The sequence below is a fragment of the Camellia sinensis genome, chromosome 6 (assembly GCF_055761805.1).
Source record: "Camellia sinensis isolate YWXY chromosome 6, ASM5576180v1, whole genome shotgun sequence".
Classification (NCBI taxonomy): domain Eukaryota; kingdom Viridiplantae; phylum Streptophyta; class Magnoliopsida; order Ericales; family Theaceae; genus Camellia; species Camellia sinensis.
Window position 1 is genome coordinate 46552413 of NC_138966.1, and position 144179 is coordinate 46696591.

Here is a 144179-nt window from a genome sequence, read left to right on the forward strand (position 1 = left end):
AATAGTGGACCACTTTTGATTCCAATTTCCAAGTTTTACTGAACCATTCTAAATGACAATAAAAGTCATCATGTTGCTTGATTGTTTTCAATATTGGTAGGTTCATATGTGTTCATTTCACATGATTCACTTGCCCCAGTTAGATCAGCTGTTTTTTGTGGTTTAGGACAAATGAAAGTCCAATATTAAAAAAATGCATTTTTGCTAAATTGGTTTATAAAATAAAATTATTTATATATTAGTTTAGTTGTAATTGATAATATATTAATGTTTTCCTTTTTTATTTTCTTTGCAGATTGATTTTTGATGACATTTGGAAGCATACTTGCAAATCAAGATCAAGTGTTGATATTTTTTGTGGACTAATACTTAGTTCTACTCGTAAATCAAGATCAAATGTTATTTTTTTTGTCGATTGATACTTAGTTCATTTCAAGATTAGCTGTGATAGTGTTTTCGTTATACTTAATGAATTATTATTAAATTTGTTTGATGGATATATTTCGATTTATAATATATATTGGTTATTGAATTGTCTTGTGGAGTGGTGTATAATAGCCAGTGGATTTGTTAGTATATTTGAAAACTATTGAGATATGAGCAGAGATATTTGTGAAATAATAATTTAAATTAAATTATAAAATATGGAACAAGTTTAGTGACGAATTTGTTTCGTCATTTGTACTTGTTATTATGACAAAGTGATTATTCGTCGCTAATAAACAATTTTTGTAACAAAATTTATTGCAGCCTATATATGAAAGTTTTCATTGATTTTGTTATTTGGTGACTAAAAATTTCGTCACGTATATATATATTTGTGACAAAATATTACATCTTACTGTGACGAAATTATTTCCTCATCAATGATCAACATGTGTGACAAAAAATTTCGTCACCTTTACATGTTACAGTGACGAAATTATTTCCTCATCAATAATCCACATGTGTGACAAATTTATTCGTCAACTAAAGTTATAAATATGGTACTGAATAACTATTTGGTGACAAAAATGAAAATTTTTAACGACAAAATGTTGTTTTATTGGTGACAAAAAATTTCGTCACTGAAGTAATTTCATTGGTGACGAAATTATTTTTCGTCACAGTGGTTTTTAGTGACAAACATTCAATGACGAAACCAGTGACGAAAATATTTCCTCACAAATATCTATAGTGACGAAATTAGCTTTTTGGAGACAAAAAAATTTCGTCATTCAAGACCCAACTTGTTGTAGTGATTTAGAAAAATATTTTGAAAAAGAGGGTTTTAAGGTTTAAAATAGTTTGGCCAAAATGGGGTGTAAGGTTGGGATTAGAGCTTAAACCCAAATTTCTTCGCTGAGAATTCAAAAGATTGCACAGTGTAACTTTCATCATCGGGTGTTTGGAATAAAGCGCCCAAGTCTTAAGGGTGGTCCAAAATGGGGTGTCTACAGCTGCCCCTCTTTGACAGAGATCGAAGTCATGAAATGGCATAAGTGAATGTCAAAGCCCGAAGATGACCCATTTTGACGAGGCCGTAAGACTTGGACAAATAAACAAAATACAGATACAGTTGGTTGAACCCAAGGGTTGCCTACGTATCCCTTTGTAATGAATCAAACCAACGTAGTTCTGGGGCAAGATACAAATGATACATAATGTAACAAAATAATGCAAATGATATATAATGTATGTATATGACGAAATCATCAAACCATAAGAAGTGCTTACCACACAAATATCATAAAGGAATAGGGATGCAAATCAAACTACGTTTTATATAGAAAACAAGTGTGGGCACAAGCCAAACAACGCCTAACACAGGCTAAGTGCCTGCATCCTCAATACTGGCATCAGCGCAGCATGGATGCTTACACATAACAAAACTATGTTTTTACGTGAAAGGGGTGCAAGCACCTGCAAAACTATATTTTTTGTAGAAAGAGAAAGAGTACAAGTAATTGGGTGGTATGATATAAGTGAGGAATGATCTGTTAGGGAATGATAATGATCCTAAATGCAACAAGACAAAGTACGATGCAATGAATGCAATTGATGAATTGAATAAAATGGATATGGGGTGCAGACCGAACTACGTCTTACCTAGAAAGGGCAGGAACACAAACAAACCATATCTAACACAGAAAAGGTGTTGATACCCTCAATACTGGCCTCAGCGTAGCATGGGAACTTACATATGACAGAACCATATTTCAACGAGGGAAAGGTATGAGCACATGCCAAACAAAGCTTAACATGGCAAGGATGTAGGTGATAAAATGGTAGAATGTAATGGATGTAATGGATAGTGTAATAAATGCATGCGATAGATGCTATATGCAATGTAATAGATGATACTAGATAATCAATATGATGTAGCAGCTAGGGAATGGAAGTACCTTACAAGGGTAATTGGAGAGGACTCACCTTACGCTGCTAGGGAGCTTCCTCTTCTTCTTGGTTTTAAGGCTTTTTCCTTCATCTTGCGCTTCGAAACCACAGGTACTACTTTTCTCCCTGGCTATGTTTGCAACTTTCCCAATTCTCCAATAGGGTGACAGGCTAGGTGGGTTCAATATCCAGAATTGAGGCGCATACCTTAAGCTAACGAAACAATTAGTGGCCAAAGCTAATTAGTTCCTAGAACAAAAGAGAGACGGATGGAGAAGGATGGAGAAAATTAGAGAAAAACTTTCTTCTGGAAAACTAAAAGAGAAAGTTAGAGAAAAAAAAAAGAAATATGAAGAAAACCAAAGGGAATTCAAATTCATCCTTTTAGATTTGAGAGTTGATAACTTTGGTGATTTAGAAAACCTTAAATGAGGTGCATAAGTTAAGCTAATATTGTTAAACTACAGTTACTTAGTAAATTATATTTCTTAAAGGCTAAGAAAGATTAGTTTATTGTTAAAATTGGCCACTTACGCAAACGAGACCGTTAGTGACCTAAGCTAATTAAATCATAGAGCAAAAGGGAGAAGGATGGAGAAGGACAGAGAAAGTCAAAAAGAAACTTTATTCTAGAGAGGTAAAAGAGAAAGTTAGAGAAAATAAAGAGAAATAGGAAGAAAATCAAAGGGAATTCAAATTCATCCTTTTGGACTTGAGAATTGAACACTTAGGTGATTTAGATGCCTTAAATGTGGTGCTTAAGTTAAACTAATGCCGTTATGCTACAATTACTCAGTAAATTCTTTTTCTTAGAGGCTACGCAAAATTAATTTGAGTTAAACTTCATGGAAGCACCCCATTTTGCCCAATCCGAAGATTGGCATCTACTCACTTTCTATTTTATGATTTTAGTAGCTAATTATTCACGAAATTCATTATTAGACCTAAAACTCTTAACTAAAATAAAACTACATGATTTGAAGAAAAATGAATATCATATATTTTAGATTGAATGAATAAAGCCATATTTTTCATAAAATGTAATTTTTCATTTAAAAATTGGCTTTTTCATAACCCATGGCCTAAAAAATAAATTAAAATACACAATATTCATAAAAACATACAAGATACACAATTTTACACATAAAGAGCATATAGACTTGCATTATTCAAAGAGCAATACAAATAGCACACACATGCCAAGAAGTTGAAGAAAACTTACATAGATGCCCACTTATGCGTCTTACATGAATGCATAAAATAAATATGACCTAACCATACAACTAACATACAAAAATATGAACTTAGGCCCAATTTGAGGCTACTAATGATACTTATGCATAGAATACAACTAACAAGTAAAAAATATAAATATAAACTAAATATTAAGTATGTTTGAATTTTGAATTTGAAATCCATAAGTGCCTATATAAAGGGCCTTCAGTTGTAAGTAAGGGACGTATATTTTCTCAGAGTATTCTTGAGCTAAGAAAGACGTCTAGATCTAAGGTTTTCTTAGAGCAAACAATATTCTAGCAATCTAAATAGTCTATAGACACCCTTACTAGCTATGTAAGTTTGTTTGAAATAATAAATTTCCTTGTGTGATGTACTAGTTCTTTGCATTATTATATTGAGAGTTATTTCTATAGGTCACCTAGATATCTCAAATATAATAGTGTCTAGAGTCACGATATGCGGTAGGAAACGAAATAGATCTACGCTGAACCTAATCTAAGAAAGAAAATGTTGAGATTACCACATCGAAAAACTGGAAGCTTGCTAATGTCAAAATCCTACGCCAACTACATTCAGATAATGATCAAAACTTTTAAATATTGTTCTTATTTCGAAAGCATAGTAGGCTTAAAATTAGGGACGGAGATAACAAGGGTCTAGGGGGGTCACGTGCCCCCCTTACGTTTTGGATTTTTTTTTTTCAAACATAAAGAAAATATTTTAAATAAAAAAATTTATAAAAATATTATTTTAAATGTCAATGACATTTTTAAAATTATGATAACAATAATGGTAGTTTTGATTGAAAATAAAGTGACTACGATATTATTATCTATGAAAATTCTAATATAATGGTAATGTTTATCATTATTGACATGCAAATATAATTAATCTCAAATGAAAATATAGAATTTATTGAATTGTTACTTACATTTGACATGTAGCGTTCATCCTCCATGTGTTACTTTACTATTGGTTAATGATATCACATGTTAATGATAACGTGGTACGACTATTATATTGAATTTTTACATATTTTGTATAAAAAATTACTTTATCGTAATATAATTTATTTTAACACTTTATATCCATAACTTATTTTAATATTATCCACGATACACTAATTACAAATAACATCATTTTTTTTTCACCTTTCTTGAAGTCAATGGTAAAAATTTATATGAAATATTTTTATAAAAATTTTTAATATTGTAATTAATAAGTGTCCTTTCTGATTTAATTTTTTAACTTTGCAACTGCCTAAAATGAAACAATTTAAAATTGTAATAATAGAGTAATATTAATATAATTAATCAATAACAAATAATAAAAAAATAATAAATTTAAAAAAAATTATTATTAATTAATTCATCATCCATTTAATTTAACATTTTGAGAGAGAGAGAGAGGGGGGGGGGGGGGGGAGGGGGGGAGGGGTGGCACATGTTGGCAAATAAGAAACAAAGCTTGGAAGTAACAGTGGAGTTTCGAGAGCGACTTACGCTATAAAAGTGAGACAATGTTGATTAGTAGTGTAGTAGTACTTCGTAAGTTAATTGCTGAAATGAGTATATGCAATATAGACTAGTACCTCCTGCTCTCTATGGACTGTGATGTTTGAGCCTGTTTGTCCTGAACATGATTCTCTCTCTCTCTCTCTCCCCCAACAAAATAATAGCAATAATTAAGGATTAATTTCATTTTTATTCATTAAATTGCCAACAGCGATTCGTAGCTCGAATTTACCAAGGCCCGAATGGCTCGAGGTTCCAAAACGACGTCGTGTTGGCATCTTTTTTTTCCTCCTCTCTTCCTTTCCCTCTCTTCCTTCCACTTCTTCCTCTGTTCTAAATCCAAACTCAAATCAAAATCAAAATCAATTTTTTTTTTCTTTTTCCTTCCCCCTCTCTTCTTCCTTTCCCCTCTCTTTTTCCTTCCTCTTCCAGCCAGCCAACAGATTTAAAAGAAAAGAAAGGAGGAAGAACGGAAGAACAGATTCATAAAAAAAATAAATAAAAAATAAATAAAAAAAAATAAAAAAAAAACAAAGAAAGAAAGAAAGAAAAAAACAGAGAGTAGAGTAAAGAACAACATCTCATCAACAACAACATAGCATCTCATCAACAACAACATCCATCATCAACAACAGAGCATCATCATCAACAACAAAATCAAAATAAAAAAAAAAATCAAAATCAAAATCAAAATCAAAATCAAAATCAAAACAAAATCAAACCCACAGAATCAAAATCAAAAATCAAAACCAAACCCAAAATCAACCCACTGAATCAAAAAAAATCATCCGCCCATGGCGGTGGGTTGGGTTCAAGTGATTCGCGATCTCCGTCCATGGCGGGTTGTGGTGATCTCCGTCCATGGCCCCCTCTCTTTGTTTTCTTCTCCCCTCTTCCTCCTCTTTTTCTCTGAAATCAGTTTCAGCTTTAGGTGGAAGGATGAAGGAAGAAAAGAAAGAAGAAAAAAAAAAAGAGAAATTCGGGCCATTTTTGAGCTACGGTATTCGAGCTACCACTCTTTTCTCTTAAATTGCAGTCACTTTTTTTTTAATTATTAAACTATTAATTTATTATTTAGTTTTAAAAATTTTAACTAGTATGGTTTAATTCAAGACAATAATCAAAATCAAAACCTAATTCATAAGTTAAGAAAAGTTTGGCATGAATTATTTTGACTAAATTAGTCTATAAAAACAAAACTGGTTAATTTAGTCAATAAGACTAAATGACACATCTAAATAATAATTTTTTTTTTTTTCTCACAATCATTAAATTAATTACAAAAAAAAAATTATGTTAAATACAATTTTTTAACTAAGCTAAAATAAATAAAATAGTCAAAAAAATCAAATTTGTTGGAGAAAAATAGTTGAATAAGAAATTGCCTCATAAATGTGTATATAATTCACACATTTAAGGCTCATCAGTTTTACAAAATTGATTGGTCAGTTTTGCTAGCATTAGTTGCCAGCCTTGATGGCTAGAGGCTCCTCCCCTCTCCCCCATGGTGTATAAAAGGAGGTCCTATTCCTTGAAAAGAGATATAGAATTTTTCCTTGACATCTATACACTAGCAGTCTACTTCTCCTATAATTTTCTTCCTAAGAGAGAGTGCTGCCGTTGTCCGTTCGCTAAGCTAATCAGAAGGTGCTTCTGTTGTAGCTGGTAAAAATCGTCGTATCTTGGGAAGTAGACGCCGGCGTACCTCCAGCACCCAACGGTGAGGCGGCAAATCTATTTTAAGGAGACTGTGGTATCACACAGGCTTTGGTTTGCTTCCTTTAACCATTTTATATTTTATCTGTATTTTATTCAGCATGTTATTTTTCCTGGGGTTGAAGGTTTGTTTTGTTCATCTCATAATTTTGCGATATATAATGTGAAATTATGTAATGTGAGTCGTTTTTCCCAATAAGCTTAAAATAGATTCGACGTTTATCATAGAATTAGATTAATAGATTCATAGGTGTGTGTAATAATTTTGCATATAATTGGCCACTGGTAGTATTAGCGAGTTAATTGGTTTATTAGATGCATGTACACAGGGTTAAGCTTTTGATTTTGCCATTTTGTGTATGCTACTGTTTGGTCTTCCCATGGCATGGAATAGGCCACTGTTATCAATAGGGAAGAAGAGTTCCATTGGTGCAACGTTAATTCACTGTATTTTCTAATTAATTTATTAATTTATAGTGTACCGGTTCATGCCTTGTATTTCTAGATTTACATGCTTCTAGTTCACATGCTTCTAGTTTACAATATAAATTACATGTTCATTCGAGTTTAATTTTTAGTGTAATTTACATTTCTAGCATGTTTATTAGGTAGTAAATTTACATGTAACTTGTACCTATTAATCTTTAATTTAGGTGTGGAGTTGTAAAGTTTATAACTTGCCTATATTTAAATTCATGTTAAATTCTCTAGAATTATTTGCATGTTAATCATGTCATTTGCAATTCTTGCCTAGTAATGTGATTTAAGTATTTAGGAGTTATAAAATGTTTGTAACTTGCCTTAATTAATTACATGTTTAGTGTACCATAAATTCATATGTAACCTTTACCAATTTAAAATATGGTTTAATTATATTTAATTTAGGTCTGTAACTTATATAGTTAATTACATGTTTATTATGTAATTAATCTTTTACAGTTTTTTTTTTTTTTTTTGGTTTAAATTCTAGATGTGTAACTTAAGGGTTGGTTTTAATCTTTACTTACAGTTATTTATTAGTTTGTTTGCTAGTACCCTCCCCTTCAATCACTACTTTGCCAAAAGCAAAGAAAAGCTGAGGGAGGTTTTGTTGTATTTTGCTGCTAACTCTTTATTGCAGGAATACCTATGGAAATGGGAAAAAGGATTAATTTGGATTAAATATTTGAAGCAATTGTTTGCTTGAGTGTTCATTTGTGGTTATTTTAACCTAGTTCATCCCTTGGAAAATTTAATTCTTAAAGTTGTTTCCCATGGAGTAGGAGTCAACATGCTCTTAAAAGTTTTGTCTAAGGTTAACTGGGTTTTAAGTGGGACCGGTGTGACCCCTCCAGTCTTTTTGGAAACTTTCCTGACCATGTTCGATTCTAGGTTGCGTGATGAGACTAGTTTTGAATTAAATTTCCAATTGTGGGATTTTCTAGTGTTAAGTTTGATTTCTGGAAATACAGAATAGTGAAAATTCTGCTGTAATTTTTTAAAAATGGCAACTGTCTCTGATGCTGCTACTGCTGCTGCTAATGTTGGTGGGGATCCGAACCCCGGGGCGACTGGCTTGCCAACCCCTGCTGTGACCTCTGTGGTCAATCCTCCTGTTGTTACTCCGGCTGTTCCGGGAGGACCGCTCAATCATCACGAGCGCCCGGAGAAGTTCATAGGAGTGAATTTCAAGAGATGACAGTAGAAGATGCTGTTTTATTTGACTACTCTAAGCCTTGCGAGGTTTCTGAGTGAAGATGTACCACCTGTAGAGGAGAATGAGCAAGATAAACAAAAGCTCATGGCTCTGGACGCTTGGAAACAAACAGACTTCTTATGCTGGAATTACATTCTGAACGGCTTGGCGGATCCGCTTTTTAACGTGTTCTATGCCAAGAAATCGGCTAAGGAGTTGTGGGATGCCTTGGACAAAAAGTACAAGACCGAGGATGCTGGGGTAAAGAAATTTATCGTCGGCCGGTTCCTGGACTTCAAGATGGTGGAGTCTAAAACTGTCCTGAGTCAAGTCCAAGAGTTCCAAGTGATTCTACACGAGATACATGCAGAAGGGATGGCCCTAAGTGAGTCATTCCAGGCAGCTGCTTTGATTGAGAAGCTGCCTAACGGCTGGAAAGACTTCAAGAACTACTTGAAGCACAAACGAAAGGAGATGACAGTCGAAGAGCTCGTTGTCAGGCTTCGGATTGAAGAGGACAACAGGAAGAAATGAGGGAGTACCTCCACTGTCAAAGCCAACATGGTTGAGCATGGCGAGTCCTCGGGGGCGAGGAAAAAACCACCGACAGGCAAAAGCTCAAAGGTGGGGGCTAGAGGAGGAATCTCCAAAAGGCCAGCCTACAAGCCAAAGGAGCCTACTTTTAGGTTCGATGGAAAATGCTTCAACCGTGGAAGTGACGGGCATCGAGCAGTTGATTGTCTGAAGAAGAAGCCCTACAGGAAAAACCCTCCCCAACACAAAAACTGGGCACATATGGCCGAAATGGAGGAATTGTCACACGATGTGGACGACATGCATCTGTCAGCCGTCGTGTCAAAAGTGAACATGGTGGGGTCAAACCTAAGGGAGTGGTGGGTGGACACTGGGGCCACTCGCCATATTTGTGCAGAGAAGAGAATGTTCACAACTTTCGAACCGGTTTCAAACGGGGAGAAGTTGTTTATGGGAAACTCTGCAACCTCAGCTGTTGAGGGTAAAGGCAAGGTGATCCTGAAGATGACTTCAGGAAAAGAACTGACTTTGAACGATGTCTTTTTTGTGCAGGACATTCGTAAGAACCTTGTCTCGGGGTCTCTCCTAAGCAAGCATGGCTTTCGCATGGTGTTTGAATCAGACAAGGTCGTGTTGACCAAAGGCGGGGTCTATGTGGGGAAGGGATATATGTCAGGTGGTATGTTGTCCTTAAGATTAATGAGAAAGCTTCTTCTTCTGCTATATATGCTTGAGTCCCCTAATTTATAGCATGGTAGATTGGGTCATGTAAATTTTGACTCTTTACGTAGATTAATCAAGTTAGATCACATACCATCTTTCAAGATTAATCCACAACACAAGTGTGAAACTTGTGTAGAAGCAAAATTGACAAGGTCTTCTTTTCATTCTATTGAAAGAAGTACCCAGCCTTTGGATTTAGTGCATAATGATGTGTGTGACTTGAAAGTTGTACAATCAAGTGGTGGCAACAAGTACTTCATTACTTTTATTGATGATTGCACTAAATACCGTTATGTGTATTTGTTTAAAAGCAAAGACGAGACTATTGATAAATTTATTCTTTTTAAGAATGAAGTTGAGAATCAATTAAGCCGGAAAATCAAGGCATTGAGAAGTGATCGTGGTGGTGAGTATGAATCCCCGTTTGCCGAGACTTGTACTCAATTTGGGATTATTCACCAAACCACAGCGCCTTATTCGCCTCAGTCAAATGGTGTTGCTAAGCGGAAGAACAGGACGTTGAAAGAGATGATGAATGAAATGTTGATAAGTTTTGGGTTGCCACAGAACTTATGGGAGGAAGCAATTCTCTCCGCGAATTATATTCTTAATAGAATACCACGGAAGAAAGTGGACCCGTATGAGTTATGGAAAGGTCACAAGCCTTCATATAAATACCTACGAATGTGGGGGTGTCTTGCAAAAGTGGCGATACCTACACCCAAGCGGGTTAGGATAGGTCCGAAAACCGTGGACTGTATTTTCATTGGTTATGCACAAAATAGTAGTGCATGTAGATTTCTTGTGCACAAGTCTGATATTTCAGATATACACAAGAATACTATCATGGAATCTAGAAGTGCATCGTTCTTTGAAGATGTATTTTCGTGTCATTCCCAAGACAGGGTTCCGAGTTCCATGAAAGAAATAGATGATCACGAAGACGATCACATAGATGATCACATGGATGATCAAACAGCTGATCAAATAACTGATCAAGTAGATGATCAAGCTGATGAAGTAGATGAGCCAAGAAGGAGTAAAAGGGCTAGAACCATAGAGTCTTTTGGTCCAGACTTCTTGACTTATATGTTAAAGGGAGAACCTCGAATGTTCTATGAAGCTGTGACTTCACCTGAAAGTCCTTTATGGAAAGAAGCAATTAAGAGTAAGATTGACTCCATCTTACAGAACCATACTTGAGAGTTGGTTGATCTACCCCCAGGCAGTAAGGCCTTGGGGAGTAAGTGGATCTTTCGAAGAAAGATGAAAGCGGATGGGTCAATTGACAAATATAAAGCTCGGCTAGTTATCAAAGGATACAGACAGCGAGAAGGCCTGGATTACTTTGATACGTATTCACCTGTGACAAGAATTACATCCATTCACATGGTGATTGCAATAGGAGCTTTATGTGGTTTAGAAATACATCAGATGGATGTAAAGACAGCTTTCTTAAATGGAGATTTAGATGAAAAAATCTACATGGAGCATCCCGAGGGGTTTTCAGCTTCAGGAAAAAGTAAGAAAGTCTGTAAGCTTGTCAAGTCATTGTATGGTTTGAAGCAAACTCTCAAACAATGGCATGAGAAGTTTGACAGTGCTATGTTGTCAAATGGGTTTCGAATCAATGAGTGTGATAAGTGCGCATATGTTAAAGACACTGACAAAAGTTATGTCATTTTGTGTCTATATGTTGATGACATACTCATTGTTGGTAGCAATGATGAAATGATTAAAGCTACCAAAATATTGTTAAACTCTAAGTTTGACATAAAGGATATGGGCCTTGCAGATGTCATTCTGGGTGTTAAGATCACCAGAACATCTGGTGGTATTGTACTTTCTCAAGCTCATTATGTTAATAAGATACTTGAGAAATTTGGAAAGTCAGATACAAGTATGTTTAGGACACCGGTAGACTTAAGTCTATATTTGACCAAGAATAATGGTGAGAGTGTCTCTCAACTAGAATATTCTCGGGTCATTGGGAGTTTGATGTATCTGATGAGTTGTACAAGGCCGGATATTGCCTACGCTGTTAGTAGGCTGAGTAAATACACGAGTAATCCTAATGCTACTCATTGGAAGGGCATTATGCAAGTGTTGGGGTATATCCGTTACACCCTGGATTATGGGCTGCATTATACCAGATACCCAACGGTACTAGAAGGGTATAGTGACGCAAATTGGATATCTGATATAAAAGATTTCAAATCCACTAGTGGTTATGTGTTTACCCTCGGAGGGGCAGCCGTGTCTTGGAAATCTGCCAAGCAAACTTGTATCTCGAGATCAACGATGGAATCTGAGTTTATTGCTTTAGATAAAGCAACTGAAGAAGCTGAATGGCTTCGCTAGTTTGTTGAGGATATTCCACATTGGCCAAAATCTGTGCCAGCTATCAGTATTCATTGCGATAGCCAATCAGCGATTGGCTGGGCATAGAGTAATATGTATAATGGAAAGCCTAGACATATCCGTCGTAGACATAATTCCATATGACAACTACTCTCAAATGGAGTTGTCTCTCTAGACTATGTCAAATCTAAGGACAACATTGCGGATCCGCTAACCAAAGGGTTAACTCGAGAGTTAGTAGAAAAGTCGTCAAGAGGAATGGGGTTAAGGCCTTTAGTAAAGGTTACCGGAACGGAAAACCCAACCTAGTTGACTGGAGATCCCAAGATCTAGGTTCAAAGGGACAACCTAACTTCGTGTAACGGGTGAGTCACTGAAGAGGTAAATCCTCTTACCCATTCCTTTGTACAGTGATGCCCTGTGGGGGTGGAAGGTTAAGCTAATGCTTTTAATGACCTTAGTGATGTGGTATAATGAAATACCGTATCTAGGTCACCTATGTGAGTGCGAAGTGGGGCCGCTTCTTTAAGAATTGCCAATGCCGAATTCTTTAAAAACACTCGCAGAACCAGGCTAGTGTTCCAGGGCCATACCGGACACACCAGTGAGAACAAGAACAATGGTTGGACTAACTCCTGTGTGAGGTCTATTGTCTCGGTTTACATAAACGGCAGAACAGTTCAAGACATCATGTTCATTGGTCAGCTAGTAAATCCGATACGCTTTCACTACGAAAGGTTCAAGGCCAACAGCTACCTTTTTCTGATGCAGGGTTAGTCTATGTGCTCTCTCTCTTTCCGAGTCTTTGTTGATAAACGTTGAGCGTTTGCTGTAATCGGTCAATTTTTATTCATGTGAGGGATTGTTGGAGAAAAATGGTTGAATAAGAAATTGCCTCATAAATGTGTATATAACTCACACATTTAAGGCTCATCAGTTTTACAAAATTGATTGAGCAGTTTTGCTAGCATTAGTTGCCGATAAACGTTGAGCGTTTGCTGTAATCGGTCAATTTTTATTCATGTGAGGGATTGTTGGAGAAAAATGGTTGAATAAGAAATTGCCTCATAAATGTGTATATAACTCACACATTTAAGGCTCATCAGTTTTACAAAATTGATTGAGCAGTTTTGCTAGCATTAGTTGCCAGCCTTGATGGCTAGAGGCTCCTCTCCTCTCCCCCATGGTGTATAAAAGAAGACCCTATTCCTTGAAAAGAGATATAAAATGTTTCCTTGACATCCATAAACTGTCAGTCTACTTCTCCTATAATTTTCTTCCTGAGAGAGAGTGTTGCCGTTGTCTGTTCGCTAAGCTAATCAGAATGTGCTTCTGTTGTAGCTGGTAAAAACCGTCGTATCCTGGGAAGTAGACGCCGGCGTACCTCCAGCACCCAAAGGTGAGGCGGCGAATCTATTTTAAGGAGACTGTGGTATCACACAGGCTTCGGTTTGCTTCCTTTAACCATTTTATATTTTATCTGTATTTTATTCAGCATGTTATTTTTCTTGGGATTGAAGGTTTGTTTTGTTCATCTCATAATTTTGTGATATGTAATGTAAAATTATGTAATGTGAGTAGTTTTTCCCAACAAAATTAAATTAGCTTATTCCAGACAAAGACTCAAAAGACATGATGAGGGGCAGAGAAAAGTTTAATTGTATGAGATGTCTTATTGGTATCAGTAAGAAGATGATTGTTTGGTATTATAATTTGAGTTGTTCAAATTATAAATTATATTTTTGTTAATTAAGTTAATTTTTAATAATTATTGATTTTGATCAACTGCTTTTAATTAGACCACATAAATTAAAATTAAAAATTTTAAGAACTAAACAGATAAAATTGATAGTGTAGAAATGAAATTAAAAAAAAATTAAAATACAAAAGTGAAATTAACCCAAATATTAAAGATTAACGGCCCAGATTGGTTTGAGAATAATGTGTGGAAGTGGAGTGCCTGCTCTACCAAAGTTGAGGCTCATTTTGAGTCTTATTTTAATGACACAATTTTTTTTTTTTTTGAGTACATCATGAAAAATATATTAAATTGATAGGATATTAATAGTTATTTTATCAAAAATATATTTATATAACAAATAAATAATAAATATTATTTTAAATATAAAACTGAATATAAATGTGTTTTGATGAAAAAATTACCGATATCAAATTAATTTTTTACTAATATATTTTTTATAATTTACTATAAAATATATAATTTAAATTATAAAAATAAGACACAAAATAATCCTCAATGTCCGTACTTGTTGCACATCAATACCACATGAATAATATTATGGATATCAAATTTTTTACTAAATAAATAATTAAATATCTTACATGAATATAGGTTATGTAGACCTCACACTCATATAAGATATTTAATTATTTATTTAATAAAAAATTTAAAGCATATGGCATTTTTCATATCACAATTCCATAATGTGCATGGTTTGATGTGCAGCTCACCCCATGTCTGCACCTTATTTGTTTATTGTAATATATGGGATTTTTTTTAATATTTAATTTTTTTATTTTTTTTTATGCATCAGAAAATAAATATTTGCTTTATTAAAAAAAATTTAAAATATTTTAAAAAAAATTAGTATTTGCTTTATGTCAGGGCGTTACGAGAAAAGAGCTGCACTTTCAACTTTGTGATCATTACACTTAACATGCTTTGTTTGCGTACTTGTCTGCTTTTCATACGACTGTTCCTCCTCCCTTCCTAACTACCTTTCCACTCCAATGGCTAGATTTGCGCCGTAGTCATCCAACGATTGAAATGTCCGTCATCCGATATCCATGGCCCATGTTGCTCATTTATTGCTGGAAAACATGGTTAGTCTCGTAATAAATACTAGGAAAAATTATAATAGTGGAATCTTCTCAAAACAATTGTAAATTAATAAAAAATAATATTATATACATTTATTAGTATATTAACTATTGTATTAATTAATTATGTGATATAATTTAAATATTTTTTAATATTTATAATTTGTATAATGAGTTAAGTCGATAATAATATTATGATTAGTGTTAATACACTAGTTAGTATATTAATTGATGCATATAGCACCATCAATTAATAAAACATTTTATTAATTTTAATAATTAAAATCATAAACTTTTGAAGAAATTATTCAAAAATTTCATAACAGAGTCAGTGACACCATTTAGTCCCACCTATTTACACTCGCACTAGTAGATCTCATATGTGGTAACAGCATAACTGATTAGTCTTGTTTTGATTTGAATTAGGTTATTTGTGGGTGTTTGTGCCCTTTCTTTTACTGGGTCACACAATCTACTTCGTTTTGTATATGCCAAGATCCATAGTTATGTTCACACAGTCTCACAACACTTATAACTAAAACAACATAACAATAGGCATCCATCAGGCCACAACCCAATACCTATACACACAAACCATATTTAATTTCACACACACACAGTGTAACAAACAAACATTCCCACATGACATTCACACACCACACACATGTACGCTTGGCACACAAACATACAATCGAGCCCCCAATCTGTTATCTACGATGTATGCACATTGAAACACCACCATTTTACCTTACCACCATTATGATTCAAGAAAGATCACTTACGATTTTGTCTCATTGTCACGGAATAACGGATTCATTACAGCAGCCCACCGTGGACACACTATCAGCCCACCAATACACGTCGCAAACCCTAACTGTCGTTTCCAACCAACAAAACCTGAGATTCAACTACCACCCAACAACAACACACACCTAGTCCTCAACTATGTCACCCACAGCTAGAACACCAAATCTCAAAGATTCACACCATCATACAAAACAAGATCAAACAAATGGCAACAACAAGATTACATGGATTCGACGACCGGTGGTGCTACATGCACCAATTAGTGTACATACTAGTGTACAAACTAGTGTTATGATATTATTATTGACCATATTTTTTATACAAGTTACAAATATCCAAAATCATACAAATGGTGTTATATCATCTGTTAGTACACTAGTGTATACATTAATTGATACATATAGTATTATTCTTTGACGACACATAAGTTCCAAAATTTGAGTGATTCAATTGGGGATTCCATAATTCACAAACGGGTGCATTAAGCGGGTCAAGTTACATCTGATATGTTGACCCACCATCACAGACGTGCAAACAAATAAAACCTACTACAAACCTTTTGCCATCATGGCACCCAAACATGTCCCATTCTGGACGGAATACTAACAGCAGAATCCCACAAACGTTCATAATGTGGGTACTTTTAGTAAACACACATGAAGTAGAACCAAACATACTAATCTTTTTACATTTTGAGCTTTATCCGTAACTTATCCTAAATTTTTTCATAAATTTATAAAAAAAAATTTAGTGTGTACATGTAAATATTATTCAAATAAAATATAATATTATGGACTAAAAAATTGTAGTATTTAAAATACGTCTCAATATAAAAATATCCAAGATATCATATTCATAAGTAATAAAAAATTGAAAAAATTATTGACTTATAAGCAAGGCATATACTTGTTTTTACACTATGGTAATGTTTGTTTTCGGAGTTATTTTTTTAGCATTATTTTTATTTTATTTTTAAAAATTATATATGATTTTTGTAGTTGTATGCCAAACTCATATGATGGAATTGACTAATGAAATTATTGATACACTTGTATGAAATTTGAGTTGGGTAATAAAAGATGGCACCGTCAATTAGGTAAGATCGCGGTTAAGGAGGGTAAAAAATTAATTAAGAATGTTTAATTAAGACAAGAGGCTAAAAGGAAGCTGTGATCCATCACGTTTTGTTTTTCGTCATAAGTGATAATAATGTATTCAACTATTCAAGTCTCAAGATTAGCCTCATCAATTCCAATAAATATATTACTAGTATCATATTCAAATCAATCATTGGCAAGACGACACGGGGCAACTAACACTGCATTTGAACCAACTAATTGTTGTTCATCTTTGTGAAATTAAAGAAATAGATTTATGAAGAAATCAAAATTATATACTAAGAATATATGCTGATAATTACAACTAAATTTCAACAGAAATACACAAAACAATAAAATGGTAAAGAAACCAAACCGAAGCCTGCACGGTAGCAGTTTCCTTAAAACAGATTTCGTCGCCTCACGGGTCGAGTGCTTGAGGAATCCCGGCGTCTGTCTCCCAGGATACGACGGTCAAAACCAGCTACGGCAGAAGCACTCTCTGTCTAGCTTAACGAACAAAAACAGTGGCAGCACTCTCTCACTATAGAAATTTCTAGCAAACTAACTAAAAAATAGAAGAAACAATTTCTGTGTTGGAGACTTGACAGGAGGGTCTCAATTTATACATGCATAGTGGAGAGAGGAGAAGCCTCCAGCCTTTATGGCTGGTCACTAATGCACCATTAACCTCTGCAATAAAGGCAGGAGTTACAAACTCCATTAATGCACTATTAAACTCTGCAATAAAGGCAGGAGTTACAAACCCCATTGATGCACTATTAAACTCTGCAATAAAGGCAGAAGTTACAAACCCCATTAACTCTTTCATGAAGCTAACTTCATGGGGCAATTTCTCATACGATTTTCAATGGTTTTGGCTATACCATTTGTGGTGTAAAGATCTCATTGCAAAGTATCTAGACCCACTTGGACCCAACTCCAAAGATGGTTAGGACCCACTTTAATATTTAATTAAAGTCACCAAAAAATCATTTTTTTCCAACAATCCCCCAAATGAATAAAAATTGACCGAATGACTCAACAAACGGAAACCGTTCAACAATAATGACTCGGAGAGAGAATACAACGAACTAACCCCGACATCAGAGAAGGTAACTTTTGGCTTTGAACCTCTCCAAGTGAAAACCTATCGAGTTTACTGGCTGATCAGTGAATATGACATCTTGAACTGCTCTGCCGTTTATGTAAACTGAGACAATAGATCTCACACGGTAATTACTCCTACCACCATTCTGTTCTCACTGGTGTGCCCTATGTGGCCTTGGGCACTGGCCTGGTTCAGCGAGTGGTTTCAAAGAATCTTGGCCTGCCTAATTCTTCTATAAGCGGCCCCACTTCAAACTCACATAGGTGACTCTACTTGAGTATCCTGCTATACTCAGCTCAACAGCTTAACACACTAGAGTCATTAAAAGCTCAGCTTAACCTCTATACTTGTAGGTATCACTGATAGAAGGAATGGTTAGAAGTTTAACCTCCTCAGTGACATACCACCGTTACACGCAATTAGGTTGTCCTATTGAACCTAGATCTTGGGATCTCCAGTCAACTAGGTTGGGTTTCCATACCGGTAACTTCCAAAGGCCTTAACCCCACTCCTTTTGACGACGTTTCGACTAACACTCGATTTAACCCTTTGTTTAGCGAATCCGCAATGTTGTCCTTAGACTTTACATAGTCTATAGAGACAACTCCATTCGAGAGTAGTTGTCGTATGGAATTATGTCTACGATGGATACGTCTAGACTTTCCATTATACATATTACTTTGTGCCCTACCAATTGCAGATTGACTATCACAATGAATACAAATAGCTGGCACAGGTTTAGACCAACATGGAATATCTTCAAAGAAATGGCGTAGCCATTCATCTTCTTCTGTTGCTTTATCGAAAGCAATAAACTCTAATTCCATAGTTGATCTAGATATACACGTTTGCTTGGAAGATTTCCAAGACATGGCTACCCCACCAAGAGTGAACATATATCCACTAGTGGACTTTGAGTCCTTTATATCTGATATTCAATTTGCATCACTATAGCCTTCAAGTATCGCTGGATATCGAGTATAATGCAGCCTATAATCCCGAGTGTAACGTAAATACCTTAACACCCGCACAATGTCCTTCCAATGAGAAGCATCAGGATTACTTGTGTATCTACTAAGCCTGCTAACTGAGTAAGCTATATCTGGCCTAATACAACTCATCAGATATATTAAACTCCCAATTACCCGAGAATATTCTAACTGAGAGACACTTTCTTTATTATTCTTGGTAAAATGTAGACTTAAGTCTACAGGTGTCGATGACACACTCGTATCTGATCCACTAAACTTCTCAAATATCTTATCAACATAATGTGACTGAGATAATACAATTCTGCCAGAGATTCTGGTAATCTTAATTCCCAGAATAACATCTGCAATGCCCATATCCTTCATGTCAAACTTAGAGTTTTAACAACTTCTTGGTAGTTTTGATCATATCATCATTACTACCTATAATGAGCATATCATCAACATATAGACACAAAATGGCATAACCTCTATCAGTGTCTTTGACATAAATACACTTGTCACATTCATTGATTCTAAACCCATTTGACAACATTACGTTGTCAAACTTCTCATGCCATTGTTTAGGCGTTTGCTTCAAACCATACAAAGATTTGACAAGTTTATAGACTTTCTTGCTTTTCCCTGGAGCTAAAAACCCTTCAGGTTGCTCCATGTAGATTTCTTCATTCAAATCCCCATTTAAGAAAGCTGTCTTTACATCCATCTGTTGTATTTCTAGATTACGCAATGCTGCTATCGCAATCACTATGCGAATGGATGTTATCCTAGTTACAGGTGAGTATGTATCAAAGTAATCCAAGCCTTCTCGTTGCCTGTACCCTTTGATAACGAGCCTCGCCTTATACTTATCAATTGACCCATCGGCCTTCATCTTTCTTTTAAAAATCCATTTGTAGCCTAAAGGCTTGCAACCTGGAGGTAAATCTACCAACTCCCAGGTGTGGTTCTGTAAGATGGAGTCAATCTCACTTTTGATTGCTTCTTTCCATAAAGGACTCTCAGAAGAAGTCACAACTTCGTGAAAAGTGTGAGGTTCGTTCTCAACCATATAAGTCAAGAAGTCTGGACCAAAAGATTTAGATATCCTAGCCCTTTTACTCCTTCTAGGCTCATCTAAAACCTCAATTTGATCATCACCTTGATCATCAACATGATCATCATCACTAGCAAGCTCATCAAATTGCTCCAAAGACCTTGGAACCCCTTCATGGATTTGGCAAGGAAAAATGCTTCAAACAAACATGCGTTCCTTGACTCCATGATGATATTCCTGTGTATGTCTGGAATTTCAGACTTATGTACAAGAAACCGATATGCACTACTATTATGTGCATAACCAATGAATATACAATCCATGGATTTCGAGCCTATCCTAACCCGTTTGGGTGTAGGAATTGCCACTTTTGCAAGACACCCCCACATTCATAAGAATTTATACGAAGGCTTAACACCTTTCCATAACTCATATGGGATCTTGTCCACTTCGCTTCAACACAAGTTTCACAGTTGTGTTTCGTCAGAACAACCTTGTCGGACTCAAAAACCATACGAAAACATGTTTATTGAGAAGAGACCTTGAGACAAGATTCTTACGAATGTCCGGAACATACAGGCCTTCGTTCAAGGTTAGCTCATTTCCTGACGTCAACTTCAGGACCACCTTTCCTTTCCCCTCAACGATCGAGGTAGCAGAGTTTCCCATAAACAACTTCTCACCGTTTGTAACTGACTCCAAAGTTGTAAACAGCTTCTTCTCGGAGCAGATGTGGCGTGTAGCCCCAGTATCAATCCACCATTCTCTTGGGTTTGAACCCACCAGATTCACCTCTGAGACAACGACAGACAAGGTGTATATAATCCTCCTCATGGGAGTGCTCTTGTAAATCTGCCATATGAGCACGAGGTTTAGTCTTGTATGGCTTCTTCTGCTTGCGGCAGTCACTAGCCCGATGCCCCTCGCTACAACAGTTATAACACTTTCCAAAGAACTGATAACTTGGTTCCAGTGGCTTGTAAGCCGGCTTCTTTGCAACACCACCTCTAGGCCCCAACTTAGAGCCCTTGTTCACAGGGGACTTCTTTTTTATCTCAGAAGATTTGCCATGCTCAATGACATTGGCTTTTACTGAGGAGGTACTCCCTCATTTCTTTCTATTATCCTCCTCAATCCGAAGTCGGACAACTAGCTCTTCAACTGACATTTCCTTGCGCTTGTGCTTCAAGTAGTTCTTGAAATCCTTCCAACCATTGGGAAGTTTCTCAATGATCACAGCAACTTGGAATGACTCGTTCAAAGGCATCCCCCCAACATGAATTTCATGCAAGATCACTTGAAACTCTTGGACTTGGCTCATCACAGTTTTTGAATCTATCATTTTAAAATCAAGGAACCGGCCAACCACAAATTTCTTTGCCCCGGCATCCTCAGTCTTGTAATTTTTGTCCAGAGATTCCCATAACTCTTTTGCTGAGCTCTTGGAACAAAACACACTATAGAGTGAGTCTGCCAAGCTGTTAAACACATAATTCCGGCAAAGATAGTCTGCCTGCTTCCATGTGTCAAGCGCCATGACTTTCTGCCTGTCAGGCTCATTCTTTGCCACGGCTGTAGGATCCTCGCTCAGAACCTTTGCAAGGTTTAGCGTGGTCAAGTAAAACAGCATCTTCTGCTGCCATCCCTTAAAGTTTTCCCCAGTAAACTTTTCTGGGCGCTCATGGTGACTAAGCGGTCCTCCCGGAACAGCCGGAGTAACGCCAGGGTTGACCATAGAGGTCACAACAGTAGGGGTTGGCAACCCAATTGCCCCGGGGTTTAGATCCCTACCAACATTAGCAGTAGCAGCAGCATCAGTGATAGTTGCCATTTCGAAAAATTACACCAGAATATCACTTCTGTGTTCCAGAAATTAAACTTAACCCTTAGAAAATCCCTTATATGAAAAGTTAATTCAAAATTAGTCTCACCACAAAAACCTAGAATCGAACATGGTCAAGAAAGTTCCCAGGAAGACTGGATGGGTCACATCGGTCCCACTTAAAACCCAATTAACCTTTTGACAAAACTTTTAAGAGCATGTTGACTCCTAGTCCGTGATAAACAATTTTAAGAATTAAATTTTCTTAGGGATGAACTAGGTTAAAACAAACTACGGTGCAAAACTTTTACAAGCAATGTAAAATAATTGCTACAACAATATAAGCAAATAAAACTTGCTACTACAAATTGGTAAACAAACCAACTACATCTCAAACAAACATGCTTCAAACATTTAAATAAAATAGCCAATCCATAAGGATTTTATTTAGTCCAAAAGCCTTTCCACGCTTAGGTATGCCTACAAAGAGAGTTAGTAGCAAATGACAACATAATATAAAGTAACTAATCTAAAGCAATTGTACATACAATCAAATATTATTTAACCTCTAGCAAATCATAAAATAGCAAAATAACTAAGGAATTAAGATACTATACAAGTTACAAAACCTTATAACTTCTATATTAAATTAAAAATTAATTGCCATAAATTATATAAGAATTTAATTCACAATAACCATGTAAATAAATATAGGCAAGTTACACAAATTTTATAACTCCAAAGAACTACATTTAATTCAAACTTTAATTCATCCAATTAAATCACACATTACAAATCTTAAAAATTATATAAGAATTATTAAATAATAAACATGGAAATAACTTATTCGTATAACTCTAGAAAACTAGAAGCAATTTCACATGCAAATTAGATAGTAAAGCTAGAAGCATGCAAAACCAAAATATACATATGCAACATTAGTCAAATAGGATGAAATCAAATAAGTAGCATGCAGTTTATGTAAATAATTTGAATTGTTTATATGTAATAAACTAATAACCAAGCACTTCAAGTATATAACCATTTAACAATTAACATGCAAAAAAATTCTAAAGACTAAATCATGTAATCTAGTCTAGAAAATAATAAGTATGTAACAAATTAAAACCTAAAATAGAATTAGCATGTCAAAATTGCAACATCCATAAATTATATTTTATAACATTGAAATTCATGCAAATCATAGAAGGGGAATGATGAACCATACGCATAAAATAAGATTAGATTAATACAATTAAGTATACAAATTATAATAGAGCATTCTAATTAAACTAAGCAATTAGAGAATCACATTGCATAATTTACAATCATTGAAATAGGGAGCAATTCCGCAACAGTTCCTAGTAACATTATACAAGTGTCTATATAAATCTATTCGATCAATTTCATAGAAAAAATATATATATCGAAATCTGTTTTAAGCTTGTTGTTCATCTTTGTGAAATTAAAGAAATAGATTTATGAAGAAATCAAAATTATATACTAAGAACATATGCTGATAATTACAACTAAATTTCAACAGAAATACACAAAACAATAAAATGGCAAAGAAACCAAATCGAAGCCTGCACGGTAGCAGTTTCCTTAAAACAGATTTCGCCGCCTCACGGGTCGAGTGCTTGAGGAATCCCGACGTCTGTCTCTATAGCGATCCCGGTTGTCCCTTTACTGTTCTGTTGTGTTCCGGACTCAGTTCCGTGAAGTTGGTAGTGGTATCCATCTTGTTGCCGTCCTTTAATTCCACTTGATTGAGTTTTAGGATGTTTTGAGCAGGGTTGTTACAGGATGGTTAGGCCTTGGTTTCAATTCCTTGTTGTCCAGTTTTTAGGCGATTCGCTCGAGCGGGTCTTCTTGCGCTCGAGCGGGGATTGCGCACCTCCAGTATTTCGTGTTCCTGCAAAACTTCTGCAGATGTGATTTTTACGCTCGAGCGGGTCTGTTGGCGCTCGAGCGGGTAGTACTTTCTGGGTATAAGTTCTGGGAGGGAGAAATCTACGCTCGAGCGGACTGGTTTTCGCGCTCGAGCGGATGTGCTTTATTCTTGTGTCTTGGCGCTCGAGCGGGGATTTTTGCGCTCGAGCGGACCTAGTTTTTGTTCTTGATGCTCGAGCGTTGTGTTTTTCGCTCGAGCGGGAATGTCGTATATTAGTTGGCTGTGGGACAGTTTTAAGTCACTTTTTTCACTTCTCTTCTCTCTCTTACTTTTCCAAAAACACCATTGTTGAGCTTCTCACTCTAGAGCTCTACCTTCTCTCTAGGTATTGATATAGTAAGAGTTATTTCCTCACCTTTGGCCTTTACAAAAAAGTTGTTGATCGTCGAGGGCTATCTTTTGATCCGAAAAGTTCGTGGTTTGGAGCATTTTCATTTCCATCATCTTCTTGGTTGGGTGTCATTCTTTGAGGTAGGGATAACCTACTCCTCACTATGGGCTTTGTCTTTAAATTTTAATATTTTGAGATGTTGGGGTTGGTTTGGTAATTTTGTGAAAGTTTGGGGCTTTTGTGTAAATTTACAAAAGTTGGGGTTTTAGCTATATAAAACCTAGATGCATGTGTTGGCATGAAAAGTGAAATTAATGTTAAAACATTAATGAAAATGGAACCTAAGGATTGTAATGTTAATTATGGAAAATGCCCTAATTACATTGGTTAATTAATTCGCATAATTAATTGTGAGGAATGAGAAATTGATTTGGAAATGTATGGAATTAAGGGGTGTAGTTAGATTAATTATCACTCACCTGGTTGAAATGTTGATTATATATCCATTGTTGCATTTATTTTCTGTATAGAAATAACTGTTTTGGGCTATCGGTGGAGGATAGTCTTGATTGTTGTAGACAATGCATGATGATTAGGCAAACTGAAACTAATCACTGGAATGTGCCATTGAGTATGACGGTTGAAAGAATACATTAAATTTATGTTTTGTGTGATGATGTGTATAATTATTGTTTATATGCATTGTGTCGTGTTGGAGGAGATAGGGGATGTACTCCACGGTTTACGGGAAGATAGGGGATGGACCTCTAAATCGGATGTTGTTGGAAGGAGATAGGGGATGAACTCCATAGATAGAGCTCATATGCTTATCTAGTAATGTGTTGACATAGCTCATATGCTTGTCTTTGGAAGTGTGATAGTGCTCTTATGCTTATCTATGGAAGTGATGATATAGCTTGTATGCGTATCTATTGGTGTGTGATATAGCTAGTATGCTTATCTATTATGAAATGAGAAAGGGCTTAATATGAGTTACTGTCTTATATAAGTTGTTTGGCCAGGTTCTGAGCCATGGTTATAAATTGAGAATTGAAAAGAATTGGAAAATGGATTGTAACATGGACTTGTATGTCATGAAACCGTAGAGTGTGATAATGGAAAGTATCAGTGTTGGCCATCTATCAATTGCTAATCTTTTAGTCATTGTTCATATTTGGTTTAGTGTATTTCTACTGGGCTGTGGCTCACCCTATATGGGAATATCATTTTCAGGTACAGGTAGCATGCCACCTCCAAGGACGTAGCTTGGGAGGCTAAAGGCAGGCAGACTTTTGTTGTTTAGTTTCTTTGATGCATTACATGTATATTCAAGCTAAGGGCTTAATGTGTAAATAAGTTAGCACTTTTTTGTTGTAACCAAATGTTAACTTGGAAAGCTGTAAGCCTTTAGGGCATTTGCTTTTGTCGTTAACATGTAATACTTTTGGTAATGGAACTCTGATGAATAGAAGAATGTGGAGCTTTTATATATCAATGCATGTTTATATTGATGGGTTTAATGTTATTATTTTGAGGGCATTACAACTTGGTATCAAAGCGTACCGGGTTCGAATACTTTGGGTACGTGGGAAGTGATTAGGATCACAATGGGTTTGTCTTGCTTGATAGAGACTTAGATGTAGTGTCATATGCTATGTGCTTAATTGATAACATGCTTATGTGGCTATGTGGGTATGGGATTTAGTTTCTAGGATGTTGATTGGATCCTTGGGTTTCTGTGAGTCTTGTTGGAAAGGCACTTGATCAATGCTGTTTCTAACCGGAACTCTAGTAACGCCTCGGGACTATCATTATCCGGAAATGAAATTCGTAAGTGCTTATGTGTTTATGTGCTTACGTGGAATGAATTACAGTTGTCCATGCATTAGGACGTGAGTGTTTAGTTTTGGCACATTTGTGAATGTGCTAACGTTCTGTATTACCTTTATTAGGATGTCAGGACGAGGAAGAAGTGCTAGGCGTGGTAGGCCTGCGAGGCAGGAAGTACCTTTACCGAATGATATTCCGGCAGTGCAGGAGGGAGTTGGCCAGGCCAATGTGGCCGAGCCAGCGGGTCAGCAGGCTATGAGTGCCTTGGCCTGAGAGATAGCAGGAGCTTTGGGTATTCTCAGAGCAGGGAATCAGGTGGCTGAGGCAGGGCCTTCTTTCTTGAAGAGGGAGTTCTTCTGGTCTAATCCGGACGAGTTTGTTGGAGATCCGAAGGAACCACTGAAGGCTGACGAGTGGTTAGAACAAATGAGTTAGACGTTCGAGATGCTTGGCATCGAGGACGGAGCATTGAAAGTGACCTTGGCATCCTTCCAGTTGAAGGAAGATGCGGGTCAATGGTGGAAGTATGAGAAGGGTCGTGTTGGTGGTACATGGAAGGCGTTTGTAAATGCTTTCCAGGAGAGGTTCTTATCTGCAGTGGCTAGGAAGAAGTTGAGGGATCAGTTTAGCCGGCTTAATCAGCAGGGTATGTCTGTGGTAGAGTTTGAGGCCACTTTTACTAGTTTGTCTAGGTTTGCACCTGAGTTGGTGGCGTCCGAAGAACGCCGTTGCTATGAGTTTGAACGGAAGTTGAGGCGGGGCCTCAAGTTGAGGGTTGGTGGGTCTTACATACGAGAGTATAGACATTTAGTGGATGCTGCAGCTCATATGGAGCTTATGATGCAAGAGGAGGACGAGGAGAAACATAGAGGCTCCCAGAGGGGCCAGAAGGGTCATGGTGATGGCAGGAGACAGAGGGGTTATAACCCCCAGCAGTCTCAGGGTGGAGTTACTAGATCGATCTTTCCGGTGCCGGGTGCAGGCTCTGGGAGAGGCAGTCAGGGAGGCTTGACTTGTTTTACGTGTTGCCAGTTGGGTCACAACTCTTCGGTTTGCCCGCAGAAGGGAGGGGGTCAGCGAGCTGCTTCCTCTTCAGCTAGACCTCAGGGCCAGAGTCAGGACAGGGGCCAGCCCTTGTCTTGCTATCGGTGTGGTCAACCTGGGCACCTGAAGAGGTATTGCCCGCAGTTGAGTGCTACTTCAGGAGCGTCTGGTTCTAGGCAGACGCAGAGTTATCAGCCAGCTCAGTCTGTGCAGGCCTTGAAGGCCAATCTGGGAGCTTCATCATTCCAGTCAGTGCAGCAGTCGTATGCTCCGACGGGTGAGTAGGTGGATCAGGGGCCTACGGGACGTGTGTATGCTGTTACCGCACAGGATCTAGTACCGGCTCCATCAGTAGTGAGAGGTACCTTTTTGTTTTGCAACTCGGTTGCTAATGTGTTGATTGATACGGGTGTATCTCATTCTTTTGTATCTGCTGCATTTGCATCTGTTTTGGAGTTGGAGTTAGCATAGTTAGCATCTCCTATTTGTGTGGTATCGCCTATTGGTGGTGAGTTGATCTTGAAACAAGGTGTTAGAGGTTGTGATATAGAGGTCGCCGACCATAGGCTTCCTTTTCCTTTTGCTGTCATGCCCATGAAGGGTTTTGATGTTATTTTGGGTATGGACTGGCTATCGTCATACCGGGCTGTTATCGATTGCTACCGCCAAAGGGTCACGTTATGTACCTTGAGCGAGGAGTGGTTCCATTTCTTGGGAGACCGGGTTGGTAGTGTTTTGCCACCGAGGTATGATTCGCGAGGGCAGAGTGAGCTTAGGGGTCTACTTGCTAGCTTTGAGAGTGGTGAGTGTGGTGAGACTCAGCTTGTGTTGCCGAGGGTGGTTTGTGAGTATTCGGATGTCTTTCCCGAGGACCTTGTTAGTTTGCCACCTCACCGAGAGATAGAGTTCTCTATTGATATAGTGCCCGGCACGGCGCCGATTTCTATGGCACCTTACCGTTTTGCTCCAGCAGAGTTGGTTGAGTTGCAAGTTCAGCTCCAGGAATTGCTAGATAAGGGTTTTGTTCGCCCTAGTGTTTCATCGTGGAGAGCACCGGCCCTCTTTGCTAAAAAGAAAGATGGTGCCTTGAGATTGTGTATCGACTACCGAAAGTTGAATCGGGCTACGGTAAAGAATAAGTACCCTATGCCTCGTATAGATGATCTGTTCGACCAGTTGAAGGGTTCCCATTGTTTCTCTAAGATAGACTTGAGATCGGGTTACCACCAGTTGAGGGTCAGGGAGGAGGATATTCCTAAGACGGCATTCCGTACGCGGTATGGCCATTATGAGTTTCTGGTGATGCCATTCGGGCTTACCAATGCACCGGCAGTCTTTATGGACTTGATGAACCAGATCTTCCGGGAATTCTTGGATCAATTTGTAGTCGTTTTCGTGGACGACATCCTGATTTACTCACCTTCAGAGGAGGAGCACGAGAAACACTTGAGAGTGGTGCTTGAGTTGCTTAGAGCCCATAAGCTGTATGCCAAGTTTGGGAAGTGTGAGTTCTGGCTAAAGGAAGTCAAATTCTTAGGCCACGTGGTATCCGGGAAAGGGGTGTCCGTTGATACATCCAAAACTGAGGCAGTGCAGGATTGGGCACAGCCTAAGAGTGTGTTTGAGATTTGCAGTTTTCTGGGATTAGCTGGGTATTACCGTCGGTTTGTGAAAGATTTCTCCAGGCTAGCTTCGCCGTTGACTAGACTGACTCGGAAGGGAGTCAAATTTATGTGGAGTGAGACTTGTGAAATGTCGTTCCAAGAGCTGAAGGTTAGATTGATCACCACTCCGGTTTTGATTATTCCGGAGAGAGGGTTGGGTTACGTGGTTTATTGTGATGCCTCACGAGAGGGTTTGGGTTGTGTGTTGATGCAAGAGGGGAAAGTGGTAGCTTATGGCTCACGTCAGTTGAAAATACACGAGAAGAATTACCCTACACACGACCTAGAGTTAGCAGCAGTGATCTTTGCCTTGAAGATTTGGAGACACTACCTTTATGGTGAAAGGTTCGAGGTGTTCTCGAACCACAAGAGTTTGGAGTATCTGTTTACACAGAAAGACTTGAATTTGAGAAAGAGGAGATGGATGGAGTTCATTGAGGACTATGATTTTGAGTTGCACTATCACCCAGGGAAGGCCAATGTTGTGGCCGATGCCCTTAGTAGGAAATCTATTAGTGATGTAGCTTGTATAGCCATCCGAGAATGGGAGATGTTGGGTGCACTTGGCGAGTTTGATTTGCATCTGGGCGAATCTGTTGAGGCTACGGCCTTATTTTCTGTTGTTGCGCAGCCCACACTTGTGACTCGAGTGTTAGAGGCACAAAGAGGTGACCTTGAGGTAGAATCCCTCCGAGAGAAGATCTCAAATGGAAACGCTGAGAAGGGTTTGACGGTGTATCCCGACCTGAGTGTGAGATACCGAGACCGTCTGTGTGTGCCGGAGTCTTGCCGAGAGGAAGTACTCCGAGAGTTTCATCATTCACGTCTTGCGGTGCATCCCGGAGGTACTAAGATGTATCGGGATTTGGGTCGCCAGTTTTGGTGGCGGGGTATGAAGAGAGATGTGGCTATTTTCATATCGAAGTGCCTTACTTGCCAGCAAGTGAAGGCCGAGCATCAGAGGCCAACGGGTTTGTTGCAACCCTTGCCTATTGCCGAGTGGAAGTGGGAGCATGTCACTATGGACTTCGTTGTAGGTCTTCCGAGGACTCAGCGGGGTAGTGATGTTATTTGGGTGGTTGTAGGCCGGTTGACTAAGTCGGCGCACTTCATTCCCATGCGCGTGAGAGATTCGGTAGATCATTTTGCCGACTTGTATATTCGGGACATAGTGAGATTGCACGGGGTCCCAGTGACGATCGTCTCAGATAGAGATCCTCGTTTTACTGCTAGGTTGTGGCAGAGTTTGCAGAGTTCCTTGGGCACTAAGTTGACCTTTAGTACGCCTTATCATCCTCAGACTGACGGGCAGTCCGAGCGTACTATTCAGATCCTTGAGGATATGCTTCGAGGTTGTGTCCTTGACTTTAGTGGGACGTGGGAGAGGCACTTACCATTGGTAGAGTTTGCCTACAACAACAGCTTTCAGTCTAGTATTGGTATGGCACCGTTTGAGGCCTTGTACGGCCGACCGTGTAGGTCTCCAGTGTATTGGGCCGAGGTGGGTGATGCACCTTTGTTGGGTCCGGAGTTGGTTAGAGAGACGACGGAGAAAGCTGAGCTTATCCGTAGGAGACTTGTTACAGCCCAGAGTCGCCAAAAGAGTTATGTTGACCGTAGGAGGAGAACTTTGGCATTTGAGATAGGTGATCATGTCTTTCTGAAGATATCACCTAGGCGGGGGTTGATGAGGTTTGGGAAGAGTGGGAAGTTATCCCCTCGATTTATTGGTCCCTTTGAGATCCTTGAGAGGATTGGCGAGGTTGCTTATCGTTTAGCCTTACCGCCACAGTTGTCCGGAGTTCATGACGTGTTTCATGTGAGTATGCTTCGGAAGTATGAGCCGGATCCATCGCATGTATTAGATTGGACCGACTTAGAGGTAGATGAGGATGCCTCGTATGAGGAGAGACCGGTTCGGGTCTTGGATATGCGGGATCAATTCCTACATGGCAAGACCATCCCTTTGGTAAAGGTTTTGTGGAAACATCACGGAGTGGAGGAAGCCACTTGGGAACGTGAGTTGGAGGTCCGCGAGAAATATCCGGACTTGTTTATTGATGAGTAATCTTGTATTTAGATTTTGTAATGTTATTGGACTTAAGAGCTTTATATATGTCTTAAGTTGTAAAACATTTGTAATGTTTTGGTTTAATGGAAGTATGTTGTAGAGCTTACCTTGATATGGGAGTTGATTATGATATTGCATATGTTGGCTATATTGTAGAATTGGAATTGTATCATGTATATTGATTATGATATGAACTGTGAACCATGTATGTTGGAAATGGTTGGAAATGGAAGGAAATTGCATGGTGATAATGCACTTGTAATATATGTTGTGAAATGCCTCTTGAAAAGAGATGAAATTGACCGGTAATGGGTCGAAGTGTTTAATATTATGTCGTAATATTGTTGAGAATGGAGAAAACCTGTTTTGAAAAACTTTTGTTTAATTTTGGGGACGAAATTCTTTAAGGGGGGCAGGTTATAGCGATCCCGGTTGTCCCTTTACTGTTCTGTTGTGTTCCGGACTCGGTTCCGTGAAGTTGGTAGTGGTATCCATCTTGTTGTCGTCCTTTAAATCCACTTGATTGAGTTTTAGGATGTTTTGAGCAGGGTTGTTACAGGATGGTTAGGCCTTGGTTTCAATTCCTTGTTGTCTAGTTTTTAGGCGATCCACTCGAGCGGGTCTTCTTGCGCTTGAGCGGGGATTGCGCACCTCCAGTATTTCGTGTTCCTGCAAAACTTCTGCAGATGTGATTTTTACGCTCGAACGGGTTTGTTTACGCTCGAGCGGTAGCGCTCGAGCGGGTCTGTTGGCGCTCGAGCGGGTAGTATTTTCTGGGTATAAGTTCTGCGAGGGGGAAATCTACGCTCGAGCGGACTGGTTTTCGCGCTCGAGCGAATGTGCTTTATTCTTGTGTCTTGGTGCTCGAGCGAGGATTTTTACGCCCGAGCGGACCTAGTTTTTGTTTGTGACGCTCGAGCGTTATGTTTTCCACTCGAGCGGGAATGTCGTATATCAGTTGGCTGTGGGACAGTTTTAAGTCACTTTTTCCACTTCTCTTCTCTCTCTTACTTTTCCAAAAACACCATTGTTGAGCTTCTCACTCTAGAGCTCTACCTTCTCTCTAGGTATTGATCTAGTAAGAGTGATTTCCTCACTTTTGGCCTTTACAAAAAAGTTGTTGATCGTCGAGGGCTATCTTTTGATCCGAAAAGTTCGTGGTTTGGAGCATTTTCGTTTCCATCATCTTCTTAGTTGGGTGTCATTCTTTGAGGTAGGGATAACCTACTCCTCACTATGGGCTTTGTCTTTAAATTTTAGTATTTTGAGATGTTGGGGTTGGTTTGGTAATTTTGTGAAAGTTTGGGGCTTTTGTGTAAATTTACAAAAGTTGGGGTTTTAGCTATATAAAACCTAGATGCATGTTTGGCATGAAAAGTGAAATTAATGTTAAAACATTAATGAAAATGGAACCTAAGGATTGTAATGTTAATTATGGAAAATGCCCTAATTACATTGGTTAATTAATTCGCATAATTAATTGTGAGGAATGAGAAATTGATTTGGAAATGTATGGAATTAAGGGGTGTAGTTGGATTATTTATCACTCACCTGGTTGAAATGTTGATTATATATCCATTGTTGCATTTATTTTTTGTATAGAAATAACTGTTTTGAGCTATCGGTGGAGGATAGTCTTGATTGTTGTAGACAATGCATGATGATTAGGCAAACTGAAACTAATTACTGGAATGTGTCATTGAGTATGACGGTTGAAAGAATACATTAAATTTATGTGTTGTGTGATGATGTGTATAATTATTGTTTATATGCATTGTGTCGTGTTGGAGGAGATAGGGGATGTACTCCACGGTTTAGGGGAAGATAGGGGATGGACCTCTAAATCGGATATTGTTGGAAGGAGATAGGGGATGGACTCCATAGATAGAGCTCATATGCTTATCTAGTAATGTGTTGACATAGCTCATATGCTTGTCTTTGGAAGTGTGATAGTGCTCTTATGCATATCTATGGAAGTGATGATATAGCTTGTATGCTTATCTGTTGGTGTGTGATATAGCTAGTATGCTTATCTATTATGAAATGAGAAAGGGCTTAATATGAGTTACTGTCTCATATAAGTTGTTTGGCCAGGTTCTGAGCCATGGTTATAAATTGAGAATTAAAAAGAATTGGAAAATGGATTGTAACATGGACTTGTATGTCATGAAACCGTAGAGTGTGATAATGGAAAGTATCAGTGTTGGCCATCTATCAATTGCTAATCTTTTAGTCATTGTTCATATTTGGTTTAGTGTATTTCTACTGGGCTGTGGCTCACCCTATATGGGAATATCATTTTCAAGTACAGGTAGCATGCCACCTCCAAGGACGTAGCTTGGGAGGCTAGAGGCGGGCAGACTTTTGTTGTTTAGTTTCTTTGATGTATTACATGTATATTCAAGCCAAGGGCTTAATGTGTAAATGAGTTAGCACTCTTTTGTTGTAACCAAGTGTTAACTTGGAAAGCTGTAAGCCTTTAGGGTATTTGCTTTTGTCGTTAACATGTAATACTTTTGGTAATGGAACTCTGATGAATAGAAGAATGTGGAGCTTTGATATATCAATGCATGTTTATATTGATGGATTTAATGTTATTATTTTGAGGGCGTTACAGTCTCCCAGGATACGACGGTGAAAACCAGCTACGGCAGAAGCGCTCTCTGTCTAGCTTAGCGAACAAAAACAGTGGCAGAACTCTCTCACTGTAGAAATTTCTAGCAACTGATTAAAAGTGGAAGAAACAATTTATGTGTTGGAGACTTGGCAAGAGGGTCTCAATTTATACATGTATAGGGAAGAGAGGAGAAGCCTCTAGCCTTTATGGTTGGTCACTAATGCATCATTAACCTCTATAATAAAGACAGGAGTTACAAACCCCATTAATGCACTATTAAACTCTGCAATAAAGGCAGAAGTTACAAACCCCATTAACTCTTTCATGAAGCTAACTTCATGGGGCAATTTCTCATTCAATTTTCAATGGTTTTGGCTATACTATTTGTGGTGTAAAGATCTCATTGCAAAATATCTAGGCCCACTTGGACCCAACTCCAAAGATGGTTGAGACCCACTTTAATATTTAATTAAAGTCACTAAAAATTCATTTTTTTCCAACACTAATCATGAGGAAGCATGTCTCAAGATCAAGGAGCAAACATTCAAAGACTGCCACGTGTCGGTATATGAATGATTTGAAGCAGTGGACAGTTGGCAATTCGAAGGTTATGAAAATTAATGACTTAGTTCTAGAATTTGAATTCATTACAACAAATAACATTTTTTGTGATTACATTTTAAGCTGTCAAAAGTCTTTTTTAATAGTGGATTATTTTTGTTAACTAAAAGTTTTGATCGTTAAATTAGTCATTGAATGATTGATGGAAAAAGTAATTGGTGACTAAAAAAAATTTAGTCACCGAAAGTTCTCAATTGTTTAGTCACCAAAAGTTTTTTAATAAAATTAATTAGCACATTTTTTTTGACTAAAGATTTTTGTTATCAAAAACCTAAATTATTTAGGACAATTAAATATTTGGTCGCTAAATTTTTTTTTTTCATCTTAATTTTTTTTTAGTTACTAAATGTTTTAGTTACTTAAAGTTTTTTTTTTCATCTTAATTTTTTTTAGCTACTAAATGTTTTAGTCGCCTAAAGTCTTTTTCTTTTTCTTTTTTTTTTTATTACCATATTTAGTCACCAATTTTTTTTCCCTTTTATTTTATTTTTTAGCTACTAAAGTTTTAGTCACTTGAAATTTGATTTTTTTTGGTGATATAGTTGCAAAAAAGTTGTTTTTGTTTTATTTTTTATTTTTAGATACTAAAGTTTTAGTTGCCTAAAGTCTTCTTCTTTTTTTTTTTTTTACTACTAAATGTTTAGTCGCCAATGAGTTATTTTTTATTTATTTTTTTAGCTACTAATTATCTAGTCGTTAAAATTACTTACTTCCTTTTTAGCTACCAATTGTTTAGTCGCCAAAAATGTCATTTTGTGCTTTGTTTTAATTAATTTGTTCACAACCTGTATGTATCCCATGTAACCTGTATCATGTATATAAACAAAACAATACATATATTATCAACCATTCCACAATTTGTATCAATTTTACTTCCAACCATCCACAAACAAATAACTTTTAATGTCAAATTCCATACAAATATATTCCAACCTAAATAAATAATTCCATACAAAACAGAGGATCATATGAAAATCATGTCCTCCGTGCACAAAATACATTTACAACGACAAAATGTAATCTATATACCATGCCAATAATTATCCATTCGATGCCAAAAGTAATCTGTACCATGCCAAAAGTTATCTATACGCTTAATACTAATCTACACAAAGGTAGAGGATGACAAAATAGTAGGATTATAAAAAAGTGTAATTTGTCCTCCATACACAAAAATGAAATATCCACAAGTTCACACCAAAAATCATATACAAAAAAATTTACACCCATTAGTACCAAAAATGCATGCAAAACTTGATAGTTTGAGGTAAAAACAGCAGAGGTTATCGTGAGTGAATTAAACTGTTCATCTTCTTCAATACTTTTTACATTATACTCTTACACATGGTTGAAGTGTTGACTGAAAAGATGACATTATGTGTGACTTTTTTTTTTAAATAGCATATTTATGGAAACAAGTAGCGGCACTTATTGCTATACAAAATATAAGTAAATTCAATCTAATAATCTCCAGCAACATAAAGTTCCAAATGCATGTCACTACAAGAATTAACACTTTTGGCAACCAAAAAATTGGTCGCTAAAAACCCATTTTTAGTCGGCAAAAGTTATCCGCGACCAATTTTTTTGGTCGCTACTTTGGTCGCCAATTAAGGGTCGGCAAAAGTAATTTGCGACCAAAATTTTGGTTGGTTGGGAAAAGTTGGATTTGCTGACTAAATTTTTGGTCGCTAAATATATCATTACTGCGACTAATCCATTTTGTCGCTAAAACATTTTGGTAGTGAAAAGTCAGCTTTTGCCGACCAAATATCTTAGTCGCCAATTGTGACATTCCACGACGAACAAATTTGGTCGCCAATTATCACATTCAACGACCAAAAAGTTTGATCGCCAATTGTGACATTTCACGACCAAAAAATTTGGTCGCCAATTGTGACATTTTGCGACCTCTTAGTTTGGTCGCCAATTGTCACATTCCACAACCAAAAATTTTGGTCGCCAATTGTGACATTCTGCGACCTCTTAGTTTGGTCACCAATTGTCACATTGTACGACCAAAATAATTAGTCGCCAATTGTCACATTCCACGACCAAACATGTTTGTCGCCAAAAGAAATGTTTGCGCAACTAAAACTTTAGTCGGCAATAGACCTATTCGCGACCAAATCCTTTGGTTGCCAAAATTAATAATTTTAACAACTAATTATTTAGTCGCCAAATGTGCTTTTTGATACACCGACTACTTTATTTAGTCGGCAAAAATATAACTTATTTTTCCCAACTAATCAATTGATCGCCAAAAACTATAAAAACAAAACCAAATTTTGGTCGCCAACGTCCAACAAAATAAACCTGTTATTTATAATAATCCATCTAATTTATTCAATATAATCTGTAATTTTCAAACCAACAAATAAATTGAATCATCAACATTTAACAAAATACATATATCAACCATTTCTGAACCTATTTAATTAAAGTCAGCAACTATTATAAGTTTACATCCACAAATATAAGCAAACTACATATTTCATCTAGCATAAAAATTTAAAACATAACAAGTACTTGTTATTTTGTTTTAAATTTTTATTCATGTATATCACCCCAAAAATATAACTAGTAGTCTACCAAATATTTTCTATACACACCCATCCAAAAATATAACTACTAGTCTATCCTAATATTTTCCATACACATCTATACAAAAATATATAATTCTTCCAAAAATGCAAAAAGTGCCATTTTGTTCTGTATAATTTTGCTTTGTGCATGAGTTCATCCATCTGTACCAAAGAAAAAGAGAAATAATGTCAGGTAAAATTGGACAAATAATGAAAAATGTCCATGAAAAGCAAAGGTCACATTAGCAAATTAAATGACTATCATTATCAAATTGTAAATAAAACAATAGCATTCTTATGTTTATAGAATAAATTGGATCAGCCACCATTCCAGATCCAATATAGTGCCACACAGCAGAATCCAACATGGCAACTGAAATTGATCCATATTGTCAATAACTCCTATCTTCCTCAATGAACCTTTCATGTGAATTAAATTTCAATCCAGAACCAACCACAATCAGTACCCCAGCTGTGTGTGCTGCTATGTGATAAAACAGCTTTTCAGAAGCCTTCTGATGAAACCAGTATTGCCAAGGCTTCTAAAGACTCCTGATCTGTCATGTTGTGATGAAACGAGTGTTACACTGTTGACACAGTGTTACACCGCAACATGCAGACCACCAAAGGAAAAGAAAGAAGAAAAAAGAAGTATCTATATTTTTTAATCTATATATCTAGATTGATAAATAATGAATGAATGGATGATGAACAGATTTCATTACATGGCAATATCGAAGCAGAGGCAAAGGGAGATGCCAATGCCGGAAGATCGGATAAGGGGTGTGGCACTTGACTACCCAGAGGTTGTTCGATTGACTAACCCAACCAATTCACTCCTCAAAGGGGAGGTAGGTTGTCTACTTTTAAAACAAAACTTTTTATACTTGGAAAAAAGTTAAGTTTGTGGCTATTGGGTAGTTTTATTTCTAATCGTTTTTATTTACAGATAAGTATTAGAAAAAGCAAATACTAATATATTATATTATATTTATCATACATGTATTGATCATTGATATAAAAAAAAATGTTTAAAACAAAAAATAACATATAGTAGCTCTCTAATAAATTTGATATATCGATGATTAATAGTTTGTATTTGTAGTTGACTATCAACTATAAATATAAACTATTAATTAGTGTTGATAGTCACCACCATATATAGTTGACTATTAATTTGTATTCTTTCTTCTGTAACAATGCCATTTGACATCACCACCTGAAGATCATATTCCATCAAAACAAATACAAATACTAAAATTTTCATACAACAGAATGTATGGTGTTCTCACTACTATATTATCTTGAATAAGTCCCACAAGCCATGATGATGATTTGTGCACTTACTGTTGGGACAGTTTCTAATGTGTTGGGATAGTTTTTGTTGGGACAGTTTCTGTTGGGACAGTTTCTAAGTTGGGACAGTTTGTTAGGACAGTTTCTAAGTTTCAAACAAAAATTGTGAAAATTTCTAATTTCACAATATAGGCCACCAGTTTACTCCAAAAACAAGCATCCAGACAAATCAGGATGACTATCCAGACAGATTAGGATGATTGACAGATCAGAAAAAAACCAAACAGATCTGGAGCACACATTGAAGCCAGACAGATCATGCAGACCATCCAAACAGATCAGGATGATCTTTCTGACGCCAGACAGATCATGAGACCACCAAAGGAAAAGAAAGAATAAAAAAGAAGAAATAGAGAGGGGCAGACCCACACTGCTGCCATAGTGTTACACAGCAACAGAGCACAATGCACCAATCTGCTGCTGATGAAGACATAGCATACATAGCTCCAAGGCAATGAGTTTCCATCAGCAGCCAACTTACAGACATAGTAGCAAGCACAACAGACCCTAAAAACAAGCATTGAACTTCACCTAACACGTATTGCCAATCAAACATAAAGTACACCTAACCAACATCATAAAGACCACCAGAATTGATCCAGATCAGTCCACCTTCATGACTGATGCAATACTTCACCATGCAGACCACCAAAGGAAGAGAAAAGAAGGAAAAAGAAGAAATAGAGAGGAGCTAATTCAGAGCAGTTTTGGACCCCATACGCCCCGGTTTTGCCTACTTTGTCACACTTTTATGTCCTACAAAACTAATCATGCGTCCTATCGAAGCGTTGCTTTTTTTCACAAGTTTGTTTGATCTAGGCTGAGGTGACCGGTACGATCTCGGGTTGTTTCCAAGCTGTTTCCAACTTTTTGCCCCAACTGGCTCGTTTTTGCCTTTTTTTTATCACATTTTGGTTTCCATGGAACAGACAAAAATTCTAGTTTAACTATTCATCCTTGGATCAGTGGAACATTACAATGTTTGAAGTTTCTTTTCTAGTCAACATAAACTAAACTGTAAATTCCATCTTTTAAATTTTGAACTAAAATTAGTTTAAAGACAACCATTTCTCTATGATATTCTCATCAAACGTTTATTTGCCTTTACTTTGAACGTAAGTATAATCAAATATGGTTTAACACACTTACCAATTACCATGACTATCTATTGTCGAGAATTTGGTGGATTGCGATTTTCCAAAACTTGCGCCAACATGCTCTGAAGTCCAAAAAGCTGCCGCTGCATCTCCTCACGTTGTCTTGTATTCTCTGCCTCTTTCATTTGTTGCTCCTCTTCTTTTTTTTGTTTCTCCTCACGGTTGCTCTGCTGCTCCGCACGCAGTATCTCCAACTCGGATGTAAGCCTTTTCAATTGCTCGTCACATGCTTGTGATGCAGCAGAGAACCCAGAATCACAAGAAGAAGGCTTTGGTCCAACCCCAAATCCTCTCAAGTATCCCTTCTTCTTACGAAGAACCACTCTTGATATATCCTCTTGTCTCATCAACATTCCAGACTCGATAGACTCATCCCACACCCTTGTCATTTGCTCCTATAATTGTAAAATATAAATATTGTTAGTATAAGACAAACACAAAAGTTGCATGTATAAGTGTCCAAATGATTTATATGCTTGCATGTAAATCACTGCATATAGGATCAATCCACTCTTTTGTCTTCTTGTTTTGATGAGTGTCCTTGTAGAAATTACAGAGATCTGGCAACAATCCACCATTTTCCTTCACCTGTGATATGTCAAACACCAAAGATAACACTCCTTGATTAATATGGTTAATTCGTTAAATAAGTGTGGATAAAGTTAATAAATCAACGAAATACATCTCACCACAATACTCATCGCTGCTGGAAAAGATCGCAGCCCACTAATGTGATTGTAGGATAGCTTGCTCCTATTCTTTTTGCCGGCGTCGTAGCGACGCTACAAAAATCCACATTGTACGGGTTTATTACATATATAGTTAAAGTACTAAGTCATTTTTTTGGGGTCATGGTTAGATACAAAAATCCACATTGTAAGGGTTTGTGACATATATAGTTAAACAATGATAACAGTACTAAGAAGCCTTGTGAAGGTGGTCAAATACTTTGCATTTATAGGTAGATAATTTGATCCTTCATTCTATATGATTTCACAGAGCTTGTTAATAATACATTATTATTATATAACTAAATCATAACATAATTGTTTGCAGGATCTAACCATACTTCGTCAATCAAATACTTCCAATCATCTAATCTGAGTCTTGTGTATGGATGAGCATAGGGATTAGTTCCCGCATCCACAAGCTTCTCCCATTTCTTCTTCATTCTGCACTTCCAATCTTTATGCAACACGTTACACTTCTTTTCCACAACTTGCTGGGATAGTGCATTGTCCTCATAATTATCCCCTATTTCAAATTTATCCTATAATCAATGCAAACCAAATAAGAAACTTGCAATTATGTAATGTGAACACTGAAAATATGTTGTTTCTTTGTGATATCTAAATACAGCGAGGTGCAAAAATTAATGAAAAAGAACATCACTTCATAAAAGAAAGAACACATTTAATAAATGAAAATCACTTCATAAACCTTAGGTGCAAAATTTAATGAAAAAGAAAGAACATCATGATGTGATCACTTCATAAACCTTAGGTGCAAAATTTATCAACTCCTAGGCAATAAAAAAACCAATCTCTAAACAAGTCCTCCCAAGGACTGCAAAAACCCATATCCACAACAAAACACATTTCTAAGGATCAAGCAATGGCAACAATCACCCCTTTCACTATTAAAATATCCACTATAGAAAAACAAGACCGAACCAACACAATTCAGCAAGAAACCCCTCTGCTGCAGTCCCCTAAAACAATACAATAGCAGGCATTTCAAAACTCCCCTGTGACACACAACAGCAGGCAACAGAACAGCAGTAGGCAACATTTCTAACTCTATACAGCAGTAGGCCACAACATCAGAACTGGGATCCTCATGAAGAACCAAAACAAAGTGAGCTTTGGGAGAGCAGCAACCCTGAGTTTGATGACCTCACACAGCTCCACCAGATCTAGTTGTGTGCCATTAAAGATGCTGCCATACCTCTGTTTCCAAATAAACCATAACACAGCCACAGGAATAGTTTTCCAGCTTACCCTTTTCTGTTTTTTCAATTATAACAAAAAACATCTATATACCAATCTTTTGTTTTTTTAACCCTCTTTTGTTTTCTTAAACCTCTGGATGGCCTGCTCTGCTTCTCTTCTCATTGTTTTAAATTACAGTTAAAAGGAAATCCTCAGCAGTTCTTGTTAATTAATGATATTTTTTTGACAATCTAGTTATGTGAACCATAGTTTTCTGACTTTTGGTTATGAGGATTTTGTGTGTTTTTATTATGAACTAATTTGATCTTTATTACGATTCAAAAGTAGTAGAACCTATGAATCAGTATCGCTAAAATTTTAGTAGTAGAACCTATGAACTAATTTATCCCATTATTAAAACTGACACACATCTGTTGCTGAATGCTCCTCGCAACAAACCTTATATATCCCTATCCAGTCTCCCTTGTATTTGCCAATTCCAATCTCTCTCTCTCTCTCTCTCTCTCTCTCTCTCTCTCTCTCACACACACACACACACACACGCACACAAGAGATCAATGGAGCAGTCAATGCACAAGCTTTCAATTATGGTCCTTCTAATGATGCAATTTGTTTTTAGTAATCTCATTTATATATTTGATCCTCCTCCTATCTCAATTTGAGATTTGGTTATAATCCTTCTTTTTTTTTTTTTTGAAGTAATATTTTTGTGGATTGATCATAGAAAAGTGTTATGAAATTTGGTTTATTTGTTCTTGATTTGGAACTATTCAGCTCATATATCCGTTGCTGTGTGTGTGTGGTGTTGGGAGTAGATCTTCTTGATCTTTTTCAGTCTTTAATCAACAGCTTGGTTACAATTTTAGTGGATGTCATATCACATTCTTGGTTCAATTCTTCATAAAAAATCAAATCTGTCTTCACAATGAAGGGGTAAAAATCTGCATCATTTCAATGACAACAAATTTAGACTCTTTTTGGATAGATGGATTAAAAATGAAGGAAATTTAAGGTCAAATTTCACAAAAGTATAGGAGAGTTTGTTACTATAGTTTTATTGGGAATCTGAAAGGGAACAAAGAAAAGTATTTTTTTTAGTATCTTTGTACAACTTCAGTATGAAGGATTTAAAATAACAACTACTACATTTTTATTTCAAGTCTATCACATTAAAGACATCAAGTTCAACAATAAAATCTATATCTAAATTATCAAATCTAAATTTGAGCTATTCCCTATTAATGATTAGTGTCAAATCCTCTTATTTCAAATTTAAAATCCAAATGCACACTTAAAAGGGAATCTATCAATCATTTTGAGTGGAAAAAAATAAAAAAACAAAAAATATAAAAAATAAGAAGCCCGGGAGATCTTCTAATTGAGACCCTTGAGGTGGTGTGTTTAGATCAAATAATCTTCATTACTATCATAACCCCATATTCTCCAAGATTCACCCTATAGTCTCAAAGATTCACCCTATTATTGAGAAATGTCATTTAACTCATTGTGACACCTAAAATTAATCACGGGAAGATGTCGGCTGCTTCATCGGATTAAATAAATGCTAAATTCACTATCAACAAGAAGATTACATGGAAAATGTGAACCTGGCAACATCAAAATATTATATAAAAACCAACCTAATGAGTTAGGTTACACTTCGAAACATCACTAAATAATAGTCACACCATGGTAAACAAAGAAATCAATTCTTCATAATTTATCTATGAAATCAATTCTTCATAATTTATCTATGAATGATAGTCACAACATGGTAAACAAATAACACAATACCTGTGTAAAAAATCTATAAAAAAAAACTAAATTAAATTTTTTTTTTAAAAAAAAGGATACTAAATATGCATACTGAATAGATAGCAGAGAGAAAGTGGTTGAGAAATGACTATCAATTTCACTTACTTGCCTACAAAATTAACATACTAAATATGCACTAGGTCATTTTGATGACATGAAAAGATTATAAAAAATAAATAAATAAAAAAAGAAAAAGAAAAAGAAGAAGAAGAGGAAGAAAGAAGAAAATGTATTAGTTAAGTAGCTTTGCATACACTATGCATTTAATCATAGATGTATATATGCACATAGGTACACATAATATATGCTTGGTATATTGTTTTCTGTTGATATGTTGTTCATGTTATAACAGGCTGGAAGACATTCTTGATCATAATTTTTCAAACATGAATGTCTAATTTTCTTCCTTTTGGGTTTTTTTATACGAAGCCCTAACAATCATGTCTCTTCCAAGCCACATGATCAATATTAAAATCTAGTTTTCTTTTCACTATATATTAATCATTTACTTTTGTATTGATTTTGTATTTTTATGTTCATTGAAATTGACATGTTTACCTCCTAATTAGGTATATGGGGTCAATCTGGAAGGGACTAGTAGTCTCTGGATGGTTAGACGACTTTATTTTAACTTTAATTTTTGTAAGTACTGTTAAACGATCATCAAAATAAAAAGTGTTAATATCTTATAATATTAAAACTACTGGTTTGTTTGGTTTTTGAGAAAATAGATGGATAAACTCTAGCCATTCGTATGGTGCAAAGATTATTGGTTGATTCACTAATGCTTTCTTGGCATAAATAGGAAATTTGCATGAGAAAAGTTAATAATATTTATTAAAATATTAAATACTAAAAGTATTGTTGTGATTCATTTTAAGGCTTCTGTTGGATAGAGTATAATTTATAATTTTAGAACTATTGTGCTAATTCGATACTCAATCATCAATTAAAGAGCACAGATAACATGAAGAAGATATGTGAGTTCATATTTTGAAAAACTAATGTACTAATAGTTCAATCAACATAGTAGTTCAGCTTTTTAGCCACTAATAGCAGACTACCAACAGATTAGTTCAGCAATCACACCCTCTTAATAGTCACCATAACCTACCAGACTAGCACCAAGACCAACACAAGGACTGATAGCAGATGAACAGATCAGCAAGCCAAATAGACTAAAAGATAGTTCAAACAAGACTAACTAGCCACAGAACACCAGATCACGAGATAGTTCAACAACAGATCATCAGACCTTTCACTAGCAAACAGAACAACACCTAAAAACTATAGCATAACAGAGCTGCTCTGCATCCAGCTAAGTGGGCTCATCACAACTCATTGCATCAATGCTCCTCTACAGCACAATCTGATCTGTCTTATAATACAGATGAAATCATGGATTGAGAAATTAAAATCCTTTAGGTGTGGATTCAACCACAGAGCAATCCTAGTCTAAATCTCATACATTCTATACTAAGGGTAGCGCAAATTCAAAAGGTGATGAGAACAGATTAATGCCTGAAATATGTCTAAAACCATGCTTCCAAGCAAATTATAAATCTGTATCTCTCGGAAGCATGTTTGCTAATATAACCATCGAAATACCCTATCAACCACTAATAACTTATTTACACGTTCATTATTTTGCTAATAACTAAAATACACATTCATTATTTTGCTAATATGTTAGGCCCAGCTACACTAATAGACATATTCATATGAACCTGTCAACTAGCAACAGGCCAACAGCTCAATAGCATAATAAAACAAGACAATGGGCTAGGCAGAACCAATCTACATCACTTCTTCATTTTCATTTTCTTCTTTTTTTCTAAAATACTGTTAGAAGTTAGATACTCTACGGTCCACCATTAGGCTATAGTTCCCTTTACATTAAAAGGATAAAGATTGCACATAAGATTAGATATAATGATGTGTAAAATCCATAAGGGTTGAATCAACATCCTAATATATGGTGACAAAAATGCCAGAGGGCTCTAAGAACAATCATTCTTAGTATTGTATGACAAATGGCATTAGTGCAAACTCAATACAGTGCTCATAATTCCTTAACACCCTATAATTCCGTTGTTTCTCTGCCCTACGATTCCTGAGGTGGTACCATGATTACCATTATGAATCAGAGGGTCAGAATGGCAAATATCTTAGGTAAAACTGTTATGAAACGAGATATGCTGAGTTTTACTGTGTATGACAAGCTTTCATAACCAACAAAGAAAACAAATTCCCATCCTACATGCACATGAAAACTGCACTTTTTCCATAATCCACACATACTATGAAAGAAATTAAATCATACCCGGACAGCTTGTACAACAGCCCCTTTTGTTGCAGGATCAGCAACAGTCTAACTTTTAACGCCTTGAATGGGGCACATCCTCCTAATCTGAATGTCAACCTCATTAGCTCCTGGGGTCGCTAGCGCACCCTCGAATGCATTGAATGTCTCAGTGATTGCAATGTGGAGCTTGTTTTCATTATTGTTGGCAACTCTTTTTGCTGTTGTTTTTCCAATTGTTGGTCCCCACACTCGCCTTGATGAAGATGCACCTACATATTTGATAATGTTATTAGTGTATTTACTAATGTAAAAATATAAACAATAGATAAAATGAAGGTAGATGAAACATATTTAATTACCTGCGCCACTTGTTTGACTTTGAGGAGATGGTGCATGCGTTTCAGATGGAGATGCTTCACAAATCTCAAATCCATGCGGTGCATTAGTTTGAGACGGAGATAGTGCAATAGTCTCAGATCCTGACAACACATTAATTTCAGGCAGAGATGGTCCAATAGGCTCAAATCCATCTGCTGCAAGACCTTCAGGATAAGGTGTACATGTATCGGTTAAGGGTGAGTAGGGTTCAAGTAATGCCTTCTTCGGTGGTGGTAAACAGCGCATCTTCTTTGCAGGAGCCATTCTGTTACATTTTAACATAATCAAACGCAAAGTGCACAATGAGCACATGGATAAGCACAAATTTTTAATGTGAACACATACATATACATCAACAGTAACAATTAACAAATATAATAACTAAGAAATGAACATCCATGAAAATCTTAATTTCATACATATATATTAATCCATCTACGTAAATTTGCAAGTGATATTGATGACATATATTTTTTTCTTTTTTTTATCGAAAAAAAGAAGACTTTATTGATGAAATATATGAATAAGTACATCAATAAAGAGGAACTTGGAGCTATAACAAGCTCCAAACTCCTAGTTGGTGAGAGACCAACACACAAAGCAAACAAAGCAAATAAAGCCAGAAAATCCAGAAAGATTAGGCACTACAACACTGCCATGAATAAAAACCAGATGAGGCACTACAGTAGCCCTTCCAAGCACCAAAACAGATCACCAAAATAGAACAGGCAGAGAAGACAACCAGCCCTTCAGGCAGAGAATCCAAAAGAAAACAGAACTGCCATGAAATACTACAGCCCAGCAATCATACCAAACACACTGCCTTCAACTACAGCAGCCCTACATCCACTCCAAGCACCAAGATTGTTTAAGCCAACACAGTAACAAAACAGATACACAGCCATGAGCAAAGCAAAACAAATCAGGCACCACAAATCAATACATCAGCAAAAACAGAACAGGCCCTACAGCAGACAGCTAGCCCTTCAGGTATGTACACTATAGCAGACAGACAGAACAGGCACTACAGCAGACACACAGCACAGAACACACTCTAAATCAAATGCACCATAACACAACAACAACCAGAGCAGCAGTTCACAGGTTAAAACTGTCAGCGCATGATGCAGAATTTCCCATTTTGCAAATTAAATACATATAGGTTCTATGTCATGATTTATATAGTTAAATACATCAAGGTTCTATGTCATGATTTATATAGTTAAACAATGTCAAATTCGTCTTCTTCTTGCTCATCATCGTCCTCAATGAAGTCATCTTCGTCGGTATCACAAATGAAAGCATCAGCAACACCCTCGACTTGTGTTTGACTATGAGATTGTGAAACCATTGTATTTGGAATAATTTCACCTTCAATATCATCTTTACACAAAACCCCTTGATCACCACCGCCTTCAACTTGCATACCATTTCCGTCCACAATTGGTACAACCTCGGTGGTTTCATTTTGTTGGAACACACTATTTAGAGCATCATCAGGGAAACCATCCATCTCTGTCACATTCCATATTCCTCGATGGTGGAATCGTTCTACAACTTTCCAATTCCCACCTAATTTGGTATCATTAACGCAAAATATTTGTACTACCTGAGCTGGGAATACAAAGCGGTCATGTTCATACCATCGACTTTTTACATCGACACTTGTGACATGTGTATCCGTGAGACAAGTCTTCTTGTTACCGGTGTTATACCATTCACATTGGTACAAAACAACTCAATGTCTAAACAAATATGTCATTTCCCACACTTTCCTCAAGTAACCGTAGAAATGCATTGAATGACCTTCATGCTCCCCTTCTACAACCAACCCACTATTTTGAGTTTTACGACGGTTATCATGGTCGATGGTATGAAATTGAACACCATTAGAAATGCATCCCAAATATGTGTTGACTATTGCACTAGGACCATTGGCCAACGACCACAATTCATATGTTGCTTCCGGCAACCCTTGATTCCACAACTGATTTATCTACATAAGCAATACGTGTTATGTTACTTTGTTCAAGTTGATTATAGCATAATGTGCTCAAATGTTGGATGGATAGGTATGTCTTACACGTTCTTTGAACCACTTAGGAAATTCATCCCGTTGCCTCTTTGTGGTGTCACATGTACTTCCATTTTGCAAAATGTTCTTGTGTTCCCTAATTAATAAGAATAGTAGATAAGTAAGACATGATTACGAATAATCAGGCAAAACATAAATGGTTTTTTTAACTTTTTTGAGGCCTGAAAACATACTCTAGATATTGTTCCATGTCAAAGCTATTGTATAAGACAAACCATTGAGCCATCTCTCGTTCGTGGAGAGGCACGTTTGGTGCCCTACTGATTAGACCAAATGGATGAACTTTTTGAGAGAAGATGGCTAACCCTAAGCCATGATCACCACCGTCATCATTCCTTTCTGCTCGATTAAACACTGTTTCAAATCCATCAAGATACATCAAGCAGAAAGTTGTACACTCTTTGGAAATGTACGCCTCTGCAATTGATCCTTCAGGATGAGCTTTATTGGCAACAAATCCTTTTAGCATTCCAAGTAGCCTACAAGAGAAATTTTTTTTACTATGTCCATACTACATTGACAATATATAGACTACCATTAAAGGTTGATGACAGTGATATGGTAAGAGCATAAATAATTACCGTTCAATTGGGTACATCTATCTATATTGCACTAGCCCTCTAAGTATTGCCTCGCGCGGCAAATGAACAACCAAGTGAACCATGACATCAAAGAAAGCTGGAGGAAAAATCTTCTCAAGCTTGCAAAGCACAAGTATGATTTGATCCTCTAGCTTCTGTAAATCTGTCACCTTCAACGTCTTTGAACACAGTTGTTGGAAGAAATTTCCTAACTCAAACAAAGTCGTACCAATTTCATTGTTAAGATACCCGTGCATCCCAACCGAAAGTAGTCGGTGTACAAGCACATGACAATCATGACTTTTGAGGCCTGAGATTTTGCCACTGTCAGTATTCACGCAATTGGAGATGTTTGCTGCATAACCATCGGGATACTTTATTGATTTCAAAAAAGCTCCAAAGCCTTGTCTTTCTTTCGTGGATAATGTGTACATAGCTGGAGGCTTTACAAATGACCCATCACCACGACTCTGTAGGTGTAACTCCTTCCGAATTTTTAAATTTGCTAAATCAATCTGTGCTTTTTCTGTGTCCTTGTTCTTCCCATCTACATTTAATAATGTCCCCATCAAATTGTCACAAATGTTCTTCTCTATGTGCATGACATCAAGGTTGCGTCAAAGCTTAAGCGTCTTCTAGTAAGGAAATTCAAACATAATGCTTCTCTTTGCACAATTCAACACTGGATTTTCGTCCCTTTGTCTTTTCCTATTATTTGGATGTTTTCCAAATGGCTTGTATGTCCCAGTCTCAATTTGGTCTAATATTTGCTCCCGTGATAACTCCAACGGTCTGCACCTAACCTCACTTTGTCCGTTAAACAACTTGCTCCTTCGCCATCTATGGTTCTCGAGCAAGAAACGACGAGCACCTATGTACCCTATCTTACTTGTTAACCTTTGTGATGATGCGTCCTTATTACAAGTGGGACAAGCCAAATAACCTTTAGTAGTCCACCGGACATGATACTGTAGACACCCCATTTTTGACCGACCTTAAGACTCAGACATTACCGATTGAGCGCTTGGTGACGTTGCATATCGTGCTCGTTCAGAAGTCTCAGAGTCGCGGCCGTAAGCCCTGCCTCCGGATTTCCGAACCCTCTTCTATGCCTTGTCTCGGTTTGCGAACCAGACTCGGTTTTCTCTGTTTCTTTCCCCGAGGGGAGGGAGAGGTCCCGTAGACCATCTCTCAGTGGCCGTAGGCTACATTTGGTGGCCGTAGGCCATTTTGCCCATTTCGGGGTCCGGTTCTCGATTTTCGGGATCGTTGGCCGTGTGCCTCGGTTCGGGACAGCTTAACCATCTCCATTTGCTCTGATTTTTGGCATACTTCCTATTTTCTCCCTTTTGAGGGACACTGGGGTCTGAGAAACCCACTTCGTGGCCGAATGCTACTTTCGGTGCTTAACAGCCCATTTTCGGGACCTCGAACTGCGCGTTTTGGCCCCCGAACATTCGTTTTGCAACGGTTTTCGTTCACTTTTGGCAGGTACCTCTGTTTTATCACTGGGAAGGTCACTGAAGGGTGGGAGGCCAGTAATTGTTGCAGCAACCAGTTATATATCCTCCGACGCCCTCCGACGCCCGTTTTTCACACTTCCGGGCTAATGTTGAACACCTTGGGGCCACATTCTTGAACTTTCAACCACATATTGGTGATGTACACACTTGGGAGGATCCTAAAAGTTGGTGACCGGCCAGTAATTCCACCTGACCCTTTTGAACCCCTCCTTCCGGGCTAATGTTGAACACCTTTGGGCCATTTTCTTGAACTTTGAACCACATATTTGTGATGTACACACATGGGAGGACCCTAGAAAATGGTGGCCGGCCAGTAATTCCACCTGACCCTTTTGAACCCCTCTTTCCGAGCTAATGTTGAACACCCTTGAGCCACTTTCTTGGACTTTTAACCACATGGTTGTGTTGAGGACACATGGGAGGACACCATCATGTGGTGGCCGGCCACTAAACCAGCTTGACCCTTTTGACCCCTAGCCGGCCGGCTAGGGGGTGTGGCCGGCCGGCCACCTGCAACCAAAATACTTGGCCGGCCGTAATCCTCACACTGTTCACTTTACAGCTGTATGGCTTTATCCCCCAGAAAATATCAATATCCGGGGGATATTTTGTGGGGAAAAGTTGGCCTCCTTTTCCCCCACCTTTACACCCCCTTTTTGGCCCTTATAACCAGCAGGCAATATCAGGTTTTGGGGTTGGAAAAAATTGTCTTCAAGCCTCAATACACATATCTCCCTCCATCTTCCTCATTTTCCTAAAAATCCTTAAGTCCTACACCTTGTTCTCTTCATCACCACCAAGCTCTACCACCACCACTCCATTTCAGCAGCAAGGGGAAGAATTTCAGCAACTTAGAGTCATCAAAATTGGTCCAAGAAGCAACAAAAGACTTGTCTCCAAGGGTGAGTTGCCATTCCCTTTTTTTTTAGCTTTTCTTTGCAATATTTCTTAGCCATCTATGCTTTTTGCTTTGAGCTCCAGCCATAACTAAAAGTGGCCTTCTTTTGAGCTCATTTTCATGTCTCATTAAGGGCTCAACCCTGTTTGAGCCCTCCATCTTGCACTTGCTTCATTATCCCTCTAAAATACCGTTTTCTTGCATGGTTTTTTTTAGCTTGTGTGTGATCTGTTTTGGAGTTTTTAAAGTTCTGAAAATAGGCTTATTTTGACCCCCTCTTCAACATTGAAGAAGGGATCAACACTGTTTGGGACCTCCATGCTATACTTGCCTTTATACTCCCTTTTTGGTCCCATTTTTGCATACTATGGCAGCCTATTGTGCTTTTGTTTTTGGCCATTTTACAGTTCTGAAAATAGTCTTATTTTGGTCCATTCTTCATGTTTCATTTAGGGTCTTTCACGGTTTGGGACCTCCATATGCCACTTCATGTTATATCTCTCTTTTGGTCCCCATTCTTGCATGTTTTGTTAGCCTATCATGCTTTTGTTTTTGGCCATTTTACAGTTCTGAAAATAGTCTTATTTTGGCCCACTCTTCATGTTTTATTGAGGGTCATTGGTTGTTTGTAGAATATTTTGCATACTTCATGTTATAGCCACTTTTGAGCCTCATTTTTCATTGCATTTCTAGCATGTTTGTATACTGTTTTGGCCATTTTACAGTTCTGAAAATAGTCATATTTTTGGTCCCTCTTCAATGTTGTAGAAGGGAATTTTTCAGTTTGGGCTTTGCATATACCACTTGCCTCTTTGGCCACCTTTTGGCCCTTTTTCTTGCATAGGAGTGCAGCCATACCTGTGTTTGTTTTTGGGGTTTTTACAGTTCTGGAAAACATCATATTTTGGGCCCCTCTTCAACTTTGTTGAAGGGCCCTAACCTGTTTGAGGACATCAGCTATGAGTTGCTTCTTAATTCCATGTTTAGGGCCATTTCTTGCATGCTAGTTTTGCCCTATCTTGGTTTGCTGTTTGGCCATGATTTGTACAAGTAAAATGCTAACTTTGGGGCTGCCTTGCTTCTGTCTTTACATTTCATGTACCAATTTTGCATGTTTGGTATAGCTATAGGCCATTTCGGGTGCCAAAATTCGTGTTTCGGGACTATTCCGTGCATCGGGTATGTTTTCGCCTCATTTCGGGATCGTTTTCCCCCACGTTTCATTGCTGAAAATCCATTAGCATGCTTGCATATCATTTTTCATGCCATTGCATTGCATATGTCATTGCCTCGGTTTGCGTGCCCGTGTGCACGCATTTCGAGGCACTTCATTTTCATCTATCGGCCTCTTATGTGAGTGTGGCTGAGGCTCTCTCATGTTAGTGTAAGCCCATATCATATTTCCATGTCATTTGCATTGCGTACGTCATTTTCTCGATTTGCGTGCCCGTGTGCACGCACTTCGAGGCATCTCATTTTCATAGCATTGTGCATACTAGGTTGTATCTTAGATCGCATTCATGCATTTCCTCGATTTGCGTGCCCGTGTGCACGTATTTCGAGGCATGTCATTCCATAGCATTGTGTATGTTAGGATTGTATCTTAGTTGCATTTCATGCATGTCATGCATATTGCATTGTGTTCGGAATAAGAGTTAGCCCGGGCACGGGAAACGAGGTGCATTTCGTACTCCGAGTGACGGAATGTGTCTTAATTCCCCAGTCACCGACACTCCGGATCATCCATGATGGAGTTAGGTCTTGTTGTGTTTTCATGTGCATTCATTCTATATTGAATTGTGCAATTCGACTCCTCGGCCATCATGCCTTGGTATGCGTGATTGGTGGCACGAGGATCGAGGCATGCATATATCTGTGAAAATACATTGCCATGCCCCTTTCCTGCTCTCTGTTGCAGCAAAATGAAGAATCAGCAACTTTTTGGAGTTTGGCGCGCATTTCGAGAAAAGGTGTAAACAGAGGCTAATTGGGGCATCCCAATGGATTTCCGCGCAAGGCAGCCCAGACATGCATCATTCATCAGGAGCAAGGTAGTCCTTGGCTTGCACGCCAGTTTTACAGTTTTTCTTAGTTAATTTAATTAATTAGGAATTTGTATATTATTCGGACTGTAATATTTGGACTGTAATATTCTTTTATTCGGGACTGTATATTTATTCGGACCCTCTGCGCGAGGGCACAACTGTAATAAGTGTGCGTGTGTGTGTTGTATGTCTTCCAGCCCCACGTCTTTCTCCCTTTTATTTATCCGCTTATGATGGTTAGATTAGGGCATGTTTAAATTAGCATACAGTATGATAGCATGTTTGCATTCATTCATCTGTTTTGCATGCACCGGGCTCGGCACATCATACTAACTGCATTGTATTTTCAATTCCAAGTTGAATACATGATAGTTGTAGCATTCCACATGCCGTGTTTAGAATAGCCGAGCCTGCTATAGTTTGCATTTTTGCATGTGTTGCATTAGGCATTTCTGTATACTTAGGATCATGCATGATTTCTAATGTAGTTTTTGTTTTGGCTTGGAGTACCCGGTGAGCTTTATGCTTTAGCATCCTTGCATGCGTGTGAGTGAATGCCATGATAGCATGCTTACCATGAGACTATTTGCTTATGTGATATATCTGCCTGAATGCCTGTGGGTGAAGGTTGGGTTACTTAAATTGGGATAAATCATCAAATGTTTTAAGCCTACCTGCGGGTAGCAAACCATTTTCAAAAAAGCGAACATGAAATGTTTTGTTCCAATTCAGGCGATCCAGTCTATACTTGTATGCTGTGCGCATCACATAGTAACCTAGGCTAATAACCGGAATAAGAACTCACAATGTTTTCAAAAATAGATATCATGGTTAGTAGAGGCCGGTCTATGACCGGGCGAGCGGGGGTGCTCACGAAGTGACCTTCCCCAATCGTACCCAAGTTCCCGAGCCGAGGCAACTTTGGTGATGACGGACACGTGGCCTTTGGCAACGAGTCAGGGTTTCCTAAATTTCCCAAAATAAAATATTTAGGTGGCGACTCTGTATCTGGCAAAGCAGTCCATGTTTGGCACTTCTTTCAAAATCTGTTTTCTCAAAACGATTTGCCAGATTTGGACTCTTTGGTTCAAGATTTAGAACCGTGACTACAAGTCGAGTCCGAGCTGTAGCGAGGTCCCCCGCGGGCTTGTTACAGTTTCTGGCGACTCTGCTGGGGATTTAGAGAACTTGACTCGAACTCATGATATCTGTTTTTGACTACACTTGTGTGTTTCTTTGCATTGCATTTGCATTGGTGCACCTAGGACACCGTGTTTGCCATCTGCTATTCCTGAACGGTTTGCCGGAGGCTTGTCTTGTCAAGGCATGACCATAAGGCTGACCGGTTGTGGGCTCTGCCAGTATGGGAACACAAACCCCGGTTTTACCGGGGCACCCTCTTTGACCTTTCGACCTAGTGCATATTCGGATCCATAGTGACCATTCCAAATTAGGACAGGTTGTTTACCCGTTTATAGGTTGTTTGAAACCGCTCTGTGCGTAGTGAAACCCTAGTTCCTGACAAAATAGGACAGGGAAACCCTACCCCAACATAGGGGTGTTTTGGCTCTCACTTATCTGTTATGTGCTTTAGAGTGCGTCTCTACAGGAATGCATGTATCAGTATATGAGTTTGGGTATCAGGCTTGCGGGCATCAGTTCAGTATTTTCAGTATCAGGCCTGCGGGCATCAGTTCAGTATATGAGTTTGGGTATCAAGCCTGCGGGCATCAGTTCAGTATTGTCAGTATCAGGCCTGCGGGCATCAGTTCAGTATTATGGGTATCAGGCCTGCAGGCATCAGCCAGTATTTGAGAATTAGTTATCTGTGGATGTCAGATTCTGTTTTAGGGGACAGTGATACAGGGATAATAATCAGTGTTTGAGGACAGTGTGTATTCAGCTTATTGACTGTGTGTTGATTATGCCCGGCTGTGTGTCATGCATTTTTTTTAAGCTGTTATGCTATCCGTTTATCTGTTTATTTATTTCCTTTTCGCTTTATTTATCTTTTACTAGGTCAGTTCTAGCACAATTGCTTCCAACACAGCAAGCATTCCCCAAGCACTTTGGACACGAGGTCGTCGACTCAATCGATCTGAGGATCTAATCGACGGACAGCCAGTGTTCCATTCTTTACCCCCTGTTACCAGAAGAAAGCAGAAAAAGCGCAGTGTATCTGAACAGAGATCACCAGAACAGTGGTTTCCCCCATCATAGAACAGTCGGATTGAGATCCCCATTGAGACAGATCTGCCAGTAGTTCAGATAGATCAAAATAATATGGCGGCACCAACAGGAGTTGAGGAGATGATGCGCCAAATGCAAGAAACCATGCGGGCTATGCAGCAGGATGCCGTTCGCCGGGATGAACTCGCTAAGCAACAAGCTGAGATTATGACCCAGCAGGCTGAGCTGATTACCAGACTGCAACAACAGAATACAGCGTCTGCTTCACAACAAGTCCCTCCTCCGGCAGGGGCTCCATTACCTGAGCAGGCACCTACTGTTCAGAACGCCCCACCAAATGCCCAGAATACCCTGCCGAATGTCCAAAACTTACAAGAGGACACGAATCTTCCAACGGGGCCAGCTCTGCCCCCGCTTCCACCACAACTGTCCAAGGTCCATGCACCCAATCGCCCCGACTCTCCCTTCGAGTTCGAGGTTGATCATACAGCTCTGAAATTGAGCAAACTTGAGAAACTCTTCAAGAAATCCCAAGGGGTCAAGGCTATGCCGGATATCGAAGACGGATATACCGAGGAGGCCGTGACACTCCCCGATAGGTTCAAAATGCCACAAATCGACCGCTTTGACGGGTCCGGCGACCCCATGGTCCATCTCCGACTGTTTGCAGACATTTTGCGGCCAATGGGCCTAACACGACCACAGAAGCTTTCACTATTCGGCCGAACCCTGTCGGGTGTGGCCGCCCACTGGTACGCAAAATTACAAGATGAAGTGAAAAGGAATTGGGATGAAATGGCTGAGGCCTTTGTCGCACAATATTCGTACAACACTCAGATCGAGATTACAACTCGTGATCTTGAAACGACAAGGCAAGAGCCCAAGGAAACTTTCTCGGACTTTGTGATCCGATGGAGGGCAAAGGCGTCAATGATGACTTTAAGGCCCACTGACAAAGATCAAATCCGGATGATTGTGCGCAATCTCCACCCAAAGTTGATGCAGAGAATGATTGTAGTCCCCTTTCCTACTTTCGTAGATTTACATGAGATGGGGGTGCAAATCGAAGATGCAATGAAACAAGGTCTGTTTGACCACGACAGGGAACAACCGAGGAGGACCTTCAACCGTAACAACAATGCGGGCCCGAGTGGCGCTGCAAATACGAGAGCCTCGGAAGTTAGTATGGTCACCACCACTCCCCCTCCCCCTCCAAGGCCCATGGCTGCCACGCCCTTCTCCGGCGCGTCCGGAAGCAACACACAAACCAACAGATTCCAACCGCGAGGCCAAAGAACCTTTACCCCACTATATATGCCCCTGTCCAAAGCTCTAGGGGTATTGATCAGGAAAAAACATTTGAAACCCCTGGAGCCGAAGCCACTACCGAACCCACTCCCTCCCTCTCACGACCCAGCAAAGTACTGCGCGTATCACCAACAACACGGTCACGACACCGACCGGTGTTACAGATTGCGTCATGAGATCCAGGATCTTATTGACAAACAGGTGATCGCGCCTCCTGATAAACCCAATGTCACAACCAACCCTCTCCCACCACATAACCAACCTCCCCCTCCCAACAGAATTAATTTTATCCAAACTGGGGTCGCATCTTACGATCCCAGTATCTATATCACACCCACCCACCTACCCAAGCCGGAGGTACTCCTCCCCGATTGCACTGACTTCTTGTGCATGGTGGACATCTCCAAAGCCCAACCAGAACCGACGGTGGTGACCATCGAAGATAGGGCAGGGCAGATTTTGGGAGAGAATGAGATTGTTGAATCTGGGACTGGACAGAGTTTTGCTGGGAAAGCCTATGATCCAAGCGAGTACATCCTATCAACGAGCCGAATTGGGCTAGGTATAGAATTGCCAGAGACAGGAGAGCTATGCATGATCCGGGGGGATGGATCTGGGCTATGGGCAGATGATCTAACAGCCGTAGAGGAGGACTTTGCCAACTTGCAATTTTTCGATGACCACGAACCGAGGGATGCGTCAATCAACTGGTTCGACCATGAGGAATCGGCAGAGGCCACTGGATGGCTCGAGGATCAACCAGATGAAGTGGGGGAAGCCCAACCAGAACAGAGCCCGTCAGGGGCAGAGGTATCAACTGTGGCCGGAATGGCCGAAAGTCAAGTTGTATCGCCGGAGAGCACCGGTGCTAAGAATTCCGCTAGAGACATGGGCATTATGGATACGGGAATTGTTGAACAAACAGCTGTACTGATGCAGCTGGAACGAGAAAAGTTTGAGGAGGCTGAGAGAATTAGGAAAGCTAAAGGCCCTGAGGGGACTGAAAGTGCTGTGTGCACGAAGATAGAGAATGCTGCGAGCATGTGGACAGGGAGTACTGCGAGTGCAACTAAACCGGAGCCAGACAGGTGTCTGTTGGCTGCCGACGGAATGTGGTGGGAAGACGATGACTTATGTCTTGCCCACACGGATGAAGACTGGGGAAATAATCAACCGGATGACACTTGGTACCTCGATGAGGTTGACCATATGACGAGAAGTGGGCGGTACTTCAAACCCCCACACCTGGACCAACCCGAGGCATCCGAGAAGGATAGAGAAGCGGAGAAATAGAAGGAGAAGCAGATTGAAGATGAAGCTGTGCTGAAACAGTTAAAAAAGATACAAGCAGACATCTCCATCTGGGGACTGCTAATGGCATCACGAGTACATAGGGAAGCTGTCCTGTCTGCTATGGACAAGTCCAAACTCTCCATAGACACCACGCCTGAACAGCTGGTTGGGCTGGTTTTTCCGGGAGGAGGTTCCCCGGCATTAACCTTTTCGGACAAGGAACTACCGCCCGAGGGCACAAATCATAACAAACCTCTCTATATTTCTGTGGAATGTAGAGATAAGTGGATACCGGTGGTACTTGTTGATACCGGATCTGCGATTAATGTCTGCCCGACCAGAACGGCATATGCAATCGGGTTGAAGCCCGTGGACTTCGTCCCAACTACTCAAGTGATCAGAGCATACGACAATACCAGCAGAGAAGTGATGGGGACTGTTAAAATTCAAACCAAGGTTGGTCCAGGACAACACAGCATTGAATTTCATATCTTGGACGTTCCTGCAACCTTTAACCTACTTTTGGGGCGACCGTGGTTGCACCAGGTCAAAGCAGTCTCTTCCACTCTACATCAGATGCTAAAGTACCCTCACAGGAAAGGGGTAGCGATCGTTTTTGGGAATTCATCAATCCATCCGTCGCCGGAAGTGTCCACACCTGTCTTGGAGATCGAGCACGGCACGGAGGATGTGTTTTTGTCGGGGTTCACTTTGGCCGAGGCTCAAGTAGTGCAGAATGTCATGGCTGTGAATGAGGGTATGTACGTTAGTGCTCAATCTATCTACCTCATGAACAAGCTAAAACATACCCCTGGGATGGGATTAGGGAGAAGCGGCCGGAAGGGCGTCTCAGTGTTGGCCGAAGTGCCACACAACCCTCACACCTTTGGACTAGGTTATCTGCCCACCAAAGAGGATTGGGTGAGGAAAGGAAAAGAAATGGCCGGAAGGGCCAGAGCAAAGAAGGCTGGGAAGCCATTGGAGTTAATGCATAGGCCCATCTGGGGTACCCTAAACGGACGCTTCGTCCGGGAGGGGGAAGATTTTCCATTCTGCGGCTTCCCAGAGCCATGGCTGAACGCGGAGAAGAAGCGCGTGCCTGGTTTTGAAATCTTCTTCGACATACAATTATCTGGGGATGACGTTGCCGAAGCGCAGACAGACCCACCAACTGAGGTTGAGCAGTGTAGACCAGTGGATCCTGAGAGCACAGAGCTTGAAATGGGGGTAGCACTGGCGTGTCTACTATCAGATCCTCCGATCGGCCAAGAGTGCTTGGGGGATAACTCTTCGGTTTCTGTGATTGGAGATGAAATAGCTGCGGGCTTTCCAGCGCCGATCTTGGATGCATCTATCGCACCTTCTCTCATCTGGCAATATGAAGAAGGCTTTTCATCTAGCAGCTCCGGGTCAGGTAGTGAGCCGGAATCTGATTCCACCGAATCTTGTGTGTCGGAATCAGATTCCAGCTCGACTGAGTCTGAGTCTGGTATTCCTGTGGGTGATAACCCGGATGCCACAGTCCTGTCTAGGTCGTCATTTTCATTTTCTTTTGAGTCTGTTGTAATAGAGGAATCTGACGGCTTGGAAATATTTAATGAGAATGATGTGGATGTGGTTTCTGAGTATTTTTCTCTGCCTTTGATTTATTGCTTAAATCAGGATTTTCAAAATTTTGATGAAAACAACGAGGAAGAAATTCCTCCGATTTTGCAACGGTTAATTGATCAAGAGCAGGAAAGATTTGTTAAACCTTTAATGGATGAAATCACTACTGTGAATGTTGGTACTGAGAAGGACCCGCGGCTGGTCCAGATCGGGTCCACGTTGTCTTCGGAGGAGCGCGAGCGCTTAGTCGCTTTATTAAAAGATTTCAAAGATGTTTTCGCGTGGTCCTACGAAGACATGCCTGGAATCGATCCTGAGATTGTACAGCACCGGATCCCTCTTGATCCCGAGGCCCGCCCTGTCAAACAGAAACTCAGAAGGATCCGCCCGGACTGGGCTCTCAAAATTAAGGAAGAGGTCACCGAGCAAATTGACGCAGGGTTCCTGCTGGTATCTGAATACCCAACTTGGTTGGCCAACATTGTTCCGGTACCAAAGAAGGATGGCAGAATTCGGGTCTGTGTAGACTTCAGAGATTTGAACAGGGCCAGTCCGAAAGACGACTTTCCCTTGCCACACATTGATGAATTGGTGGATTTCACGGCAGGACACGCCTTGCTTTCGTTTATGGATGGTTTCTCAGGCTATAATCAGATAGTAATGGCACCCGAAGACCAGGAGAAAACTGCGTTCACTACCCCGTGGGGTACATATTGTTATAGAGTGATGCCATTCGGGTTGAAAAATGCTGGAGCTACGTATCAACGGGCAGCAACTACAATATTGCATGATATGATCCATAAAGAGGTCGAGGTGTATGTGGACGACATGATTGTCAAGTCCAAAGAAAGAGAGGGCCACTACACCGCCTTACTAAAATTCTTTCAAAGGATCAAAGAGTTTCGGCTGCGATTGAATCCCCAGAAGTGCACGTTTGGTGTTACAGCAGGGAAGATGCTAGGGTTTCTGATTACACAAAGGGGCATCGAGGTCGACCCTTCCAAAATCAAGGCCATCTTAGAAATGCCACCACCAAGGACTGAAAAGGAGGTGCGAGGCTTTCTGGGTAAAGTGCAATTCATAAGACGGTTTATTTCTAAATTAACCTTGACTTGTGAACCACTTTTTGGTCTCCTGAAGAAAGAAAAGAAATTCCAATGGGACGGCCGATGTCAAGCAGCTTTTGAGCAGATCAAAGGATATCTATAGAACCCACCCGTGTTGTCACCACCAGAGCTGGGGAGACCATTGATATTGTACCTTTCGGTAACTGAGACTACCATGGGCTGCATGCTCTCGCAAGAGTCAGAAGACAAAGTGGAAAGGGCCATCTACTATCTGAGCAAAAAGATACTGGATTACGAGACCCGCTATACACCGCTGGAGAAGGCTTGTTTGGCCTTGGTATGGGCAACTAGGAAGCTGCGGCACTACCTGTTAGCTCACTCTGTAATGTTGGTTTCGCGTTTGGATCCCATCAAATATCCTTTCGAGAAACCAGCACTTACAGGTAGGCTAGCTCGTTGGCTGCTGTTGCTCTCCGAATTTGATTTGAAGTATGTAACGCGCAAGTCAGTAAAAGGGAGAGTGGTAGCGAAGTTCCTTGCCGACCACCCGGTTGAGGGGGATGAAGCGTTTGAGTACCTATTCCCAGATGAAGCCATCCTACACGTCGAAGATGAAACTTGGACGATGTACTTTGACGGAGCGTCAAACCAGTATGGGTATGGGATAGGGGTGTTGCTGATAGCGCCTGACGATTCTCGTATCCCTTTAGCATTCAAGCTCCGGTTCAAAGTCTCGAACAATGAGGCAGAGTATGAGGCATGTATTGCTGGCCTGGAAGCAGCCCTAGAACTAGGGGCAAGACGGTTGGACGTCATTGGGGACTCAAACCTAGTTGTATCTCAAGCAAAAGGAGATTGGAAAGTCAAGAGGAAAGGATGATAATTTACCACCAAACCTTGGATTTGTTAATTCCTCGGTTTGAGAAGCTAAATTTCACCCACCTCGTAAGAGAGAACAACAGGTTCGCAGATTCATTAGCAACTCTATCTTCTATGATAGACATCCCGTCCGGAGTCCGGATGCGTCCAGTCATTATTGATCAGAAGTTTGTGCCAGCATACGAGTCGATTTCCGCCATAGATGAGGCTCAAGACGGCAACCCCTGGTATTACGACATCTGGAACTTCTTGGAAAAGGAGACGTATCCACTAGGGGCAAATGCCAAGGATAAGAGGGCCATCAGAAGAATGGCTGCTCAGTTCATTATTTGCGGGGGAAAGCTGTACAAAAGGGGTCATCTGGGAATGCATAAGCTCTGTGTAGAAGCTGAAGAGTCGAAACGCCTGATGGAAGCCATCCATGGGGGGGAGTGCGGTGCACACATGAATGGAGTAATGCTGGCCAGAAAAATCCTCAGACAGGGCTACCACTGGTCAACCATGGAGGAGGATTGTATTAGTTTTGTTCGGCGATGCCACAAGTGTCAAATTCATGCAAACCGCATGAACATCCCGCCGTCCAAGCTATACAACATGACGTCCCCGTGGCCATTTTCCGTTTGGGGAATTGATGTGATCGGAGCTGTTACCCCGAAGGGGTCAAACGGGCATGAGTTTATCCTAGTAGCGATAGATTATTTCACAAAGTGGGTCGAGGCCCAATCATACGCAGTGTTGAAGGCGTCGCACGTCGCAAAGTTCATCAGAAACAACATCATCTGTCGCTACGGGGTGCCAAACGAGATAATTTCAGATAATGGTTCCCACTTCAAGAAAGAAGTGATAGACTTGTTGGAAAAATACAATGTGACTTTCCATAAGTCATCTACATACCGGCCGTAGACCAACGGAGCGGTTGAGGCCGCCAACAAGAATATCAAGCATATACTGCAGAAGATGGTGGGAACCTATCGGGATTGGCTGGACAAGCTGCCATTTGCTCTGTGGGGCTACAGGACTTCAATCAGAACTTCTACTGGAGCAACTCCATATTCATTGGTCTATGGAATGGAGGTTGTTCTACCCATCGAGATTGAGGTTCCGTCGTTACGAGTATTGGCTGAATGCCAGATAGCCGAAGCAGATTGGCAGCAAAGCAGATTCGAAGAACTCATGCTCTTTGATGAAAGAAGACTGAAAGCACTGTACCACATCCAAGGCTATCAACGCAGAATTGCCCGGGCTTTCAACAAGAAGGTTAAGTCCAGGAATCTGAAAGAAGGAGATTTGGTGCTCAAAGACAACCGAGCTCCCATCCACGACCCAAGGGGCAAGTTCAAACCCAATTGGATTAGTCCTTACATCATCAAAGCTATCTGGTCAGGTGGAGCTGTGGTTCTGATGGATCTAGATGGCTTGGAGTTCTCACAACCGATCAATATGGACAAGTTGAAGAAATATTACCCTTGAGAGGCTCGCTAGGCCGAAAACCCGAAAGGGCGACCTAGGCAAAAGTCAGAGCACAAAAAATTAGAAAATATAAAGACTGAGCTCGCAAGGTTGAAAACCCGCAAAGGGCGGCCTTGGCAAAAGTTAGAGCGCAAAAGGAGAGTGAAAATACTCGAGTGAACCTTGGCCTGAACTACGTAAGGCTTGATTCCCATCTTTGGGATACGTAGGCAACTTCACATTGAAGTTCAGCCATAAACTTTTCCCCGATCAACTCTGTCCATTTCGATCATCTCAGCCATCTTTATCCATCAGCATTTATCGTGATCTCCGGTACAGTGCTGTTCAAACTAGGGGCAACTTTCCGTTGCCGCGACGGTGCAAAGTTACTCAGACAAGGGGCAACTTTCCGTTGCCATGAAGTGCCGCATTGTTCTTCAGACTGGGGGCAACTTTCTAGTTGCAGGGATCTGGGGTTGTGCATCTCAGTGACAGATCTTCGGCGTGTCCAGTTCTGATCCACATCGAAAATAGTTTGGAAAAGTTTTGATAAAAGTCGACTTTGGTCAAATTAATCTTTTTACAACTAAGACCGTTTTTGGACCAAAGCGGAAAATTTTCAGTACCACAACTTTCAATTTCATTGATTTCAAAACCGAGTTCTCCTGCTCTTATATACAATCGAGGTTGCTTTTTTAGTACATTCATAAAGAAAACTTGAAAATGCTAAATAAGCAATAAATTTGGGGCATAGTTGAATCAAGTATCTCTGCGCCCCCTTCCAGAGCTGGACGAAGCATCTGATGCCAAGCTAGGCCCAACCTGTGCCTCCTCATTGAGCCAATCCAAGCACCCATCGGACAAAGTGCAACTGAAAGTGAAAGCAGGGGCCAGGAGCTCTCTAGTCCTCCATGCTGTGGCATATCGGGCAAGCTGTGCCCCCTGGATCGGGAAAGCGGCTGGGTACTCAATCCCCTCCGGTGGGCAGGTCTGATCATGACCAAACTGACGCAGGAACCGGAACGGAAAATAGAATACGCAGTGGGTTAGACCAATCAATTGGATCCCAATCAGCCGGGACATACTATAGCTCATTGCCGGGAGGTTGAGCCAAGGACAACGCCAAGCAATGCCGTCTGCGGACAAATTGCACATCCAATCGAACCACCACCTTTCGTCAAGAGCATTGACTAGGCGCTGTCGAAAGAAGTAGCCTCGAGCTGAATAGGCCGGGCAGGAGTCCACAACTTGCAACTTATCCATTAACCATACCTAGGGGAGGGATGGAAAATGAGAGAATAAAGAACAGAGAGATGTACGATGAGAGAAAAGTAAGACAAGGGTTTTATGAGAAAAACCGAGCCTGAGGGTCGAGTGATGTGAGCAAATATATATGTAAGGTTGGGTGGGAAACATTACCTGCAGCAGCAGTGGACTCCCAGCAAACCTAGTCGCCTCCCGGCGATAGACAGAATCTAAGCCCATCAGTGTCTCGGCCAAGGTCATGGCAATACAGCTCTTTCCTTCTCTCAAGCCTTGGGCGACTTCAATCAGGCGAATGCTAGCCCCGCCGAAGCCCGAGGAAAGCAGAAAGTGAGACAACAAACATAAGCAGAGGGCGTGTTACCGGAAACCCTGCCAATAATGGTTGCTGCGGTCACCGGCGTCAGAAAAACGATGGATCAAGCCGAGGATGTCCAGTTCCCCACTGCAGATCAGAGATCGAGCGTCATGCGCAGTGAGCCCACACATCCGCCCTAAAGCCTGAGCATGGCCAAAACGGAGCTGGGGCAAGATCACTTCAGAGCATTCAGACTCCATCAAAACCTGAAAATCTTCGAAAGTGGGACACATCTCTTGGCCGCCAAAGCTAAAAACGTGCGTCACTGGGTTCCAGAACCTTGCCGCGGCATGGAGAAAAGGGAGCTGTAGCGGGGTACGGCTCAGCGTGAATAGTGCATTCAAGCCGAAACCCCAGAAGTTCAGCTTTTCCGAGCCATCTAGAGAAGAGATCCAAGATGTGAGATTTTCCGCGAGAAACGCCTCCATCTTTGTGTAAAACTAAGATGAAATGAATGTTCCCGAAGTTGAGGCTTTTATAGAGAGAAAAACACTATTCACGGGGACACGTGTCAAAAACCAGGTGGCTGCAGGAATAAGTGGCCGGCCGGCCAGCTTTTCTGGCTGGCCGGCCGTTTACTTTTTACAAAACTGGCCGGCCGGCTCCCTCTCTCCACAAAATTGGCCGGCCGGCTCCCAAAGGTGGCCGGCAGTGCTGCAGTGTATCCCCTTGGCCCTGTTTTACCCTTCGAGGGAAAGTTTCAAGCATCTCCATGCAACGGGAGAGTCAAAGGCCTTCATTTCCCTCTGTTTCGGATGCGTTCCGGTGCCCAGATCGTCCGAAGTATACTCTATTGTTGTTGTTTTGATTATCGAGTTGTTGTTTTGCTTATCGAGTTGTTTGTCGAGCGGACGTGTTTCGTGTTTTTGAGTCATTACGCTCTGTTTAAGCAATCTTTGTTTAAATCTTGTTTATTTGCGTTGTCAACGTTATTGCATTTTGTTTATCGAGTTGTAAACTTGCTAAAGGTTCTGTTATATCTTAGTAAGTTGAGTTGCTTAGTTTGTTGCGTCGGTTCACTACCTGACTTGGTGATTACACAATGCACACTCCCATTCAATTTCATTTTTGTGCAAAATAAAATGATGCGATACGATGCTAAAAGTTTAAAATACAAACACCTTTTCAAAAGCTGTTTCATTCCATCATGCTTTACAACGAACAAAGGTACAAGTTTTACAAAAAATAAAACTGCCTAACAATGTGCAAAGTGCTACAAACTACTAGCAAAAGAAAAATAAAGCAGGAAACAGCAGCATCAATGTCCTCGGGAGCGGGAATGAGAAGCACTCCTCATCCTCTTTTGCGGGACGACCTCTGCACCATCATCATCATCTGAGTCGGAGCTGTCATCCTCAGGATCCCCCTCAGCCTCGCCTCTGTTCCCCGAACCAAGACCGGAGCCCCCCTCCTCAGCAGATGTCTCTGACTGACGGTCGGTAGCCTCCTCCTCTTCCTCCTCAACATCCTCCTCCTCCTCATCAGGCTCCGCCTCTACAACGTGAGCCCTGCGTCTGCGGACAGGCCCTCCTTGCGCTCCTCAAAAAGGCCTAGATGGCCCGGCTCCTCGGAAAGGCCGGGATGGCCCAGCCCCCTGGAAAGGCCCGGATGACCCAACTCTGTGAAATGGCCCAGATGGCCCAGCTCCCCAAGGAGGCCCAGGTGGCCTGGCCTGCGGCTAACCGGACCATGAAGGCATCTGAAAACAAAGAGTTCAATTCAAATACATCAGTCCAAATGTATACATCAGATGCAGATACAAGCAAAGGCTACGTGAAGTGAGTGCATGTAAATACAGTGTACAAGTGGGGTGTGTGTCAGATGTGCTCTACACAAGTAGTCTATCGATGCAGTAGAAGTCAGCATGTCATCAGAAGTATGATAAATGCCAGAAAACTGAAAGGTACCTGAATGCCCGCGACAGACAACTGTGCCTCCCTACGCAGGACCATGCCCTCGAGTGTGGCCACCAGTCCAACCACCTCCTCCATGTACCCTCGCGGTGGCTGCAAATATGAGCTCATAATCATCAGTGAACAAAAGAATGTCTAAACATCTGAATGATGAATGAAAAACAGTGGAGCATACCAGCGGTGAGTCAGGATCAATGGCGTATCGATCACTGGGCATCGGAAGCTCTAGCGGGATTGGAGTCGGAGAAATAGCCCCATACTACCACGCCATCAACTCAGTAGGCATATCTGGCCATCCAGGATGAGGATAAGTAGACGGAACCGGAGGAACCGGTCTACCCCCACCTCTAGATGTACCAGCCCTACTAGTGGAAGGGGCGTCTGCAGCCCGAGCCCGGGCCTGGCCCGAGGATGACATACCAGCAGGCCTCGTCATCGGGGTACGGGCTCCCGTCAATGGAGGCATCAAATATGTATGGCGGTAAGTGCCGTAATCCCCCTCCTCGAGAAATAATAAAGCATCGCTACCCAGCATAGCGCCGACTACCTCCGAGAAAGAGAGCCTGTCAGCAATCCGCATACTGACTGGGGGTACTGAGAGAGGATCCTGAGAAAGATACCCCCATACCTAACGCAGAAAGCGTTCCCCCAGAAACCATGCTCTACCAACAGGTCCTTCGAGCAGGAACTTGTACTGGGAGGTGCCCGATCCTCCGGGATACTGAAATCGGAGACCATCGCCCAAGGGTGCTGTAACATGCCCAGGGGGTACCCGCGCGCGTTAAACAGTTCGGACCCCCAAGATCCCTTTGATCTATTCTCACGAGTGCAATGTGAAACGTGGATGAGAGTCCAGATTTGGCAACTTTTATTGAAAATCCATTTTTATTGCAATTTTGTCAAAAATGGACTGCGTCATCAGATCTCAGAGTCGCCACCTAATATTTTGGGAAATTAGGAAACCCATGACTCGGTGCCAAGGCCACTGTTCGTCGTAACCAAGGATGCTTGGCTCGGAACCTTAGGTATGAGAGGGGAAGGTCAATAATGAGCACCCCCGCCCACCCGATCAAAGATCGGCCTTTACTAACCATGATATGAATTTTATTTTATTTATATGTTCATGTTCTGATTAGTTAATAAATCCTAAAATTTATTATGTGAGGCATACAAGTATAGACTATGTCACCCATTTTGGAACAACTTGATTTCATGTAGTTTTGAAAGAGTTTCGAAAATGTATCACCCAAATAAATTGAGTTTACAAACATGAAAATCAACATCATTCCAAATTAAGCGACACAACCTCCATCCACTGGCATTCATACAATTATATCACATAAGCAAATAGCCACATGGTAGAATGCTTAAACATAGTAAGAAAAACATACACAAACGGGATGCTAAAGCATAAAAACTTACATGTTTGACGACCCGCGAACAAGCTACAAAACAAAGTTAGTAAAACATGCATGATCTTATATACAAAATCCTAATGCAATTCACTCATGAGATGCAACTAAAGATTCAGCCTCTAAAATATGATATGTGAATCATCTCAAGAACATGAGGTAGCGCACATAATCACATAAGAATTGATTAAATCCACAAATGCAAACTTAGCCGAATCAAGATGCATGAAACATGGATGCAAAACATAACTATGATGAAAAATAAATATGATGTTTATGTACAAATAAAGAAAGCAAGTAAAAGAACGGGATAGAAAGAAGCGGGGCGGGGAATTATTACAACGCTCTGAATAAATTATTACAAACCAGATAAGAGAGAGAGAAAGGAATATTACAACAAAATAAAAACCTCACAAACTCTCAAAATAAAATAAAATAAAATAAAATAAAATAAAGAAACTTCATGTGCGCCGGAAAATGTTTTGCTTGACGTAGGAAGACTGCTCCGTTCTGTTTGGGGAAACTTATTTTTTGCGGAGCACTATTCATCCCGAGGTACTATTCATTGCCGGAAGTTACTATTCATCATGACAATTACTATTCACCTTTCTTGATCGTTATTCATCTTACCGGGCATTTTTTTCATCCGCTATTACTATTCATCGCCGGAGGTACTATTCATCGCCGGAGGTACTATTCATCGTCGGGGTTACTATTCACCGCCGGAAGTTACTATTTACCGTCGGAGGTTACTATTCACCACCGATCACTATTCATTTGGCGGGGTCACATCTTTTAACAAATTAGGTGGTTCGACCAACCATTTAAATTTTATGTAAATTACAACAGTTTATATACAACCGTAAATTACAGCAGATAAAGTAATAAAATTAGGTGGTTCAACCGACCATTTAAAGCGATAAAATTACAACAATTTATAAATAGTAAACTACAACATTTTATGTAAATTACAGCAGTTTATATACAACCGTAAATTACAGCAGATAAAGTAGTAAAATTAGGTGGTTCAACCGACCATTTAAAGCGAAAAAAAAAATATTATGAAAAACAATAAATAAAGTACTTAAACAAATTATATCACATTTTGAAATTAAATGAAAGTTTGCAAAAACTCACCTTTCGGGGACATGATGAATTTTCTGATTCACAAACTTTCTTTTGATTACCCTCAAGTCTGTGGAATGTGTTCTCAATTCTCAGTTAAAATTTGGAATTACAACTTTAACAGTTCCTTCTTTCTGATTCTTTTTCTCTCAATATTCCCTCGCACCAATCCCCATTTTTTTTTATTCTCTCTCCCAATTTTTTTGACTCTCCTGATTTCTCCCCTGCCAAAAAATTCTCCCTTCCTTCTCTGATCTTCCCCCTTTTATAGAAAATAATTGTAAGAAAAGGACAAAAGAAGAAACGGTGGTAGGAGTTGATTTCAAAAGATGCACAGTAAAATTACTATGCACTTTACAATATAATAATATATAAAAGAGATTATTAGCATAAATACATGTACAAATACCCAGAAAAATATATAACAACACACAAATACGTAAAATTAAAATACATGGACTAATAAAATATATTTTAGTAGGCCAAATATGCAACATAATTTGACCAAAGCGGGTCTAAAGGCACAGAAAACAAAAAAAAACGCACGATGGGAGTGTAGTGAATTTTTTTTTAAATGAGGAATAATACCTTATATAATATAATATTATATATATACAAAAGTATGGTGCGTGGGTGAAACCAGGCTACTGACTAAATTTAATAAAATATTATATAATAATATAACATAATATATATATATATATAATATATAATACATAATAAAAGGAAAGAAAATGGAGAAGGAGTCTAAAATAATTTGGCAAAAACAGGTGTAAGACTAGGATTAAAGTTTATATTCCATCTTTTTACTGAGAATTTTGTGAGATAGCATATTCCTGTTTTCATCATTGAGTAATCAAAAGAAAGCGCCCAAGTCTTAGGGCCGGTCAAAATGGGGTGTCTACAGTTGCCCCTCTTTGACAGAGCTCAAAGTCATTTCATGACGTGAGTGAATGTCAAAGCCCAAAGACGACCCTTTTGACAAGGCCGTAAGACTTGGGCAAGCAAACAAGATGCAATGCAAGTGGTTGAACCCGAAGGTTGCCTACGTATCCTTTTGCAAGGAATCAAACCAGCGTAGTTCAGGGGCAGAATGGAAATGATATGCTCAAAATGCAGTTTGAAGGTTGGACTTACACGCTTCGCGAAGCCAATTGTTTGAAAATTCATGATTATGCAATGCAATACAATGCCATGGAGTGATGATAAAGAGATGAAGATGACAACAATGAAAAGGCAAGTTTCGTGCAAATGATATGAAACATAACAGGGGGGTGCATTGCATTAAATGTGCCACAAGATCACATACAAATGTGTCACAACATAATTTTAACCGAGTGAAACAACTGCCTAACGCGTCTCACGCGAAAGGAGGAATGGCGGTACAACCAACAATCTCATACGGAGAGGAAGAAGGTTTTAGCCAAGTAGAAAATGACAATGGTGTAACCAACAGGCGTATCTCAACGTATTTTATACGGAGAGAGGGAAGGTTTTAACCAATGAGAATGACAATGGTGTAACCAACAGGCGTACCTAACCGTATTTTATACGGAGAGGGGGAAGGTTTTAACCAGAGAAAATGACAATGGTGTAACCAACAGGCGTACCTAACCGTATTTTATACGGAGAGGGGGAAGGTTTTAACCAAGTAGAACAACAATGGTGTAACCAACAAGCGTATCTCAACGTATTTTATACGGAGAGAGGGAAGGTTTTAACCAAAGAAAATGATAATGGTGTAACCAACAGGCGTACCTATCCGTATTTTATACGGAGAGGGGGAAGGTTTTAACCAAGTAGAAAATGACAATGGTGTAACCAACAGGCGTATCTCAACGTATTTTATACGAAGAGAGGGAAGGTTTTAACCAACGAGAATGATATTGGTGTAACCAACAGGCGTACCTATCCGTATTTTATACGGAGAGGGGGAAGGTTTTAACCAAGTAGAACAACAATGGTGTAACCAACAAGCGTATCTCAACGTATTTTATACGAAGAGAGGGAAGGTTTTAACCAATGACAATGACAATGGTGTAACCAACAGGCGTACCTAACCGTATTTTATACGGAGAGGGGGAAGGTTTTAACCAAGTAGAAAATGACAATGGTGCAACCAACAGGCGTATCTCAACGTATTTTATACGGAGAGAGGGAAGGTTTTAACCAGAGAATGACAATGGTGTAACCAACAGGCGTACCTAACCGTATTTTATACGGAGAGGGGGAAGGTTTTAACCAAGTAGAATGACAATGGTGTAACCAACAGGCGTACCTAGCCGTATTTTATACGGAGAGGGGGAAGGTTACGAGAATGATAATGGTGTAACCAACAGGCGTACCTAACCGTATTTTATACGGAGAGGGGGAAGGTTTTAACCAAGTGAAAAATGACAATGGTGTAACCAACAGGCGTATCTCAACGTATTTTATACGGAGAGAGGGAAGGTTTTAACCATGTAAACATCACGTTTCACGTGAAAGGAGTAAAGGTGGATTCGAAATCCAAACGCGTCTCACGCAAGTGGAAGAAGGTATGGTAGAATGACAAGGGGTAACCTCTACATGTAGAAGCCACCGATACTGCTTTTCTTCGTGATCATATTCACAACTTTCCCTATTCTCCAACGGGGTGACAGACTAGGTTGGTTCAGTATCCAGAATTGAGGCGCATACACGCTACCTCAACCTATGGGGCTGCCATACAGATTTCAAGTCGGGGATACACCCCTGGGTATTTAAACCAGACTTTAGTCTCGGAAATTCCAAACCTTTTGCATTCTAGGCATCGCCATTCGAACTCTAGTTTCCACCGTCGCAGTTGGTCTCCTAGGAACTCATTGCAATCATAGGCAGGTGGCTATACCAGACCATTTGAAGTCGTTCGGGCACGACAAACACCAAAGGAATTGCACCTTCAGAGGATTTAAGGTCTCCTAGACCTAGGGAGTGCACAAGATGGTGTGATGCGCAAGATAGCGCGATTAAATTGAAATTGCACAAGACAGTGTGATGGAATCGAAATTGTGCGGTAGGTGCTTTATTGTGCGTTAGATGCACAGAATGTAAGGAGGAAAGATGGTGTAAACACCAGGCACACCTGCTGTTTTTAACCGATTTGGAATCCTAATGCGTCTCACGCGAGAGGAGGAGGGGTGGTGTAAACAGACAGGCTCACCTGCTGTTTTTAACCGGGCTGGTGTAAACAGATAGGCACACCTGACTATTTTTAACCAATTTGAGTGAATGCACAGAATAGCGTAATGCAGCACAATGCAGGTGCACAAGACAGTGCGATATGGGTGAATGCGCAAGATAGCACAATACGGGTGCACAAGACAGTGCGAGTGGGGGGTGCACAAGACAGTGCGATGTAGGGATGCACAAGATAGTGCGATTGAATTGGATGCACAAGACAGTGCGATGCCCAAGACAGGGCGATTGAATTTGATGATGCACAAGACAGTGCGATTGAATTTGATACACAAGACAGTGCGATGCCCAAGATAGGGCGATTGAATTTGATGAATTTATGTGGTAGGTGCATGAAGTGAGATTATTGTGCGATAGATGCACAGAATGAAAGAAGGAATTGTATGCTCGAACCAAATACCGTATACATATATTATGTATAGACAAAATACATACAAATACGACAATATACACAGACATGCATATACGGTATACATATATTCATATACAGACAAAAATACACACAGATATGTACATACGGTATACATATATACACATACAGATATGTACAGACATATACAAAGACATACGGATATATACATAGATATATACGATATATGAAAGCGTGCGTACGCAAAACACACAAAAAGAAAGGATAAACACAAAATGCATGGATACGGGGGTTCGACCCTATGATCTTGAGCTTAGTTTCCTAGTCCTCAACCACTGAGCTGAACCACTGAACCAAACCACTCTTGTGACAAAATATGCAAACAAACATATATATATATAGGTATATGAGACATATATATACATAAGACCAAAACAAAACAAAAGAAACATTTGTTTGTGGGGTTCGAACCCCTGACCTCGGGCTCAACCTTCCAGCCTTCAACCACTGAGCCAAACCACTGAACCCAAGCCACTCTTGTAACTAAAACGTTCAAACAAATATATATAATACATAGATATACAATATATATACATATATGTATAAATATACAATTCTCCCGCCTCTCTCTCTGTTTTTGTCTCACTCTCTCTTCCGTCATCTTCTTCGAGCGTTGTGTCTGGCGCACGATTTCAACAATCGCGGCGCCTGACCGACAGGCTATCCAATCGTGCCCCGATTGTCAATGATCATCTCAGCCTTCTTTCCTCTTTGTCTTCTCCTTCGCTCTCTTCTTAAGTTGAGGCCTGCGAGAGAGAAGCAGAGCCAAAGCCTGCAAACTTTCTCTGCCACCACTCTGCAACCTCTTTCTTTTGCATTACTCTCCTCTGTCATGGCCTCTTCACATGGTTCTCTCACTCTTTTTCCAGACCTGAACGAGTCCACGATAGAGATGACCAATTCTGACTCCCCTGAACCTCAACCACGGGCTCCTCCTCCTTCCCCTGTTTTCAACTTTCCAGCGATGTCAGTTGAACAAATCATGGCGGCACAGTCTGACATCGAAGCAAACTCGTATACGCTGAGGTCATGTGTGGAGACTGTGACAGCGGTCTCCAACTTGTCCCGTCGACTGCAGAACAGGATGTGTGAGGTACATCGGTTAAATGTACAACTCTCCCTCCTCCAACGTATGTACAAAGACGCTCGGGTAGAAATTGGTGTGCTGAAAAAGCAGAACAAAGAATTGAAACGACTGACGACCTCCGTGACTCGATTCGGAGTTTCTTCGCACAACCAATTTGATGGCCGGCGAGGAATAATCTCCTTTGGAAGTTCTGCCAAGGCTGAGGCAGAGTCTTCAAAAGCTTCGAAGGAGTAAAGATGAAACGAGGCAGCTGGTGGTAAACTGTGTGCAAATGAAGCTGGTTGTAATCTTCTCCGCCGAGTTGCTGCCGAAAAACTGAGAAGATGCTACTCTCCCTCTTTTGGTTTTCTTATTTTGTTGTTTTTGTTTTTTTCTTTTTTTTTTTGTTTTGTTTTGTGTCTCTGTGATCGGGGATGTCCTTCCCTGACTACAATAAAATCAGTTTAGTTTTTGCACATCGATGGCGTAACTGGCATATCACTTTGAACTTGAAAACATTTTTGTTTGATTGAATTTGAGAGTAATCGAATTTTGAACTTTGAATTGAACATTGATTCTATACTGACCTGAATCAAAGAATGACTTAACGAAAGCAGAACGAAGCAAAAAAAAAAAATCCAAACACACTTATATACACGGACTGGTATGAATACACCGACTGGCATAAATATACTGACTGGTATGAAAAGAACACACTTATATACACTGACTGGTATGAATACACTGATTGGTATGAATACACTAACTGGTATGAATACACACTTATATACACTGATTGGTATGAATACACACTCACATACACCGAGGAGTTGACTCGAGTGGTGGAGAAGACAGAATTTCTAACTCGACTATGCCCCTAATTCATTACCTTGAATTTTTTTTTTTTTTTTTTTTCATAAAAATGTTTTGATCAACATGACAGTTAGATTAGCATACTTATTCCATTTTCTGTTTGAAATCATGTAAGCTAAACTGTGAGCACTGAAAATTTTCCCTTTTCAAATCCAAAGAATGGTCTAAGTTTTGCAAAAATGGAACAATTTTTGAGAAAAATTAGTCAGCTTCATTCAAATTAATCAAAATCTATTTTTGCAAATGGCCACTACTCAACTAACATGGAATCAACCATTAGGGTGCATAGTCCCAAACCAGATAATCAAAGGTGATATCTGAACCAAGCCAACCGAACCATGCCAATCCGAACCGAATGAAGTCGAGCAAAACTGGACCAGACTGAACCGAACCGCCAAATCGAATCGAACCAAACTGAACCAAGTTAAATCAAACCAATTGAACTGAGCAGAATGAAGATACACCAATCAAACACGGATAGGACAACCAAGTCGACTAAAGACACACCAAGCAAACATGGACGAGATGAATGAGTTGAAAAATTATTAGGGCCGAACTTCAAGATGAAGCTACCTACGTATCCTCAAGATAGGAATCAGGCCATCGTAGTTCCGGCTTGAGGGTCACTCGGGTATTGACACTCTCCTTTTGTGCTCTAACTTTTGCCAAAGCTGCCCTTTCGGGTTTTCAACCTTGCGAGCTTTTCATTTTTCTATTTTTTTTCATTTTGTTCATTTCTTTTTTTTGTTTTTCATTATTTTTGTTTTTTTTTGATTTTTTTTTCTGCTCTAAATTTTGCCTGGGTCGCCCTTCCAGATTTTCAACCCAACGAGCCTCTCAAGGATGGTACTTTTATTTTAGCTTGTCCATGTTGATTGGGTGTGAAATCTCTAGGCCAATGACTACTACACTTGACCAGTAGATATGATGATGTAGGGACTAGGCTAATTGGGTCTGAATTTGCCCCTAGTGTAATGGATAGGAACTCGACTGTCCTTCAACAATAAAATTCATTCTCTCAAATTCTGGGTTTTGCCTTTATGGGTGATCTTCATTGGGAAACGATTCAGTTTTAACTCTTTGATCACATCCAACCTTTTGTCCCTAGTTCAAGGACTGCTTCAAATCTTAAATCACATCCGACCTTCTTGCACCTGGTTCAAGGGCTGTTTCCAATCTGAATCACAGGCCCTACATAGTTTTGGCTAAGGTTCACTCGGGTATTTACGCTCTAACTTTTGCCAAAGCCGCCCTTTCGGGTTTTCAATCTTGTGAGCTTTTCATTTTTATTTTTATTTTTCCTTCTTTTTTATTTATTTATTTATTTTTTTTTTTTGTGCTCTAACTTTTGCCTAGGTCGCCCTTTCGGGTTTTCGGCCCAGCGAGCCTCTCAAGGGTAGTACCTTATTGCCCCTAGTTCAAGGGCTACCTCCATTTCAGCTATGCAAGCCTCATACTTTTGCCCCTAGTTCAAGGGCTGTTTCAAATCTGAATCACATTCGACCTTCTTGCCCCTAGTTGAAGGGCTGCCTCCATTTGAATCACATCATGGCCCCTAATTCAAGGGATATTTCCAATTCGGCTACGCAAGCCTTACACTTTGAATGATCATTGAATACTTCGAATTAAGGTTTGAAAGCTAAGGAGCTAAGGAGGTCGGACCTCGAGTCAAGAGGGATCCTATGCTGTATAATCAATTCCAGGCATGTCTTCGTAGGACCACGCAAAAACAGTTTTTGAAATCTTTTAACAAAGTGACTAATCACCCGTACTCTTACGAAGATAAGATAGAACCAATTTGGACCAAGCTAGGATCATTCTCAGTACCCACATTAACAAAAATGATTTTATTCATCAAAGGCTTAGCACACCTCTCTTCTTTTCAGTTGATCAAAATTTGCAAATCCCAAGGAAATTCTTCCTCTTTGTTTTCATCAGAGTTTTGGAAAAAGTTTGAAAAACTTTGGTCAATGCAATGAATTAAGGCACAGAGAAGTAGGCAGACTCTATGGCATTTTGTTTTTTTGTTTTTCTGTTTATTGAAAAGAGACTATGACTCAGCAATGGCAACAGACTTTTGTCAACATACTCAAAAGAAAATGACAAAGAGAACCTAGACAGGACAGAAATGTCTAGGTTAGCACTGTCGAAATCAACAGACTCTGACTCATTAGGCTGACTCGAGCCTGACTCTAACTCTACAAACTTGGTGGAGTCAAACTTACACTCAATACTCAATTCAGAACTCAGAATAAAACCATTCTCAATTTTGCTAGTCAAAGTGTGGGCCAGCCACAACATTCAAAATAAAGCTCATGCAATCAGCAGGTGGTCACTCCCCAAGCACAGAGATGGTCGACTTTGTGGGATATCGGCATTTTTTTTTTTTTTTTTTTTTTTTTAACAAATTTTATGTTTTTGTTATTTTTTTGTTTTTGAAGTAATGGTGCTAAACTGAACAGCCTGAGCCACTAGTTCGAATTTGAGAACCCCTGTATAGATCCAATACATTACACATAAAGCAGGAAAGAGAACAAACACCCCTAAAGAGGGTAGGGTTATCCTGTCCTAGCTTGGAATGATCTAGGGTTTCACTATTCACACAAGTGGTATCATACATCCTAGAAATGGGAAAGCATTCTGTCCTAATTTGAAAGGTACTATAGCTCACTATATGTACAAGGTTGGCTCTACTTTACGGGTTGAAGCCAAGGTGACGTTACCAAAGAGTCCTTTGGGTCATAACCAATAAAGATCCCAGGAAATCAGAAGAGTCAAATAGCCTCTCTTCGGAGTCTGAGAACCTTAGATAGCAAAGCTAGATAGCAGGGCTACATAGCAAAGCTACCCTTTTGACAAATCTCAAAAGGTTACAACACAAGGCCTCTAAAGTATCGTAAAATAGGTGTAGTGTCACAAAAAGCTTACCTGTGCTCCCACCAGTATCTGGGCAACACAAGGACTTGAAGTGCACCAATGAATGCAATGCAATGAACATATAATTGAAAATAAAGGTCATATCATGGAGTTCGAGTCAAGGTTTCATAAAATCCCCAGCAGAGTCGCCAGAAACTGTAACATGCCCAGGGGGTACCCGCGCGCGTTAAACAGTTCGGACCCCCAAGATCCCTTTGATCTATTCTCACGAGTGCAATGTGAAACGTGGATGAGAGTCCAGATTTGGCAACTTTTATTGAAAATCCATTTTTATTGCAATTTTGTCAAAAATGGACTGCGTCATCAGATCTCAGAGTCGCCACCTAATATTTTGGGAAATTAGGAAACCCATGACTCGGTGCCAAGGCCACTGTTCGTCGTAACCAAGGATGCTTGGCTCGGAACCTTAGGTATGAGAGGGGAAGGTCAATAATGAGCACCCCCGCCCACCCGATCAAAGATCGGCCTTTACTAACCATGATATGAATTTTATTTTATTTATATGTTCATGTTCTGATTAGTTAATAAATCCTAAAATTTATTATGTGAGGCATACAAGTATAGACTATGTCACCCATTTTGGAACAACTTGATTTCATGTAGTTTTGAAAGAGTTTCGAAAATGTATCACCCAAATAAATTGAGTTTACAAACATGAAAATCAACATCATTCCAAATTAAGCGACACAACCTCCATCCACTGGCATTCATACAATTATATCACATAAGCAAATAGCCACATGGTAGAATGCTTAAACATAGTAAGAAAAACATACACAAACGGGATGCTAAAGCATAAAAACTTACATGTTTGACGACCCGCGAACAAGCTACAAAACAAAGTTAGTAAAACATGCATGATCTTATATACAAAATCCTAATGCAATTCACTCATGAGATGCAACTAAAGATTCAGCCTCTAAAATATGATATGTGAATCATCTCAAGAACATGAGGTAGCGCACATAATCACATAAGAATTGATTAAATCCACAAATGCAAACTTAGCCGAATCAAGATGCATGAAACATGGATGCAAAACATAACTATGATGAAAAATAAATATGATGTTTATGTACAAATAAAGAAAGCAAGTAAAAGAACGGGATAGAAAGAAGCGGGGCGGGGAATTATTACAACGCTCTGAATAAATTATTACAAACCAGATAAGAGAGAGAGAAAGGAATATTACAACAAAATAAAAACCTCACAAACTCTCAAAATAAAATAAAATAAAATAAAATAAAATAAAGAAACTTCATGTGCGCCGGAAAATGTTTTGCTTGACGTAGGAAGACTGCTCCGTTCTGTTTGGGGAAACTTATTTTTTGCGGAGCACTATTCATCCCGAGGTACTATTCATTGCCGGAAGTTACTATTCATCATGACAATTACTATTCACCTTTCTTGATCGTTATTCATCTTACCGGGCATTTTTTTCATCCGCTATTACTATTCATCGCCGGAGGTACTATTCATCGCCGGAGGTACTATTCATCGTCGGGGTTACTATTCACCGCCGGAAGTTACTATTTACCGTCGGAGGTTACTATTCACCACCGATCACTATTCATTTGGCGGGGTCACATCTTTTAACAAATTAGGTGGTTCGACCAACCATTTAAATTTTATGTAAATTACAACAGTTTATATACAACCGTAAATTACAGCAGATAAAGTAATAAAATTAGGTGGTTCAACCGACCATTTAAAGCGATAAAATTACAACAATTTATAAATAGTAAACTACAACATTTTATGTAAATTACAGCAGTTTATATACAACCGTAAATTACAGCAGATAAAGTAGTAAAATTAGGTGGTTCAACCGACCATTTAAAGCGAAAAAAAAAATATTATGAAAAACAATAAATAAAGTACTTAAACAAATTATATCACATTTTGAAATTAAATGAAAGTTTGCAAAAACTCACCTTTCGGGGACATGATGAATTTTCTGATTCACAAACTTTCTTTTGATTACCCTCAAGTCTGTGGAATGTGTTCTCAATTCTCAGTTAAAATTTGGAATTACAACTTTAACAGTTCCTTCTTTCTGATTCTTTTTCTCTCAATATTCCCTCGCACCAATCCCCATTTTTTTTTATTCTCTCTCCCAATTTTTTTGACTCTCCTGATTTCTCCCCTGCCAAAAAATTCTCCCTTCCTTCTCTGATCTTCCCCCTTTTATAGAAAATAATTGTAAGAAAAGGACAAAAGAAGAAACGGTGGTAGGAGTTGATTTCAAAAGATGCACAGTAAAATTACTATGCACTTTACAATATAATAATATATAAAAGAGATTATTAGCATAAATACATGTACAAATACCCAGAAAAATATATAACAACACACAAATACGTAAAATTAAAATACATGGACTAATAAAATATATTTTAGTAGGCCAAATATGCAACATAATTTGACCAAAGCGGGTCTAAAGGCACAGAAAACAAAAAAAAACGCACGATGGGAGTGTAGTGAATTTTTTTTTAAATGAGGAATAATACCTTATATAATATAATATTATATATATACAAAAGTATGGTGCGTGGGTGAAACCAGGCTACTGACTAAATTTAATAAAATATTATATAATAATATAACATAATATATATATATATATAATATATAATACATAATAAAAGGAAAGAAAATGGAGAAGGAGTCTAAAATAATTTGGCAAAAACAGGTGTAAGACTAGGATTAAAGTTTATATTCCATCTTTTTACTGAGAATTTTGTGAGATAGCATATTCCTGTTTTCATCATTGAGTAATCAAAAGAAAGCGCCCAAGTCTTAGGGCCGGTCAAAATGGGGTGTCTACAGGTGCCCATGGCTGCCATGTGATCTGCGGATAACAAATACATAAGCCAATCAGAAATCGGGAATACACAGAGCAAATCAAAGATGAAAATGAAAAGAACTGAAAGTTCTGAAGTACCTCCGATGGGCGCACAGTGTCAAAGTACTGTCGCAGATAAATAAGAGTCTCTCGGGGTCTCGGCCGGTGCGGGCCCTCGAATACCAATGAATATGGGGTCACGGGAGGCCCTGCCACCTCCAACTCTGGGGCCAATGCTGGGAAGTATACATAAACCCATAGCTGAGAAAAGCAGTGCAGAATGTAAGTACAAAGTACTGAGGACAGAATACAGACTGTAGAGCGCGTTGTGTGTGTGCATGTACAAGTAATGAAGAGCAGAAATGCAAATCAAGGGGACAGAAAAGTACCTCCCAGGCTCTCCAGTAGCCGCCAAGTAAATCTCCCCGCCCGCGGGAGGTCGCGCTCATATAAAAGTAAAGGGTAGCTAGGCCGGCGCCACCCCAATCATATCGACTGACCTGTGATAGGTAAACCAGAGCGCTCAACAGGTATAGCCCGACCGTGTTCCCTCTAGCGGCGAACAGAGTAGTCCCGAAGAGGAACATAAGGAAACCACGGGCGTACTGCTCCGTCTCCTCAGGAGTCTCGGGCACCATCTCCGCCCGTCGGAAGTGGGAAGAGAACCAAGTGTATCGGACTCTCCCAGAAACCCTGTCAACAGGCGGGCGAGCCCCCAACAGATATGTCCAAGCGGCCTCCCACTTGCCCATGTCCTCGTCATAGGGGATGGGCCAACCTCCTATGTCTAGGCCAGTCAACACAGCAAAGTCTAGAGTGGTCATAGTCATGTCCCCGGTAGCAGAGAAATGAAAGGAGTTGGTGGTGTCCCACCATCTCTCTACCAATGCCGCCATCAGAGTCCTCCTGGCAGAGCAACGTGACAACCCAACGTAGAAGGCCCCGAACCCTGCCAAGTCTACTAAGTCTCGGACACCCTCCGGGAGCTCAGCGTACCAATCCCGCGCGGCGGTGGAACCATACCCCCGTACACTGCGCGAACCAACCTGCATTCAGAATAAATACATGTGTTAATAATGGAGAGTTTAGGCTGTGTGCCGATGAAATGAAATGGGTTGTGTACCGATGAAGTGAAATAAGCTACATGCAAATTCTAGTCTGGGCTGTGTGTTCAGAAAATTTAAAGTTTGGGCTGCGTGTTCAACTTTCTATCAGTGTGGGCTGCGTGTTCACTATTCTAATCTGGGCTGCGTGTTCAGAAAATTTAAGTTTGGGCTGCGTGTTCAACTTTCAACCAGTGTGGGCTGCGTGTTCACTATTCAACTGGGCTGCGTGTTCAAAAAATTTAAGTTTGGGCTGCGTGTTCAAATTTCAACTAGTGTGGGCTGCGTGTTCACTATTCTAATCTGGGCTACGTGTTCAGAAAATTGAAGTTTGGGCTGCGTGTTCAACTTCCAATCAGTGTGGGCTGCGTGTTCACTATTCTAGTCTGGGCTGCGTGTTCAGAAAATTTAAGTTTAGGCTACGTGTTCAACTTTCAACCAGTGTGGGCTGCGTGTTCACTATTCAACTGGGCTGCGTGTTCAGAAAATTTAAGTTTGGGCTGCGTGTTCAAATTTCAACTAGTGTGGGCTGCGTGTTCACTATTCTAATCTGGGCTGCGTGTTCAGAAAATTTAAGTTTGGGCTGCGTGTTCAACTTCCAATCAGTGTGGGCTGCGTGTTCACTATTCTAGTCTGGGCTGTGTGTTCAGAAAATTTAAGTTTGGGCTGCGTGTTCAAATTTCAATCAGTGTGGGCTGCATGTTCACTATTCTAGTCTGGGCTGTGTGTTCAGAAAATTTAAGTTTGGGCTGCGTGTTCAAATTTCAATCAGTGTGGGCTGCGTGTTCACTATTCTAGTCTGGGCTGTGTGTTCAGAAAATTTAAAGTTTGGGCTGCGTGTTCAACTTTCTATCAGTGTGGGCTGCGTGTTCACTATTCTAATCTGGGCTGCGTGTTCAGAAAATTTAAGTTTGGGCTGCGTGTTCAACTTTCAACCAGTGTGGGTTGCGTGTTCACTATTCAACTGGGCTGCGTGTTCAGAAAATTTAAGTTTGGGTTGCGTGTTCAACTTTCAACCAGTGTGGGCTGCGTGTTCACTATTCAACTGGGCTGCGTGTTCAGAAAATTGAAGTTTGGGCTGCGTGTTCACTATTCAACTGGGCTGCGTGTTCAGAAAATTTAAGTTTGGGCTGCGTGTTCAACTTTCAATAAGTGTGGGCTGCGTGTTCACTATTCAACTGGGCTGTGTGTTCAGAAAATTTAAAGTGTGGGCCGTGTGTTCACTTTCGAATTCGGGCTGTGTGTTCGACAAATCAGTGTTTGAACAGTGTGTTCACCTCTTAACTAATGTGTACTGTGTGTTCGCAATTAATTAATGAGCCAAGTGTTCAGAAATTCGAGTGTTTAAACTACGTGTTCATGATGCAAGCAAAGTACTACGTCATAAGCTAAACTGCGTGTTCAAGCATGGCAAAGGTGCTGAAATGTACGAAAAAAGCAGAAAATGAAGTAAATACCTCTCGGGCCTCATGAGAGAGGTGATGCTCTAGCTCTCGGAGAAGCAGATCCCCAGGTGCTCGCTCGTCAAAGCTAGTGAAGTGACGGAAGACGGCACGCGGAAGGACATGTGCTGGCGGATTGTACCTCTCGGGAATAAAATTGCGGACCCTCGGGGGTAGAGTCATGGGATCAAAATCGTCTCCGGCACCTGGAAAGCCTCCACCATGGGGAGAATTACCCGTCATTTTCAAAGAATCTGCAAAAGGAGCAAAAATAAGCGAAAATGAGCCAAAATTGGAAAAAGTCAACAAAAGTCAACTCTCGGGAAATAAAAAAGTCAACAAAAGTCAACTCCCGAGAAAATCTTCCAAATATTGAGACAAACTTACCTCAAGTGGCGAAAATGAGAAAAGAAGCTCCGAAACCGAAATTTAATCGCTTCAAAGTGTTTAAAACTGAATATTTTTGCGAAAACAACTTGCGTGGGGCGTTGGAAAACGCGTATGGAACTCAGATCTGGAGAAGAAAGTGTTGTAGGAGGCAAGAGAGGAGGAGATCTCGGCTGCATTATATAGGCTCCAAGTCTTGGGATGAAGGAGCATGAAAAAGGAGGTGAAAAGACCAAACTGCCCTCGGATTTGGGCATATGGCCGGCCGGCCATCTTTTCTAGCCGGCCAGCCATTTCCTTTTTGGAAAACCGGTCGGCCAGCCAATTCCTTTTTGCAAAAGTGGCCGGTGGCCTCCCCTTGGGAAAATAAACGGCCGGTGGTGTCCCCCACAGGCTCACCTAGCTCCCTGCAAATTTTGAGGAAGATCGGAGTTCCCGAGACCTGAAAAAGTTCAAGAAAAGTACACTTCCGGTCGCGAAATTGCTCCGCCGGAACATCAGCTTCAGGATCTGACATGTGTCTCATCATCATTCATCAAAATCAAAGTGTATCCTTTTGAATGAGTTGTAGCCTTTCCGGGAAGCGGATCGGAGGCCGTGATCGAGTTGCCTTCGCCGAAACACGCATTTTCGTGCTCGTTACTTCATGACAAACGGGCACCCTGATTTATGCTCGTTTTGTACTATCATGCACATAACTTGCATTCTCATGAACACACTTACATTGTTATGCACATTTTTGATATTGGCATACCTCTATGTTTGAGCATACATTGTCACGCATGTTCCACTCTTGCATGGCGATGCATTCACTCACCGGCACTGCGTGTGTCAAACTCCGAGTGAGACATGGCGGGGATTGAATAATCTTCCGCATTCTTAACTGCATGAAATGTAGTTGTTGCTTTGCATTCTTGCTTAAAACTGTTGCGTCTATTTGCGAATACTTGCTTCATTACAGCTTGCTGCATCTGCATGATCATTGAGTTATGTTGGGCTTCTTGCATATCGCTTTGCATTTTGCCCCCCCTGCCTGCGGGCCTGCCTGCGGGCACATCTCTGTTTACTTTGTACGTTTGTCTAAGTCTTCGGCCTTGTCAAAAATGGGTCGTCTCTGGGCTTTGGCATTCACTCCCGTCACTTGTGACTTCCGAGTTCTGTCAAAGAGGGGCAACTGTAGACACCCCATTTTTGACCGACCTTAAGACTCAGACATCACCGATTGAGCGCTCGGTGACGTTGCATATCGTGCTCGTTCAGAAGTCTCAGAGTCGTGGCCGTAAGCCCTGCCTCCGGATTTCCGAACCCTCTTCTATGCCTTGTCTCGGTTTGCGAACCAGACTCGATTTTCTCTGTTTCTTTCCCCGAGGGGAGGGAGAGGTCCCGTAGACCATCTCTCAGTGGCCGTAGGCTACATTTGGTGGCCGTAGGCCATTTTGCCCATTTCGGGGTCCGGTTCCCGATTTTCGGGATCGTTGGCCGTGTGCCTCGGTTCGGGACCGCTTAACCATCTCCATTTGCTCTGATTTTTGGCATACTTCCTATTTTCTCCCTTTTGAGGGACACTGGGGTCTGAGAAACCCACTTCGTGGCCGAATGCCACTTTCGGTGCTTAACAGCCCATTTTCGGGACCTCAAACTGCGCGTTTTGGCCCCCGAACATTCGTTTTGCAACGGTTTTCGTTCACTTTTGGCAGGTACCTCTGTTTTATCACTGGGAAGGTCACTGAAGGGTGGGAGGCCAGTAATTGTTGCAGCAACCAGTTATATATCCTCTGACGCCCTCCGACGCCCGTTTTTCACACTTCCGGGCTAATGTTGAACACCTTGGGGCCACATTCTTGAACTTTCAACCACATATTTGTGATGTACACACTTGGGAGGATCCTAAAAGTTGGTGGCCGGCCAGTAATTCCACCTGACCCTTTTGAACCCCTCCTTCCGGGCTAATGTTGAACACCTTTGGGCCATTTTCTTGAACTTTGAACCACATATTTGTGATGTACACACATGGGAGGACCCTAAAAAATGGTGGCCGGCCAGTAATTCCACCTGACCCTTTTGAACCCCTCTTTCCGAGCTAATGTTGAACACCCTTGAGCCACTTTCTTGGACTTTTAATCACAGGGTTGTGTTGAGGACACATGGGAGGACACCATCATGTGGTGGCCGGCCACTAAACCAGCTTGACCCTTTTGACCCCTAGCCGGCCGGCTAGGGGGTGTGGCCGGCCGGCCACCTGCAACCAAAATACTTGGCCGGCCGTAATCCTCACACTGTTCACTTTACAGCTGTATGGCTTTATCCCCCAGAAAATATCAATATCCGGGGGATATTTTGTGGGGAAAAGTTGGCCTCCTTTTCCCCCACCTTTACACCCCCTTTTTGGCCCTTATAACCAGCAGGCAATATCAGGTTTTGGGGTTGGAAAAAATTGTCTTCAAGCCTCAATACACATATCTCCCTCCATCTTCCTCATTTTCCTAAAAATCCTTAAGTCCTACACCTTGTTCTCTTCATCACCACCAAGCTCTACCACCACCACTCCATTTCAGCAGCAAGGGGAAGAATTCCAGCAGCTTAGAGTCATCAAAATTGGTCCAAGAAGCAACAAAAGACTTGTCTCCAAGGGTGAGTTGCCATTCCCTTTTTTTTTAGCTTTTCTTTGCAATATTTCTTAGCCATCTATGCTTTTTGCTTTGAGCTCCGGCCATAACTAAAAGTGGCCTTCTTTTGAGCTCATTTTCATGTCTCATTAAGGGCTCAATCCTGTTTGAGCCCTCCATCTTGCACTTGCCTCATTATCCCTCTAAAATATCGTTTTCTTGCATGGTTTTTTTTAGCTTGTGTGTGATCTGTTTTGGAGTTTTTACAGTTCTACAAATAGGCTTATTTTGACCCCCTCTTCAACATTGAAGAAGGGATCAACACTATTTGGGACCTCCATGCTATACTTGCCTTTATACTCCCTTTTTGGTCCCATTTTTGCATACTATGGCAGCCTATTGTGCTTTTGTTTTTGGCCATTTTATAGTTTTGAAAATAGTCTTATTTTGGTCCATTCTTCATGTTTTATTTAGGGCCTTTCATGGTTTGGGACCTCCATATGCCACTTCATGTTATATCTCTCTTTTGGTCCCCATTCTTGCATGTTTTGTTAGCCTATCATGCTTTTGTTTTTGGCCATTTTACAGTTCTGAAAATAGTCTTATTTTGGCCCACTCTTCATGTTTTATTAAGGGTCTTTGGTCGTTTGTGGAATATTTTGCATACTTCATGTTATAGCCACTTTTGAGCCTCATTTTGCATTGCATTTCTAGCATGTTTGTATACTGTTTTGGCCATTTTACAGTTCTGTAAATAGTCATATTTTTGGTCCCTCTTCAATGTTGTAGAAGGGAATTTTTCAGTTTGGGCTTTGCATATACCACTTGCCTCTTTGGCCACCTTTTGGCCCTTTTTCTTGCATAGGAGTGCAGCCATACCTGTGTTTGTTTTTGGGATTTTTACAGTTCTGGAAAACATCATATTTTGGGCCCCTCTTCAACTTTGTTGAAGGGCTCTAACCTGTTTGAGGACATCAACTATGAGTTGCTTCTTAATCCCATGTTTAGGGCCATTTCTTGCATGCTAGTTTTGCCCTATCTTGGTTTGCTGTTTGGCCATGATTTGTACTAGTAAAATGCTAACTTTGGGGCTGCCTTGCTTCTGTCTTTACATTTAATGTACCAATTTTGCATGTTTGGTATAGCTATAGGCCATTTCGGGTGCCAAAATTCGTGTTTCGGGACTATTCCGTGCATCGGGTGTGTTTTCGCCTCATTTCGGGATCGTTTTCCCCCACGTTTCATTGCTGAAAATCCATTAGCATGCTTGCATATCATTTTTCATGCCATTGCATTGCATATGTCATTGCCTCGGTTTGCGTGCCCGTGTGCACGCATTTCGAGGCACTTTGTTTTCATCCATCGGCCTCTTATGTGAGTGTGGCTGAGGCCCTCTCATGTTAGTATAAGTCCATGTTGCATTCTGTATGCCATTTGCATCGCATTTGCATTGCCTTGGTTTGCATGCCCGTGTGCACGCATTTCGAGGCACTTCATTTTCATCTATCGGCCTCTTATGTGAGTGTGGCTGAGGCTCTCTCATGTTAGTGTAAGCCCATATCATATTTCCATGTCATTTGCATTGCGTACGTCATTTTCTCGATTTGTGTGCCCGTGTGCACGCACTTCGGGGCATCTCATTTTCATAGCATTGTGCATACTAGGTTGTATCTTAGATCGCATTCATGCATTTCCTCGATTTGCGTGCCCGTGTGCACGTATTTCGAGGCATGTCATTCCATAGCATTGTGTATGTTAGGATTGTATCTTAGTTGCATTTCATGCATGTCATGCATATTGCATTGTGTTCGGAATAAGAGTTAGCCCGGGCACGGGAAACGAGGTGCATTTCATACTCCGAGTGACAGAATGTGTCTCAATTCCCCAGTCACCGACACTCCGGATCATCCATGATGGAGTTAGGTCTTGTTGTGTTTTCATGTGCATTCATTCTATATTGAATTGTGCCATTTGACTCCTCGGCCATCATGCCTCGGTATGAGTGATTGGTGGCACGAGGATCGAGGCATGCATATATCTGTGAAAATACATTGCCATGCCCCTTTCCTGCTCTCTGTTGCAGCAAAATGAAGAATCAGCAACTTTTTGGAGTTTGGCGCGCATTTCGAGAAAAGGTGTAAACAGAGGCTAATTGGGGCATCCCAATGGATTTCCGCGCAAGGCAGCCCAGACATGCATCATTCACCAGGAGCAAGGCAGTCCCTGGCTTGCACGCCAGTTTTACAGTTTTTCTTAGTTAATTTAATTAATTAGGAATTTGTATATTATTCGGACTGTAATATTTGGACTGTAATATTCTTTTATTCGGGACTGTATATTTATTCGGACCCTCTGCTCGAGGGCACAACTGTAATAAGTGTGCGTGTGTGTGTTGTATGTCTTCCAACCCCACGTCTTTCTCCCTTTTATTTATCCGCTTATGATGGTTAGATTAGGGCATGTTTAAATTAGCATACAGTATGATAGCATGTTTGCATTCATTCATCTGTTTTGCATGCACCGGGCTCGGCACATCATACTAACTGCATTGTATTTTCAATTCCAAGTTGAATACATGATAGTTGTAGCATTCCACATGCCGTGTTTAGAATAGCCGAGCCTGCTATAGTTTGCATTTTTGCATGTGTTGCATTAGGCATTTCTGTATACTTAGGATCATGCATGATTTCTAATGTAGTTTTTGTTTTGGCTTGGAGTACCCGGTGAGCTTTATGCTTTAGCATCCTTGCATGCGTGTGAGTGAATGCCATGATAGCATGCTTACCATGAGACTATTTGCTTATGTGATATATCTGCCTGAATGCCTGTGGGTGAAGGTTGGGTTACTTAAATTGAGATAAATCATCAAATGTTTTAAGCCTACCTGCGGGTAGCAAACCATTTTCAAAAAAGCGAACATGAAATGTTTTGTTCCAATTCAGGCGATCCAGTCTATACTTGTATGCTGTGCGCATCACATAGTAACCTAGGCTAATAATCGGAATAAGAACTCACAATGTTTTCAAAAATAGATATCATGGTTAGTAGAGGCCGGTCTATGACCGGGCGAGCGAGGGTGCTCACGAAGTGACCTTCCCCAATCGTACCCAAGTTCCCGAGCCGAGGCAACTTTGGTGATGACGGACACGTGACCTTTGGCAACGAGTCAGGGTTTCCTAAATTTCCCAAAATAAAATATTTAGGTGGCGACTCTGTATCTGGCAAAGCAGTCCATGTTTGGCACTTCTTTCAAAATCTGTTTTCTCAAAACGATTTGCCAGATTTGGACTCTTTGGTTCAAGATTTAGAACCGTGACTACAAGTCGAGTCCGAGTTGTAGCGAGGTCCCCCGTGGGCTTGTTACAGATACCATATGCAGGGAAGTCGTTGATGGTCCACATCAGTGCAACATGCATTCTAAATGACTCTTCGTTTTTCGCATCATAAGTTCGCACCCCATCCCCCCATAACTCCTTCAACTCCTCAATCAATGGCCATAAGTAAACATCGATATCTCTTCCAGGAGCCGATTGTCCAGGAATAAGCAATGACATCATGGAGAAAGGCTCTTTCATACACTTCCATGGTGGGAGGTTGTAAGGCATTAGGATAACGGGCCACGTACTGTATGATGTGCTCATGTTTCCGAATGGATTGAAACCATCGGTGGCGAGCTCGAGCCTTACATTTCGTGGATCCATGGCGAACATAGGATGTTTCCGATCAAAGTCTTTCCATGCCTCAGCATCAGCTGGATGCCTCAAGATTCCATCACCCACACGTTTCTCCTTGTGCCATCTCATATCTATAGCGGTTTTCTTGGACATATACAATCTCTTCAATCTTGGTGTCAATGGAAAGTACCTCGATATCTTGTGAGGGATCTTCTTACCCCTTTCCATTGTCCAACTTGTATCTAGGCTCTTCACACTTGGGGCAATTATGAAGATTTGCATGCTCCTTCCAAAATAGTGCACAATCATACCTACAAGCATGAATGGGAATGTAGCCCAAACCCACGTCACGTAAGAATCTTTTCGTAGCATATATGGTCCATGGAACAGTCTTATCACACTTAGGTAGAGTGTCCTTGAAAACTTTTATAACCATATCAAATGAATTATTGCTCCACTTGTTGTACACCTTAATGTGAAGCATCTTAATAATAAATGACAACACAGTGAACTTTGTGCATTCCGGGTATAGTTCATGCTGAGCATCTTCAAATAACTTATCAAAGTTTCGCCCATCCACACTCTCAAAAGTAGCAGGTAATTCATCCCCTTCATCATCCATTGCAAAACCCCTACAAACCTCTTCCAACATAGTAGGCAAATCATCCCCGTCATCCTGATCTTCCCCTACAATTTCACTATATATGTCATAGTGACCTTCATTCGGTATGAGAGGTTCAACCACGGGAACAAGTCCCCCATGGTGCACCCAGGTCTTGTAAGAAAGAGATATCCCTCTTCGAATCAAATGAATCCTAACAACATGGATCGTATGTTTTTTGTCATTCAAGTAATCAATACATGGACACCGAAGATTATCCTCTAAGCCTACATTTCTCATCGCAAATTCAATAAATGAATTCACCCCTTCTTGATACTCCCTACTACTTAATCTATTTTTTATTGTCATCCAACCCTTGTCTATTTGGGCCATCTGAATGGTTAAAGACAACCATTACAGTAATTAATCTACATAATATTACAGAAAGTGTTAGAAACTACAAAATGAAATTTCCTAATAGTAACGGGAAGGAGAGATTTAAAAAAATGAAAATAAAATAAACTAAATTAAGCAACCTACAAGCATGCAATGCTTGCTACATTAAGAATTGTTCAAATAGGGTTCTACAATTCCACACCAAATGAAACAATTTATGTTACACTTATGAAACAAAGCAATCAAAAGAACAATGCTAACATGGATACCGTAACAAATATTTTTTAGCTACGTGATCAGCAAAAGAAAACTTTATTGATGAATACATACAAAGTATGATAAGATCCTTCAATAAAGAGGAGCTTGGAGCTAGCACAATCTCCAAGCTTTAGTTGGTGAGAAACCAACAGACAAAGCAAAGCAACAAAACCAACAAACAAAACAGCCAATGGCCACTACTGAGCACAAACAGACCAACAAAAGCAGCCAAGAGTTGAAAATTAGCAGAGTAAAAGAGCTGATTCTACATACATGAACAACATTTGTTTTTTAAATAAATAAATTACTCTATTAATTTGGAAAACATACAACATATCTCATCAATTTCATATAATTAGACTATACTCCTTTAATGTTTGGAGCTCTTTAGTTCAAGTGTCCAACCTCACCCTCCTCATGCTTTTGCCCCTTTCATTGCTTTTGCTTTCTCTTTTTTTCTAAAATATTGACAGTGTGGACATGGTCTACCTCTCTCTCTCTCTCTATGTGTGTGTGTGTGTGTGTGTGTGTGTGTGTGGAGCCATGCAAGCTACCTTGACTACCCCCACCATTAGAGGGCATAAGAAGCTTTCACAATTTCAAACTGTATGTGTTAGGTTATAATGTCTTGGATCTAGATTCATATGGTATTTGAATATTAAATTTATGTATTTATAATTATTTAGTGCACGAGAGATGAGATTCTCCAAAAAATATGCACAACTGTATTTATATTTTTATAGAGATTGTTTATATGACTCAAACCCATGTGACAAACACTTTTGAATCTTGAATTTTGAATTTGTAAGGAAGAGAAACTTAAGAGAAAAAATATATATTTTTATTTCATTTACAAATAACTAAAATAAATTTAAAATCCAAACAAAAGTTGTTTGAGGGATAGCATTAAAATCATTATTGTAACTACAAATGGTTCATTTAGAAAATAAATTCTTTGGACTTAATTTGACCATTACAAATTCTAAAAGAAAATAAGGTGAAAACCTAAAAAACATTGCCAAACAACAAATGTTGTGAACATATTTTTAGAACTGAAGCTAAAAAACTAGTTTTCTTTGGCTGTTTTGCCAAAAAACAAATGTTGTCAACAATGCGAAGCAACAAAACCATCAAACAAAACAGCCAATAGCTCAAAAATAGACCAACAAAAGCAGCCCAACCAAAGCAGCCAGCTACACTCAATGGAAGACTAATTCCAAGACTATTAGCAGACTAGCAGACTATTAGCAGGACTAACAGGTTCAACCCTCAGACCCTCTTTCTAGTAGACTAGTAGTCGCAGCAATCGATACATTTTTTTTTCTTTTCTTTTTTGGATCAACGTAGCAGAGCAACACTACAACTGAGGAAACATATCATCAGAACAGAGTAGTGAAAGATTGGACTGCCACAAATGTGGAAGGGTTTGGCAAGAAAAATGGAGGTGAAGTAGAAGAAGAGGAAGAGGAGGAGGAATGAGCTGGAGACATTGTAGAACAAACTAGGAAGTGTTTCTTTGGAACATTGCATTTTCTTTGTTGTGCCTCTGGAAAATGTGTCTATGACGATACCAATCTCTTTTTACACAAGTGTTTGTGCTTTATTTGCTTGCACTCCTTTAATATTTTCCTGGTGTGCCCAAATGGACCATTGGCATTGCTTTTCTCGAAATAACTAATATGCCCTTGTGACTTTTAAAATGTTTAAGTCACTATGATAGTTAATCTAGTGGACTAGCTTAGTTGACTATTTTTACATACTTCTAATTACAAGATTAGGGAGTCAATTTATGCCAAAGACAAAGATTCATTGTTTTTTCTCTATTATTTATAAATTATGATTGTTCAATTTAATAATATTATCTTCATAAATATAAATAATCACTTGCCAATTGAAAAAAAAACCAAAAAAATCACCATCAAAGTTGCTACCCTAAATGGAAAAATGCACACAGTAGTGTAAAAGAAGAGGTTGTGAAAGGATCAACTTCTCATGATAGAAAATTTTGTAAAATAATCAACTGCTACATTACAGCTGAATGAATAAAAAGTGTTGAAAAGAATTCAAATCTTTTATTTCCATAAGACACTAAGTAAAAATTTGGAATTTTAGAACTTGCTAACATCCTTACAGATAAACACTATATATTTGAACTAAAAGCAAAATAAACAAACTAGATGATCCAAGAAATAGAGAGGAGCTACTCTACAATATTTGATTTATTGCTCAATAAATTTATTCCACAAGTCCATCCTTTCACACATGTATTCGACCGAACTTCACATTAAAAGTACATAAATATTTTCGTTAAAACAAAACTCCCAATAAAAACAATAATAAAAAGAAGAGACCAACACCTGGCCACAAGCATCCATAAACATGTGTGACACATATACTTTGTAAAAGAAAATATTAAAATATGGCCAACAAAAAGTTCTATTATTTTAAAAATAGTTCAATTAAAAAACTATTAACATAGGTTAATTGCTTGTGGCTTTAGACAAGTTCATTTGGGGAGGGCTTATGGTATTCCTTCCCTCTTAATGGAGAAAGGGCCTTTATAATAAGAGAGGGGTGTTTAGTCATTTTAGAGCTTTTCATTGGATTCTTCTCATGTTCTTCTTCTTCTTGTCTTTAACTTGGCCACTAAGGTTTCTTTCCTTTGAATCAAAAGGTCAAAAAACTAAGGTTTCTTTCCACATACAAATCCTATTGTGCACTTTACGGACAAGCAACCAAATTTCTGTTTGGTTTGGTGCCCTAAACTCTAAAGTAATTAATCAACTGTACAGAAGTCAACACCTTTGAGTCCTGAAAACTTATTGAACAAATTTATGTCGTGGTTCAATTAAATATTTATTTGTTTAAATAGTAAGATTTATTATTTTTTTGCAACTGTTGGTGTTTGATAAGATAACATAAAAGCATCAATTGATAAATGAATAAGATTTTCTTTGCTGATTAAAAAAAAATTAGGAAAGATGCTCCCCTAGCATATAAACTCGGATTAAAATTTCTACTACTTTAATTTTTTTTCTTAACCCCACATAAATCCCACTTAGGCAAGGTCTATAGCATAATTAGGGCTTTTAGTGTAGTGGTTGTATAGAACCACTTGGTAATGTGAAGTTTGCAGGTTCAATTCTTATAGAAAAAAATTTGATATATCTTTTGTTTACCTTACGTAAATAGCATAGAGATGAACAATAATTGCATACCTAAGAGGATATTGTCACGGTGTTAACTTTTTTTAAAAAAAAAAAAATTATTATATTTTAATTGGTTTAGGATATTGTAATTGGTTTAGGGATTGATAGACATCTGTCATATTTATTATGGTATTTGAGAGGCAACATAAATGGCTATTTGTGATTAATGGAAGATGTGCTACCCTGTATATAACCCATAATTTTTCTGTGTACATAGATTCACTCTGTTTTTTCATTTGTTTTTTTTTTATTTTTAAGTCTCTTCTTCAAAATTCAACTCCAACTTGTAAAGGATGGTATATAGGGTAAGTCCTTGTACAGCTTTTGGCTCATTTAAGGGTACTTCAAAAATGGAATAAATCCAATTAACCAACTAACTAGTTTGGAAATCAAATTACAAATAACTTACAAAAGCACCCAAAAAAGTTTTATTCTCATTAAGTATATTTCCCAATATAAAAAGGGATACTTAAAGAAAGATGAGAAATAAAACACTACAAATATAAAAAGGGATACTTAAAGAAAGAGGAGAAATAAAACAGTACAAGAACATCACAGATTGGGGGGGGGACTTCACAAACAACAGAACGGAATCTTATTATCGACATAGCCCGGCAGCAAACATCAACACAAACATTGACAGTGAGAGGGAGACATAGGCAGAGACTGATTGAGTGAGAGTGATATAGAGGATTTATACCTGAAATTGTTTTTCGGGAGAGTTGAAGATGCTCTGAAAAATGGCGATGGTGAGGGCCCTGGTGGGTGAGACATTGTAGAACAAGACGAGTATGAGAAATCAAAGAGAAAAAGTGAGGTGTGAAGAGATATAAACAGAGAGAAACTATTATAAGTTGAAAAAAAATGCCTAGATGAATCAGAAATTGCAAAGACTGCCGGCGGCGCAGACCGACGGCAAGGTCGATGGTAAGGTGAGGTGATTGGCTCGACTGAGCTTTGATCGAATTCGACTGAGGTGTGAATTCGACTGATCTTTCGAAAGAGGCACGTATTTATGATTTATATGTGTTTGAATTAGTAAAGTTATCCCCTACCAACCTGTTGGTCGGCTAATGTCTGTATGCGAATTTAGATACCAAAACGACGTCGTTTTGGTATCAGCGACCAAATTATATTAGTCGCTGAAAGGTCAGATAGCTCCCGCCCAGATTTTATTCTCCCGTCCATATTTTTGGTGACAAAATTTGTAATTTGGTCGCAAAAAATTACTTATTTGCAACAAAAAAAATTTGGTCGGTAATAGAAAAAAGTTTTAGCTATGAAATTTTAATTTGGTCGGCAAATGTCATTTTTTTGCGACTAAAATTTTTTTGGTCAACAAATGTGTAAATTCTTGTAGTGTGTGAATAACAGTAATCAATAATAACACTTAAGATTAAAAGCAGTGATAAAATATGTTTGAAGACTCAGAAAGTAGTTATCTATAATTAATAGTACTTGTGGCAAACGAGAAAGCAACCAATGTTTTATTTACACCTAAACAATCATAAATAGTAATCAATGTTTTCTCATTCACTCATGTCTCTTCTGTTGTAACTGCTAAGCATTCCCCCCGACTCTGGTTCGGGGGCTATTTTACAATTTTGGCCCCCGAATGGCTTTTTTCGGCTAAGTTTAAGGCATTTTCGACTCTAACTCCTAACCTACGTGTACTAACTACATGTCGCCTATCCCCACAGGTCCTATTTGTCATGAGGAAGATGCCCGTGACATCCATAGAGCGGTTCAGGGATTGTTTTGCATTTTCACCCCCTAAAGGCCCATTTTCAACCAAGTTTAAGGCGTTTTCGATTCTCACTCCCAACTTATGTGTACTGATTACATATCGTCTGTCCCCACAAGTCCTATTTTTCACGAGGAAGCTTCACATGACATCCATAGAGTGGCTAGAGGGGGCTGTTTTGCATTTTCACCCGTTGAACGGCTTTTTTCAACTAAGTTCAGGGCGTTTTCAACTCTAACTCCCAACTTACATATGCTAATTACATGTTGTTTGTCCCCATAGGTCCTATTTGTCATGAGAAAGCTGCCCGTAACATTCATAGAGTGGTTCGAAGGCTGTTTTGCATTTTTGCCCCCTGAACGACTTTGTTCAGCTAACTTTAAGGCATTTTCGACTGTTAACTCCCAACCTACGTGTGCTAATTACATGTCGTCTATCCTCACAAGTCCTATTTGTCACGATGAAGCTTCCCTGACATCCATAGAGTGATTCGGGGGCCTTTTTACATTTTCACCACCTGAACGTCCTTTTTCGACTAAATTTAAGGCGTTTTCAACTCTAATTCCCAACCTACATGTACTAATTACATGTCATTTGTCCCCACGTGCCCTATTTGTCATAAGGAAGCTCCTAACATCCATAGAGTGGTTCGGGGGCTGTTTTGCATTTTTGGCACCCCCAAACAACTTTTTTAACTAAGTTTAAGGCATTTTCGACTCTAAATCCCAACCTACGTATGCTAATTACATGCCATCTGTCCCCACAGGTCCAATTTGTCATGAGGAAGCTTCCTGTGACATCCAATGAGTGGTTTGGAAGCTGTTTTGCATTTCGATTAAGTTGAAGACGCTTTCGACTCTTACTCTTAACCTACGTGTGCTAATTACATGTCGTTTGTCCCCACAAGTCCTATTTGTCTTGAGGAAGCTGCCCGTGACATCCATAGAGTGGTTCAAGGGCTATTTTGCATTTTTGCCCCCCGAACGTGCTTTTTTGACTAGGTTTAATGCATTTTCGACTCTAACTTCCAACCTACATATGCTAATTACATGCCGTTTGTCCCCACACGTCTAATTTTTCACGAGGAAGCTGCCCGTGACATCCATAGAGTGAAAAAACTAACTATTTGGTTTACAACAAACTTACTTGGTTTTTCAGCTCTAAAAGTTTAAAATAAGCTGAAAAACTAACTACAATGGAGTTCAACTATGAAAATAAGTGTGAAGCCATCGCCTTATTTTTTTTGGGGGGGTCTTTGCAAATGAAAAAAACATCATTGGTCGTTAAAAAAGAAAGTAAAATAAAGACTATACAAGTGAAATTCTTTTAAACATAAGAGGTTCAACCCTGTGGGTTCAATGTGCATGATTTTATAAAAAACAATTGGCTAATAATTTCAAGAAGCAAAATGTAAACTAATTTTCTTTATATATATATACTCTCTGTTTTAAATCCAGATATCAATGTCTTGTAGACTAAGAACCAAATATTATTCTACAAGAACATGAAAAGGGCAAAGGGACATTTCCATCAAATGTAATGAAGCACAGAGACGGCATTAATAAGAGAGTCATATTAATTTTAATAAAGGAGTTATCATTAAAATTTAGGCAGAAAAGGATCATGGGTGATAGCTTAAAACCATTAGAAATAAACTTCATAATCCAATTGCAAATATTGCCCGGATAGGGTAGGTGGGAGAAAAGACCACAAGAAGCAAAACTGATCACAGTACAATGTCAATTAATACACTTTTTAATAGTATTACAAATTCATAAATAGGTGATTTTGCATAAACTAGTTCCATATATCCCACTAGACTATTTAAGTTACTCTTTGTTATTATGGGATGCTTTTTTTGCTTCTCTTTTTTTTCAAGACTCATAATTTTTTAAGTCGCCACAACTACCAATTATGCATTTAATCAATTATCTTCCATCAAAATCAATGAAACCAAACAAGACCAAGTTATAGGTGCACAATCAAAATGTGATTAGGTATCAAGCCAAACAAGCATCTTGTGCATCTCTGCTAAGTCTATAAATCAAACTTAAATTCATTTTTAAAACTCATTAAAATTTTAAATTAAATTAAATAACTTACCACTCAACTCAAACTCTATTCAACATGTTTATAATCCTAACTATGTCAAGCCTACACCTGATAGGGTCCAATAGATGTAAATGAGGCTAGAAGATGGACTCGAAAGTGTTAACCAATGGTATAATTTTATTTTTTTTTTTGAAAAAAAAAAGTGTACTATATACACTCTATAATCTAACAAAATCACAACATTTGGTAATACTAGTTGAAACCTCACACGCAACGCGCATAATGGTCGCATCGTAGATGCAATTCTTATTCTCGTGTCAATGTGTCTATATGCTTGCTTGTTTAAGTTTTACAACAATGAAGTACATGAAATGGAAAAATGACCAATAACATAATAATTTAGCCAAATGATTCATGCATTATGTTAAAGAAACTCTACTTTTTCTGTAACGCCCTCAAAATAATACATAAAACCCATTACTTTAGACATACATTGATATAAAAGAAACCAACCATTTCTATTCATCAGAGTAATTCTTACAACTGTATTACATGTTAACAACAAAAGCAAATGCCCTATGGGCTTACAGCTTTCCAAGTCAACAGCTGGTTACACAAAAGAAGAGTACTAACTCTATACAAAATAGCCCTTTGCTTGATATACATGTAATACAAACAAAATAAACAAAAGAGTCTTCAACTCTCATCATCATCCAAGTTGTGTCCTTAGAGGTGGCATACTACCTGTACCTGAAAATAATGTCCCATATAGGGTGAGCCAACGCCCAGTAGAAATATGCTAAACACAGTATGAGCATTAACTAAGACATTAGCAATTGATAAATGTTCAGTTTCCATAAATCAATTCATAACCCATTTCCATTTCATGACCACTATGTTCATGTTTCGTTTCAATTTCCATTTCTTATCAATTTCACAATTTACATCAACGGCTCAGAACCTGGCCAACCACTTATATGAGACAGTGACTCATATTAAACACTTCCTATTTTTACAATAGATAAACATACTAGTTGTATCAACATCTCAACAGATAAGCATACAAGTTGTATCCGCATTTCAATAGATATGCATATTAGCTATATCCACACTTCCAAAGATAAGCATATGAGCCGTATCAACACTTCCAAAGATAAGCATATGAGCTATATCAACACATTATCTGACAAGCATATGAGTTGTATCAGTGGAGTCCATCCCCTATCTTCTCCCAAACAACATCCGGTTTAGAGGTCCATCCCCTACCTTCCCCTAAACCGTGGAGTACATCCCCTATCTCCTCTCACACACACAACGTATATACACAAAGGTCATATACACAATCAATCAATACATAACGTTAATGTATTCTATCAACCGTCATACTCTATGACATATCCAATTGATTAGTTTTAGTTTACCTAATCATCATGCATTGTCTACAACAATCAAAACTACCCTCCACCGGTAGCCCAAGCAATTATTTCTAAACAGATAATAAAAGCTCCAACAGATAAAATATCAATGTTTTCAAAAGTGAGCGATTAATAAATCTAACTCCACTATTCAACCATATAATGAACCAATTTCATTATTTCCAACTTAATTCCATAAAGTCACAATTTTCCCAAAAGTAGGGTTTTCCACCCGATTTCCAAATATTGACCCAATGGTCTAAATATCAACAACCAACAATGATATCATTATTTTGAACCCACAATACATATTTTAGACTCAAAATAACAAATCCTCTTTTAACATTTTGAAACCCTAAGTCCCAAAATTAACCCAACTTCAACACTTTATCAAAACAACCAAAAATCTAGGTCAAAGACCATAAGAGTGAGTAGGAATCCCTACCTCAAATTCGGAGCTCAAGGAAAGAAGGTGAAGAAACTCAACGTGCTCCAAAACTCAATATTCTCGGATCAATATGTAGCCCTCGACGATCAACCCAACTTTTACAAAGGCCGAAGGAAAAGGAAACACTCTAACTAGATCAAACCCTAGAGAGAAGGGAGTTTCTAGAGAGAGGAACTCTCAAAATGTCTTTTTAGAAAGTAAGAGAGAGAGAGAATGTACAAAGTGATTTTAAAATGCCCAGCTGCCAACTGATATGCGACATTCCCGCTCGAGCGGAGAACACAATGCTCGAGCGTCAGGAACAAAAAACTAGGTACCCTCGAGCGCAATAAGGCCCGCTTGAGTGCCAAGACACAAGAATAAAGTACATCCGCTCAAGCGCGAAAACTAGTCCGCTCGAGCGTAGATTTCTCCCTTCCAGAACTTACACCAAAAAGCACTACCCGCTCGAGCGCCAGACTACCCGCTCGAGCGCCACTGCTCGAGCGCAAAGAAACCCGCTCGAGCGTGAAAAACATGCTTGCAGAAGTTCTGAAGAGCACCAAAATACTGGGAGCGTGCAATCCCCGCTAAAGCGCAAGAAGACTCGCTCGAGCGAACCTCCTAAAAACTGGGCAAAAAAGAATTGAAACCAAAGCCCAACCAACCTGTAACAACTCTGCCCAATACATCCTAAAACTCAATCAAGCGGAATTAAAGGATGACAACAAAGTATACCACCACCAACATCACGGAACCCAAGTCCGGAACGCAACAGAACAGTAAAGGGACAACCGGGATCGCTATAACCTCCCCCCCTTAAAGAATTTCGTCCCCGAAATTAAACACAAGTTTTTCAAAAATAGGTTTTCTCCATTCTCAACAATGCTACAACATAATATTAAACAATCCGACCCATTTCCGGTCAATCCCCTCTCTTTCAAGAGGCATTTCACATTACACATAACAATCTGCATTATCAACATGCATTCCTTTGAAATTTACCAATTTCAACTCATTTTCCACAATTCCATAATACATGCAACATTAACATCATGCCTGCATTTCCACAATACATTGAATATATGCAATGTTATAGCAAATTTCCATTAACCAAAACATTCACAATGTTTTACAACTTAAGACACATATAATGTTCTTAAAGTTCAACGATATTACAAAATTACCAATACATGGTTACACATCAATACACAAGTCCGGATATTTCTCGCGGACTTCCAACTCACGTTCCCAAGTGGCTTCCTCCACTCCGTGATGTTTCCACAAAACCTTCACCAAAGGAATGGTCTTGCCACGCAGGACTTGATCCCGCCTATCCAAGACCCAAACCGGTCTCTCCTCATACGAGTCATCCTCATCTACCTCCAAGTCGGTCCAATCTAACACATGGGACGGATCCGGCTCATACTTCTGAAGCATACTCACATGAAACATGTCATGCACTCTGGACAACTGCGGCGGTAAAGCTAAACGATAAGCAACCCCGCCAACCCTCTCAAGGATCTCAAAGGGACCAATAAACCGAGGGGATAACTTCCCACTCTTCCCGAACCTCATCAAACCTCGCCTAGGTGATATTTTCAAGAAGACATGATCACCTACCTCAAACGCCAAAGGCCTCCTCCTACGGTCGGCATAACTCTTTTGGCAACTCTGGGCTGTAACAAGCCTTCTACGGATAAGCTCAACTTTGTCCGTCGTCTCCCTAACCAACTCCGAACCCAACAAAGGTGTATCACCCACCTCGGCCCAACACACTGGAGACCTACACGGTCGGCCATACAAGGCCTCAAACGGTGCCATACCGATGCTAGACTGAAAACTGTTGTTGTAGGCAAACTCCACCAAGGGGAAGTGCCTCTCCCACGTCCCACTAAAGTCAAGGACACAACCTCGAAGCATATCCTCAAGGATCTAAATAGTACGCTCAGACTGCCCATCAGTCTGAGGATAATAAGCCGTACTAAAGGTCAACTTAGTGCCCAAGGCACTCTGCAAACTCTGCCACAACCTAGCAGTAAAATAAGGATCTCTATCTGAGATGATCGTCACTGGGACCCCATGCAATCTCACTATGTCCTGAATATACAAGTCGGCGAGATGATCTACCGAATCTCTTACGCGCATAGGAATGAAGTGCGCTGACTTAGTCAACCGGTCTACAACCACCCAAATGGCATCACTACCCTGCTGAGTCCTCGAAAGACCTACAATGAAGTCCATAGTGACATGCTCCCACTTCCATTCGACAATAGGCAAGGGTTGCAGCAAACCCGCTGGCCTCTGATGCTCGGCCTTCACTTGTTGGCAAGTAAGGCACTTCGATACGAAAACGGCCACATCTCTCTTCATACCCGCCACCAAAACTGGCGACCCAAATCCTGATACATCTTAGTGCCTCATGGATGCACCGCAAGACATGAATGATGGAACTCTCGGAGTACTTCCTCTTGGCAAGACTCCGGCAGAAACAAACGGTCTCGGTATCTCACACTCTGGTCGGGATACACCGTCAAACCCTTCTCAACTTTCCCACTGGAGATTTTCTCTTGGAAGGACTCTACCTCAAGGTCACCTCTCTGTGCTTCTAGCACTCGTGTCACAAGTGTAGGCTGCCCAACAACAGAAAACAAGGCCGCAACCTCAACAGATTCGCCCAGAAGCAAATCAAACTCGCCAAGTGCACCCAACATCTCCCATTCCCGGATGGCTATACAAGCTACATCACTAATGGATTTCCTACTAAGGGCATCGGCCATAACATTGGCCTTTCCCGGGTGATAGTGCAACTTAAAATCATAGTCCTCAATGAACTCCATCCACCTTCTCTGCCTCAAATTCAAGTCTCTCTGTGTAAACAGATACTTCAAACTTTTGTGGTTCGAGAACACCTCGAACCTCTCACCATAAAGGTAGTGCCTCCAAATCTTCAAGGCAAAGATCACTGCTGCTAACTCTAGGTCGTGTGTAGGGTAATTCTTCTTGTGTATTTTCAACTGACGTGAGCCATAAGCTACCACTTTCCCCTCTTGCATCAACACACAACCCAAACCCTCTCGTGAGGCATCACAATAAATCGCATAACCCAACCCTCTCTCCGGAATAATCAACACCGGAACGGTGGTCAATCTAACCTTCAACTCTTGGAACGACTTTTCGCAAGTCTCACTCCACACAAACGTGACCCCTTTCCGCGCCAATCTCGTCAACGGCGAAGCTAGCCTGGAGAAATCTTTCACAAACCGACGGTAATACCCAGCTAATCCAATAATTCTACGGATCTCAAATACACTCTTAGGCTGTGCCCAATCTTGCACTGCCTCTACCTTGGATGTATCAACAGACACCCCTTCTCCGGATACCACATGGCCTAAGAATTTGACCTCTCCTAGCCAGAACTCACACTTCCCAAACTTGGCATACAGCCTATGGGCTCTAAGCAACTCAAGCACCGCTCTCAAGTGTTCCTCGTGCTCCTCCTCAGAAGGCGAATAGATAAGAATGTCATCCACGAAAACGACTAGAAATCGATCCAAGAATTCCCGAAAGATCCGGTTCATCAAGTTCATAAAGACTGCCGGTGCATTGGTAAGCCCGAATGGCATCACCAAAAACTCATAATGGCCATACCGTGTACGGAATGCCGTCTTAGGAATATCCTCTTCTCTGACCCTCAACTGGTGGTAACCCGATCTCAAGTCTATCTTAGAGAAACAACGGGAACCCTTCAACTGGTCAAACCGATCATTTATACGGGGCATAGGGTATTTATTCTTGACCGTAGCCCGATTCAACTTCCGGTAGTCTATACACAATCTCAAGGCACCATCTTTCTTTTTAGCAAAGAGGGTCGGTGTTCCCCACGGCGAAACACTAGGGCGAACAAAACCCTTATCTAGCAATTCCTGGAGTTGAATCTTCAACTCACTCAACTCGGCTAGGGCAAAACGATAAGGTGCCATAGAAATCGGCGTTGTGCCGGGCACTAAATCAATAGAGAACTCTATCTCTCGATAAGGTGGCAAACTAATGAGATCCTCCGGAAAAACATCCGAATACTCACAAACCACCCTCGGCAATACAATCTGGGTCTCATCACACTCACCACTCAAAAGGCTAGCAAGTAGACCACTAAGCTCACTCCGCCCTCGCGGATCATACATCGATGGCAACACACTACCAACCCGATCCCCCAAAAAATGGAAACACTCCCCGCTCAAGGTACAAACCGTGACCCTCTGGCGGTAGCAATCAATAACAGCCCGGTATGAAGATAGCCAGTCCATACCCAAAATAACATCAAAACCCTTCATGGGCATGACAACAAAAGGAAAAGGAAGCCTATGGTCGGCGACCTCTATATCACAACCTCTAACACCTTGTTTCAAGATCAACTCACCACCAACAGGCAATACTACACAGATAGGAGATGCTAACTGTGCCAACTCCAATTCCAAAACATATGCAAATGCAGCAGATACAAAAGAATGAGATGCACCCGTATCAATCAATACATTAGCAACCGAGTTGCAAAACAAGAAGGTACCTCTCATAACTGACGGGGCAGGTACAAGATCCTGCGTGGTAACAGCATACACGCGCCCTGTAGGCCCCTGATCTACCTGCTCACCTCTAGGAGCAAAAGACTGCTGCACTGACTGGGATGACGAAGCTCCCGGATTGGCCCTCGAGGCCTGCACAGACTGAGCTGGCTGATAACTCTGCGTCTACCTAGAACCAGACGCTCCTGAAGTAGCACTCAACTGTGGGCAAAACCTCTTCAGGTGCCCAGGATGACCACACTAATAGCAAGACAAAGGCTGGCCCCTGCCCTGACTCTGGCCCTGAGGTCTAGCTGAAGAAGAAGCAGCTCGCTGACCCCCTCCCTTCTGCGGGCAAACCGAAGACTTGTGACCTAGCTGGCCACACGCAAAACAAGTCAAGCCTCCCTGACTACCTCTCCCAGAGCCCGCACTCGACACTAGAAAGGTCGATCTAGCCAAACCACCCTGAGACTGCTGAGGGTAAAAACCCCTCTGTCTCCTGCCGTCACCCTGACCATCTTGGCTCCTCTTGGAGCCTCTCTGCCCTCGTCTTCCTCCTGCATCATAATCTCCATATGAGCAGCAGCATCAACCAAATGTCTGTAGTCTCGGATAAAGGACCCTCCAACCCTCAACTTGAGTCCACGCCTCAATTTCAGCTCAAACTCAAAACAACGGCATTCCTCAGACGCCACCAGTTCAGGTGCAAACCTGGACAGACTAGTAAAAGTAGCATCAAACTCGGCCACTGACAAGCCCTACTGTCCAAGCTGGCAAAATTGCTCTCTCAGCTTCTCCCTAGCAGCTGAGGATAAAAACTTCTCCTGGAAAGCATTCACAAACGCCTCCTATGCACCACCAACACTGCCCTTCTCGTACTTCCACCATTGACCCGCATCTCCCTTCAGCTGAAAGGATGCCAAGGTCACCTTTAAAGCCCCGTCCTTGATGCCAAGCATCTCGAACGTCTTCTCCATCTGTTCCAACCACTCGTCAGCCTTAAGTGGCTCCTTCGGATCCCCAACAAACTCGTCCGGATTGGATCGGAAGAATTCCCTCTTCAAGAAGGAAGGCCCTACCTCAACAACCTGGGCCTGAACTGGAGCCTGAACTAGATTCTCAGCTCAAAAAATACCCACAGACTCCCTCAAAGCATTGGCTATCCCTCGGGCTAAAGCGCCCATAGCCTCCTGACCTGCTGGCTCGGCCACATTGGCCTGTCCAACCCCCACCTGCTGTGCCGGAATATCATCCGGTAAAGGCATCTCCTGCCTACCACGTCTGCCTCGCCTACCACGTCCTCGTCCTGACATCCTAATAAAGGTAACCAAGACCGTTAGCACATTCACAAATGTGCCGAAGCTATAACACTCATGTCCTAATGCATGGACAACTGTAATTCACTCCACGTAAGCACATAAACACATAAGCACTTACGAATTTCATTTCGGGATAATGATAGTCCCGAGGCGTTACTAGAGTTCCGGTTAGAAACAGCATTGATCAAGTGCTTTTCCAACAAGACTCCCAGAAACCCAAGGATCCAATCAACATCCTAGAAACTACATTCCATACCCACATAGTCACATAAGCATGTTATCAATTAAACACATAGCATATGACACTACATCTAAGTCTCTATCAAGCGAGACAAACCCATTGTGATCCTAATCACTTCCCACGTACCCAAAGTATTCGAACCCGGTACGCTCTGATACCAAGTTATAACGCCCTCAAAATAATACATAAAACCCATTACTTTAGACATGCATTGATATAAAACAAACCAATCATTTCTATTCATCAGAGTAATTCTTACAACTGTATTACATGTTAACAACAAAAGCAAATGCCCTATGGGCTTACAACTTTCCAAGTCAACAGCTGGTTACACAAAAGAAGAGTACTAACTCTATACAAAATAGCCCTTGGCTTGATATACATGTAATACAAACAAAATAAACAAAAGAGTCTTCAACTCTCATCATCATCCAAGCTATGTCCTTGGAGGTGGCATACTACCTGTACCTGAAAATAATGTCCCATATAGGGTGAGCCAACACCCAGTAGAAATATGCTAAACACAGTATGAGCATTAACTAAGACATTAGCAATTGATAAATGTTCAGTTTCCATAAATCAATTCATAACTCATTTCCATTTCATGACCACTATGTTCATGTTTCGTTTCAATTTCCATTTCTTATCAATTTCACAATTTACATCAACGGCTCAGAACCTGGCTAACCACTTATATGAGACAGTGACTCATATTAAACACTTCCCATTTTTACAATAGATAAACATACTAGTTGTATCAACATCTCAACAGATAAGCATACAAGTTGTATCCACATTTCAACAGATATGCATATTAGTTATATCCATACTTCCAAAGACAAGCATATGAGCTGTATCAATACTTCCAAAGATAAGCATATCAGCTATATCAACACATTATCTAACAAGCATATGAGTTGTATCAGTGGAGTCCATCCCCTGTCTCCTCCCAAACAACATCCGGTTTAGAGGTCCATCCCCTATCTTCCCCTAAACCGTGGAGTACATCCCCTTTCTCCTCCCACACACACAACGTATATACACAAAGGTCATATACACAATCAATCAATACATAACGTTAATGTATTCTATCAACTGTCATACTCTATGACATATCCAATTGATTAGTTTTAGTTTGCCTAATCATCATGCATTGTCTACAACAATCAAAACTACCCTCCACCGGTAGCCCAAGCAATTATTTCTAAACAGATAATAAAAGCTCCAACAGATAAAATATCAATGTTTTCAAAAGTGAGCGATTAATAAATCTAACTCCACTATTCAACCATATAATGAATCAATTTCATTGTTTCCAACTCAATTCCATAAAGTCATAATTTTCCCAAAATTAGGATTTTCCACCCGATTTTCAAATATTGACCCAATGGTCTAAATATCAACAACCAACAACGATATCATTATTTTGAACCCACAATACATGTTTTAGACTCAAAATAACAAATCCTCTTTTAACATTTTGAAACCCTAAGTCCCAAAATTAACCCAACTTCAACACTTTATCAAAACAACCAAAAATCTAGGTCAAAGACCATAAGAGTGAGTAGGAATCCCTACTTCAAATTCGGAGCTCAAGGAAAGAAGGTGAAGAAACTCAACGTGCTCCAAAACTCAATATTCTCGGATCAATATGTAGCCCTCGACGATCAACCCAACTTTTACCAAGGCCGAAGGAAAAGGAAACACTCTAACTAGATCAAACCCTAGAGAGAAGGGAGTTTCTAGAGAGAGGAACTCTCAAAATGTCTTTTTAGAAAGTAAGAGAGAGAGAGAGAATGTAAAAAGTGATTTTAAAATGCCCAGCTGCCAACTGATATACGACATTCCCGCTCGAGCGTCAAGAACAAAAAACTAGGTACGCTCGAGTACAATAAGGCCCGCTCGAGCGCCAAGACACAAGAATAAAGTACATCCGCTCGAGCGCGAAAACCAGTCTGCTCGAGCGTAGATTTCCCCCTCCCAGAACTTACACCAAAAAAGTACTACTCGCTCGAGCTCCAGAGTACCCGCTCGAGCGCCACCACTCGAGCGCAAAGAAACCTGCTCGAGCGTGAAAAACATGCTTGCAGAAGTTCTGCAGAGCACCAAAATACTGGGAGCGTACTATCCCCGCTCGAGCGGACCTCCTAAAACCTGGACAACAAAGAATTGAAACCAAAGCCCAACCAACCTGTAACAACTCTGCCCAATACATCCTAAAACTCAATCAAGCGGAATTAAAGGATGACAACAAAGTATACCACCACCAACATCACGGAACCCAAGTCCGGAACGCAACAGAACAGTAAAGAGACAACCCGGATCGCTATCTAGTATTTTTAGAGTTATGTGTGGCTCAAGCATCTCTTCCTAATGTCATGTGCAATAATTTGACAAAAATTGAATAAGCAAAGGAAAACATTAGGATGATAAATGCTTTGATTCACCCAGAAGATGCCACAAGAATGAAAGTTGAATAGAATATGGGTCAAAGTAGCAAGGTAAGAACCATAATAATAAGCAAAGAAGAAAACTTGATCGTGATCAATATAAAATAACTGTTGATGAGAAATCTTTAGTGCCTTACTTGTCCTTGAGTGGTAGATGAGGGCCATGAACAATGCATTTCACTTTTGCACCATATTCCAAAGTAGAGATTATAACACCCTGAAAATAATTCAACATGAACTACTCTCATTAATAAACATTTACTAATCAATGGCAATGATCCTTCCATCTTCCTATATATATATATATAATTAATGTGTTTAATACAAAAGTTCCACTTATGATATACATTCAAACGAATTAAAAGAACACATGAATTTATAGCATATGAAATATCTAAATCTCAAAACAAATAAATGCCCTTATGGGCTTACATCTTCCAAGGCAATAGCCCGGTTACACAAAATGGTCTCTCGGACCCAAACACCTTAGCCCTTGGCTTACAGAAAATCATAACAAAATAAGAGCTATATACTCTTTAAAATTATCCGCGCCCTCAACTTGGCAGGATCACCTTGTCTTTACCTGCACCGAAGTCCCACAGGGATGAGCATAAAGCCCAGTAGAGAATTCCCACAAAGTATATACAGTTATTCAATTCTCAATAAAAATGCAAATGCCAATGCTATGCCATGCTCCTTTAAAGAAATTTCATTTCATGCTTTTCTTAAAGATTTCCATTTTTTCAATAAAAGCTTGCAATCTCAACACATTTCAAAACTTCCAATTTTAATCAACAGAGGGGTGGTAAATACGACACTGATAATCCCTAGGCTGGTGTCTGCAAGTAGACTCTACGAGTACTACCAAACTATCATTTTTATCGGTATTAGCCGGAAGACTCAACACCTATCCGTGTGATTTTTTGGTCTTTCACCATGGACACTCAAGCCAACTTAACAAGATTCATCTACACCCCCTAACCAAACTTATCACCGTATTTACCCCTTTCACATTTCCATAATTGATGTCACAACGTCATTTTCTTTCATGAGATAAATATCTTCGATCAGAATTTACAATGCAAAGTTTCTAATTTAATGAATGTGCAATGCAATGGTTTTCCATAACTCACAATATTTCTCTATTCAAGTAACATGAAAACAATATTAAATAAATACATTTCTCATTTTCTTTCTTCAATGTTATTTCACAAAACAACACATGTACCTTCATCTTATAGCAACTCACGCAATCATGGCACATACCAATTTCCCATTTCCTCAGTCATGCATGATCATGTATACATAATAACTTCAACAATCACATTTTTCCATTACCTCTTTCATTACTCATTCCCAAGATAACCATATGTTATCTACCCTTAGCCACCATTTCACCTTTCACAATTTTTAGAAATACAATCTCATCAAGTCTATATGTAATATTTTTCAAACATTGATTCTCACAATCCATATACACAACAATTCATCATTTCATGGAAATTTATATATATACTAGTACTTAGCAATAAATTCTCAACAAATTTATCATACCTTTAATCATAGTTTTCTAAAACGAGTTCTCCTTCTTCATATGTCAAAAACTTCCATCTTTTGCAATCACATTATAAAATCTATATACGTTCATCTCTTATCAAAAGAGAAGAAAGAATTTCAAGAAATCTCCAAATTTCTAGGGTTTTCGCCAAAAACCCTACATCCTCCCATTTCATGGTGAGACCCAACCAAAATCACATTTTCTTAAGTTTGTAGAAAGAAACATTCTCATGGATAGGAAAAAGATTTAGATCAAAACCCATTTCTTCAAAACTTCCTCTATTTTGGAGCAAAACCAAAACCAACACAAAACTACAAGAGAGCTTTGAAATCATCATATTTATATATAACACAACATGTATATATAACTCAAGAAGTCCCTACCTCAAGTTTGATGAAGAGAGAGAAGATGAAACCCTAGCTTTGGTGAAAGATTCTTTAACTTTCCACAACACCAAGAGGAGCTCTAGTTTGATCTTCAAAATTAGAAGAAAAGATGATGATCTAGATCCAAGATTTGCAAGAATAAAAGTATTTTGTGTGTTTGATGATGTTTTCTAGAGAGAAAGAGGAGGGAAATATGTTTTAGAGTGAGAGAGAAATGTCAAAAATGAGATATATTTTCGAATTAAAAGGGAAGAAAAATAGAGTTTTTGGATCTGGGCTTTTCCCACATGTGCGGCAAGCACCTCCCGCACGTGCGGCCGTCACTCCCTCACGTGCGGCACTTCCCCGTACCTCCTCATATACGTTCTTTTTTTGCAGTGTGCAACCTCCAGAAAAACCCCTATTCCCGCACGTGCGGCTTGGCCTCCCGCACGTGCGGCCTAGGGCCTCGCATGTGCGGCCCTGGTCCATCAGACCAAAATTCTCAAGTTCGGCCCCCGGGCACTCCGGACTCGACCGTGTCCTCTCCGGAACGGGTGAAATTCAATCACCGAACAAAACAAGAACAAGAACTTTATTTGAAACAAATTTTCCGACATTTTCAAACTGGATGAGAGCAAAAGAACGGAGTGAAGAAGAAGAAGGAAAAGAGGGAGGAAACAAAGACCCGATCGTCACAGAGATTGTCTTGTGCATCTCTTTAGGGTCTGATCATCAAAAATTTTGATTTACCATCCTTAAATGAATCCTAAATACAAAATAAACAAAAGACTCTCAGATATCAAAATCAATAAGGGGTGAAAAAAAGGAAACAAGAAATTCATTGAAAATCATATCAACAATAATACAATTTACCTGCAAAAGCATAGTTAAGTTGTTGTCTCTGAATGGTACATGAGAATCACCATTTGCAATAGACTCAACTACCTTCTTTGGTGTTATATTTCCTTGTTTGATCTTCGTTGTCTGCTATCAAGGAAAATTGATAATTTTATTATTAGAAAACAACCAAAAACTAAAATTGGTAGGAAAAAAAAATGTTCATAATTTCATAGAAGAATCCTAATTAATTATGCACAAAGTATACCTATATTTTTGCTTCCAAACCAGTTTGACCAACTTGCTCAATATTTCCAGAACCGGCCGTGTCAACAAGCATAAGACGAACTCCTACTATCGGGACATCAAGAATTATTTGCACAAGTTTAGAGAGAAGTGTAAGTTCAAGTTGAAACTGGACTACACAAAAAAGTAATGGTGTATCTATCATAGAGAAATATATATATATATATATATATATTAATAAAATGAAACCATGCAATGACTTCGAGAGCTTTGCTCATTGCAGAGTGTGCTTTTAATAATCCTCCACTTCTCTACTTTTGGGATCTCTTTTGATATCTTTGTAGCTTCAAATCCAGAGACAAAAGTTGCATTATTTGCCTTCTTTCCCATCACTTCTAGTCTGCAAATACAAAATAAAGATTTGAAATTACTAACAAGAGGCCATCAGGCATAAACAGAACCATTTATTAGAAAAATTAAACATGCAAGATGAGATAGACATCCTATTAAGAATTTCAAATTTGAAGGCTTTTCCCCCCTGAAATCATTGTCTTTGCAATGCTTCAATAAGCCAACACCCACTTATAGAAAAGCGGCCTCAATTATATAGCAATAGTGTAGCACTTGTGTCCTTTAAACTATTGGAGAGTGTATTTAATTCCTTTATTTTCATTTTGGGAGTCTTTGAAGTTGTGTATTTTGGTTTTGGAGGAGTACAATTCCATTTAAACTTGTTGGGATTGTTCGTTCATGCTTGTTTACGTTGAAAAGTTCTTTAGAAACTTGGAAAATGTGCTCTAAGGTCGACACATCCTCCTGTTGTGTTCCTAGATCGCTATTGAAATTTAGTGTCAACACCAGCCCTTGGTGGTGTCGACACTTACCTTTTCTTGTTGGCCTTTGGGGTCAACACTAGTCTAGGAGGTGTCGACCCTTGTCTATTACAGAATCTGGGGTTTGTTTGTTGAAATTTAGTATCGACATTAGTCTGGGAGGTGTCAACACCTTGTCCTCTACACACATTAGTGTTTTAGTTTTTCTTCCTAAAGTGTCGGCACCTCTGTTTGAAGGGTCGACCCCTGTGAGTAAATTTCTAGATTTTTGGTTCGATTTTGGGACTCAACTTTTGGGGGTTTGATTTATTCTTTCCTTTGACTTTAGGACTATTATTCTACCACTATAAATAGGCCCCAAACACACTTTTCTCATTCACTTTTTCCTCTTTCTCTCTCTCTTTCTTTCTTACACTGTGAATCTCTCTCTCTCTCTCTCTCTCTCTCTCTCTCTTTCTCTTTCTGAAACTCACCTTTTTCACTTAGATCTCTAAATCTACTCACATAGAGGCATCCTTCCATATTGGTCCTTTGAGAAAGATTGTAGATCTCAGCAAGGGCTTTCTTTTGATCCAAGAGTTTCGTGGTTTCATCGACTTTGGTTTTCTTCGAGTTCTCCTCTTCGCTTCAAAAGGTAGGGTCTATTTCCTAAACTCAATATGAGTTCAGTAGCATATTTGTGATGTACTTTGTTAAGTATATTTATAGTGATCCTGGTTCTTCCTTCTTTGATTGTTGTATCCGGACTTAGGTTCCGTGGAGTTGGTTGTTGTATATGTCTTGTTGTCATCCTTTAATTCCATATATTTTGGTTTTAGGATGTGTTGGATGTGTTTCAAACAGGTTGGTTGAGCCTTGGTTCCATTTCTTGTTGTCCAGTCTTTTGGTGGTCTGCTCGAGCGGATCACTTCATGCTCGAGCAGAGTTTGCACACTTTCAGCATTTTGTGCCTCTGCAAAAGTACTGCAGATTTGTTTTTCACACTCGAGCGGAGTTCCTTACACTCGAGCAGGTCGTGCTCGAGCGGACCTTTTTGCGCTCGAGCGAGTGTTCAATGTCTGTAAAAATTCTAGAAGAGGGTAATCTACGCTCGAGTGGGTTTCCCTTTGCGCTCGAACAGGTGTTTTGCAGTTGTGTCTTGACGCTTGAGCAGGTATTCTTGCACTCGAGCGTGTCTAGTTTTTGTGCTTGACGCTCGAGCGTCCTATTCTCTGCTCGAGCGGACTAGTCGTATATCAGATGGCAGCTGGGTGATTTTGAATCACTTTTCACATTTCCTTTCTCTCTCTTATTTTTCTAAACCCTCTTTTGAGAGCTCCTCTCTCTAGAATATACCTTCTCTCTATAGATTGGTCTAGCTTGAGTGATCTACTCCCTTAGTGTCTTTGCAAAGAGTGTAGAGCTTGGCTTAGGCTTCCTATCAATCTGAAAATCTTGAGTTTTGGAGCATTTCGAGATTTCTTCATCATCTCCTTTGAGTTTCATCTCTTCCTTTGAGTTTCATCTCTTGAGGTAGGGATTCCTACTCATCTTTATGAGCTTTAACATAGATGTTGAGCTTTTTGTATAAATGGTTTGATTTGGCAAGTTACGGTTTGAGGTGTATAATGTTGAAAAGAGGTATTTTGTTCATTTGACACATACATATGTGTTTCGGGTCTGAAATAGAATTTATTGATGTTGTTGATAATATTTGGACCTTTGGGTTAATATTGAGAAAAAGAGAGAAAATGCCATGTTTGGGTATATTTGGGTTATTAGTGTAATTAATGACATTTATTATGAAAATATGAAATTGAGTTGGAAATAATGTAATTGGTTCATTATGAGTTCGAATGGTGGAGTTGGAATTATTAATCACTCACCTTGGAAATTGTTGATAATTTATTTGTTGGATGTAATTATTATCTGTTTAGAAATAATTGTTTTGGTCTATCGGTGGAGGATAGTCTTGATTGTTGTAGACAATGCATGATGATTAGGCGAGCTAAAACTAATCAATTGAATATGTCATCGAATATGACAATTGGAACAATACATCGAATTTTATGTATTGATTGATTATGTATATGATATGTGTTTATATACATTGTGTTGTGCGGGAGGAGATAGGGGATATACTCCACGGTTTAGGGGAAGATAGGGGATGGACTCCTAAACCGGATTTTATTTGGGAGGAGATAGGGGATGGACTCCATTGATACAGCAATTATGTGTATCCATTGAAGTGTTGATACAGCAATTATGTGTATCTATTGAAGTATTGATGTAGCAAATCTGTGTATTATCTGTGAAGTATGGAAGTGTTTTGTTTGAGATTGATACAGCAATTATGTGTATCCATTGTGACGTATGAAGTGTCTAATATGAGTTGTTATCTCAATTGAAATGGAAGTACGGTTGATATGAGATGTAATCTCATTCAAATTGTTTGGCCAGGTTCTGAGCCATAGTTATGAATTGAGAATTGGATAAGAAATGGAAAATGGAATGAAACATGGACACATTTGTCATGTAATTGACATGGGTTATGAATTGATTTGTGTGAGTTCAACATTTATCAAATGCTAATGTTTTAGTTATTGCTCATATTATGTTTAGCATATCTCTACTGAGTGTTGGCTCACCCTCTATGGGACATCATTTTCAGGTTCAGGTATTATGCCGCCTCCGAGATCTTAGCTTGGATGGCTGTGGGAGTTGAAGACTCTTTTGTTTATTTTTGTTGTATTACATGTACATCAAGCCAAGGGCTTATTTTATGTAGAGTTAGTACTCTCCTTTTGTAACCAAGTGTTGACTTGGAAAGTTGTAAGCCCGTAGGGCATTTACTTTTGTTGTCAACATGTAATACATTTGTAAGAATTACTCTGATGAAATGTAATTATGCTTTATTCCCTTATATCTAAGCATGTCAATATTGTATGTTTTATAGGTTTATTTTCAGGGCGTTACAATATTTAGAAGTCGTTTGGTATAATTTTTACCCTTGTTATTTGTTATTTCAAAAGATCTATGGATTTGGATGTTTTGGGTTAAACTTAGGGTGTGGATCTTGAAATGTGAAAGAAAGATTCTTCAAAAGAGTTTTTGAACAAGGTTATGGTTTTTGTAAATTTAGTTGAGATATCTTGACATGGTGGCCTTCGTTTACTTAAAAGTGATTTTGAAAGAAAATGAGATTTTATTCTAAAACCGTGAGTTTTGGCTTGTGTTGGAAACAATGAAAAATGATGTTGGTTTTGTAAGAGATGGGAAGAAAATAGTTACAGGATTTTGGAAATGGTTGTAGTTACTCTTTTGGAAAATATATCTATATTGATATCTTTTGATTATTGCATTAAAAATAACTATTTTGGCTATCAATGGAGGATAGCATTGCCATGTGTTAGAAATTATATATGAATTAGGCAATTTGAAATCATTCATATCATGGAGCATGTAATAGATTTTGGAAACTGAAACTGTATGTTTTGAAATGAGGTTTTGGAAATTCCTACATTATGTTTTGGAACGTTTGCATTATTTTGGAAAAATAATATTTTAAGTTACATGTATTGTACTATTGAAAAGGGTAAATAAAATGGTGAAACTGGGAAGAAGTGTGTATCACCAAATCAAGTTGACCTGTGTGTTCAGGGTGAAAGTTCCAAAAAATGCGTGTATACATGGGTGTCGGTTCCCGCGGACGTAATATCTGTAAAGTGGCAATAGTAGGGCTTGCATAGCATACGTTTACATGGGTCTCATTTGATGGTTTCTCGTGGACGAAATATATATGAAAGGTTGTATGTGTTTTAGAGATTCACCAATTTATTTACTATTATGTTGGTTTTGGCACAAGATGTTTGGAATATGGTTTTAACAAGATACTTGTCGTTGCTTAGCGATGCATTCGCATGTGATTTAGCAATGTATTTGCTTGTTGGTATTGAGATACTTGGATTGGTTTTTGGAAAGGAATTTTATATCAAGCAAATATTTTGAACTCGGATACATTTTGATTAAATGTAAGGTTTTGGTAATTGGAAAGAAAGGATTTTGTTGAATAGTCAAATGGATTTGAAAATGCATTTGGGCATATTGTATATATGTATTGCATCATGATCATTTATGCTAGTGGAGCATGTTTAGTTCTTGAAATATTCTTTATTGGGCATTATGCTCACCATACGAGGCAGAAATATTTTCAGATGTACATGTGTAGATATGGATTGTGACGTTAAGCTGTGTTCGGAACCGTGTAGGGTGGTTCTGTTGTTTGTAAGCCAATGGCCTTTTATGTTATTTACTAGTCGTGTGCCATTCTTGTAAGGGTTACACCCTTGTGTATAATGTAAGCCTCAGGGCGTTTAATTTGATTTATAACATCTATGCATTTTTAATTACAGAACATCCATTTGACTTAGATCTTGTATCTAGGAATGTATAAAATTTGATAAATACATATATTGTGCGACTATATAATATTCATTTGTATAAGAGTTGTTATCTATTGTTCATCATCGAGTGGTTTATTCACGTGAGTCAGACCTTGTAAATTTGGGGCGTGACAAGTATTACCGTGCAATTAGTGGAAAACTAAAGTGTTAGTTCAATTGTAGGTTATGCGTGCTTAAACAAAACAGGACCTTAGTGAATCCATTACAAATTTGCATTCAAAGGAAAATCGTATTTTATAAGGAAAATCGTATTTTCTAAGGAAACTGAGTACCATATTTATTCTAAAGTGCAATGACCAATAGTAGATATAAAACAAACACTACTCTAGTAGTGGACTAATATCCATTTCAAACAAACATAATTCAAATTCAGACAAAGTATGTTCATAAAACCGGGCATTCTCACAAACACCCCCAACTTGGATTTTCAAATTTTATCATGTATATCAATAGTACTATCCTTAAAGATATATACGAACATCTAAAACCCAACAAAAAATCAGCTTGTTTGGTTTCAGTTTCCAGAAAATACTTTTCAAAAATTCTACTATTTTATCTTCTGTATTTTTTTATTTTCAATGAATTTTTTATAATTTTTTTTTAATTTTTAAACACACCTAACATAAATATACTTAAAAAGTATAATATTTGTTAAAAAAAAATCTTTAAAAAATTCACTAAAGACCAAAAAAAAGGTACAAAAATTCAGTATATTTTCCATATTTTTGTGTATTTATTACTTTTTAAAAACAAAAATGTTTAACAGCACTAAAAGTAGAGCTCTAATGATAGCTTTACTTATGTGGCAGTGGGCTCCACTCATGAATGATTTGATATACAGCAGTGATTTAGACTCCATCAAACTTTAACTCCCACCACCCCACACACACATGGCGGGTAATGATTGGAGGGGAAGAAAAAAAGGAAAAAGGAAAAGAAAAAAGTGACTAATCAAAAAAGAAAGGGGGTCAAAAGGGGTGGGGGAAAGGTAGTCTCAATCTTTATTCTTTGACATCAGCAGTGATTTACACCCCCTCATGTGTCTTTTTTTTCTTTTTTTCTTTTTTTTTTGCTCCATGCCACATCATTAGTGCCATGATTAGAGCTCCAAATTTAGAGCTATGAGTCATTGCTCTTTTAAAAATATTTTCTTACAATCTAAATAAGGTGCATCTAAAAAAGTAAAAAAAAATAAAAAAAATTGTTTAAAATTTTAAAAATATTCACTAAAAATAAAAAAAAAATACGAAAAATAAAAAACTTAATTTTTAAAAAATTAAATTCAGAAAACTAAAACCAAACACACTAATTATAATTTCAAAAAAAATAGTAGTTTTTACCTTGGAAAAACTTCCCTTAGACCACCCAATACTTACCACCCAATACTTAGTCCTCCACAATTATTAGTCGACAACAGATCATATATCTCTTTGTTGTATATCTCCAAGACAGTGAGTTGAACAAATTTCCCAACTCATACATTTTCTTCATCTCCTTCACCCAATATATCCTTCAGAGATCTATGTGCAATCCCCTGCTGCGTTGCACATCCAAACATGGTGTGACTCTTGCCTAACCTAGTTGGCCTGTACATCATCGCTGTGTATTTGGCCCCCAATTTCATACCATTAATTGGAATATATAATCTCCTTTGGTTTTTCGAGGAAGATGGTGTACAAGGAGAGGAAATCGGAATCTTAGACCTTTGCCATAAAGTTTTTTTTTTTTTTTTTTTTCTTACTGTTTGCTTCCCCTCTCTTGTAAACAATGTGTTTTTTTTTTTTTTTTTTTTTTTTCGGGGTCAACCCTAAATAAAAAAATAAAAAAATGAAAAAAACTTGGGTGGTTATTATTCTTTGCAATTCATATATAACACTCCCTCAACGATTAGTCTTCCAAACTTATTTTGATCTAGTCTATTGTTTCTCATTCAATTTTTACTATCAAAATTTTTAGAAAATGTAAAATATCACAACATCATTGATATTTATTCAATCACTCATTTTTTTTTTAACCTATAAACCTAGACAATCAGAAATAAATAGAGAATAGACAACAGGAATGGGTTTTATTTTATCATCTAAAATTGCACCTAAAAACAGCGCATGAACAAATAATTAACAAAGACAATTAAATTCAATCTAGGCACTACCAAAGCTCATAAATAGATGTCAAATGCATGAGCATTGTCCAGTTTCCTTTGAACATTTTGGTAGCACTTGGTAACGTTTACGTTTTTTGTTTATATTTACAAAAATTTTATAAACTGGCTTTTGTTTATTTTTAGAAAAACATAAATTACAAACACGTTTGATTTGAACAAAATGTTTAAAAAAATTTAAAAACATAAACTAAAAAATATATTTGTTCAGGCCTAAAATATTTATATTTATTTTTTTTATTTATGACAATGGGATCACACACATTATAATTGAAAAAAAATAATTGAAAAAAAAAATTAATTGGGAAAAAAATTTATTTGAAAAAAAAAATTAATTGCAAAAAAAATAATTGAAAAAAAAATTATTTAAAAAAATGAAAAAAATTAATTGAAAAAAAAATTAATTGGGAAAAAAAATATTTGAAAAAAAATTAATTGAAAAAAAAAATTAAAAACTGAAAACGTAAACTCATTTTTTTTTTCTCAAAATTATAAACTAAAACAACCATTTATAAACTAAAAAAATTATCAAACAAGTTTTTATGATAGTTTTTTAAATTTTTGTAAATATAAATTAAAAACGGAATGGTTACCAAACAGGCCCTTTGTGAAACACATGCTGAGCAAAAGGGTCAAAGACATCAACAAATACAAGCATGATGAATTTCGTTTGAACATTTTCTCAAGCACATGGTGAGCAAGAGGGTGAAAAACAACAATTACAAGCATAGACCAAAGCAACAACAGTACATACACTACCATCAACACCCAAAAAAAAGCCCCAACGAATTACATGTACTAGAGTGAAATGGAGAAATCTTCCTTCTGGCTAAAAAAAAAAAAAAAAAAACCACAACAACAACAAATTACATATTCCTCCATATCAATCATTGGTACATTGATTTCACATAAATCACCCTACACCATAAAAAAGCTGTGGCGATCCCAGTTTTGCCACTTCGCTGAGTATGTCGGGGATCAAGCTGCCCAGTCAGCTCGCGGGGGTCCAGGGGGTAGCGCCCCTTAGCGAGTCCTAGGGCAACGCCCTGGCGGGGTTGAGGGGCAACACCCCCAAAGCAAAAATGCAAAATACATTAGAAGTTGCTTGTCCGCTCGAGCGGCTGTTTATGCGCTCAAGTGGAGAATGTTTGGTTTCAGAAGTTTGACCTGTCTGTAAAAGTACTGGAAAAGTGTATTTGACGCTCGAGCAGGGCTTTCCATGCTCAAGCGGACCATGTAATATCAGTTCGTGAATCTGATATTTCAAATCACTTTTGTATATCTCTCTCTCTCTAAAAACCCTTTCCTCTCCCTTCTTTCTACATTTCCCTACGCCATATTGGATCAAAAGTTGATTTCTTAAGATCCATTAGAGTTCTGCCATAAGTCCTTCATCAAAGTTGGTTAACTTCTCGAGGGCTTCGTTGTGTGCGGTGAAGATCGAGTTTCGACACCGTTGATTTTGGGGGTTTCATCTCATTTCTTCTTCAAAACTTGAGGTAGGGATTTTTCTTAGAGTTATATATATATATATTTGCAAGATCTATATGATTTTCAAAATCATCTTTCGATAGCTTTGAAAATTGATTGTTGATTCAAGAAGTTGAACAATTTTGAAAGTGGGTTTGTCTCTCGTTCTTTTAAAATGATCTTATGGGTTTTGATCTTCGTTGATTGACGAAAAGATGATTTTGGAAAGTTTTTTTTCAAAAGTTTTGAGTTGTATAGTTTTGGTAAGAAAACCTAGAATTTGGAGATTTTTTTTAAAGGAGACTGAAAATCCATGATTCATATTGTTATATTTATTTTGTGTGCTAAAATAAATAAATGTTTGGAAAATTTCTTATTTATATTTATATAAATGATGAATTTTAGGGAATATGAGAATTGTTTTTCATTTTGGAAATTATTGTTCAAAACGTTCAAATAGTCTTGAAATAACTAATTGTCGAGGATACTTGAGAAGAGGGAATTGTGTTATTCCTTGGATGATGAATTGGAATAAAAGTATTTATATTTATCTTGTGAAATTGGCATATCAATTCATTTGATTGCATTAAACTTTGAAAGTTGATTTCAAAACTTGCATTGAGAAACAAGTTTTCATGGAATGGTTTTGGAGTAAATATGTTGGTAAGTCTTGATAGATAGTGTAGATGATATTGAATAAGTTGGCCTGAGAGTCTGGAGTGAAAGACCGAAAATCCGCATGGATAGGTGTCGACCTTTCCGGTTAATACCGGTAAAAATGATAATTTAGTAGTACTTGTATAGTCTAGTTGCAGACACCGGCCTAGGGATTACTAGAGTCGTATTTACCGCCCTTGAAATAAATTGTTAAGTTTTGAACAATTGAAATTGGATGATATCATTGAGCATGATGGTTTTCAAAAGATGAAAATGTGATTTATCTTCAAAAAGGGCGTAGCATGGCATGTGCATTTCATCTTTTGAAACTTGTATAAAATTTATATACTTTGTTAAGAATTTCCTACTGGGCTTTATATTCACCCTACGGGATTTTTGTGCAGAAAAAGATGTGGTGATCCCACCCAACTAGGGGCGTGGAAGTATGTGTATTGGAAGTACAATGCTCTCATTTTGCTATGACTTTGTGTATAAGCCAAGGGTTGTGTTTGTGTGAGTTTGAATAACCGTTTTGTGTAACCAGGCTCAAGCCTTGGAAACTTGTATATGTTTGGGGGTATTTATTTGTTTATTTACTTATTATTAGATTAATGTATTGTTGCATGAAGAACTATTGTATCATGTAATATAAGTTTGGAGATTTATATTCGATTTTCCTTGAAAGAGCCATGATTGTTGTCTTATCATTTGGGCTAGAAATTTGAGGCGTTACAAAAGCAAACCCTAGAGGTAGAGTGAAATGGGAAAGTAGAGAAAGAGAGACAAAAAAATAGAGCCGAGAGAGAGAGAGAGAGAGAGAGAGAGATAAAGGGAGTAAGAGAAATGGAGAGAAGAAAAGAAAAACCTCAATGTTGAAGCGATGCAATGCGAGGCAAAGCGATGAGCTGTTGGCGAGTGATGGCGGTGGCGGTGGCGGTGGCGGTGTGAGACAGTGGAAGATCAACTGTGAACGATAGTAGAAGATCAACGGTGAGTGATGGGGGGTAAAGTAATGGTGAATCGTCCGTGAGAGAGAGGGAGAACGAGAGTCAAGAGTCTTGTTTTTGTTTGGGTAGATTGATAAAAACAAATATGAAAAAAGTAATAGAATAAATGAATTGCCTCCAAATCTAAAAAACTTCCCCACCAAAAAATTTGTTATCAATGTCCACCAAACAAAATTTAAGTCGCCTATTGTAGCACTTTTGGTGACTAAAGGTATTTGGGTCACCGAAAAGAAATATTCACCGACCAAATTTTCACCAAAGACGAAAGTAAAATTTATTTTTTTTATTTAGCGACTAAATTATTTTAGTAGGAAAAAATTACTTTACAACATCTAAAAAAATTTTAGTCACCGAAAATGAATATTTGGTGACCAAAACTTTGGCAGTCAAAGTTTGATAGCAAACATTATGCTAGGCTTTTGGCGACTAAATTTATTTTACTAGGCAAAAATTGGTATACCACGACTAACAAAAATTTTAGTAGCCTAAAACATGATCTAATGCCAACTAAAACAATTTTTGGTCGCCTATTGTGGCATATTTAGCGACTAATTTTTTTTAGTCGCCAATAATTAAGATACAGTTACTAAAAAAAATTAGTAGCTAAAAACTATATTCAACGCTGACCAATGTAATTTTTAGTCTCCTATTCTATAACTTTTAATGACTAAAAAAAAGTTTAGTCACCAAATTTATTCACCAAAAGTGTAAATTGTTGTTAAAAAAATAAAAAAATAAAAAAAAAAACATATGAACATAGCTGGATTGATGGAGATTATGGTTTTGAGTCTCGACGATTGTTGGAGGCTATGAGGAAGCCTATAAATAGTTGAAGTATAGAATAGACAAGATCCCTCGAATAAATCCATACATTTTGCTAATTCCTTGCTTTTCCTTTCCAATTTGCTTTCTGTTTTTATTAAGAGTAATTCAACTTAGAAACGTTGTAATTCACTTCAATTGTTCACTCTCGAAGTTACCAGAGTAACAAAGTAACAAAAACGTAGTTGATTTATTCCATTAATTAATTATATTATATTTTTGTCCCAATTTCTCCCTCTCATTCTATTTTACAATATTATGATTAGATTCTCTCAATTGCTCAATGGTTCTCACTTTAACGCAAGTATTTAAGTTCTCCTTATTAAGGTAAAAGAACTTTTACATATTCCCTTGATAAGTATTTTTGCTTATTTAATATCTATAAGAATTATTAATCTTTACTAGAATGCTCAAATTTAGATTTTTAACCTTTGAATTGCCAAAAAATCAGCACATCTTAATGATAATTGATTGAGATTAAATTTATAAGATTACGTAAAAATTATCATTATTATTTTTGTTAATGGCGACAAAATAATATTTCATTATCCATGGAATTGTTGTTGGATTAGTAATTCTAACTGCTTATGGAAGTGTTAATCACACATTTTTTAAAGATTCAGTCCTATACTATTGTTAACTTTATTTTATTGAGATAATTGTTAAAAAGTCCAAGCCAAAGAGGGTATAATGGATTAGATCCAGTGAATATTTTTTGTTGGTATGAAGTCGACCATTTGTAAAATAGTTTAGTGAAAAGTCTTTTTGTTTGTTGTGAAAAAAAATTTGTTTCTAATATTACCCCTTAATTTATTTATTGACTTTTTTTATCTGTTGACTTTTGTTGAATATTTGTTTAGATTTTTTGCCTATATGTTAAATTTTTTTTCCTATCTATTCAATTTTTTTTCCTATCTGTTCAATTTTTTTCTTATCTATTCAATTTTTTTACCCTATCTATTTAATTGTTTAATCTTTTCAATTCGAATTTCCCTTATCTATTTAGCTAGTTGTCTAAATAAAATTCTATCTGTCCAAATTTATTATTTGTTCAAATTTTTTGACTATCTATTTATTTTTTTCCTTTATTTGTTCAAATATCTAACCAAATTTGTTTATCTATTAGAATTTGTTTCATCATCATCATCATTAACAACAACAACAACAATCAACTAAAAAAAATAAAAATCTGATATGAGATCTCTACAAATCTGAATACTAAAAACACATCAAATGTATCTAGATCTAGATTGAACAATTTCAAATCCAAAGAACCCAAAAAAAAAAAAAAAATTAAACAGATCAAATGTATATATATATACAATGTAATATATAGTGTCCGAAGATCAGTACGTTCTCAGCAAATCCTAGAAAACAGAAGGACTGAAGCAAACCTGGATTCTCCTCAAACCTCAACTCGACATTATTGACTAGATCTGCGAATAAAACAACAATAAGACCCTAACAACATAGATGAACTATTATTTACAAAAATAAAATAAAATTTGATACGCAACGCAAGCAACTTACAATTTTTTTATTACTTAATTTAAAGTGCTCTCAAGTAGCAAACTAGTAGTCGATTTTTATTACTAAAATTTTTTTAAATAAATTATTTCATAAAACCTATAATAAATAAATAAAAAGTAGAGATTCCCCTACAGTAAGAAGGCACGCCTGAACTTTGTTGGCCTAATAGCTAGAATTACCTCAAACCAAAACACCAGGCGAAGAAAAAACTATTTGTTTCAGATCTCAAATCGGAGCATTATGTCTCCAAGAACGGATGAGTTCAATGGGAGAGGGAGATTGGTGGTGCAGTGGATGTGAAGGCAGTGGGAGAGATCGACTGAGAACGATTATGAGGGATTGAGTTTGGCATCGGTGAGAGAAATGATAGATCCAGAGCAACGTTGACATTATGTCTCCAAGAATGGTAGATGGTGAAGACAATGGTGGTGATATGGTAGGTGTGAAGGTGGTGGAGGAGATAGATTGAGATCAGATGAAGGAATGAGTTCGACGCCGGTGAGAGAAACGGTAAGAAAGATAGAGAGAGAAAGCGCGCGATGGTGGTGGCAATGGCGGTGGTGGCGTACCCCATCAGGGAGGTTCAAATCAAAGAGAGACAGATTATTCAAAAACAAAAACAAAAAAGAGAAAAGAGTTTGAGGGAAGACCCATGTGTATATACGGATGGGTATTTTGGTCATTTTACCTCCGCATATCCTTATAGATAAGGTATTGAGTGATTTTCCTTGCATCACTCGTTTACCTTTTACACCCGTTTACCTTTTACACCTTCTATATGAGATTATTTTTTTTTTAATTTTACCCATATATGAAATTATCTCCAAGGACCAAAGACTAAAATTAAATATATTTTATTATCTTCTTACACCCATTACTCTTGAATCCCTACTTCTCTTCGTTCCTTTTTAGTTTTTCTTCTTTGTTGCACATCTCTTTTCAAAAAGTGAGAATCATAATGTTTTGATCATAGAAGAAAGCAATGGATGAAGAAACGGCATTGAAGAACCTTCAAAAAAGTGAAATGCTAAGTTTTTTTTTTATTTGTTTGGTAGGTTTTTGTTTCATTTTTGAGAGAGTTCTTTGATTTTATGTGTCAAAATTGAATAAAATAAAATAGTTCGGAATCACGTTGTCGGACAAAAAAATATATTGGGTAACCCATTGCCGAATAAAAGATACATTTCCAGTAACCCAAGGTTGAACGTTTTTAATTTGTTTGGTTACTCATTGCCGTGCATTTCTAGTTTCATTTTTTTATATTTTTAATTTTATTGCTTGGAAGGATTATGCTTATACCCATTGCAGCAATGCAAGTACTGCATTTTTAGTGGACTACAGTTATGAATTCATTACAGACGAGGTTTTTTAACTTTTTTTTACGAATATGATTTATTGTTATTTTTAAATTGTATTAAGTTTTATTAATAACTTTGACATATAAATGCATTTATTATATTTAGATTTTTAGTAGTCGACAAGTATTAATTGAATGGGCCTTTGATGTTGGGAAGAAGATTGGATTTGTCATTGTCATAAAGACATCAGATGTGGGAGATAATGATAAAAAACCAAAACTTACACTTACTTGTGAGAGAGTTGGTTACTATAGTGAAAACAGGAAGATCAAGGAGGAACAATTGAGGCTGACAGGTTCTAAAAAGTGTGGATGCCTATTTCCGTTAAGGGAGAAAAATTACCCACAAATGATGAGTGGATGTTGCATGTCTTATGCGGAGTGCACAAACATCCGGTTGCTGAACATCTAGAAGGGCACTCATTTGCTGATAGATTATCTGAGGAGAAAATATCCTTATTTGTGGACATGTCAAAGAGTATAGTGCAACCAAAAAAGATATTGATTACATTGAAACGAAGGGATGCCTTTAATAAGACAACAATGAAGACAATCTACAACGGACGTAAAGCAACAGGTGGTTGGATAAATTTATTTTAGTTTGACAACATGACACTGGAGTAATCTGTAAACATACAGCGACCAGTTATTGAACAAATTTATTTTAGTTCGGCAACATGACACTAGAGTAACCAACTTTGTATAGCAATGTATCACCGAACAAAAACTTCACAAATGGGCTCCAACTAATTTCTTAAGTAAAGTAAAATTATCCAATCAAACGACAACATGATGGCTGAAAAAAACTAGTTTGTCCAGTAATACGGCATTGGACTAACTCAAATTCTTTTGCATTATATTACCGAAAGTTATTGGTGTAAAGAGACAAAACTAAAAGGGTTTTGAAGAACTTTTAGTTGGGTTAGTTTTGATAGTATAATGGGTGTAATGAGAATCATATATATATTTTTTTAGTGGTGTAATGAGATAGAGGGTGTAAAGATGTAAACTAATGGTGTAAATAGAATCATTCTAAAATATTTTAGAGTGTGGCTTTCGGACAAACAAAATTCAATTTTGAATTTATGAACCGAGTACCCAATTTTATTTTATCATAAGTAAAGTTATGTTGGTAAAGTTTATTGATTATTAATCCAATCTCATTTAAATAAACATGAGCAATACGATACTGCACAAAGTTTGATTATGAATGTAAATATAAAAATAAATAACATTTTGAGTTTATTTTGAATTTAAATTTAAATTAAAGAGAATTGGGCCTTACAATGAGTTATGTTTTGATGATCAAAATCGTTAATTTTGTAGAACTATCAACATATGTCATTTATGAAAAAATTAGATTAATTTGATAATCGTAATATTTTTTTTTATCGTGTTTGTCTTCCATAAAACGAACAACAAGTGTGGCACTTCATACTTCTTGGATTAATGGGATTGCTCTAAACACTTTTATTTTTGTACTTGGACCCTCTTGGGTTCATTTTTGGATATTGATTGAGGTGGTATCAAAATGATTAAATAGTATTGAACCAAACATTTTGATTCAAATAATTGTCTTACGAATAGTCATCACTCTTTTGCCCTTTTCTTTTTCCAAACTTTGAATTTGGATGTGAGGCTGGAACCATTGGAAAGCTTGTTTCCGGGGCTTCGATTTGGACATAAGAACAACCTAAAATAGAGTCCAAACGAGAGAGTTATGCCTGTTTGAACTTTGTGTATCTGTATTGGAAGTAAGATCACTCGAGCGAAGAAAGTTGCGCTCGAGCAAACTGTGCGAATTTCAAAGATTCTAGGAGCTTGTTTTCTTCACTTGAGCCAAGCTTTCCTTGCTCGAGCGAACTGTCCGAACTTAGCATGTTTAAAAGTAACTTTTTGGTCAACTTTTCTTCATTCTCCCTTACTCTTTCTCTCTCTTCTTCCATTTTTCTTCCATTGTTGAGTGTTTCAAGCTTTTAAGCTTCGTTTTCATCTATTTTCCTTCATTTTCTACCCCATGTTCCTTACATAAAAACGAAGAGCACACCAAGGGCTTTCTATCTATCCAAGTGGATCATGTTTTCGTTGAAGTCAAAATTTTGGGTTTCTCTCTCTTCTTGCTTAAGGTAGGGATTTTCCTTACTTCTCTTCAATATTATCTTATGGATAGATGGGTGATAATTTCTATTGCATAAAACCCTCATTTTGAGGAGATTTTGAAAATAACATGTACAGGAAGTTAGGGTTTTTAAATTTTGGAAGTTTAATTGATGATTTAAGTAGAATAAGGAATATTTGGGTTATGGGAATAAGATTTTGTGTTGAATAGTAAAAAGCCCTAATTTATGCTTAACCCTAGTTATAGAATTTATTTTGGAAACGAAGAACGTTTAAACTAGCATTAGATTCATGAAATTAAGTTTATGTTTTGTTGAGATGAGTATAAATAATGACAATTAATGGTTGGAAAATGATCATTGTATATAAGGGTTATGTTAAAGAAATTAAGATTGGTAATTCAATCAATTAATCTTGGATAACTTATGATGATTATTGTATTGTGAAATTGAGTATGAAGACTTGATGACAATAAGAAAAAGTAAAGACATAATTGGAACACAAGAAGTGTGAATACTTCTAAAGATGAGCCTTTATATTTCTGGTGGATGTGTTGTTAGATTATTTTGTGATAAAAACAATGAATGTTGTTATTGTTTTTTTGTCAGAACTGTAACAATGAATGACTTGATAAATAATAGAAAATATGGTGGAACATGATGTGTGTTTGTTATGTGAATGAATCTTTATCATATGGTGGATGAATAATTGAGCTAATATGTAACGGAAATATTAAACAAAGTGTTGGCTTTGCCCACAAATCATAATGGGGAATGCCTTAAGAAATTGATGGATTGGGATGTTGCTTTGGGGTCCATTTCCCACCGTATTTGAGTCGGCAAAGTGTGGCGCTTAATAAAAGTTCTGCCTTCTTCCAGAGTAGCGCCAGGTAAAGCGTGTGGGCTAATAAGACGTGTAAAGGTTCTGCGTTCCTTCTGGCTTGTGATCGGTAAAATGTAAGGTTCTGCATTCCTTCCAGCTTGTTACCGGTAAAGCGTAAGGTTCCGCATTCCTTCCGGCTCATGACCAGTAAAGCGTGTGTAGACGCGCCCTCGGGCCCCATGCTACAGTTCAGACTCAATTTGTGTCACGGTTCTTAATCTGAACCAAAAGAGTCCAAATCTGGCAAATCGTTTTGAGAAAAACAGATTTTGAAAGAAGTGCCAAACATGGACTGCTTTGCCAGATACAGAGTCGCCACCTAAATATTTTATTTTGGGAAATTTAGGAAACCCTGACTCGGTGCCAAAGGCCACGTGTCCGTCATCACCAAAGTTGTCTCGGCTCGGGAGCTTGGGTACGATTGGGGAAGGTCAGCTATGAGCACCCCCTCTCACCCGATCCGAAGATCAGCCTCTACTAACCGTGATATCCGTTTTTGAAAACGTTATGTGTTCTTATTCCGGTTATTAGCCTAGATTTACTACGTTATGCGCACAGCAAACAAGTATAGACTAGATCGCCTAATTTGGAACAAAACATTGCATATCCGTTTGTTTGGAAAATGCTTTGGAATTTGCTACTCACAAGTAGGCTAAAATACGGATTTCAACGAGTTATCCTAACTCAAACAATCCAACCTTCACCCACAGGCATTCAAGCAGTTCATCAAATAAGCATCTAGCCTCATGGTAATCATGCTATCATGTTAACGTTCACACTCATGTGAGATGCTAAAGCATAAAGAGCTCACCTAGTACTCCGTGCCAAAACAAGAACATGTTAGCAATCATGCACGATCCAAGTCCATGTTTAAATGCCTAATGCAACGCATACAGAATGTCACTAGAGTAGGCTCGGCTAGTCTATAAATGACATGTGAAAATGCACAAGTAGCATGTATTCAAGTTAGATTTGAAATACTTATGCAGTTAGCATGATACGCCGAGCCTGGTGCATGCAAGACTAATGAATGATGCACGCATGCATAGCATAAGGTATGCTAAAGTAAACATGTCCTAATACTAACCATCAATAGCAGGTAAGTAAAAGGGAGAAAGAAGTGGGGGTTGGAAGACATGCACACACGCACCCACACTTATTACAAATTTGCCCTCACTCGGAGGGACCGAAAGAATAATACAAGTTAATTAACCTACAAGCTAATTAAATATTACAGACCAATTAATTAATCAACAAACTAACTAATCTAATTTAAGCAATAACAGCCATGGGAAGAGGATCCAATGCGATGCGTGCCCGATTCCGCTCGGATGTCACTGCCATGCATAAGCTGCCTCTGCTTTGACGGTTCTGCTTCTCTGAAGACCGCACAAGTCCCAGGGTTACTTCTTTGAGTGCTATAGAGCACCACCGGCTGAGGGAATTGGTCACCGGCCATGGAGAATGGTCACTGGCCACAAACTAATCCATCGGCTGCTTATGGATGGCCGGTCGGTACTTCAGATGGCCAGCCGGCCAAATCTTCCTGCAGAATCTGTTTGACAGCAGCAGAGGACAGAACTTGGCATGGCAAAGCATTTCAAGCAATGTATGCACCAACCACACTCCTTATCATATGTATGACTCAAAGGAGAATGGGCCTCGATTCTCGGACCACCAATCGCGTATTTCCATGCATGATGGCCCAAAGAATCAAGTGTGCATTTCAATTTCAAATGAAATGCAATGCACATAAACAAACCAAGGGGCTTTCAACCTCTATCATGGCTTGATCAAAAGGTGAAGCATGCATGCCAATGCAATGCAATGCAATCCTAAGCATGTGAGCCTAAGTGTGCAATATGGGCATGCAAGCAAGTAATGCAAAGATGCAACTAACCAAGCATGCAAAGTGTAACAACAACATGCACACATGCAAGGTGCAATATGGACAACATGCTAGATACAAAGCATGCCAAATGCAACAACACAAAAGTGTGCAACAATGTGTCATGAGCCAAGTATCTACATATATAAGCATGCATGCAAACATGGCTTAAAACTTTAAACATCAAAAGTAACTCTCAAGCACACTTAAGAGGATGCAATCATGGACAAATGGCATGCACCTTAAGCTTTGAAATTGCATAGAAAAGAGGTGCTAAACAGCTAATCAAAGCAAGCAAAGCATGTAATTGGTCCAAGGACCGAAAGCATGATCATATGACACATGAAGCAAATGACCAAAATAGATCAAAATAGTCCTAAATCATGTTAAGGCAAGTCCTAAAAACCACTTAGATGGCATCTAAATGATCTACACATGGAGGCATGCACAAATGCTTAAACATGGAGCATACAACACAACCTCTTAAAGCATCAAAGGAGCATTAAATGCATGCATGCAAGCATATTATAAGGACTGAAATAACATGGTAAGTGGTTCCAAACCACTGAAACACTGCAAGTAATGCATGCTACACACTCACACACCCAAGGCTAACAAGCCAAAATGCAAGGTGGCTATACTAAGCATGTGATGGTCGACCAAAACAACCAAAAACAAAGCTTAAGAATGCTAAAACAAACACAAAAGCTTCACAAAGCTTGGCCAAAATCATGCTAAAATAAGGATCAAAACCAAAAGCATGTTAAGACCTAAACATGGCATTACAAGGCATGTATGCTAAGCAAGCATGGTGTACCAAAACCAACTAAAAACTGAGCTATATCATGACATAATAAGCATAAATGTCAGTCAAGGCATGGCCAACATGAACCTAAACATGATGCTAACTAAAGAGGCAAAAATGGCCCTTTTCAAGGACAACAAGGAGAGGGGGTGACCCTCTCCTTCCTAGAACCTCAAGGCACCATCCTCACCTCTGAAATCCCTCAAGATTTCAGTGGTGAGGAGGCCCAAATACAATGGTCCCGGAGCTCAACCAAAATGGCACAAAACAAAGGCCAAACAAGCCTTAAGAGGGGTCAAACAACCCCAAAGCTTAAAACACCCTTAACAAACTATTTAGAGCAGACAAAAACAAGACTTTTATATGTTATATGCTAAGCTAAAAAATAGATGCAAGATAGGTTAAAAAGCTTTGCAAAAATGGGGTAAAAGGGACAAAAGTCTTACCCTTGTAGACCCTCTTCGCAAACAATGTTCCAGCAGCTCTTTTGGTTCCAAACCAGTCCAAAAGCTTCAAGGAAAGACCTCTGGTACCTCAAAAACTAAGAAAAGGTGTGATGGTGGGTGTTTGTGCACAAAAATGAGACTAAAACACACACTAAACACAAGAGAGAGAGAGATATAGAGATAGAGGATATATGTAAACCCTAACCCTAAAGCTCAAGCTCTGAAAATGTTGTCTACATTGTCTAACCCTAGATCAAGAGAGAGGAGGCCTCCTCTTATAGAGCTTCAATCTTATAAGCTTATAAATCCCTCCATGGGGAGCCAAATGCATGCCAGTTGCATGAAAATATCTGCAAAAGCAGATGCACAGTAGTCGGCCGACCAAAAGTGCAATTGACCAAAAAAAGATAGCCGGCCGACCATCTATAGTGCCAGCCGGCCAAACATTTGGCCGGTGGCAACAAAACACAGTCGGTGGCCTCATGCCATGGCCGGTGGAGTGTGGGGATGGCCCACAAGCCATTCCCTGCCCCTCCAAGGCAAAGCACAAGTGTTTGGTGCAAAACCAGACACAAAACAGTCGAGTCGAGAGATCCTAAGGCAAGGCGCGTATCCGAGACCTCCGGGAACTCAAGACGAACACAAACATGGATGATCACCGAGTGTTCAAGCGGTGACGTCCAAGTCTTGAGGATGGTAAAAAATGGGGTGTCTACAATTGCCCCTCTTTGACAGAACTCGAAAGTCATAACAATGACGGGAGTGAATGTCAAAGCCCAGAGACGACCCATTTTTGATCAGGCCGAAGACTTAGACAAGGCATACAAGCTAGAGATAAAGATATGTGCCCGATGGCAGGTGCAGAATGCAAGACAATGTACAAGGCCGAACATAACTTATGATCATGCAAAGAAAGCTGTAACGAAGCATAACATGCGACAGTTTTAAGCTAGCATACACCAAACTACACTACAATGCAGAAAAGATGTAAGAGAATTATGCAATTCTCGATACGTCTCACTCAGAGAATACAATACCTGTTCGGTTCGTCTGGTTGCACCAGCCTCAAATGAACCGTACATACAATATCGTGCCTGCAAAGAAAGCAACTTAACAGGTATGATATCGTTAGCAACATGCATAACATGCAAAATGAATGTAAAATGATATGCAATATATACAAAACTATGTATAAACAATGCAAATGAAAATGCAATGCAATTGAAACAATGCAAACGATATGCAATGCAATTGAATCATGATCAAATCCTGAGCGGTTCAAAACCACACAAATGTCAAATAGATTGATGGAGGTAACAAGTCCGTCTACCATAGAAAAGGTCACACAAAACTATGAGTGATGTAGACGGACACAAGAACAAGCAATTGGGTGGAATGACACAAGTGGAGAATGATCCGCTAACGAAAGAACATGATCCTAATGCAGGATGCAAAAATTACACTACAATGTAATATGCATGATGGATATGGCGTGCGGGCCAAACCAAATCTTGCTTAGGATAGGCATGGACACAAACAAATCACGTCTAACATAGAACGGTCATACAGAACTATGAGTGTATAGATGTGAAAAGTATGGGCACATACCAGTCCAAGCTCAACAAGGAAAGGCACAAAACCTAGATGGAGGTGATGCAATGAATGCATGCAAGCTACAATGCAATATCTAGAATATGCAATGGAATGGATATAGTGGGTTAAGGCCTACGGCCAAACCATATCTTGCCTAGGAAAGGCATGGACACAAACAAACCACGTCTAACATAGAACGGTCATACAGAACTATGAGTGTATAGACGTGAAAAGTATGGGCACATACCAGACCAAGCTTAACAAGGAAAGGTGCAAACCCTAGATGGAGGCGATACAATGAATACATGTAAGCTACAATGCAATATATACAATATGCACTGGAATGGATATAGTGGGATGCATGACATATGCAATATATTACAATGAAATGCATGGCATATGCATGTTGATTAAGAGATGCATGACATATGCACTATCTATAATGAATGCATGACATATGCACTACTTACGATACAATGCATGACATATGCACTACTTACAATACAATGCATGACATATGCACTATTTGTTTTGGTTTTGTTTTTTGAAATGCATGAAGAGTGCATGAAAGGGAAAATGGCAATGCATGTTGCTCTCTTTTTTTGTTTTTCTTTTGAAAATGCATGATAATGCATGATTGTGTTTTTTTTTTTTTTTTGGTTTGTTTTTGTAATGCAAATGATGCATGTTGACGCATGCTGATGCAAATGCGTGACAACGCACGTCTTGTGATATGCATAACAATGCATATGATCTTGAATGTGCGACCACGTGTGTCGCTCGAAATGCTTATGAATTCGAATGCGCGACGATGCGCATCGCTTGAAATGCATGATTATGCATGTGAACTTGCCAAAAGTCGTTCGGGCACGACAAGCACTGAAGGACTTGCACCTTCAGAGGATTTAAGGTCTCCTAGACCGAGCGTATTTAAGGTCTCACCAGACCATGCATATTTAAGGTCTCACTAGACCAAGCGTATTTAAGGTCTCGCCAGACCAAGCGTATTTAAGGTCTCGCCAGACCAAGGCGAATGCATAACAATGCAAGCATAATGACGTATAACTCAACATGTGTTTGCAAAACAACGTATGTGGGGCAACTTTCAAATCTTAAAGGAGACAAAAGGATACAAAAAGGATACACCTTGCACATATTCAAGTGCCATGCACAGAAGACACGGTCCGAGGTCAAAACGGAGGTCGATTGAGCTTCGGAAAGGCACTGTCTTGCACTATCTTGAGTAATAAATACCCCAAACTATACATCTGACCCAAAAAAGGTTGTTGGAGGCTCACCAGCGATCAGGGGAGGTCACCGGCCATCAAAACATCTCACCAGCCAAATATTTGGCCGACCGGCCAAAAATGTAGCCGACCGGACAAATGTTGCTGAATCGGAGCAGTTTTGTCATTTCGCCTTGGGTTTTATAAAATAGGGCCTCTAGCCCTATTCTTTTCACTTTCTCTTGGCCGAAATTCCTTCCCCCTCTCTCTAGAGTATTTTCCTCTCTCCAATTCGCCGCTTTCCTCGATTTTAGGGCCCATTTAGTTGTTTGATTCGCGAAGTTCATCGCGTTTCGAACACTTTCATCTGATCGAAACTTCGTTTCGGTGTAGTTTTTTTCGATTTCCGCCTCTTGGGGTTTGTTTCCCCCAAGTTTTCCTTGATTTTTGTGCCTTTTCCACATTCCGTCTTTTTCGGCCATTTTCCACCCTCTCGGGGTTGACTTTTTGTTGACCTTTCGCATTCTCATCCAGTTTCCACCTTCTCAGTCATTTTCACACCACCTTTGACATGGCGGATGATATTCCACGCGGCGGGACTCCCCCGGATCACGAGGTGGACCCAAAGGCCGAGCTCCTTCCCTTGAGCGTCCGCCCGTTCGACCCAGTGACCTACAGGTCGGCGGTTCACGTGTTTCCTCCCGACAGACTTCGTCAGTTCCGGAGTTTTGCGAGAGGCGTGCCATCAGAGCTCCTTCTGCGCGAGCCGGAGTCACACCTATCATACGGCTCTTCTGAGGTATATTCTTCCTCATTTCGTTTTCCGCAATGTAGAACACTTAACTGCCATAGTTGATTTTGTTCTTTAATTGCTTAACCCGGATACATCGATACACTGTATGTTGTAGTTGACTGTGAACACACTTGCACTTGATGTCTGTTTGAATCTGAACACGTGCACACACGTTGCATTGTCACTGAACCGCCCAAACACACTGGCACATCGCGTGTTGTAGTTCACTATAAGCACACCGGCACCCGATGTTTGCTTGAACCTGAAAATGCGTACTCACGCTGTATCTATACTGGACCACTTGGAAACACTAACACGTCATATGCCGTAATTCACTTCGAGTACACCGACACTTGATATCTATTTGAATCTGAAAACGTGCACACATGCTATATTTGCATCAATTTTTTACTGTTCTTCAAAACTGTACATTGAATATTGCTTCGCAACTATTTGCTTTTGAACAGGGAGATTCCCATACTATCCGCGGGTATGGGAATGTCGCCGCCAGGGATTGGTACATGGAGCTACCTGACGCAGTTCACCACATCGTGGATCAGGCCGGCTTCGGCGCATTCTGCAGGGGACTCTCCCGGCATACTGGGAGCAGGCCTCTCCTTGTCGCTCTGGTGGAGAGGTGGTGGAACACCACCGACTCATTCCACTTTTCTGTCGCGGGAGACATGACGATGACTCCCTATGATTTCTCGATACTCACCGACATCGGGGTAGGGGGTGATCCGATCCCTTTCGACACAGACATGGACGAGTGGGAGGCCGCTCAGATCTACTTACTTGGCGAGGTGTCGCCTCTCGCGCGTCCTCGCTTCGTCAGGTATTCATGGTTCAAGGTCCAGTTCAGAGTTCAACCGGCCTTAGTTGAGAAGGCTCTGATGACCCAGGAGGCGGTGGAGCGATATGCACATGGCTTCCTCATGTTTCTGCTGGGGACGACTATCTTCACCGATCGGGCGAACACCGTGCCCCTCTGTTTGTTGAGCGCACTGGTGGACGTCACACGGATTCTGCGCTTTGACTGGGGTGGCGCTGCTCTAGCCACTCTATACGGATACATGAGCTCAGCCTCCCGTTGTAGTGGGCAGTTACTTGGGGTTTACTGGCGAGCTTGGGAGGTACATCTCTTTCTCTGCTTTACATTTCTGCCTTTCATTTTCTATACTCTGTACACTGCACACACTGCGGTCTGCTTCACACTGAATGTACACTACACACACGGCGCACATATACCCTACTTTACACTGACTATACATTGCACACACTGTACACTCTGCACAATACACGGTTCTGCAATTTCTGCTTTATTCTGTATTCTGCTTTATCTGATAATCCTGTTGGTATTTGCTCAGCAGTTGTGGGTCTACGCCTACTTTCCGAGACTCGCCCCAGTGCCAGACGTGGAGACCCCTCTCGTCATTCCGTTCTCGCGCCGCTTTGACGTGAGGTGGGTGCGGAGGCCCCGGGAGACGTTTATTTTCTTCCGCCGCTATTTCGACACCATCACCCCCGCAGAGGTATGTTCAACTTTTAGAGTTTTATTTGGCTTGGCTTTACACTGTATTTTCAATAACAGTAGATAACAAACTGCATGTCATGTACAGATCACTTGGCAGCCTTGGGCTCCATGGCCTGCGATGATTCGAGATCGATTTGCTGGTGTAGAGGAGACTGCACGTTTCAGGATTTTGCTGGAGGGCCCGGTCTGTCGGGCTTGGTACCTAGGTGAGCGTTTCCTACGCCAAACCTTGGGTTTGCCAGAGCAGATAGTTCCGGGTCCGCCTCCCTACCCACATGAGGGACACCGAGAGGTGTACTGCCGAGGAGATGGCCGATTACACGATCGGCTGGAACGCGGAGGGCTTTAGGGGCGAGGGTGACTACTTAGAGTACGTCCGGACGTACATTATGCGGCCTCTGAGCGGTGGCCGTCGAGCTGAGAGGGAGAGGCCTGTGGTGCCGGTAGTTGGAGCGGGAGCAAGGGCAGCGACGTCGAGAACAGCTCGTGTCCATGGCAGGAGTGGGGCTCGGAGAGGTCGGGGGGTTAGCTGGCCAGCGCTACCCACGATGATGACATGCAGAGGACGAGGTGGGGCGACTTACCAGATTCCCATTGCTCCCCCTCCGGCTGATCATGAGTTGGTCGGGTTCTATGACTTACCTCCGGTATGTACTACTTCATCTTGCATCTTGCATTGTCATTTTGTTTCAGTTTATCGATATTCCGCAGAATACTGATACATCTAATACTTTCGCAGGCCTCTTCTGAGTACACTCACCAGTCCCTAGAGCTGACTGCCTCTGTGATGGGGATGCTCCAGCAGAGCCTCGACCTTCTGGCGATTTACAGCATTCCGGTATGTTCCTCTGACCGCGGTCTCAAACCATACATAAACTGTTTCACACAATCTGATGCACAACACGACACTGGATACACTGCCCTCACGGCATTTGACATACTGCAGCCCACAGACTGTTCACAGCACTATCTACGGCATTTATACACTGTACTCGTACACTGCATTCTGCATTGATACACTGCTCACGGTATTCACACACTGTATTCATACACTGTACTCTGCACTGATACACTGCTCACAGTATTCGCACACTGTATTCATACAACTGCATTCTGCACTGATACACTGCTCACAGTATTCACACACTGTATTTAGACAACTGCATTCTGCACTGATACACTGGTCACAGTATATTGATGCGTTTACCTCTTATACTTTTCAGCCTCCTTTCCAGATTCCCACTGTTGGAGGTGTTCCAGCCAGGCCTTCTATTACTGCCGGAGGAGATGGAGAGGACAGAGTATTCCCCCACACCAAGGCGGGGCGCACTCACATTGGGAGTAGCTCGCGGGCTCCAGTCCCTGATGACGATGACGAGGAGTCGGAGGCGGAGGCAAAGGCAGAGTCGTCGGAGGAGGAGACCGGAGACGACTCAGGCTCAGACTCAGATGACAGCGCTGATGATGCTCCTGGACCTTCGTCCAGGAAGAGGACTAGGACGGACTCCCAGGCCTGAGATCCTTTGTCATTGATCCAGATTTTTGCTGTTTTTCTTTTTCTTCTTCTTTTGTACCTTTTGCTGGTAGCTAGAGTACCTTGTACTGCCGCAGGCAGATTTTTATTTCCAAAACCATGTACTTGAAAAAAGATGATGAAATGAAACAAACTTTTTGTCTGAAAAGTGTTGCATTTGTACATTTCATATATTGCATCGCATTGCATCATGTTGCACCTCAATGTAAATGAAATTGATCTGTTGTCTGAAAATTGAACACTTGTATTGTAATAATCAGATAACAAACCAGCCAACAGCAAAACAACCTATACCAACCACTGCACATTCTGAACACTCGGCTCATACTCTACTGGGGATTAATCTGCATACAGCTCATAACACAGCGCTTGGTTCATTTTGCACACAGCGGATCCTGAACAAACAGCCCAAATCTGACAAGACAGACCATGAAGGTTGAATCTACTGAAGTTAAAGCACACTCGGATGCGATATGAAACCCAGAAGCTTCAAAGAGGCCCAGGTTTTCCTGTTCACACTTATCGGGGGTGGACCCTGCAGTTGTATGAAAGAACCAAATCATGTTTTTGCACAAATGTGGAGAATGGCACAGTATTCTGAGGACAAAGCGGTTAATTTTTGAAATTGAAGAAGGGTTTTTTTTTTTTTTTAAACCGGGGTAGTGAGCCTACAACTGGACATAGCGAGAATGACTCAACAGCGGAGACAAAAAAATGTAAACAACCTAAACACAACGAGACACACTCGAAAAAAACTCAAAACAAAGGTTGAAGTAAACAAGACAAAAGACACGACATACAGACGTGTTAACGGAGATGGGGGACCTCAGATCACGAGGAGCCAGTTTCTCTGGGTATTGTTTCCCACCCTTTCTTATTTGTGGTTCTCACATCACTCGGCCCTCAAGCTCAATTTTTCTCTCAAAACCCTTTGGCTCGCTTTTTTTCTCAACTTACACCTCTCTATTCTTTATTCTCTCATTTTTATCCCTCCCCAGGATTTTTAATGGATGAATAGGAAGTTGTGGGTTCACGCCCGACATGGTTAGCTCACGGCTGTTTCTTCTGGTGGCGTTTGGTCGATGCCCCAGGTAAAGGAACGGAGTACCTTGATCCCTTCAGATTCGTGCTTCGCACTTGGTTCGATACCTCGTTGCTCGGAGGTTAAGAGAGCTTTCAGCCCTTTAATGGCAGCTTCAGTAGTGCCCTTCTTGGCAAGTATGTTGACGACGGGGAAAGACGGAACACCTGACTCAACTGTGCCCCTAGTTCATCATTATGACCATTTTTTGTTTTGGTTCTCTACTAAAACAATTTTGACCAAGATGAGAGTCAGATTAACATACTTGTTCAATTTTGATTTGAAAACCATGCAAGTCAGGCTATGAGCACTGAAAATTTTCCTTTTTGGGTCCAAAATGGTCTAAGTTTTGGAAAAATGAAATAGTTTTCGAGAAAATAGTCAACCTCAGTAAAAATTTTCAAAAACTATTTTTTGGCAAACGGCCTCCCAACGAGCGCGGAACTCACTCTTGAGATGCACAACCTCGGATCGGAGGCAATGGAAAATTGCCCCTTGTTTGAAGGACGCTGCACGGCAACGGAAAGTTGCCCGTGGTTTGAACGGCAACTCATGGCAACGGAAAGTTGCCCCTTGTTTGGATGATGCCGCAGCATATTGTAAACAGTCCTCACTAGTGATGATCACGACCGAACTTTCTCGGATACAGAGAAAACGAAGATGGTCAAAACCAATATATGGACACAGTCACTTTGAAGGTGTTAGGGACTGGATTTCGGGATGAAGTTGCCTACGTATCTGGTTGTCATAACCGAACTATCGGATTCGGGGAGGGCAAGAATAATCAAAACCATTACATGGACTGAGGCGCTATGAGAGCGTTGGGAGCTAGACTTCAGGACGAAGTTACCTACGTATCCCAAACATGGGAATCAAGCCTTACGTAGTTCCGGTTAAGGTACACTCGGGTATTTTAACCTTCACCTTTTAGGCTCTAACTTTTGCCAAGGCGCCCGATGCGGGTTTTCGACCTTGCGAGCTTTTCTTTCCTTTTTCTATCTTCCCTTTCTTTTTTCTCTCTTTTGTATATTATTATTTTTTTCCTTTTCTGTATTTTTCTCTCTTTTGTATATTTTACTCTTTTTTTTTTGTATATATTTTCTTTTGCTCTAACTTTTGCCTGGGTCGCCTTTCCGGGTTTTTGGCCCAGCGAGCCACTCAAAGGGTAAAAGTGCAACAAGTCCATGCCAAATGGTTTTAGGGTTTTGAAGCCATCCGTTTCCAGGAGAGTGGCTGTTGTATTGACTTACTGAAGGACCCATCTTTGGCTCTTCGAGCAAATCGGACATTTTTGCCCCTAGTTTGGAAGGGTGCTTCTGTTCTAGCTTTACAGGCTTCTTTTGATGAGATCTGATCTTCTTGATCTGACTTTGGTGCCTCTTGTTCGAGGGCTGCTTCCAATCTGGCCACACAGGCCTCTCTTGATGGTCGATCGTTGAACACTCCGAATTGTGGTTCAAGGCTTTAAAACAAGGGCTCGAGTCTTGAGGCTGAGAGCGATCCTAAGCTGCACAATCTCAAGAGTGATCCCACACAGGTCTTCGCAGGACCGCGCAAAACATTTTGTTTTTGAAAGTTTTTAAAGAAGCGACAAATCGCTCACGCTGAAGATAGTGTGGAACCAGTCTGGATCAAGCCAGGGTCCTTCTCAATACTAACGCTGACAAGCATGATTTCGTTCATTAAGGGCTTAGCACGCCTCTCTTTCTCTCAATTTGATCAAAGTTTGCAAAACCCGAGGAATTCCTTCCTCTTTGTTTTCACCGCAGTGTTCAAAAAGTTTTGAAAAAACTTAGGTCAATGCAATGATTTTCAGGGCACAAGAGAACAGGTGGAATGTACTGCTGTTCCGTTCAAGTCCCCTGGCACAACTAACTCAGAATAGTAGTAAGGATGGAAACATGATAGCCGCAGCTGTTTCATTCAGATTCCTTGGTTACAACTGGCTCCACGACAGAGACAAACTCAAAAGAAAGCAAAAGGGTAATTACAAAAAAAAAACGGTGTTCGAGGCAACAGCTTCGGAATCACCCGACATTCTATACAAAGGGGACTGACTCGCTACAACAAGACAGACCCATAAGCAAAAGGACTGACTCAAGACAACGAGACAGACTCAAAAACAAAATAAAAGACTGACTCGACACCCAAGCCAGAATTTACAAAACTAGCATTCACAGATGCTCCAAAAATGCGTACCAGACGCCACATCCAAAATACACCGAGCGCCGCCCACACGTGGTTCACTTCCTGATTACATACTCGCAGTATCAGTATCCTCAAAATCCAATAACTGGGTAGTAACGGACTTGGCTGAGGTAGGCGGGAGGATAACTTCGTTGTCGATCAAGTCTTGCACCTCATGACGGAGGCGAAAACAATTATCGATAGCATGACCAGTTTGCTGGTGGTACGCACAGTACAAGGCAGCATCGTGTGTAGTAGGGAGATTCTTTGGGAGAGGCCGAGGCTCCAATGGTTTAAGATGCCCCCTTTCGACAAGGATTTGAAGTGCCTTTGACAATGGCATGTAGAGAGCATGAAAGACCCTGCGCTCTCGGGGCAGGTACTTTGAAGGTTGAGTATTCTTGCTAGACGCACTGGCGAAAGGGTCGGCAGGCGCCGCCTTGGCTTTCTAATCTTTCCCAGGTGCAGGGTTGGGAGTGGAAGGAACTGTTCTGGCATGACGGGGCCTATCCCGATTTTCTAACTGGCTTGTGCTGCCTTCCGTTGGAGCGGGGAAAACATCATCCACAGCCTTAGCTGCGACTGCGAATACCTGTTGTTTACTCATCCCCTCGGCTTTCAAAGCCTCGACTGCCCATAGCAGTTGTTCAATAGGATCGGCATCTGCCTCAGTTTTGTTCTTGCCTCTGGCCTCATCCTGATCGAGGGTTTGGGTTGATGTTGATACGTCATTGTTATAGTTGGAGGCCACCTCGGGTTGGTTAAGTTCGATCACAATCCGTCCCAACAGTGGGGGCTCCTGTGGTACAAAATTCCCGGCATACGGTGCGGCTAGTGGTGAAGCTGACATTCCGTAAGCGAGATCTGCCACGGACCTCTAGAGGTCGCCTATCATTCCCATTAATTCGAATGTGGTGGGCTCACGAGCCTGATACAACTGGGGGGTCCAGATCAGGTGCACGACAGGCGACCTGGGTGGATGTGGTACATCGACATTGGTCTCGCTTTGCAGAGTGATTCCTTGATCTAATGCGGCCGTCATAACCACAATCTCCTCTAAATTCTGCGTCATGATAAGTCTGATGTACTGAACGGTGACTGACGGATCAGATATCTGTCTTGCCTCAACAAGGAGGAACACTAGCTATTCTGTATCAACTCTCTGAACTGAAAGGAAAAACAAGCAGTGTTTCAGCCCAAATGGATCAAACATAAATGTAGCCGATCAACTGTATTCTACTACTGACCATTGTTGCTCGAAATCACTGCCCCCAAAATACTGAATCGGATACCCACAGATATAACTGATTCTCATAAACTGATACTGGTGCCCTCAGGTCTGATACTTAAACTTGCAAACTGATATGTACATTCCCTGTAGAGATGCACTCTAAAAGCACATATCAAGTAAAGAGAGCCAAAACACCCCTATGGAGGGGTAGGGTTTCCTTATCCTATTTTTGTCAGGAGCTAGGGTTTCACTATGCACGTAGCAGTTTTCAAACAACCTACATCGGGTAAGCAACCTGTCCTAGTTTGGAATAGTCACTGTGGATTTCGATATGCATTAGGTCGAATGGTCGAAAAGGGTGCCCCAGTAAAACCGGGGTTTGTGTTCCCATACTATCAGAGCCCACAACCGATCAGCCTTATGGCATGCTTTGACAAAGTTAAGCCTCCAGCAAACCGTTCAGGAATGGCAAATGGCAAACACAGTGTCCTAGGCGCACCAATGCACATGCAATGCAAAGAGACACATAAATGAAATCAAAACAGGATATCACGAGTTTGAGTCAAGCTCTCTAAACCCCAGCAGAGTCGCCAAAAACTGTAGACGAGCCCTCGGGCCCCATGCTACAATTCGGACTCAATTTGTGTCACGGTTCTTAATCTGAACCAAAAAAGTCCAAATCTGACAAATCGTTTTGAGAAAAACAGATTTTGAAAGAAGTGCCAAACATGGACTGCTTTGCCAGATACAGAGTCGCCACTTAAATATTTTATTTTGGGAAATTTAGGAAACCCTGACTCGGTGCCAAAGGCCACATGTCCGTCATCACCAAAGTTGCCTGGGCTCGGGAGCTTGGGTACGATTGGGGAAGGTCAGCTATGAGCACCCCCTCTCGCCCGATCTGAAGATCAGCCTCTACTAACCGTGATATCCGTTTTTGAAAATGTTATATATTCTTATTCCAGTTATTAGCCTAGATTTACTACGTTATGCGCACAGCAAACAAGTATAGACTAGATCACCTAATTTGGAACAAAACATTGCATATCCGTTTGTTTGGAAAACGCTTTGGAATTTGCTACTCACAAGTAGGCTAAAATACGGATTTCAACGAGTTATCCCAACTCAAACAATCCAACCTTCACCCACAAGCATTCAAGCAGTTCATCAAATAAGCATCTAGCCTCATGGTAATCATGCTATCATGTTAACGTTCACACTCATGTGAGATGCTAAAGCATAAAGAGCTCACCTAGTACACCGTGCCAAAACAAGAACATGTTAGCAATCATGCATGATCCAAGTCCATGTTTAAATGCCTAATGCAACGCATACGGAATGTCACTAGAGTAGGCTCGGCTAGTCTATAAATGACATGTGAAAATGCACAAGTAGCATGTATTCAAGTTAGATTTGAAATACTTATGCAGTTAGCATGATGCGCCGAGCCTGGTGCATGCAAGACTAATGAATGATGCACGCATGCATAGCATAAGGTATGCTAAAGTGAACATGGCCTAATACTAACCATCAATAGCAGGTAAGTAAAAGGGAGAAAGAAGTGGGGGTTGGAAGACATGCACAAACGCACCCACACTTATTACAAATTTGCCCTCGCTCGGAGGGACCGAAAGAATAATACAAGTTAATTAACCTACAAGCTAATTAAATATTACAGACCAATTAATTAATCAACAAACTAACTAATCTAATTTAAGCAATAACAGCCTCGGGAAGAGGATCCAATGCGATGCGTGCTTGATTCCGCTCGGATGTCACTGCCATGCAC

At 39.5% G+C, this 144179-nt stretch overlaps 1 protein-coding gene and 1 long non-coding RNA gene across 2 annotated transcripts; both read right to left on the reverse strand.

The window, feature by feature from the left end:
* Positions 1-36332: 36332 nt before the first annotated feature.
* Positions 36333-97302, reverse strand: LOC114317552 (uncharacterized). The gene is made up of 5 exons (XM_082873783.1): positions 94272-97302; positions 45503-45786; positions 45162-45412; positions 39064-40341; positions 36333-36720 (listed from the first exon to the last, which is right to left on the reverse strand). Exons 1-3 carry the CDS (start codon positions 94343-94345, stop codon positions 45210-45212), a joined length of 561 nt encoding a protein of 186 aa, XP_082729909.1. The 5' UTR covers positions 94346-97302; the 3' UTR covers positions 36333-36720; positions 39064-40341; positions 45162-45209.
* A 26056-nt stretch (positions 97303-123358) lies between these two features.
* LOC114317520 (uncharacterized) lies at positions 123359-124443 on the reverse strand. The gene is made up of 2 exons (XR_003648629.2): positions 123895-124443; positions 123359-123621 (listed from the first exon to the last, which is right to left on the reverse strand). It is a non-coding gene; the product is annotated as an uncharacterized LOC114317520 (long non-coding RNA).
* Positions 124444-144179: the final 19736 nt, after the last annotated feature.

What these genes read in the sequence shown, in the direction of transcription:
- LOC114317552 (XM_082873783.1), bottom strand. Translation starts at nt 94,345, where the DNA reads ATGTCTCACCCACCAGGGCCCTCACCATCGCCATTTTTCAGAGCATCT. An exon ending in CTCCCGAAAAACAATTTCAG is followed by an intron (nt 45,787 to 94,271) that starts GTATAAATCCTC and finishes AAAATGTAACAG; the next exon opens with AATGGCTCCTGCAAAGAAGA. An exon ending in AAGTCAAACAAGTGGCGCAG is followed by an intron (nt 45,413 to 45,502) that starts GTAATTAAATAT and finishes TCAAATATGTAG; the next exon opens with GTGCATCTTCATCAAGGCGA.